The sequence below is a fragment of the Lampris incognitus genome, chromosome 8 (genome assembly GCF_029633865.1).
Source record: "Lampris incognitus isolate fLamInc1 chromosome 8, fLamInc1.hap2, whole genome shotgun sequence".
Taxonomy (NCBI): Eukaryota; Metazoa; Chordata; class Actinopteri; order Lampriformes; family Lampridae; genus Lampris; species Lampris incognitus.
Genome location: NC_079218.1, coordinates 37,236,199 through 37,373,917, shown reverse-complemented (window position 1 = coordinate 37,373,917; position 137,719 = coordinate 37,236,199). Strand labels below are relative to the sequence as shown.

The following is a 137,719-nucleotide window of genomic DNA, read 5'->3' as shown; positions in this document are numbered from 1 at the left end:
AAGCTGTTGCACAAACTGTGAATCTTCAGCTCCCTCTCTGCTACTAAACATGATGCAGCGATTATTGCTGTCAGACAAAACTTGTGTTATCCATTAGCAGTAGAAGCCACAATACTTGTAATGGCTATTCCTGGGTACTGGTTGTTCACTGCAGTCATATGTGGCTGCACACATAGCTCCCAATTGGTAACGTTTTTGTTGCATAAAATTTAAAAAAATATATATATAAAAAAGATGACATTGCCCATTAGCACAGTGTTGCAGTTCACGGACTATTAGGTAGATTTACATGCCCTGTATTGAAAATGGTTGATTCGTCGGTATGACACACGCTGGAAACAATAGTGCCACTAACAGTCCCATCGCCTGGAGGGCCCCATAGGGAAGCCGGTATTTTCATGGAAATCGTGCAGCTTAATTCACGCGGTTGAAATATTGCTGAGTCGAAGAATGAAAAACAGATGAACCCATTGAGGAAGAGGACCACAGGCACAAAACGATCTTGAAAGAATGCTGCAGTGAAATGTGCAACAGCAGAGAAAAGGCCCGAGCACCGCGTTGATATCATTAGAACTGTCTGTTAATACGAAGAAACAAGTATTTGTGTTACCGCGGATTTACTTCAAAATAACTCTGTTACAGTTTAATCTTTTAATGCTCCATCTTGCCTCAAATGTTATATCATTCTAGCTACTCATGTCATCGTCCATGCTGTTATCTGTCACCTATCTGATGTGTCCTCAGATGACTTTTTCCAGCCACACATTGAAACTATACACTATCGTGCATTAGTGTACACTCCCCCACACTCATCACACTCACGCATAACAAGTACACACACACATACACACATGTAAGCACTTACACTTACCATTACCCAGAACACCCAATGAATATTTCATTTGTTTTTTTTCCTCATTTTTGTAAAATCAATAAACAGGTGTGAATTGGGTCTCTAAGCACAGTTGGTTAATATTACACACAATCAGACAAGAGTAACAAACCCATTCAGTGTTGCAGCAGGGGGACCAGGCAGTTGACGGGCTGTCCCTTTAAACAGAGGACCTGAATGGGTTCAGGCCCGAGGTGACAAGCAGGCACTCTGCTGAAGTGCCCAGAAGCAAGACACTGAAGCCCTGGCAATGCTATGAAGCGAACCCTGTGTAATCTGACCTCACTGCAGAGGGAAACAATTAAATAGTGAACTTACAACAGTAACATTTAATTAATTTACAAGAGTAAAATACATGTAATGGTGTCGATTATCTCTCTCATATAGGCTATCACCTAAGAGCAATGTTAAAAGAACTGAACAGCCACAGATACTAAAAAAAAAAATCTACGAATGAAGCTAGCTATGGGGATGGTGGAGTTGACGGAGAGTAGATTTACTTTAACACCAGCAGTCTCTGGTAATCACAGAACAATGAATGCTTTCACAAAATCTCACTCCAGAGCAGCCCAGTCCACCTGCAGACCTACACTGCTCATAGCAAATGAAGAGGTGGAAGAAAGTGACACCCATTCAACATTTGCCAGAGATGTTTAGAAGTTACAACGTGTTGGAGAAAAGTATTTGTTGCTCTGGTGTGAAGTGAATGAATCCTGTGTGTATGTTTATAAAGCTATATGTGTAGTCCATATTCTCGATATATGACTTGCACTGTTTCATCACTCTCGTTCTTGTTTTCTTGCCTGTGAGGAACTGACGCCCCCACACTATGATGCAACTGTGGTACCAGGCAAATTTTGGATGTTTACAATTTACAACACATCTAATGTACTTAGGGAGTTAAGACCTCCATCTCAGACCTCCATCTTCTCTATCTTATCAGATTACATGTGGAGCCATCAGAATGGCAACATCAATAGCACACTCCTGACCATTTAGGCTGTTGCTCTGTATCACATTTTGAACAGGAGAATCCTAATTTCCTCATATCTCCACTGGCTGTACCAACTGTAAACGTCTTTGTTTAAAGTTAAAATCCTAAGGGTAACACACAAAGAGAGTGTCTGTTTTGTTGCTTTCTAACACTGGCATATTTAAGACAACAGCTAATCCTCAAATATCCAAATCATGAACACTTTTTTAGTTTCTTGTTTAGATGGTGACTGTTGGGTAGGTTGAAGAAGAAACAAAGTGGTTTACATGCAGATATGGTAGAGCAAGCTCATAGTAGACCATGACCAACAGATCGAGAAGATCTACAGCTAAATACCTGGTTTAACCATGTTGTGTTTGTTCAGCGGTGCAGAAGGTGCTGATGCACCAGCATCCGCAACTATGGGGATAAGAGTGGTCAAACACCACTGCAATTACCGTGCATAACCAAGAGTGCTAGTGAATTCAATGAAAACAAAGATCTCCAGGACAGTATGTTTGAAAATATATTTAACATTTTAAACGGTGAGCTGACAATCTTATTTGCAGCATCAAACAACGAGTGTGATTGCAGAACAAGCGTTGAATTTCTAGACCATGTAAATTATAAACAACCAATAACAATGAATGTGAGGTTCAGTGCCATAGAGGTCTGCCAGTGATCCTATGACCATAATATGAACTTACAATGGAGTAAGTGTCTTGAAAAGAGAAAAATTCAGAGTTAATAAGACAGAAAGAGATAAGGAAGAAAGTTGCAGGACTCAGGGTGAATAATAAAGCGGTGTATGATTTGGCTGGGTGAAATCAATATCTGGTAAGTCTCGCAACTTTTTGGTCTTCCATTGGAAAACCGGGAGAGATTCGGAAGACAATTCCATCATACAGGAACCAGGAGGGAAGGGAGCTGAGACTGACAAAATGCAGGGCACAGTGGGGAGTGTGCGGATGCATTATTATCTGGTGATATTATTTTTCTCCTTCAGACAAATGCTGCGTTTTAAAGGAGACATTGTGCAATATTCCTGCCCTCAAGAAGAAGGGTGGTATAACTGGAAATTATGAGTAGGCGATGAAGAATGGTGGTGACAGAAACAAAGTAAACCCAATTACACTCCTCAGTTTCTGCATTCAAAAATACAAGAGACTGGCCAGTGAGGTGTTTTTGAGGAGATTTTTTAAGTTTCTTTTTTCTTTTCTTTTTTTTAAGTCCCTCCCCAAAATACTTTACTCTGCCTCAGTGTCCTCAGAGAACTTACCAGTAATTGCAGCAGACTGATTTTGGCTAGAAGGCATTGATAAGTCCAAACATGTTGGGTAAGCACTTTCCTTTCTCTATGAATTTGCTGGTTTTTGTCAATTTTGATTTGAAGTAGTCGATTTGGGTGGAAATTACACAAAAAATATAAAAATGGAGGCAATTAAATGAAACATCTCGTGTTTGTTAGTCTTATGACAGCCCCACTCTAATCTGTCTACCAGCGCTTGCTCTTCTTGCCTTCAAATTGAACTTGCGAGTTTGTGGTTACGACATAGAAAGTCGAGCACATGATATGCGATATGTACAAGCTAGCAATTTAGCTACCTAGAAGTTAGCGGGTCAATCGCTGACTTTCGAACGGGTAATGCAGAGGTATAATGGCAGAGGAAAAGATGAGATGAATGTGAATATCACCATTTTCCTCAGATATATTCTTAGATTACAAAAAAAGACTATACAAGTACCATCTGCATTTTTTAAAAATAATTGTAAGAATCACGTCACAACTCAACAGCTAACAGAAAATTTCCACCTCCTCAGCTGTGAACACCAAAACAGTGGTCATTCATATCCACTTTTCCGGTAAACAAAATAAGCACACCCCATTTGAAGGCCCACATTTGTCTTCCTGTTAGTTTCTTTTCTGTTCACAGGAGACTGGTAGGTGCAGTTAGGAGGAGCATCGGTGCTGATGGGAGACATCAGGTAAGCTTTGAGACAGGGACCATTCAGTGTCCCACTCTCTCGCCCCCCACACATATACCTTTTGGTTTGTTGTCTGTTGTTGTCTTTAGTTCAAATTCATGTCAAATCCTCACAACATACTTTCTGCGCTGCTGACTGTCACACATACTATCATATTTTCTTTGTAGTTACCAAAAAACGTACTTTAACTGTTGAATTTGCCACGCATCTCCCCACTTTTGTGCCATTTCTGAGCCGGTGATCAATTTCTTTAACTGTGCAACATTTTAGACATTTGGCTTTATAAATAACTATAAATAACTCAGCGCTGTCTTCGTTAACGAGCCATGTTTCAAAGGGAACACAAAAGCTGTCATGGAAAAATGCGGACAGGCCATATCTTTTAAAGGAAGCTCAGCTCCTCAGAAGTGAGCAGGGACAAGTTCACCACCCTCACTTCCTGTCAAGGTTTCCTCCAAAATCACTGAATTATTGGCAGGAGTTTCAATAGGGCGTATTAGGGCTGAGGCTGTACTGGGCATGCACTGAACAAACAGTCCCGGTCTCTTTTCTAAAGAGAGGGCAAGACAAAAAATTACAATGCAAATTGCTGAGTTAACTTTACTTTAACTATAATGGGAAAAATATGGCAACTCTCTGATCTGTATCACAATTAATTTCTCACAACAGTTAGGGACCATTAGCTTGTAACCACATGTCACGTAACATGTAGGAATATTGTAAGCCATATATAAATTTGTATGGTTGACATACAGTAGCTCTCTTATAATCTAAAAACATGGATTATACGCTCTGGATGTTTAGAAAAGTGCTATATAGATGTAATGATGATGATGATTATTATTATTATTATTATACAATCACAAACACAGGATGAGTGGGAGACAGTTTACGATGACTTTTCAACTCTTCTCTTTATGACAGTGTTATCAGGCTACGTCTCACTCAGACTTTTTCTCTCTTTTACACACAATTTTGCAGTACTTAAAATTGCTTTTTCATGATGAACAGAACCTAATTTTTATTTTTCCCTGTCCCCATCCTCTGCTCTCCTCTTTCTTTCAATCTCTCTCTCTCTCTCTCTCTCTCTCTCTCTCTCTCTCTCTCTCTCTCTCTCTCTCTCTCTCTCTCTCTCTCTCTCTCTCTCTCTCTCTCTCTCTCTCTCTCTCTCTCTCTCTATCTCTTGTGCTGTTTTGCTTTCTCTCCCTCACACAAACCCCCACTGAAAAACACACAGCTAATTAAGCTGCCCCAGGATGAGTTCATTTAAGCCATTACCACCAAACTAACTGATCCATTAGAACTGAAAAGGGCTGTTGATTAACCTCTCCCCAAGGTCTCGAAACGCTCAAAGGCACCAGGCCCTCTCATTAAGTCCTGCTTTGAGCCAAAACACTGGTAGACGCTCTGAATAAACTGTGTTTCTTTCGAGCAGTTGCCAAGCAACATTGCACTCTTAAATAAAAACACATTCATGTGACCAGTGTGATCATCTCACGAGCATGCCACCACTCCACTGATCAACCATCAACTTCCACAGCCTCAACGGGTGGTCCAGTGGTGAGCACTGTTTCCTCACAGCAAGAAGGTCCTGGGTTGGAACCCCAGCCCATCCCAGGCCCTTTCTGTGTGGAGTTTGCATGTTCTCCCCGTGTCTGCGTCGGTTTCCTCCGGGTGTTCTGCTTTCTTCCCACCATCAAAAAGACATGCATGTTAGGGTAAATACTCCTGTCTGTGCCCCTGAGCAAGGCAATGGAAAGAAGAACTGGAGTTGGTCCCCGGGTGCTGCAACTGCCTACTGTTCCTATACAATAGGATGGGTTAAATGCAGAGAACAAATTCGTTGTAACCAAACAACTGTACAATGTCAAAATAAAGTGGCTTTCTTTCTTCTTATTCACAGCAAGATGTAAATAGGACAACCTGCCATTTTGGAAGGGATGTCTGCTGAGGTTCTCTCAAAAACAGAATTTAGACGTACATACACCAACAGGTTGACCTGGCACTTTCACAGCTTCCTAAACAACACACACACACAGTGCTGAAGATGAACTTAGTGTGATATTTTTCATGGGCAGTGTGTCATGACACAACCAGAGCCAGGGGGTCCCTTCCCAGTGCGACAGCAAACTATTATAATGTATACCCTGTCATTTGATGTAAAATGTGATGTAAAATAAACTGGTATTGCCGCAAGAGTTACTACATGCTAGATGCATTCAGTTTTCTTTCTTTATAGTTTGCTTAATATCATATTAAAAAAAAGAAGAAAAAAAAGTGGCACAGTGGTCAGCACAATTGCCTAACAGCAAGAAGGTCCTGGGTTCGAACCCCTGGCCGTCCCAGATCTTTTCTGTGTGGAATTTGCATGTTCTCCCTGTGTCTGTGTGGGTTTCCTCCCACCATCAAAAAGATGTGCATGTTAGGGTTAATACTCCTGCCTGTGCCCCTGAGCAAGATCATGGAAAGAAGAACTGGAAATGGTCCCCAGGCGCTGCAGCTGCCCACTGCTCCTATACAATAGGTTAAATGCAGAGAACACATTTCACTGTAAGAATACAATGACAAAATAAAGTCTGTTGATTCTTTCTTGTCTGTATTTGTTTTTGAACCTCTGATTTCACCTTAGTAGCCATAAAACTATGTAACAAACTGGACTGTTTTCTGGAAATTATTATTACGGGAAACAGTAATATCCTCATTGTTTTTTTGGGTTTTTTTTAAGTGTGTTTCAGTGTTTTATTGAGTATTATTTGTCACAAGCAGAAGACAGTACACTGGTAAAGTTGGCATGTAATTTGTGCACTGGTAGCAGGAAACTCCTCTTATTTATTCTTCTTACTGTAGCATAACTTCACCGGCTTTCACTGCAAATATACAAGAGCCAGTGGGTTTCAAACCCCAGCTCTATTACATGTTCAACCAAATGGAGAATATTGTAATTTTTTTGTCTTCTTGTCAATAAATGGAAACTCTTCAACCAAATAATCTTCTTTATAGCGGCGCTTGGTCGTTAAAAAGCCTGTCCAGAGCCGCTCTGATGGCCGAGCGGAATAAACCGCCGTTCTTGCAACCCGCTCGTCATGTGGCTGCGAGGTTCGTATCCCAAACTCGCCGTAACCGGTCACGGCCAGAGCGTCCACGAGGTAAGGCATTCATTAGGCCACCCTTACCCGAGGGATAGTGGGTGTAGATCGGTGTAGTGTTGGGGGACTCGTCGTTCTCCAGCGACCCCTCTGGCCCATCCGGGCGCCTGCGGCCAAGCAACCGATGTTACGTCTATCTCCTTCCTGTGGAAACGTGAGCCAGGGGAGTTATTCGACAAGAGTTCCGGCCATATGTCATTGGGTTAATCGGGTGGGATAAGGGGAAAAACTAGAAATAAATTATTATTAAAAAAAAAAGCCTGTGCATTTAGAAAAGTCCTTCACTCTTATGCATATGACTAACACTTAATTGGGATAGCCAATACCCCCCATTCCTCACCAACGAGACGGCAGGTGCTCATCCAGGCTCTGGTCATCTCCCAGCTGGACTACAGCAACTCCCTCCAGCCATCAGACCTCTGGAGCTTCTTCAGAAAGCTGCAGTTCGTCTGGTGTTCAACCGCCCTAAGTTCTCCCACACAACTTCCCTTCTCATGTCCCTACACTGGCTCCCAGTAGCTGCTCGCATCCAGTTTAAGACTCTGGTGCTAGCCTACAGGGCAGTGAAAGGAACAGCTCCTTCCTATCTCCAGGCCATGGTAAAGCCCTACACCCCCGCCTGACCACTTCGCTCTGCTGCCTTGGGACGCCTGGCTGCCCCGTCGCTCAGAGGCCCTTGCTGCTGATTGACCCGGTCACGGCTCTTTTCTGTCCTGGCCCCACAGTGGTGGAATGAACTCCTCACTGATGTCAGGACAGTGGAGTCGCTGCCCATCTTTCAGCGCAGGTTGAAAACTCACCTCTTTAAGAACTACTACCCTGTTACTTGTTCTTAGCACTTATTGTATTCACTCGTTTAAAAAAAAAAACCTCTTTCTTGCACTTTTACTTTAGCACTGGTTTTGCTCTTAGTAGTTCTCCTGATTTCCTACGTTAAATGCACTTATTGTAAGTCGCTTTGGATAAAAGCGTCAGCTAAATGACTGTAATGTAATGTAACTTAAATTATCCCTTTTTGTTCCAAGTTTTGTTTTCCTTATCTCCACCCCCCCTTTTTTTCTCCCCTATTGTACCCGGCCAATTACCCCACTCTTCCGAGCCATCCTGGTCGCTGCTCCACCCCCTCTGTTGATCCAGGGAAGGCTGCAGACTACCACTCAGATACATGTGGAGTCGCCAGCCGCTTCTTTTCACCTGACAGGAAGGAGTTTCGCAAGGGGGCCGTAGTGCATGGGAGGATCACGCTATTCTCCTCAGTTCCCCCTGTCCCTTGAACAGGTGCCCCGGGCAACCAGAGGAGGCACTCGTGCAGCGACCAGGACACACACACACACACACACACACACACACACACACACACACACACACACACACACACACACACACACACACACACACACACACACACACACACACACACGGCTTCCCACCCACAGACAAAGCCAATTGCGTCTGTAGGGACGCCTGACCAAGCCGGAGGTAACGTGAGGATTCGAACTGGCGATCCTCGTATTGGTAAGCAATGGAGTAGACCGCTACGCTACCCGAATGCCCTTGTTTTCCTTTTCTATAAGACCAAAATTGTGCTTGCATGTGGAAGACACCTGACGCATAAACACAAGAGAATTTTGAAATTTACAGCAAGCATTGACCCTTGCTTGATGGGGGAAATAAATTAGGGACTGCATCCGCATTTTTTGGGTGGGAGAGAGGAGTAAAGAGGAAGACAGATGCCCCAGGCCTGGTGTCTGGAGACCTCAGAAACAGTTTATCTTAAGGCCTAGATTACATTAGATCAACAGCACGACAAAACATTCATTGAACTATGTTGGATGTTTGTGTGAGGCGCGCACAACACACACATGCGCGCGCACACACACACACACACACACACACACACACACACACACAAAACTGCTACTGACAGCTGAGCTCAGCACTCTCACATCTTTGTTTGGTTTACAAAACCTCAGAGTTGAGTGCCTCCACCAATGGGGGTAGCCAGTCAACCTGCCTGCCTGTCTATCCGTCTTCACATTTGGCAGCTCTCCAGACCTTGACTGACACAAATTGCCCCCCCCTTTAATCGAGCAATGCACAGACAAATTTTCACCGAAAGAGTTAGCAGCTGAAAGAAAAACAATCCTTTAAACACGTTAAACAATATGACATGGTGTGCAACATTACTGCATATGCACATGCTTTATGACTGTTGTTTGTGTCTATGCGTGTGTATATATATGTGTGTGTGTGCATGTGCACACGTGTTTCTCTGTGCATGTACGAGCATATGAGCTCATACTGCATGTGCAAGTGATATGAACTGAGCCGTTAGAAAAAAATATGTCTCCACTACCTTAGCAACCAAACCTACACCCATGATGTACCCAAAAGTTGCTGTGGCTTCATAACCACTGGGAAATGTGTAAATGGGTCTTAAAGGGTTCAACATTCTTACTTCTTTTTTTTTTCATTCTCTCTGCCTGCCGATTGTGGTTGGTAATAAAAAGCAAGATGCTTTGTTGGTTAGGTCGATGCCACGTGGCTTCGTCTTGTAACTCTGTACTATGTTTACAGGAATTCTCAATTGCCCTTTAAAAGCTTAACATTTGTTGTGTCCAAATTGATCCCTGTAGTGTGTGTTGCAAGTCATAGTAGTAGTGGGGGAATGCACTGCAAAACACGGCCTGTAAGGTTGTATACTTTGGGTGCACTGTGCAATACTGAGTTCTCCATATATAGCTTACCAAGCCACATATATTTTATATATGTGGCTCCATATATATTTTTCCTCCGTTGCCTTGCGGGTATACTTGTCTACGGGAAAGGCTTCGGGAAGAAACCCTGAGCAAAAATCTGCATCCGTCTCCATTGCCAGTCGTCTCGCTTAGTCTTGCCACTGGTAGTAGGTGGTCTTGGAAGAGAGAGTGGGGTTGACGATGCGCAACGCTTCCTCACTTTAACTATCGCACAATTCATTAGTCATCCATCACAGGGTGACTAGATGTTCCTCGCTGCTGTGACGGATGACTAACCAACGACCAAGCCACAATACAGCATCATTTGCAAGCTTGAAAGCCCAATGACTTACCAAATGTTCAGACCATCACACACAGCCATGTTCGACACGAGGGGCTTCACAGCAGAAACAGGTGTTGTGAAGCAGTACTAAAAGATTACACACATCATAAACCAAAAGGGAAGTTCCTCATACACTTGTCAGCACCATCAGCTCCATCCATCGCATCGGTACCACAGGGAAATTTACTGTTAATACACCGCTAAGGTTTGGCTCAAAAGCCACTGAGATGGTTTTGTTTTTTTGTAATATAAAATTTGATTTTGATTCTCTTTTCTTTCTTTTTTTTCATTCAATCAAGCTTTCTGAATCATTAATCATAACAACAACCTCTATTTCTAAGCGAGGCCAGGAAAGCAGTTTTGGTATTCAGTCGTTCTATTGTTGCGGAGACCAATAGCTTACAACAGCATGAGTTAGGTTAACATGATTAGAATAACTCTGAGAAAAGGGAGAGGACATCCACAGAGGGGTGGCTGGGTGGACTACACAAGGGTGGCTTGAGAGGTGAAATAGATGTGTGCACGGTCCTTAATAAAAAGTGGGGGTTCCCACAAGGTGTGGGTGGTATAGTGGTTAAAAAAAAGAAAAGTGGTGGGTTCCCAAAAGAAAGGCAATTAACCTCCATTTGCCTTTGTAGACCACCTTGGAGTCCATCAGTAGCACTGGGCAGCTTTTAGATATACCTCTGCATCCAGACAGCTGCAAGTTCACGACCTTCATTACGCCGTTTGGCAGATTCAACTTCAAGCGGCTACCGTTTGGAATTACGAGCGCACCCGAAATCTTCCAGAGGAAGATGTTGGAGACCCTGCAAGGGCCAGAGGGCACTGGGGTCTTCATGGACGACGTTCTTGTCTATGGGGCCACAGAGGAGGATCATGACTGTCGCCTGGAGAAGTTAATACAGCGTATTGAAGACGGCTGGTTTGAAGCTCAACCGTGAGAAGTGCTCCATCAGGCAGAGTCAGCTGCGGTTCCTTGGGCATCTCATTGACCAGTCTGGGATCTGGCCTGACCCTGACAAAGTGGAAGCTATTTAACAGCTGTCATCACCAGCAGACATGCGAGCTGAAAATGATACTGGGAATGGTAAATTATCTCAGAAGATACATCCCCAACCTCTCAACAGTAGGACAGCCACTTTATGAGATCATGAGATCTGTGTGCGAGATCCTGCTTCTCACCTTTAAGGCCCTTAATAACCTAGCTCCTTCATATCTTTCTGAATGCCTTCATATCCACACACCCTCCCACACTCTCAGATCCTCTTCTGCCCTACACTTGGCCCACTTGACTACCATGGGGTCTATAGCCTTCAGCCATTCTACCACCCACCTATTGAACTCTCTCCCACAAGACATTCACAACATTGACTCTCTTTCAACCTTCAAATCCCCTCTCAAAACGTACCTTTTCAACCTGGCATATTCAGTCTGATCCACACTTCACTGAGTTTTGTGCAGATGATGATTTTATACTTATCTGTTGTATTAACTTTTTATTGTCTACCCTGCTTTGTTTTGATTTTATGCTGTCTGATACAGTGCTCCTTTTTTAAACTGTGTTCTGTAAGGTGTCCTTGAGTGCTCTGAAAGGTGCCCACAATAAAATGTATTATCATTATTATTATTATGAGCTCCTGAAAAACAAGAATGCATGGACACAGAGTCACGCACAACAAACAGCCTTTGAACACACCAAGGAGCTGTTGACAACTGCACCAGTACTTGCATACTACGACGTTAACAAGCCCACTGCTTTATCGGCGGATGCAAGTAGTTATGGATTGGGGGGTGTACTCCTTCAACTCCATGGGGAGCAGTAGAAACCTGTGGCATATTGCTCCAGCCGCCTCACAGAAGCAGAAACACGAAAAGGAATGTCTGGCTGGTGTGTGGGCGTGCGAGAAATTTGACAGAACCTCAATGGACTGAAGCAGTTTAAGCTTGTAACCGACCACAAGCCGCTAGTGCCTCTCATTAACAGTCGCAGCCTGGACAATATACCTTTATGAAGCAGGCGTCTTCTCATGAGGCTCATGAGATTTAATCCAGTAGCAGAGTATGCTCCAGGGAAAACTCTGATTGTCACAGACACCCTATCATGCAGTCCACTGGCTAGCATGTGCACAGAGACTGACACACACAATAACGTGGCATGCTATGTGGCTATTGTAGTGGAGGAGATCACTGTGTCTACAAACAAAATGGATGGAATCAGAATGGCGACAGCAGCTGACACCAAACTGCTCTCTGTCATGAAGCTCATAAAGACTGGATGGCCTGAACAATTAAGCAGTGTGCCTATGGATGCCAGAGAGTACGTCCAAGGGAAATCAAAGCTGTCAGACTACAATCGACTTGTACTCAGAGGAAGCAGGATTGTTGTGCCAAGGTCAATGAGAGGTGAGATCCTTCAGAAAATTCACGAAGGGCACCAGGGCCTAGTTAAATGTAGGGAGAGAGCGTGTTCATCTGTGTGGTGGCTCGGACTCTATGGAAATAAACAAGCTTGTGACGTCATCCCAGGGGTGCTGTGAACTGGGAAGAACACAACAAAAGCAACCTCTCATCTCTACACCACTTCAGGTGCGACGCTGGGAGAGCATTGCAATGGACCTCTGTGAGCACAAACACTACAGCTACCTGGTAGTTTCAAATTATTACTCCAGGTTTACAGAGATACTGCACCTGCCCTCAACAACGAGTGCACAAGTTATCCAAAACCTGAAAACAGTCTTCGCCAGGTCTGGCATTCCAGATGAGGTGGTGAGCGATAATGGACCCCAGTTTTCAAGTGTGGAGTTCCAGGAGCTCGTGAGGCAGCTTGACTTCAAGCACTGCACATCCAGCCCCCCCACCACCCACAGGGCAATGGGCGCGTAGAGAGCCATACTGACGGCAAAGAAAATTCTCATGCAAGAAGATCCTGTGATGGCTCTAATGAGCTATAGGTCCACTCCCTGCTCCACCACAGGCTACAGCCCAGCTAAGCCATTGATGAGGAGAAAAATCAGAACCACACTCCCCACCTTGGAGGAAAATCTCCTACCAAAATGGCCCAGTAGAACAGCTGTGAAAGAAAAGGATGGGAGGGAAAAGGCTAAAAAGGCTCACTATCTCAACCGCCGTCATGGAGCCAGGCCCTGACCTGCCCTGCGACCGGGAGATGTTGTATTCTCCAAGTTGGACCATGAAAAGTCGTGGTCTTTGCCAGCGGGGATCTCAAGCGAGAGCACCACACCGAGATCCTTCGTCATCAGGACGCAGCAAGGGGCAGAGCTGAGGCGGAACCGCCGTCATCTTCAACTATCCCAGCAGTGTCCGGTGAGAACACAGGGACAGACACCCACTCTGACGGAGCCACCATGTTAGAGATTGTTCCTGTCAATCACAGTGTGGCTACACCCTCAATCCCTCTACCCGGTCAGACTGACCAGATCTGGACGGGTGTGCAAGCCAGTCAACAGGCTTGACCTGTAGAAACGTGCAATCATATGGCCTTTGGGGGGTGGGAAGGATAGAAGGATACAAAAAAAAGGAGGAAAGAAAAGGAAAGTGTATTGACATTGATGTTGATAATGTTGATTTGTGTTTATGAAACTGTAACCCTTGGGTTGAATAAGAGATGTCTCAGTTTGAGTTAATCTTGATTTATAGCCGTCCCTTTGACGTTATGGAAATAACACAAAAGAGGGGGCGATGTCATACAGGCTAGTCAAATGCGCTTGCGCGGTGTGATATATGTTGTACAGGAAGACGTGGGGGCTATAGGTGACCCCGGGGAGTTCCGGAAGAGTGTACATGAGTGCTGGTGTGTTGCCTGACGCTGATTCATTAAAACCGGCAGAAGCTAAATAAAGCCTCCATGGCAGTTATTTACAGAAATGATGTCCCACAACACCAGCGCAGACGATTTTATGGACGATACAGAAACTTGAACGCAATGCATTCTGGTACAGGTAGGCACTGTAAGGAAAGACTGTGCGCAGGACCACGCCGATTCATTTCTTCGTCAATATGGTACACAGCGAGGACTTCATTGCTTCAGTCGACTACATTATTCATCAGTACTGATTGCCCCACACACAAAGTCAATTTCACACATCAGTGAAATGTCCTTTTAAGCCGCTGACTGGAAATAAGTCATACCGCCTCTTTCTACACCGTTCAATCCCCATATCTGTTAAAGTTTGCCCCGCAAGCCAAACCAATTTTGCATGTTGATTATATTGATCACTTCTTAATAGAAGTAGATTTAATAAAACAAATGAGCGGTTTGGATAATGAATGAATGAAATAAAAAAAAGTCCTTCCCACAAAATGGCCAAGCCAATCATAGCTTTGAAGAAGGAGCCAAGAGTGATGAAATGTAAACGTTAGTAGTGGCAGAAACACGGTCATTAATCATGAAATAACAAGTCATTTCCATGACGTCAGCCGACAAATGCCTCTGCGTAACGCCTGTATCATGTCCCTCATTGTTCTCTGACAGCCTTAAGTGGCCCACTCATCTCCGCCTGGGTTGCTGTTCACAACTTGAACAACTTTATTGTGTCACTCCTGTCAATGGACTATTGCCAGCTGCTAGGAAGGATCTTCTAACATTTGCCACAAACTCAGTTCGACTTACGGTACCCCCTCAGCCAGTTACAGACACATGACCACCCACGGTCCAAGACGCACACGTGAACCCACACCGACTCGGTTAAACACACCTGCACACTCAGAGGACACTCAGATGCACAGGTACGCCCTCACGTGAACATGGTCACGGACACGCAAGCTCACACACCTCATACGTTGTTTGTATGGTGATGGTGTGTATGAGTAACCTTGTAACTTGAACACACACACACACACACACACACACACACACACACACACACACACACACACACACACACACACACATACTGCAGGGCGTCAGCACCAGGGGTGTGTTTGACAGGCCCAATCCTGAATTTGAGACAAGCTATTACATGGTAGACTTAACAGGAAGTGGAGGGGTGGCTTTGACAGACAGGTCTGCTAGTAACTCCACATGGGGACGAGGCCGTTCCACACACTTTTGAAGACACGCACGCGGGTGCATGTAGTGTGCGTGTGCATGTAGTGTGTGCATGTAGTGTGTGTGTGTGTTAACAGAGGCTGCTGTTGAGCGCTACTGTAGGTCACTGAGCATTGCTGCAGTTCCTCTCAGAGAGACTGACCACGTGATCTGCGGCCGCGGACCCAGCCACTGCTACAGGTGCAACCGCAGCATTTACTACCTTCTCGTCGCAGCTTTGGAAGAACCTTGTAGGAAACGTCTGTAGAGCAAAGAAGAAATACCAACGTCACTTTGGATTATCCTGTAACACCGAGACTACTCCCCCGCACATCTCTACGTGCACAAAAAAACATAACATACAGACCTACAACCAGTTTATTCATGCCAGTAAAAAAAAATCCAATGAAGTTTGTGTGTAATAAAAGTTTCAGCAGAAGGAAATACAATTTAATTCTTGAAGAGACGAAATCCTGGACTTTAAAAAATAAAACATGTCACTAAAAATTCTGTATCATTGCTTCCAAACTATCCTTTGGGAGCTTGCAAATGGTACACACGTGAAAGCCTTACGAGAGGGTCTGGGTTAATGACGTCCTGCTGCGAGGACAAAAATGCAGCTCGCTGGATTCATGGGCTGTAGGAAATGGTTTTAGCAAGCTGACGAATCTCGCTACGGCTGTGCCCCAGACGTAACATGACCCCTGTGTGTGCCTGTGTAAAAGAGAGCGTTTCAAGTGTGTGTGTGTGTGTGTGTGTGTGTGTGTGTGTGTGTGTGTGTGTGTGTGTGTGTGTGTGTGTGTGTGTGTGTGTGTGTGTGCGTGTGTGTGTGTGTGGCAGAGAGGGAATTTGTGTATGTGGCAATTTTTTTGCCTTGTGTTTTCATTGTCTGTCGGTCTATCCCCCCTCACTCTCTTTAGGGAGTTGTTCCTTATCCGATGTGAGGGTCTAAGGACAGGATGCTGTGTTGCTGTTAAGCCCCTTGAGGCAAATTTGAAATTTGTGATATTGGGTTATACAAATAAAAATGACTTGACTCGCTCTCTCTCTCTCTCTCTCTCTCTCTCTCTCTCTCTCTCTCTCTCTCTCTCTCTCTCTCTCTCTCTCTCTCTCTCTCACTCACTCTTTCCACCCATTCGAAACACAAAAAGTCTTTGGTCTATGTAATGATCTGTGCCCTCTGGCTATGTTAACTTATAACATTAATAAAGCAAGGACGACTTCTCTCGTGCTGGGTGTTTATTCACCGACCGGATTCCCACTGACGTTGTTACGTACATCACGTGACTTTGTTGTGGCGCTACGGAAAGCCGTAAGGGACATTAGCAAATCAAATGTTACTAGCAAATATTACATCTCCCTTTTTCTGAAAAGTGCTGCTTTCTCTGCAGAGATACAGACCACGTTGAGCACGTTTATAAACGAATACAATCTTAATAAGAAAGAATATGAAAATGGAACTCTTATATAACTGGACTGCAACAAAGTAGTGTAAAACATTTCCTTCACTGTCTAAATGTGACACCGTAATAACATTTCATCTTTTTTTTTCATTTCATTACTGGTAACTGCAAACAGCAGGTAGGTACACAAGGTAAGTGAACGCTGTAAATATTTCTTTTCAAAACATAGCAGGTATAGTACAGGTTGGTGTAAAATTATCTTTTTTTAACATTCATAAGTCAAGGATTTGTCTTGGTTTGATCGTGCGACCTGACCTCGTGGTGTAACCAGGCTGTGTGTCTGGTTGTCGCTGATTGTTCGTGTCTGGAGGTTCAGCATGCTCTTGCTGATGGGCTTGTGTGTTGTTGTTAGCGCTGGTAACAGTCTGCTGTGAAGTGTGTGTGTGCGTAGTGTGAGTGTTCACTCTGCTTTGTCGCAGGTGTTGACGGTTGCGTTGGTAGATCTGACCTTCTTTGGTTTGGATGTGGTAGCTCCTGTCTGTGTTCGCTGGTCTTTCCACAGTTGCAGGTCTCCAGGATCCATCCTCCTGCCGGAAGCGGATTGGTGTGCCTGCGGGCAGGTGGGGCAGAGGTTTGGCTGTTCGGTTGTAGTACGCCTGCTGGCGCTGTTGACATACCTCTCTCCTTTTGTGAACATCCTCCTGACTGGCGATCTGTGGCTGCAGGTGTTTTGCTGTTGATGGGAGAATGGACCGCAGCCTCCGACTCATCAGTAGCTGTGCCGGTGATTTCAGGTTGTCCACCGGTGTGTTGCGATACTCCAGTAAGCTCATGTAGGGGTCTTTGTTCTCAGCTTTGGCTTTGTCCAGGATGCGTTTGGCCGTCTGGACAGTCTTCTCGGAGAGGCCGTTGCTCTGTGGGTAGTGGGGGCTTGTGGTGGTGTGTGAGAAACCCCATGTCTGTGAGAAGTTGCGGAACTCACCAGAGCTGTAGCACGGACCGTTGTCGCTGATGATAGTCTCGGGGATTCCGTGTCGAGCCATTGCTGCTTTCAGCTTCATGATGACGGCAGATGAGGTGCAGCTGTAAAGTCTTTCTAGCTCGAAGAATCTGGAGTAGTAGTCCACAGTGACTATGAAGTCCTGTGAGTTCCATGTGAATAGGTCTGTGCCTATCACTTGCCACGGCCGCTCGGGTATGGCGTGTGACATCATTGGTTCCTTTGCATTTGCGCTGCGCCGTTCTTGGCATATGCTGCAGTCTGCTACCGCATCCTCGATCTGTTTCCCCATGCCAGGCCAGAACAGTAAGTCTCTTGCTCGGCATTTGCTTTTTTCCACGCCAAGGTGGCTGGCATGGATGCGCTGTATCATGTCCTTGCGAAGCTTTTGGGGGACAATGATTCTCTCACCTTTGAACAGGATACCGTCCATTTCTGAGATTTCTGCTCTGTGGTTCCAGTATTCCTGGATGCTGGGCGGGCACTTTTTCTTTGTGTCTGGCCAGCCAGTGAGTGTGGCTCGTCTGAGTGCGGTGAGCTGTGGATCTTGCGCTGTTTCCTGCTTGATTTCTGTGAGTCTTGTGTCGCTCACAGGGATGTTGCTGAGGACTGTGTGCACTTGGGCCTCCATCCCTTCCTGTAGGTCACTGTCGTGGTGTTCTATTGACTTGCGTGACAGTGTGTCGGCCACCGGTATATCCTTACCGGGGCGGTGGATGATTTGGATGTCGTATTTTTGGAGCGCCAGGATCATCCGTTGCAGCCGGGGTGGTGCTGCTGCGAGTGGCTTTTTTAGTATTGCCTCCAGAGGCTTGTGGTCTGACTCCACAATCACTTTTCGTCCATACATGTACTCGTGGAACCTCTTGCAGCCGAAGACCACAGCGTAGAGCTCCTTCTCTATCTGTGCGTAGTTTTCTTCAGTGCTGTTGAGTGACTTGGACGCATAGGCAATTGGTTTGCCATCTTGGAGCATGACAGCCCCAAGGCCACTTTTGGATGCATCCACTTGGAGTCGCAGCTCTTTCTGCGGGTCGAAATATGAGAGTACTGGACCTGGGTGCTGTGTAATGAGATTCTTCATCTCTTGGAACGCCTTGTCGTGGACTGCATCCCACACAAACTCACTGTCCTGTTTCAGAAGCTGTCTGAGGGGTGAGTTTATCTGTGAGAGGTGTGGAGCAAATCTGGCGAGGTAGTTGATCATGCCGAGGACTGTCTCCAGCTCTGCTTTGTTCTGTGGGGGTTGCATGTCCTTGACCGCCTTCACCTTGTGTGGGTCTGGTTTGATGCCTTCGTGTGAGAGCGTGTGGCCGAAGTAGCTTACCTCGGACACGCATATGTGACACTTGTCGGGGTTGAGCCTCACCCCTCGCTCCCTTGTGCGCTTCAGCATCGCTCTGAGACGCTGGTCATGTTCCTCTTTAGTCTTGCCGAACACTAGTATATCGTCCACTATGGCCGTCACACCGTCCAATCCTTCATATGTTTCATCCACGCGTCTCTGGAACTCGTCTTGAGCGGACACGATTCCGAATGGCAGTCTGAGGAAACGATACCTGCCAAACACTGTGTTAAATGTCGTCAACATTGAGGATTCAGTGCTCAGTTTGATGGCCCAATAGCCTGACCGCGCGTCTAACACGCTAAAGTACTCAGCTCCAGCAAGCTTTGTGGTGGCGTCCTCCAGCGTGGGGAGGGGGTAGTGAGGTCGTTGTATCACTTTGTTAAGAGCTCTGGGGTCTAAACACACTCTAAGTTTGCCTGTCTTTGGCTTCTCAACAATGACGAGTGCGTTCACCCATTCTGTGGGTTCTGTTACCTTACAGATTATGCCGCCTTTCTCCATGCTGTCAAGCTCGTCCCTCAGTTTGCTGCGTAGGGCGATGGGGATTCTGCGTGGCGGGCAGACGACCGGCGTTGCATCTGGTGTGACGCGGAAGGTGCACTCGCCTGGGAACTCTCCTATTCCTTGGAAAACATCTGCATACTCATCCATTATGCTCTGTGATGTGACATTGTTTTCCTCGCTCACAGCCATCACTATTTTTACCAAGTTTAGGTCACGGCATGTTTTCATTGCCATGACTGGTGGGGCGTTTGTGTCAATGACGTAAAAGTCCAGCATAATTGCATTGTCTCTGTACTTACATTTGAGTTTGCATGTGCCTTTCACGCTCAGCGCGCCTCCTCCATATTCAGTGAGTCTGTGTATTGCTGGTTTCAGTGTCACATTTTTGAACAGCGCCTGGAACAGGTTGGTGGGAATAGTATTGGCCTGTGCCCCAGTGTCTAGTTTAAACTTTACCTTCTGTGGAGGTGTGCCAATTCCAACCTCTACGTAAGCCTGCTCGTTGCTTTTTCCGTTGTTCTCTATTGAGATGCAGTCTATGTACAGCTCTGTCTGTTCTCCCACAGCGGTGCTCTCCACTGTAATGTTGTCGAAGTACAGTTCTTCCTGTTCTCTGTCAGTGGTGCACTCTTCTGGGTTCTCTCCGACGGCATGTACTGTGCCGCGGTAGTACTTTGTCTGTCCCTGGGAGCTAGACTTGCATACTTTAGCAAAATGATTGAGCTTCTTGCATTTAATGCATTGTTTACCCTTAGCTGGGCAAGTGGCTTTAGCGCCGTGTAGCCCTCCACAATAGCTACACGCCCTAGCGGCGGTGCTAACGTTACCCTCCCTTTGTCTGAAGTTAGCGTTAGCTGCTTTGGGTGCGTTCGGTTTGTAAGTCTTTCTGCCTATTGCGTGCACCGTTTCATGTGTGCTGCCCTGGCCCATAGACTTTAGTTGTTGCTTTGCTAGCTCGTGTGAGCGGGCTACATCTATGGCCTTTTCTAGCGTTAGCTCAGCTCCCTGGCTAAGTAGCTTTTCTCTCACTCTGGGTGAGTTGGTGGCAAACACGATGCGGTCCCTGACCATCTCGTCGGCATTTGGGTAGCCACAGTCTTTGACTAGGAGCTTTAGCTCAGTTACAAATCGTTCGAAGGATTCACTCTCTCCCTGCATCTTTTCATGAAATTTATATCTGGCATAAATCGGGTTTGCTTTGGGGGTGATGTACTCAGTGTACTTATCGTAGTACGTTTCTAGCTTCTTGGCTTGTTCTCCGCTGAGTGTCCAAGTGTTGTGCACATCGCGCCCTTTTTCCCCTATCCAGAGCAGGAGGTAGCTGCATTTCTCCTCTTCATTCTTCCCGCGCAGGGGGCCCGTGAACATTAGCTCCGTTGTTTGTCGAAATCGTCTCCATGCTTCAGGTAAGTTCGCCGATTCCCAGTCCATCCGTGGAGCTGGAACGCCGTACGAATCCATATTGGGTATTTAAACTCCGCTACTCTGACACCATGTAATGTTCTGTGCCCTCTGGCTATGTTAACTTATAACATTAATAAAGCAAGGACGACTTCTCTCGTGCTGGGTGTTTATTCACCGACCGGATTCCCACTGACGTTGTTACGTACATCACGTGACTTTGTTGTGGCGCTACGGAAAGCCGTAAGGGACATTAGCAAATCAAATGTTACTAGCAAATATTACAGTCTAGCCCCTTTTTTTTGGAATTTCCAAACACTTAAGAGAAGAAACATAAAAGGGTCTCACACACACACACACACACACACACACACACACACACACACACACACACACACACACACACACACACACACACACACACACACACACACACGCACGCACGCACAGAAAGAGAAAGAGAGAGGAAATGACCTGGCGTCTGGCTTTCGTTTCTTTAGGGTGCTTGCAGGGTTGTTTACCTGCATTCCTGTTTACTGTCTAAATAGAGGAGCCTACCTTGCTGCCTCCACGCACACACACACACCTTCTCCAAGTCTCCACAAGTGACCCCCACAAACTCATTAAAATATTTCAAGCAAACCTTGCGGGTAAACCTTTGTCCCACTTGATTAAGCAAGAGCGCTGATTATAGCCAATTACACCGTGCCCACACCCGCTGTATTTTGACTGCTTCTGTGGGTGGTGAGGATAATCATATTTCATTTCCTGTGCTGTTTTCGGCAGAGCACAGAGAATGTGAAAGTGGAGTTATGATGTCCTCTAGAGAAGCCAAGGTAAATCTGTTTAGTTATCAGTGTCCTTCTTTCAAGTGACCGGGGATACAGAAAAAGAAATTATAAAAAAAAGAGTAATTTTGAAAATAATATATCAAAATAAAAGTCATGAGCTAACATGTTGTTCAGTTACATGATTATAATCATTATCTGAAATTCTTCACTGGTCAAAAAGTACTACTTGAAGGTGAGAGAGATGGAGAGAGCGAGAGAGAGAGAGACAGAAAGAGGGGGGAGGGAGCGAGGAAGAGACACTGTTTGCAGTTTGTCGTAATTCCTCTGGGTAATGGATTCCTCTATCCACCATGTGTGTGTGTGTGTGTGTGTGTGTTTGCTGTTTGTGTTTCCAATTGCATGTATGTCAGTGTAGTCAAAATTTGTTTTGGCAAACGTGCATGCACATATGTGTGTGTGTGTGTGTGTGTGTGTTTAGTGTTCGTGTCTAAATGCTTGCATGCGTTTGTGTGTGTGTGTGTGTGTGTGTGTGTGTGTGTGTGTGTGTGTGTGTGTGTGTGTGTGTGTGTGTGTGTGTGTGTGTGTGTGTGTGTGTTCACGTTTCAAGTCCTGTTTGGATAAAGGTAGCCGAGCCTTGCTCAGGTATCTTTGAGGAAAGCTCCCAGGATGTCTGTTAATAGCCTTCGGGAGTTCAGGGACAACAGTGGCTTAAGGAGGTCTTACTGCACAGAGACTGCTTTCCTTTCTATGCGTAATGACTTCCAGACTTATCTCCTCGTCCTCCCCTGCCTCTGTTAGACTCAGTCATTTCTCTACCTTGCACTCAAAGCAGTCCTCCACCCAGCTCATACAGCCTGAGCTTGACTGACAGTTAATTTCTTGTTCGACAAAGGTTTGGGGCTTGAGAGATCGCAGCAGACCAGAGTAAAAACCTCACTTTGAGAAGTCAGCTCACACACCTCTTGGCGCTGACGATGTTTGCGGTTATTTTGTGATGGTTGTTGCTCTTGTCAATGTAGCGTAGCTTATTGGGCAGGTGGATCCACGCTGCTTGCTTGTTTGAAAGCTGTGCTGTTGCTCATGTGACTGTTGCTGGGTGTTAAAGATGGCTGTTGTTTTTTATTTCTGTATTTGAGCTCTGTGAAGTATGTCTATTTGTTTTGTTCTGTGTAAGAAGAAGTGGCTGATGCATGTATGTATGCATATATTTATGCATGCATGCATGTCTATAAGCATGCATACATAAATACACGCATACATGTATGCATGCATGTACTAAGTATATATATATATATATATATATATATATATATATATATATATATATATATATATATATATATATGTCTATCTATCTATCTATCTATCTATCTAAGTTTTGGATCAATGAAGTACTGGATCCCCAATGGATCAAACTTTTAAAAGTGGAATAATGGAGGATGTCATGTGCAACATCTCCTTTTTTTAGAAACGGATGTAGAATTTTTTTGTTATTAGCTGGTACATCTTGATCCATGGACAGGAACCAAAGCTGGTTGGCTGGGTTTTGAGTCCAGGCCGTGTGGTGGGTTTCCTGTCTGGCAAAGGTGGCAATATGATTTCATTGTGCTAAGTTCCAGAAGTGACTCAACCTCTCAGATTTGGGTCAACTTCTGCCGGATTTGTTCATTTAGCACTTTGCACTGTAGAGCTGTGACACAGTACTCTATGTAGGAAACAAGGACCATAAATCAGAATAAAGTATAATGAATGAAGAGAATGTGCACAACATCTGAAGTAATGTGTGATGGGTTTGTTATAGTGTTTCCCAGGCTATAAAAAAGCTCAAGGACCTCTGTCAGCAGCCGTTCTTCCAGAAAGCACTTCTGCGGATCCATTACAGCTGCCATCTAACCCTTTTTAGTCAGATGTAATGTGGCTCTTAAGATTGACGTGAAATTGAAGCCATGTTCCCTCTGCCTCCAAGAAAAAATTGAATTATAGGTTCACAAACATTAGCCATTATACTCAGGTTATTTTCTCAGCTACTTCACATGGTGCTGCTAATGTCAATGACATCATGTGTTAATTCAGGTTATATTTCGGGGAAGAGGGGAAATTTTTAACAGTGCGTGTGTTTTGCAGTTAAGATTGTGGGGTTCAGAGATGGTGTCAAGAATTAATCTTATTGAGTCTAGCCATGATGTCTACGGGGCAAAGGTCAGTTTTGTTGTTTTTTTTGTGTGCATTTTTTCCAAGTTAAATCGTTCAGCTTCCCCTCTCTTGCCGTTTGTCCCTGTTTATGCCATTCTCTCAGAAGCTGGCCTCATTTCCTTGACTGGACTGTGGTTTTAAGACACATGATTTCTGGCCTTATAAGCAGTGAAATACAATTTAGAATGAAATAAGAAGAAGACCTGGGTTCCCTGGATTGTCTCTTAACTCCTCTTTGATGGGCTGCCATCTTGGGCTCAGCTCCATGATGGTTTCAGCACATGTCAAAAGAGGTGAATTATTTCGATTACTCCCCCTCTGTGAAACCAGTCCACCAGCCTTTCCAAGACTACAGAGTGCACTGGAAGGCAATGTAATTTGACAGCCAGGAGCAGTACTCCAAGCTTAAGGTCACGCAGGACTATGTTTTTGTGGATTTAGCAAGGTCATAATTTCGCTGCGGAGTATGACTCGGTATTTGATTGTGAACCAGCTATCTCAACTGCCAAAATGTGAGCGTTACCCACAATTCCTTTACCATCAGTGGAGTTAACCAAAAGCACTCCATCTGCCACCCTCTGTCAATCTGTCCTCTTCATTCATGTCTTTTATTGCTGTGGGAACTGTTGCAATGCCAGACAGAAGCGTGGTTTCCAGTCCTTCTGTGGTATGGTGTCCCCGGCCTTGCAGACCCTTGTCTGGACCAAGAAGAGCCCTCCAGGGACTTGGCCTCCGTGGTCATGTTTCTGAATAATTGTTCTTGGTTCTTGGCCCGCCATAAATGTCTTGTTTATGCAGTAAACCAATTTGGGGCTGGTATTTAGTCCAGAAGGACAGTGAAATTTAGTGTTGTAGCCTTTTTAGATAATAATATGATTCATTGGTTGAGGGGACCTGGTCAGTGACCCATGGCGGAGTACTCCTACTCTGTGGTTCCTATAGGAAAGAACCCTAAAAGAAAATTTACAGATGTCTCAGGTCGATTTACAGATGTTGTAAGACTCCTAGTTCTCTGGATCCTAGTCACAGGACAGAGTTGTTAGTGTGCACCAAACTGTCCCGACCTGGACCAAATAAAATTTGTCAAATGCCAAATTTGACAGTGATAGACATCAAAGCTGATGTTCCTGTACATCTTTACTGCCAGGTCAGACAGGTAAAATATAGTAAATAACCTTCCGCAAAATAGTTTCCTCTGACATGGTTAAACTGGTTCTCTGACGTGGCGAAACAACTGCGATAAAACAGATTCATACAAATGCAAAAAAAAAAAAGGACCTGCAAGTGCGATTTGACCAAGCCTTGAACTAAATAAGGGTGGTTGCCTCACAGTAAGAAGGTCCTGGGTTCGAGCCCCAGGGTAGTCCAACTTTGGGGGTCGTCCCGGGTCGTCCTCTGTGTGGAGTTTGTGTCTCCGTGGGTTTCCTCCAGGTGCTCCGGTTTCCTCCCACAGTCCAAAGACATGTAGGTCAGGTGATTCAGCCATACTAAATTGTCCCTAGGGGTGTGTGTGTGTGTGTGTGTGTGTGTGTGTGTGTGTGTGTGTGTGTGTGTGTGTGTGTGTGTGTGTGTGGGCCCTGTGATGGCCTGACAGCCTGTCAAGGGTGTCTCCCCACCTGCCGCCCAATGACTGCTGGGATAGGCTCCAGCATCCCCGCGACCTCGAGAGCAGGCTATGCGGTTTGGGTAATGGATGGATGGATGGATGAACTAAGTAAACTGAGTAAACGGTGGGGTGGGTCTTTCGGGACAGGCTAAGGGCTTTGGAACGAGCACATGTATTGAGGGTACTGTTATATGACCCTCGGTTTTGAGTGCTACTTTACCACAAAAGACACCCAGGAGGGGAGCTGAACTTTGACCCATCAGGTCAGTAGTTGGTGTGATGCGACACGCCACACCTCTCTGGCTCTCCTTGTGTTTCACAGCTGTAATAGGTAGTGGCCTGTTTGTGCATCTGGCTTTAGCTGCTTGTTCTTTCAGCTGAAAGGCCTGTGTAAATATTGGTGAAACCGTAACTCAGTGATATGCTGAATGGCTAGATAGTGCTCCGGTGACAGGGGCCGTTAGTCAAACGAGGCATGTGCAAACAGATACACTTCCGCACAAACACACGTGTGCTCAGGCGCATGTATGTTTCTGAAGACACAGATGCACCAACAGAGAAAGCTGAAAAGGTGTAAGAGCGAAACAAATTGATTGATAGACAGATGAATAGACAGATAGACAAATAGAAAGATCGACAGATGAAGAGAGAGATAGAAAGTAGATCTTAATAAATTCTGACTTTAATCAACTTAGTAGTACAATCAAATCTCTTCAACACACAGATCTGTGTATCCATCTCAGAGATTAAATATTAAGATTAAATATTAAGACTAAGTGGCTCAACAGTGGGAGAGATAAACAATCACCAAATGTCCTGTTTGAAATGGTGTGTGTGTGCACACAACCTTAGGTCAAATAATATTGACAAATAAGTCCAAGGTTTTTTTTTTCAGTGTTTGCTTTAACAACCATGGTGTATTTCAGCAACATAACACAGATAGTGTTGGCATCGTTTTCACGAACCGAATAACATGTTAAGTTGATTTTAAGATCTTCTGCCACGTTGGTCTGAACTTTATAGCATTTTTTTAAAGCCCTTTGTGGTAAACCTCATTAACTGGGTATGCAAAGCATCTTGAAACAAACACCAGGAAGCATTCACAAATGCTGACATACAAGGCCCCGGTGTGAACACCTCTTGGCCAATCTTGTCCTGTGGGGGAGCTTCGTTGTGTCTCTGCCGAGAGAGAGACGCTCGGTGTAAACCAGTCCCAGGTAACCGAGTCAACATTTAGCCCAGAGTCACTAGCGGCACCTGAGCCACTGGCGTGAACACAGACTAACAGCGACTCACATGTGCAGGAAAAAAAGACACAGGAATTCACAGTTGTACAAATGTTTGAAAAGTGCTCTGTAAAGAGTATCTTCTTCTTCTTCAATTTTACATACAACAAAAAACACTGCAACTGTTTTTTACACACAATTAGATATTTCATTTGAATCCATCGATGAATGAATGAATTGTACAATTAAGCGTTCAAAAATTAAGTCACTAAAGTTGCAGAAAGACTGACTTGATTTTTCTTTTTTACCGAAACTGAATATGGTCAGATGACTTTGCTCATATAGTAAGATCTGATGGAGCAAAACGTTGCTGAGTTAAGAGAAATAAAATATTTATTGGGAGCATTTCAGCAAGCAGACCTCACTCTTTTGTACTATGTTTTGCAATTTATTGTCTTGCGCCTAAATGTTTTTTCCTTTTCTGGTCGTGCACACACTTTGTTCCTCTTCTGAAACTTTGCTCATATACCCACATGTGCAGGAGCACACCCATGCACACTCCAGGTAGTCTGCTTAGTGTTCCCTGAGCCTTTTCTCTGCCTGATTTTCTTGGCGCTGGATTCACTGCTTTGAACACACAAAGAAACACAGGAACATGCACAGGAACACACACACGCGTATGTTTCTCTCTGTGTACTTACAACCAGGCTGAGGCTCCAGACTAATATATACGTGACACACAGACACTAGATACTATCATGGCCCTTAGCTCAGCTGATGAGGTTTGATTAAAGAGGCAGAAACCCAAAACCAGCTCTGTGTGTGTTCACTTTCAATCACCCTGACACACATAAAGGTACAAGGTCGTGCACTGCACTCACACACTCACACACACACACAAACACACACATGCGGTTGCATGTAACAAGAGCACGCCCTGTGCTCAATATACATGTTGTGTGTTGTTATTTTAAATCGTCGCTGCAAAACAAGGGAAGATATATGACCTTCGACCTTTCCGCCATTTGACTTGCGAGCCGGAGCGGAGCGCAAGCTGAGAGGTAACGTATGGAAAAGCTTGTAACATCTGGAAAGACTTAACCTCGAGGTAAATGAATGGGTGGAAAGAGATTTGAGTGTCACTATAGTTATTTGACCATCATGTGAGACTCCAAAACATGATGGCTCTTCGAATCCAGACAAATCCAGAGACATATTTCACATGTTGATGTCACGGTTGTATAAGGCTCTCACAATGTCACCAACACCAACAGTATATTAAAGGCAGATGACACATTTCTCAAGCTCAGTTGTCTATTTTTTCCCCTCCTAATTGGTTTGTCTGTGACAGTATGCATGACATACCAGACATTCAGTTCTCCACATCCCTACCAATTACCAAATCACAATTTTACAGCTGTTGCTTTTTTTCAAAGCTGCGCTTCGGCTCAAAGTGTGAAAAGTGTCTGGTGGCATGTCGTTAAAAAAATACCTTTCTGTTTAGCTAAGAACTGAGACGCCTTGTTGTGTCAACAAGCTCAGATTTATGATAGGCTTCATTATTTTACTGCAATGTTGCAGTGTCTGTGATGTTTTAGTCAGAGGTAGCTAGCTGGATCTGTATGATGTAACCACAAAATATGTTTTTTTAAGAGTTTCTCACAGATAAAGTGCCTTGTCTTTAGTTTACTAGTGTGATTTATACAACAGGCAAAGAGGGACACCTGCTGACTAACATGTGTCAGTGAAACAAAAAGCTTTCTTAAATCAGGGGTCGGCAACCTTTTGGCCCGGTGTCCCGTGCCACTTCACAAAGCTTTAAAAAAAAAAAAATCACAGACCTGAGTGCCAGTTCATTTTCATAATGAGCATTTATCTATTTATTTAATTACTACTGCTTGCTTGCCTCCCCATGCAGATTCGGCATGCCAAAAGATCTGCGCTCCACACACACACACACACACACACACACACACACACACACACACACACACACACACACACACACACACACACACACACACACACACTTGCTTACTTACTTGCTGAAGGTTGTCCGTCGTGTCCGACGATGACAATCCTGCCTCTGTCACTTGTGAGTCTTCTTATGGCTGTAAAGCCCAATCCGCGATCCACACTGTTTACCACAGACAGAACAGGTGAGAGCACTGACTGGGGGTGTAGGTGTGGCACTGGCTTCGTGTCTCTTCAGACATCTCCTGGTCCGTCGATCACCTCGGTCCATCTCGAGCTTTTGCACCCCTTGTTGACAGAGCTGCCGCCAGATGGAGCGTTGGGCGGCAGTGTCCTCCAGCTGGCTTGGGTTCAGGCCGCACTTTTTTATGATGGTCTTCAGTTGGTCTTTGTACCATTTTTTCTGGCCCCCTGCCAAGCGGCGGCCAAGATGTAGCTGGCCATACAGCACTTTACGCGGTAAGCGCTCCTTTGGCATCCTGATGACGTGACCGAGCCATCGAAGTTGGTGCTGGGTGACGGTAGCCTCCATGCTGATGCAGTTGGTCTTGCGGAGTATTTCAGTATGGGGCACTCGGTCACGCCAGGTTATCCTCAGGATGCATTGTAGGCATCTGATGTGGAAGGCCTCAAGCATCCTGAGGTGGTGGCTGTACAGGGTCCACACCTCACAGCTGTAGAGGAGAGTCGTGATGACAACTGCCAAGTAGACAGATATTTTGGTGTGGAGGTTGAGGTCTTTGTTTTGAAAGACCCTTCTCCTAAGTCTGCCAAAAGAGGATGACGCTTGTTTAATCCGGTTTTGCATCTCCCTGTAGATGCTGCAGTCGTCAGAGAGGAAGCTGCCCAGGTATTTGAAGGATTCCACTGTTGCAAGTGGTTTGTCGGAGGTTGGTGAATGAGATGGAGGAGTAGATGCCCACTGGCATACTACTTCAGTCTTTGTCACATTTATAGAGAGCCCCAGCCTACCATACGCCCTTACAGCAGCTGCAAGGGTAGCTTGCAGTGCCTCCGATGTGTGGGCCACAACTGCACAGTCATCTGCGTACTGTAGCTCGATGATGTGCTCAGATGTCATTTTTGTGACCGCTTGGAGCCTACAGATGTTAAATAGTTTTCCATCTAGTCTGAAGTCCACAGTAACCCCACTGTCCTTCCTGATTTCCTCATGAAGCAGCAATGTCACACACAGGAGGAAGATGTTAAAAAGAACTGGAGCAAGGATGCACTCCTGACGTACCCGGTGCACACCCTGAAGGGCTCGGATTCCTGGCCTCCAATGGTCAGACGTGCCATCATCCCCCCATGAAATTGTTGAAGGATGTAGACAAACTTTCATGGGCAGCCAAACTTCAGGAGGATGTTCCATAGGATGCCCTTGTTGACTGTGTCGAAAGCCTTTGACAGGTCGATGAAGGCTATGAAAAGGTTCTGATGTTGCTCCCTACACTTCTCCTGGAGTTGCCGTGCTGTGAACACCAAGTCCACTGTACTCCTATTCCTCCTGAACCCACACTGTGACTCAGGCAACAGCTCCTCTGAGATGGTTTTTACCAGCCTGTGTACCATGAGTTTGGCCAGGACTTTTCCAGCAACAGCCAGTAGTGAAATGCCATGGCTGTTGCCACAGAGGGACTTGTCTCCTTTGCCTTTATATATGGAGATGATGTTAGCATCCCTCCACTGCTGAGGGACGGTTTCGTTCTTCCATACATGTGAGATGAACAGGAAAAATGCACGGGTGCAGAGGTAGCCTCCCTGTTTAAAAATCTCTGCAGGGATACTGTCAGGGCCAGGGGTCTTGTTATTTTTCAGCAATCTAACAAACAATGGTAAAAAAAAAAGAACTGGTGTATTTTGAGACTACTTATTTGAATTGCTCCGCGTGCCCGTTAATGGCCTCGCATGCCACCGTGGGCACGGGTGTCAGGTTGCCGACCCCTGTCTTAAACTCTCCATTGGCTTAACTAAAAAGTTGATACCAGTAAAAGTTTTTCTGTGCGTTTAAATTGCCAGCGGTTAGCAATGTATTGTAACGGTACCTGGATTAGTGGCATTCCCGTGTGAATGATGTTAAAAGTAATTTCAATATGTTTTACATTACAGGGGATGGTTAAAGAATTGGCGGGGAACGTTTAAGAGGACGTCTTCGTCGCTAGCGATATATTCCTGTTATTGAACTCCACTGACATCTTGTGGACATTATGGAAAAGTACACATTTGGCTTTGATTTTAATTCCCTCAAATCCTTTAATTCCTCTGCCAGGAAAAAGAAAAACCCTCACTTCCGATCACTTCTCTGTCAACACGTCTGTGAACGTTCTCATTCATCCCCTTCATGATAATCCAAAGGAGCTGAATCAAGTGCAACTGTCAACATGTTTCCTGAAATCTTAATTCTCAGGAAGGGTTGTATGAAAATGTGTGGAAATGTGAACTGATATTAACGTCCAGATGATGAAATAATTAAGATTTTACTGACGGAAAAAATAAATCAATAGACGAACAGCCGCTGGATATCCATCCATTATCCAAACCGCTTATCCTGCTCTCAGGGCCGCGGGGATGCTGGAGCCTATCCCAGCAGTCGTTGGGCGGCAGGCAGGGAGGCACCCTGGACAGGCCGCCTGTCCAGCCGCTAGATAATTTCATCACATTATTCTCTTGACATTATAGAAATGATAAAGAACACGCTTTCCATTAATAGACCACAAGCGTAATCCGAGTGAAATCGCTGTAAATTGATTTTGCCATTTACACCTATGAAGTCTTCTTCTGATGGAGATGGTTTGTAGACAGAGCTGTAATCACTGAGACGAGGACTTTCAGAGGGCAGAGCTGGATACTTTGTTTGTCTACTGTGCAAACGGACAGATGGAGACTTCAGTCACACACAAAGGTGTACTTCACGTACAAAACAAGGGACCTAGCCTATAGGTTCTGGCAACCACAATTACGTGTTTTTCCAAGATTCTCTGTTGCATTCTTTTGCAATGCCGTCCAATTCTACAGTATTATACTGTATCATGCCTATACAGTATGTATATTCTGTTTAAATAAAGTGATGCTATGTTATATTTAGCTGAACTGAGTTGAGTACAGGATGGGTCTCATGGGGCACAGTTCTGGTCATGTGCAAACCCCAATTCCAATGAAGTTGGTGTTGTGACTTCTCTTATGTACACTATTGTAGTGTTACTATTCGTGGGTTACTAACTTAATCACTAATATATATAAGTACACGGAGACGAGGATGCGGCACAAGTCTGATCTTTACTGACGGAGACATCACACACTACCAGGCTCGACCAGTGTATTACAGAACTCAGTAGTGGTGACAGTCCAACACAATCGAGCACCGAGTGCTCGATCCAATACACCACATCCCTCTTTTCCAACTGAGATGTGGCCTACTCATCAGTTGCTTCAACAGTAGACCCTTTACCGAACCATTAACACTATGGCATTAACACTGAACAAGTCTTTTCTACTTGCATACTTCAATGATTAATACAGCATGTTTTTTTTAAATGACAGATGACTCTCATTAAGCAACATAAACCATTTCCTTTTCACATTCTGGTGGTTAGCATGTAAACATTTTGAACATTCAGCAATCTTGCAACATTTCAGGTTAAACACACCATGTACTCTTTGTTTCACCTTCTTTTTTTTCTTTTTTTTTTCTTAATAAACACTTGAATGATCACACAAAAGAACCCCGAGGTTAGTCATTGTATCTGGCAGGGCGCCTAACTGCTCTGCCGCACTTTGTGTAGCATGTGGCTGTACTGCCTGTAGTCACCGGAGGAGGGTCGTGTGGTGGCAGGTCATGTGGTGGTGAGTCGACTGGCACAGGCGCTTGTGAGGGTGAGGGTTGTACCTCTGGGTCAAAATGTTCCTCACTGTCCGTGTCTCTGAATAGGCTCGGATGTATCTTCCTCAGATGTCGCCTGTTCCTTCTTTGCATCCTCCCAGCCGGTGTCTGCACAGTGTAGGACCGTGGTTCATCTTGCTGTCGGATGACAACGGCAGGCTCCCAGCTGCACCGCGTTTGCATGTGTACGGTGTCTCCTGGGGTCAACACTGGCAGGGGCTTTGCACGCTGGTCGTAACGTTGTTTTTGGTGGAACTGCAGGTTCTGGATCTTGCTGTGAATGTGCTGTGGGACTGATTGTGTCAGCACAGCACTGGAGCACGGAAGTGTGCTTCGTAGAACTCTCCCCATCAACATTTGTGCAGGTGATACGTCCAGTCCTGTCACCGGTGTGTTCCTCAGTGACAGCAGCACCAGATGTGGGTCAGTGCCGGTCTGCATTGCCTTCTTCAGCGCATGTTTCACTGTCTTTATGGCTCTCTCAGCCATGCCATTTGAAGAGGGAAAACCTGGGTTGGAGTGTGTGAGCTTGAACTCCCATGAAGCTGCAAATGACTTCATCTCATAGCTGGCAAATGGGACATGGTCACTCACTATCTCCCTAGGAATCCCGTGTCTGGCAAACACAGACTTCATCTTCTGGATTACTGGGTATGCTGTTTTGTCAGATATGTTGAGCACTTCAGGATATTTGGTTAGGTAATCAACTAACAACAGGTATGACTGACCGTGTAGCTCGAAGATGTCAGCTCCGACTTTCATCCATGGCAGTTCTGGGACCTGATGCGGCATAAGTGGCTCAGCCTGCTGTTTGGGCTGTAGCTGCTGGCATTGCACGCACTTTTCCACCATTGCCTCTATATCTCGTGCCATGCCAGGCCAGTAGAGAGACTTTCTTGCTCTGGCTTTTGTGCGCTGCACTCCTTGGTGTGCAAGATGCAGCTTCTCCAAAATCGTGCTCCTGAAGCTCTGGGGTATGATGATTTTGTCTCCGACCAAGACAATGTCATCTTCCATGTCTGCCAAACTCACAGTCTTTGCTCTTCTGGCGCAGCTCTGTGATGAATCTGTCCACCGATATTCCTGCTGACATCGTGTGCGACCAGAATTGATGGCGTTCGAACACGACGTTCTTCCGAGGGCTGCAGTAGTCCTTGAAGGCTTTCAGAACGTCCTCCATCGATTCGTCGTCTCCTTCTGGGATGATGGTGAGTGTGTTATACACTTCTAGCGCCTCCTCGCCGATGGTGTGAAGCAGAATGGCTATTTTAACCGCCTCTTCCTTATCCAACGCACCTGAAGCGGTCATGTACAGCTGTAAACGCTGCTCCCATCTTCTCCAGTTTTCTGCGACATTCCCGGTAAGTATCAGCGGTGGTGGCGGCTTGAACTGTTCCATATTTGTGCGCAGGCTAGCACGTGTTAGCTAGCTGCCTCAGCTACCAGCGAACTCGTTGAAGTACCGCCCTCGAATTATACCGTAACTCCGTCTTCTGACACCATGTTGTGACTTCTCTTATGTACACTATTGTAGTGTTACTATTCGTGGGTTACTAACTTAATCACTAATATATATAAGTACACGGAGACGAGGATGCGGCACAAGTCTGATCTTTACTGACGGAGACATCACACACTACTAGGCTCGACCAGTGTATTACAGAACTCAGTAGTGGTGACAGTTCAACACAATTGAGCACCGAGTGCTCGATCCAATACACCACAGTTGGGACGTTGTGTAAAACGTAAATAAAAACAGAATACAACGATTTGCAAACCCTTTTCGACCTATATTCAACTGAATACACTACAAAGACAAGATATTAATGTTCAAACTGATAAACTTTATTGGGTTTTTTTTGCAAATATTCACTCATTTTGAATTTGATGCCTGCAACATGTTCCAAAGAAGCTCAGGGGCAGGGGCATGTTTACCACTGTGTTACATCACCTTTACTTTTAACAACACTCAATAAGCGTTTGTGAACTGAGGACGCTAATTGTTGAAGCTTTGTAGGTGGAATTCTTTCCCATTCTTGCTTGATGTACGACTTCAGTTGCTCAACAGTCCGGGGTCTCCGTTGTCGTATTTTGCGCTTCATAATGCGCCACACATTTTCAATGGGGGACAGGTCTGGACTGCAGGCCGGCCAGTCTAGTACCCGTACTCTTTTACTACGAAGCCACACTGTTGTAACACGTGCAGAATGTGGCTTGATATTGTGTTGCTGAAATAAGTAGGGACGTCCCTGAAAAAGACGTTGCTTGGATGACAGCATATGTTGCTCCAAAACCTGTATGTACCTTTCAGCATTAACAGTGCCTTCACAGATGTGCAAGTTACCCATGATGCCATGGGCAATCACACACCCCCATACCGTCACAGATGCTGGCTTTTGAACTTTGCGCTGATACCAATCTGGATGGTCCTTTTCCTCTTTAGCCCGGAGGACACGACATCCATGATTTCCAAAAACAATTTGAAATGTGGACTCGTCAGACCACAGCACACTTTCCCACTTTGCGTCAGTCCATCTCAGATGAGCTCGGGCCCAGAGAAGCCGGCGGCGTTTCTGGGTGTTGTTGATATATGGCTTTCGCTTTGCATGGTGGAGTTTTAACTTGCACTTGTAGATGTAGCGACGAACTGTGTTAACTGACGATGGTTTTCCGAAGTGTCCCTGAGCCCACATGGTAATATCCTTTACAGAATGATGCCGGTTTTAATGCAGTGCCGCCTGAGGGGTCGAAGGTCACGGGCATTCACTGTTGGTTTTTGGCCTTGCCACTTATGTGCAGAGATTTCTCCGGATTCTCTGAATCTTTTGATGATATTATGGACTGTAGATGATGAAATCCCTAAATTCCTTGCAACTGTACGTTGAGAAACGTTGTTCTTAAACTGTTGGACTATTTGCTCACACAGTTGTTCACAAAGTGGTGAACCTCGCCCCATCCTTGCTTGTGAACGACTGAGCCTTTCGAGGATGCTCCTTTTATACCAAGTCATGACACTCACCTATTTCCAATTAACCTGTTTACCTGTGGAATGTTCCAAACAGGTGTTTTTTGAGCCTTCCTCAACTTTCCCAGTCTTTTGTTGCCCCTGTCCCAGCTTCTTTGGAACGTGTTGCAGGCATCAAATTCAAAATGAGTGAATATTTGCAAAAAACAATAAAGTTTACCAGTTTGAACATTAAAGATCTTGTCTTTGTAATGTATTCAATTGAATATAGGTCGAAAAGGATTTGCAAATCATTGTATTCTGTTTTTATTCACGTTTTACACAACATCCCAACTTCATTGGAATTGGGGTTTGTGTGTGACATCTACTGACCAGATACTTTCATGGAAACGTTGTACCTACCTATACGGATGGCATAGCCACATGTTCCTAAAAGAGTGGTGAAATAAAAGCTAAAAAAGGGTCTGTTAGACTTAAAGTCATAAACATGGTTAAGATCTGATCATAGAAATATGTAAAACATGATTAGCTGAATCAAACGGGAAATAAAAAAGCATACAAACTCTTATCAAGTTTTTTAGTTTCAGAGTAGATTCCCAGACTCAAAGAACAGAAAGTCTAATGTTTTTTTTTGATAGTTGTGTTCAGCAAAGCAAGACAGCGGGTTAAGCTGCAATCTCAAAGGATGTTTCATCAGACGCAGTGTGGGCTTCCTGCTCTCTTCCACTGTACATACAGTAGCTAGACATGTCTCACGTTTTCCCCATGTTCTCCATATAAGATGTGTTTGGTTTCAGAACAAGTAAACAGCAGATGTATTCGTAGGTTTACTGACACTTGAGAATTATTTGAAAATGCACAGCTGAGCCTATGAAAAATCTAGGCATGGTTAATAAGATAGGTTCATTTATTTCATGGGCTTTTTCGTTTCTTCAGAGAAAGTGGAACGGACGAGTGACATGTAAATTTAAAGTTTTTTTCTCTCCGCATGGTATCCTCTCCATCCACATTAAACAAGTTACAGAAACCCAGCTCCGAAATGTAAACGTGACGGATAGCATGGACAACATTGCCGTAATTACTAGAAAAGACCGGCCTGTAATATAGCCCGCAAACAACGTCCGTAACAACGAACAGCGTGGACAACAGTGCGCGCTCGTCTTTCCTCTGTAATGTGAATGCCATTGCGAGACAAGTGCGCCTCTAAAACAACACCTGAAATTGTGTGTGTACTAGATTTCAAGCTCAATGTACTGTTTTCGAGTTATATTCTCCCTGAAATAAAAACGGTCTTCATGATTTTAGAAACACTCTCTAACGTGGTCCAGTCATGTTAGGTCCCTCTTCAGTAACTACCGCAAAAGTTATTTTGTAAGGAAATATTTTTTTCTGTGACACATTGCTTTGTTGTTGTTGTTGGACAGTTTTAACTCTTAAGTCAAATGCCTTGAGTGTGTCGTCTGTCAGGCTGAATGGGAAGATATCGCACTCAGAAACTACTTTGTACCATAAGGTCTTTTGGATAAGGTTGCGTTTTTCATTTATTCGGGGGGAAAAAAACATCTGCTGAACTTGAATTTAACACCGCAACACGCGGATGGTATCAAAAGCTAGTCCAATAGAAACGCGAAGGCGAGGGATGAGGAATGTTGCTGCGCGTTTACTAGCATAGTTGCGTCTCTCTTGTCCAACGTGAGAGGGGGGCGATCTGTACGTGGCAGCTTAAAACGTCTCGTACTTCCAAAAACCCCTGGGCGCCGAGTGGGTTTACCATCCCTGTCCAAGGTGTGACATTAATCCCAAAATCGGGAAAGCAACGGTAAGATTTAACTGCCATTCGATCATTTCGCATCAAAAGTGTTTTCTTGAGCAGAGGAAGCGGCTGCATGCAAAGCCCCTCTTGCCGTGCAAACATGCCGGGATGGCTGGGTTGTCAATAACAACTGTACGGTGTGTCCCCTTTTGTTACAGGGGCCAACGTGTCACTTTAAACCAGGGGGTTAGCGTCGGGATTTCATACCTGCTGAGTCAGTGCCTTTTATGTGTGTATTTATAGTGTTGGATTCGGCGTGGCGTGTTTTCTAGCCTTGCCAGCCGGGCTGCAGTGTCATACCGCGAAGAGTGAAAGTTTTTGAAATTTCGCACTGACTTCATGGGAGGGCATCCTACTTTATTTCCTCTTATCTTTTTTGCCCCGTTTTATATGAACCTTGGCATACATACGCCACATATGTAATTTACTTCAAAAGGAACCGGCCCTGCTCATAATCTACAAGTTTAAGGTGTCCAGTGACCAGACTGGAAGAGTCACAGCGTCGGGGATTTCTAGAAGCGCCTGTCCCGTGATGACGTCACCTGCATTGTGGGCCAGCTGCAGATGGGGTATCCAGTAATGCTGGGCGATATGGAAAATGTGATTATCTCGATAATTATAGGACGTTTTGAACGCCATTTATGCAAAAACGTTTATGATGCAAAAAAAATAACATTTCAAACCCTATTTGAGGTTTATCACGTTGAACTGTTTGGTAATGTAAACAAAACACATTTCTGATCATACTCCTCTTTTTTTGTGTGAGAAACTTTAGCTAACCGATTCCCGTAATCATTCAGTTTACACGACAAAATGGTGTGTCACAATATGGCAATATCTTAATTTCACCCCGATATAACGCCCTTGTAAGATGATAGATAATAATATTGAATTATTGCCAAGCCCTAATGTCCAGATATAGGGCCAGAGAAGCAAGGAAAGCCGGGCCCTGTGTGTTGATGGCTCTCTTACTCACATAACGCTTCTGTAGATTGCACCATAAAAGTAAACACTTCTTAACCAGTATGATTAAATGGAAAAAAAACCCAAAACATCTGGTCTTTCATAATTCTTACTTTAAAAAGACCCAAAGAGTTATGGGTTCGGTGTCAAACAGCTAATTCAAAAGGTTTGCTCATTATTTGTTGTTCATGGAAAACACACTGACGTTACATACCCATAGAAACCAGTACACAGGGACTCTCTTACAGGCCTCTATGCAAGCTGGTCGAAAGACATGAGTGTAATGGATTCAGATGGAGGATGGAGCCATTGCTGTAAGTTGAAGTTGAAGGAAACAAAGGGGGGGGGGTTACCATAAAACTGTCAGCTGTAATTGGACTGTTATTAAGGTGACAGACACTCTACATGAGACATTATGGCATGTGTGTCTCTCTGAACCACTATGCACTATGGAGTTACTTATCTTACACACTTGAACGCAAACTGCATTTTCTCTGTCACTGTCTTTTTCTTTTATCCATTTATATGCAGTGTCTAGTCTAGCCATTCCTTTCCCCCCCATTATATTTATGAAAGAAATACCATTTTCCTTTGAATCACTCATGTTTACTGAAATTGTCCTCTTTTTTTTTTTGCTTGGATATGAGTTGCTTGAGTCCTCCATGTTGTCAAAACAAAAGACTTCTGCTAATGCGTGTTTCAAAGTCTGTGTGGATTCTTGCGAGTGTATTTTATTTAGTGTGCGTGTGTATGTGCATATGTGTGTTTGAATGCTCACTTGCACAACCTCGTGTGTTGAAACCAGAGACTCCAAACTTTGTCCTGGCTTGCCTCAGATGTTAATGGATGAACTGAAATGGATCAAGCTTTATAAACAGTTACCTTTTTTGTATGGAAGAGATCTTAAAGGCAGTGCTAAAACCCCTGGTAGCATCACAGCATTTCAATGATGAACAGTCAGTGATGCTAATACAGTTTGGATGCCAAGTTTTGATGCTTAGCAACCAGAAGGGGGAGGATGGAGGGTTAGATGAACCAATGACGTGTCACATCCCATAGTACAGTACATAGCACAGGCCCTCTCATGGTATGAGGGGGAACCACTTATGAAAGAAAAACTCCATAAAGTAAAACAGATCTTTGTTAAGACATTTTAAGATGCACATTGGTTACAGAGAATTTTTTTAGCATTCATTGTACTTGAACTAACTGTCATGAAATGTTGGCTGAAATCTTGGTTGGAAAGTTGTTAACCCTTTGCCAAGACATCTGGTGTGTTTCTGCACACATTCCTTCTTATCACTGTACAAGAGTTGACTAGTGATAAGGTTAGACAGATTATGTTGAGTTGGAATAGAGGTGAGGCTTCGCTAACACGACTCTGGGCGAGAGGATACAATGTTAAACTGGGGTCACATAGTGCAAGGCAGTGCCAAGTGTTAAGTTGTTTGGATGAGCAGTTCTCGGGAAAGCTGCAAAGCAGTAAAGTTTTCAGCGAAGTTAAGTCATGATAAATTCTGCTTCTTCACTTTCTATGGAGTGAACGAGCGGAAACACGAACAGTGCCACTCTACCTTTGCAATCTACATTGTGTTCAGAGGAGGGATTACAACCATATTCCTTTGAGGGTCAGGTGTGAAGTTGTTTGGATGAACGGGCACTGACTGCACTAGTACCATGTAAAAACACTAACTTATATGGGTGATGTTACGTTCGCAATATGGTAGCTATAATAAGTTCCAGTTGCTCTGACAACATTCTTACTCTAAGATATAGCTATCGCTACATACATTATCTTGTTATAGTTAACTGTATATCACTACAACAAGGTGCTTGATTTAGGCATTTTCAGGGGTGTAACTGGTAAACTGGGTATGCTTGTCATCATAGAAATAGATCATAAGATTGTGGTGTTTTTGCAAATTCAGCATAGAGGATTGTGATGTTTATTACAACTTCGGCAAAATCTGCCGCCTTACCTTTGAAACAGCTCCACTCGCGTTCATCTGTGGCACAGTAGCCTTCAGTGTCGATAGGCTATAATTCCTGGTGTGTAACCGATCAGATAGTGCTGATAATTGTAAGAATGCTGAATATCGGATCCGATAATTGGCCAGGCCAAAAATCGGTCAACCCCTATTCTAAAGATTGCTATGAGTTATTGAGAAATAATTTTTGTTTCAGTTGCAGTGTAAAGTAAAAGCATAGTTTCCTTTGAGAGAAGAGGAATGAAAGTCAGTAGGAGCAAGACGGAATACCTATGCCAGAATGAGGGAGGACAGTGGAATGGTGAGGATGCAAGGAGTAGAGGTGACCAAGGCATATGACTTTAAATACTTGGAGTCGACTGTCCAAAGTAACGGGGAGTGCAAAAGAGAGGTGAAGAAGAGAGTGCAGGCAGGGTGAATTGGGTGGAGATGAGTGTCAGGAGTGATTTGTGACAGAAGGGTACCGGCAAGAGTTAAAGGGAAGGTTTACAATATGGTTGTGGGATCAGCTATGTTATATGGTTTGGAGACAGTGGCCCTGATGAAAAGACAGGAGGCAGAGCTGGAGGTTGCAGAGTTGAAGATGCTAAGATTTTCACTGGGAGTGATGAAGAAGGACAGGATTAGGAACGACTATATTAGAGGGACCGCTCAGGTTGGACGGTTTGGAGACAAAGCAAGAGAGGCAAGATTGAGATGACTTGGACATGTGTGGAGGAGAGACGGTGGGTATATTAGGAGAAGGATGCTGAATATGGAGTTGCCAGGGAAGAGGAAAAGAGGAAGGCCAAAGAGGAGGTTTATGGATGTGGTGAGTGAAGACATGCAGGTGGCTGGTGTGACAGAGGAAGATGCAGAGGACAGGAAGAAATGGAAATGGATGATCCGCTGTGGCGACCCCTAACGGGAGCAGCCGAAAGTAGTAGTAGTAGTTGTGCAGTGTAAAGTAAGAACAATAACAAATATTTTTAGGTGTTTCACAGAAGGCAGAATTCAAATTTTCTAAATTAAAGGAGGGAGTCAACCTAAATGGCTTGGCTGACAAGCAGGGTTTGTCTCCACAAGTTCATAGCCTGGGGCTATGTATCGTTTTGTTCGTGTGTCTGTGTGTGTGTGTGTGTGTGTGTGTGTGTGTGTGTGTGTGTGTGTGTGTGTGCGTGTGCGTGTGCGTGTGCGTGTGACGTAGAACATTCAAGTCTCTAACTGATAAAGAATATCTGTGCAGCTTCAACCATGCCACATTCATAGTTATGCACTGGTCCAAATAATGTCTGCCAAGAGTTTGCAGGAATGCATTTTTTACTCTCAGGACTTATCTGCACATTCACCACTCATCCACCACATAGAATAGCCTTCTTTTTACCATGTTAAAGTGTACACTAGAATAAAGATCAGACTATTTTTTTAAATCCATTTTCAGAAGAACGACAGTCGTTATCAGAGCTATTGATGTCAATGACTCTTTTGTGTTCCGATGTTTAGCAACGACAGTCGTTGGGGGTGTTAGTTTCGACTTCGTTAGTGCTCCATTCAGTGGTCATGAGTCGTTGGAGCCGGTAGTGACCGACTGTTGTTCTTGGAGGCTAAGCTTCTTGAGTCTCCTGGGTAGAGATGAAAGGACGGCATTGTAAGTGGGAGATAGGTGGTGTCGCAGACCTCCTCCTCTGTTGAGGGATGGTTTTTCCAGTTTCACATAGATGGCTTCCTTCACCCCTCTTTCAAACCATCTATCTTCCCTGTCCCCAAAATGTGTATGTTGCTGTCCTCGAAGGGGTGTGTCTTCTCCTTTAGGTGTAGATAGACTGCTGAGTCTTGTCCTGAGGAGTTTGGCCTTCTGTGTTGGGCCATCCGTTTGTGTAGTGGTTGTTTGGTTTCTCCTATGTATAGGTCAGTGCAATCCTCATTGCATTGTACAGCATACACCAGATTGCTTTTTTGGGTGTGTGGTACACGGTCTTTGGGATGAACCAGTTTTTGTCGGAGTGTGTTGCTGGGTTTGAAGTATACCGGGATGCGGTGTTTGTTAAAAATTCTCCTGAGTTTCTCGGAGACCCCAGAAACATATGGGATGACTATGTTATTCCTTCTGTTCCTCTTCTCCTCATCGCTCACCCAGTTGGTCTTTCTGGAACATGTTGCAGTTTTCACAAAGGTCCAACTGGGGTAGTCGCTGGTTTTTAGAGCTTCCCTCAGGTGTTTGTGTTCTTTCCGTTGGGCCTGAGTGCTGCTGGGCACATTATCAGCTCTGTGTTGCAGAGTTGTGGTGACGCCCAGTTTGTGTTCCAGAGGGTGGTGTGAGTCAAAAAGTAGATATTGGTCTGTGTGTGTAGGTTTCCTGTAAACCCCAATGTGGAGGCTCCTGTCTTCCCCAATGTGGACGTCACAGTCCAAGAAGGGCAAACTGTTGTTCTTTACATCTTCCCTTGTGAACTTAATGTTCTTGTCCACTGAGTTGACGTGTTTGGTAAATGTTTGCACCTCTTGTGTTTGGATTTTGACCCATGTGTCGTCCACATATCTGAACCAGTGGCTCGGAGGTGTTCCTCTGAAGGATTCAGGGCCCTGTGTTCTACCTCTTCCATATATAAGTTGGCCACAATGGGCGATACTGGTGAGCCCATTAAACAGCTTGTTTCTGTCTGTAAAACTGGCCCCTGAATTGGAAATATGTAGTGTTCAGGCAAAGGTCCAGTAGTTGGCAAATCTGGTCTGGGCTGAGGTTGGTCCTATTGTGGAGGGTGTTGTCACGTAGCAAACATTGCCTCACAGTTTCCAAAGCCTCCATGGTTGGGATGCAGGTGAATAACGAGGTTACGTCGTAGGATACCATGGTTTCATTAGGTTCCAGTTTTACGCCTTGGACCTTGTTCACAAAGTCAAGGAGTTTTGGATATGGTGAGGTGTTTCGCCCACTAAAGGGGTCAAGATGTTGGTTATATGTTTGGCAATGTTGTACGTGACCGAGTTTATGCTGCTGACGATGGGCCTGAGGGGGGCTCCATCTTTATGGATCTTAGGGAGTCCATATATGCATGGAATGTTATCTTGTATTGTATCCAGTCAATGGTTCCTCCTTTCTGTAGTTTCTGTAGGTATTCTATTATTCTCCTCTTGTAACCACTAGTTGGATCGCGTCTCAGCGGTTCATAGGTTTCGGTGTCGCTGAGAAATGATGTGATCTTGGCGTAGTAAACATCGGAACACAAAAGAGCCATTGACATCAATAGCTCTGATAACGACTGTCGTTGCTAAACATCGGAACACAAAAGAGCCATTGACATCAATAGCTCTGATAACGACTCCAAAGAGGCTAAATATCTGAGTTTCATCATCAGCCAGTCAGACTAGCTTGGTCTAGTCAGAAAGGCACAAACTGATGAAGCCTCTTGGATGAGTGGCGAAACGTCTTGACGTATATATAACCAAGTCCAGTTGCACTTGATTCAATTCCTCTAGACAACTATGACCTCGATGAGTGAGAACATTCACAGACATTTTCAGAAGAAAAACAACCTACTATTTGAGACATTCATTAATTTATTTGCTATATCTGCTTTCAATAATTCAAGCGCTTGAGGAGAGCCTGTGACCTAAGTCACTTCTCTTAGAACAGGGGTCCCCAATTACTTTTCATAGCGGGCCACTTTTAGGGCCACTTTTAAAACCACGGGCCACTCAACCTCCAGCAGCATGTTGTTCGTTAGCTTGTTTCGGTGTTGATACGTTGCAGGTATTATAATTTAAACAGAGATTTTTCATCTATTTTTCGATATATTACTAGTCTTACTTTTACTAAGAAATTAATTATTTTATTTTATTTTTTGGTAGGGAAATAAAAAAAAATCTTCCTTCTGGCATTTCTCCAAAAATTCTCGCGGACCATAAATCAACCCGTCGCGGGGACCCCTGTCTTAGAATAATAAGAATTAATACAGCAGTTGGAGAGTGAGTTTAGTTTGTGTCCTGGAAACACACTTTGAATCTCTTTGCATCTGCATGTCACATCTGTAACGCATCCAGATGGATTACATTTACACCTGACATTAAAATGTCTCTTGTTTTACAAATTGATATCTTGTTTGTCTTTCCATTGCAGATTGCCGCATGCATCACTTACTTTCTTAATTCACTTCCTTTAACTCTAATGCCATGCACATTGTATTTCTTGTTTGTAAGTATGTTTCACAAAGCTCATTCCATTTCATGCCGCAATATATACAGATTGAGGACTCTTTTACTGCTGGGGCGATTAAGGCGATCAAATGATCAGTATTGACAAAAAAATGTAATCAGTTGTAATTTTGACCATCAATTAAACAGTTTAGCCATTTATCAAGTAAATCACCTAACATTTGCTGGTTCCAGCTTGTCGTACAGTAACAGTTACCTTTCTCTCATTCATATTGTGTTAAAATTAATACTTTAGTGCGTTTCTTTTGGCTGCTGGTTAGACTACACAAACCATTTTAAGAATTTACTTTGGGCTTTGGGAATTCGGGACAGGCATTTATCATTATTTTTCACATACTATAGACTAAAACAGAATAATAGGTAATTACTTGCTAATGTAATGTTAGTTACAGCCTTGGCTCAAGTTATTTACACTTTGTTATTAATGTGACCACTGCAGGGATTTGGGTGATTAGATTAGATTAGATTAGATTAGATTAGATTAGATTAGATTAGATTAGATTAGATTAGATTAGATTAGACTGCTAACTGTCTCTGCTTGAAAGTAAAATATTTCATGCAGCAGAAAAATAGATGGAAATAGACATGAACATACTGTTAAAAGGTAAAATATAAGGTTTTTACACATATAGGCAATATTTTATGTCGTTTAATATCTTGCACTTAGACCTGGATGTTACATTTTGCTCTGTCCAGTTGTTGCTGGATAATAAAAGAAACGCTCAACAATTTCGGCAACTTCCCCCAATCATGGCTCCAGCCTGATCCAAGGCGGCTGTTGCTTGGCCCCAACAAGCTTTGCTCCATGGAACTGATGTCTGCTAGAGCTCCACAGAAGGGAACAAACAGAGCAGGACAGATGGTCAAGATTAAACTTGTTGAGTAAACTTTTCCTGCTTTCTCAGTCAAACTCTTACCTTCGCTCCCACACACAGCGCTCACCAAGTGACCAGGGAGTAGGCTTGGTTGGTGTGACTCTTACCCAGGCTCTTTGATAATGGAGAACAAGTCCAAGGCAGGCTGAGAGATCCCATTCAAAATGAAATACTCCTGCTCCTTTTCAGTGTAATATAGACATATTTGGGTGAAATGTCATGTTCAGTGCTAACGCCATAGGTGTGCTGGACAGAATTGATTGACAAGGGTCAGGACCTCAGAAAGGGGAGCTAAGTGTAAGAACCCTCTTTCCAGGAATGAAAAATGGGTACAAAAGACAACAACAACATGCTAAACTGCTTTAGTTGTCAGCAATGTTACAGAAAGGTCGGAAATTATTGGGTGTAATGGATTGTGTCCTTTTCATTGGAAGACTTTGCTGGTTATTTTCAAACTTACATTCCCTCTTCGGTACAGCGCTCTCAGTAAAGCAAAGATGTGTTTACTGTTGGAGTTATAAGTACCAAAGCTAACTCTTCAGGAACGTAGGGCCGGGGGAAATGCTGAACAGCTGGAAACCTCTCTTTTGCCAAAATAATTTTTTGGATCTGTCATCTTTTGGAAAACTGTGGTCGTTTTTCTGTGTGATGACCTGTCAGACTGTTGTTCTATGGAGCTTCGAAGCTTAGGACTCGCTAATAAATTTATTTTGGATTTGGCCTTGTTTTCTTAACAAGATCTGCCTGCAGGACCAAAAGGTCAGCAAAGCTTTACTATATCTTGGTATGGGAATGTGGGATTTTAAATCACAGGTACTCACTCCACCTTGTAAAACCATTTCACAACTCTACTCTTATTTTTGCTATTTGTTGGTAAATTCCACTGGCATGGCTGTCTGCCCGTTTACTCCCTTTAAAGCATCTAGTTTCCACAAACAAGCCAAATTCTTCCATCTCAAACATCTTGTTGGCTGAAAAAATGTTTTATAATAGATAAACTCTCTAACGGATAAGGAATAGGTAAACTGTGCAGCAATTGTATATTGACGTCATGCTAATACTATAACGTATATTCATTACGTATATTAATATTGTATATTGTGTCATGCCAATAAAGCCATCTGAATTTGAATTGTATATAATCAGAAAATGTAGATTTAATTCTTTAAGCATTTTTGGGGCAAAAGCTGTTTCAAGCAGTTATACTTATTTTACAGCTCAGTTAAGTACAGTACTTTTGGTAATGATACACTTTCATAAATGGTAAATCTTCAGTAACATGGGAGTCAGCCTGTGTGCAAGGGTGAGGGTCCATTGGTTGTGTTCAATGTGCATATTCATTCTTACCAGCCAGTGTCCGTCTGCTGAGTTTTACAAGGCACAAAACACTTCTGTTGTTTACCTTGCAGTATGGATGGACCACTGAATGTTCTGGGTCCACCGGCTCTATTAATGTGTCATTTAACTTTGCTTAAGGCCAATAAAATTCTTATTCTTATTCTATTGATCCTCTTCTGCTTTCTTCTGCTTTATTGTTCTTTCTGTATTGTTCTGTTTTGCAGCTGGTCAAATGCATGGAGATACCGAAGGGTGATGAGTCAGATTTTCCCTGTACTGTTTATAGAAACTGTCTCTTCTTAAGCTACGTGTGCTGCTGAACTTGGGACACGTATTGTGTCCGACATGGTGATGGATATCTTCCTCTTGGAAGTTAGTGCGTCTGGCTGTCCTCCTTAGGGACAAGCAGAAAAGGCACATGATTAGAGAAAGTGCAGTGCCTGATGGCTTTGTTTTTTCATAGAGCAGTCTTGACTATATCATTACTGAAACTACCAATTTAGATATTTACTTCTCCAAAAAAGAGTGCCTCAGTATGCTTTGAGTTTAAATGCTGGTGCACACAGAGGAACTCTTCCGTATGAATGTGTTTTTGTCCGCGCAAAGAGTAGCTTATATGGAGAGTGTTTGTGAACATAAACGAATCTGAATGTGTTTATTGGTACATGGGTTTGTTAGTGAATGTGCAGCTAGGTTGGCAGCAACACAAAGTCACAGAAATGATGTGGTGATGAGGCAAATTCAGACAGCATTCAGAGGGAGAAAGCGGACAATTGATGTTCCACTCCCTGAATCACACACTGACACACCCGACCTCCAGGACAGGGCTTTGGCGTTATTAGTCATAGCATATTCTCAGACATCTGACCTCACAAGCCTCTTTAGTTAACTGAGCCTGTACCCTAGTTATCTTTCATACACTGTATGTAGGCACGCTGCAGCCGACCATCTTCATTACATGCATGCTTTTTTCCATCTCTTGATGGTACAACAGCTCACAGGTCATACTTGAATCCTGACCTCTCATTCAGGGATGTGACTAACAATCACAAATTAAAGCAAGTAGGACGAACAAGCTTATTGAAAGGTAGCGGATGTACAGTGAATTTGCTGAGATCTGTTATTTTTGAATGTCCTCAGTAGATATCAGTTTGCTGCGATGGCTGCTCAGATTGCTGAGTACAGTGAGTGTGAGCCAAGTTCCTGTGTCACAGGATCTCAGACAACAACAAAAACAACTCAGCAGCCTAGCTCCTGTTTTTCAATGCAGAAATCGTTTTTTTTAGGGGCGGGGGGGGGCATTTCTGTGGTTTCAATTGTCACCACTCAATAATCCCTGCTCATACTAAAGCTTACCATGCTTCAAGAAAGCTCAAATATTACACATAGCACTTTTTACATGGGATTACAAATGGTGCCCCTAACTGCAGAAGAGCCCCCTGTAGTTCCTGTCTGCTGTATTTTGGGAGGGAGTATCTGTCAACTTGGGTGGTTTGTGTTGTCTCTTGTTTGTTCTTGTCTGACCACTCTTTGGCACCTGCACAAAAAAAAAATCTTAAGTGACTTCACAGAACCCCCCTTCCCCCACCTTTCAGATCTTTCTGTTAGATTTAGTATTTTGTTTAAGTAAACTGCTCATCGGCCTGACATTGACCCTGTACCCCAAGGAAGAAGTGGTTGCTCAATGTAAAAACTCAAGTCCAAGTTTATAACAGAATACTAATTCTCTAACATCGGGGTGAGAATCAGAGTAACTCACGATACGTTGCCTACGATAACGATGGCATCACGATACGGCGATTCTGCGATACTCGATACATTGCGAGGCAATCATCTACGATACATCACGATATCTGTGTAACCGAAGAAGAAAAGATACCCCTAAAAGGCAAAAAGCAGGAATTATGTATTGTGGTGTCAGTTTCACAGAATTTGACAGCTGAGATGAAACAATGTCCAAGATAGTGCATAGAGTCTTAGCTTAGTGCCTCTTTAACACACACACACACACACACACACTGACTGCAATTTGTGTGTGCCATCATTCCAAAGTAAAATAAAATTCCCTGGCAATTTGTTCCCTCTTTGTGTTCCTTAAACTTCTGTATATGTTACTGTTGTTTGAGTTTGTCTGTTATCAATAGCGTTGGGGAAACAAATTATTTTTTAAGGCAACGTCGCAGTTTGAAAGGATTACATTTGTTTCTTAATTTCACCTTGAGTCAAATGGGCTGGCTAAGTAGTCTAGAAAAATGTTGAATAAATCAAACAATATAGGACGGGAGCCCAATTTTACATTTTATAAGCCGTACAGATGTTTTGGGTCTGAAATGTCTGTGCAACATGTGGTGTATGAAGAGCCCAGGTCTGTAATGCATCGTGAATGGAACAAGGTTGCCCTCCAGATGGTGAATGAGTTTTCACTGTGTAGCAGGGCAACAACAAGGAGCATAACCCAGATATGTTAAAATGAGTAAGAGTCAGTATAATGTTTTTTTACTTTCTGATGGGAAAAGGCCATTCTTTTTCCTACTGGTTTCTTCTGAAGGGGGGACCAGATGGTTGAAGGGAGGACACTGTAATTAGTCAAATGCAATATCTTGTTTCAACGGTATACAGTAACCTTCTTCATGAAAACATATCAGATAATTTTCTCTGCCTGTCTGAGTCTTTTTTTCCTTTTTTATGTCATTACATAACATATAACATGACTGTTCTTACATACCATCATGTCCAAGAGTGAACTGTTGGCCAGCTACTAGTAGTTTCACTTCTACTTGTAGTTTCAGTTCTTCCTAAAGAGAAGGGATTTCACTGTGCTTGTATTGGTCAAACAACATTGTAATTGCTGCATATGAATACAATGATTTCATTTCATTTTTGATCTCATTTGATCATTTGATCTCATTTCATTTGATCTTATTTCATTTTTAACATGTGCCTGCCCATTCTTTTTAATGACAATAAATTGAATGAACATTTGACCTTTTATATGTGCAACTTCACAAAGCCACCAGAAATTATGGCTGGGCATCCAAAGGAGTTGAATCAAGTGCAACTGGACTTGGTTGCACTTGATTCAACTCCTTTGGATAACCATGACCTGGATGAAAGAGAACATTCACAGACATAGGGCTGGGCAATATATGAATATTATATAGATATCATGATATAAAACTAGATATCACCTGGGATTTTGGATATCATAATATCATGATATGACACAAGTGTTGTCTTTTCCTGTTTTTCAAGGCTGCATTACAGTAAAGAGATGCGATTTTCTGAACTTATTAGACGGCTCTAGCTGTCGTATTATTTGTCTCTACCCGTTTGGACATCATACCCACATTACTTATGAGTGTTTATCAAATATCATCAAAATATTGATATCCAGGTATTCGGTCAAAAATATCATGATATTTGATTTTGTTCATATCGTCCAGCCCTAACCGAAAGCTGAATAAGGTACATTGTAAATGTGTGAAGAAACTGAAAGGTTGAACAAACGTATAGGAGCTTTAACCATGTTATGCTTACTCTGATTTTGACTTTACCCAGATAAAAATGATAAGATACAGGCTTATTTATACATGACTGATTCTAAAAGCAGAATAATATCTGCATGATTGAGTGATTTAGTCTGCACGTAAGCAGACCTATTGTCTTCACACAACACTATAGGAGTGTGAATAATATTACAGCCACACAGTTGAGCTTTTAGTATGACAAAGGGTGCCAAGATAAAGAAAAAGTGAAGTTGGCTTGGCTTGTGTTTGCAGTTTGGCAGTGAACAATGAAAGTCCCCTCCTCAGTCCAGGGATTGGGGAGGGTGGTAGAAATTAATAAAATGCCTCTCAGCAGGTGACTTATGACCCATTTAGTAGGGAGAGCTCCCAGGAAACTATGAACAACCAGCCTAATATTGTTGGACAGCCAGCTAATGGAGCGAGAAAACATCACATCATCACAAACCTGCCATCATGAGATCTTAGCTGCATGTCATTTATGCTAAAAATGTGACCATATACTTGGATTAACGTTTGAAAAGTATGTCAGATTTACTTGCCAACATTAAAGCAAAGCATATTGTCAGTCGTCAGCCTTAAGGGAGATGTCTTATTGGTTGACATCATCATGTGACTTTAATCAGATCATGTGACTTTCCATGAGGGTATGTTTTATCTGAATGTACTGTCTCATGTAAAATACGGTGCAACCTTAACCTCTGCATAAAACACAAATACACATGTAGCAGTCTATTCCATTGCCGACCAACATGGGGATCGCCATTTCGAATCCCCGTGTTACACAATTGGCCGTGTCTGCGGGTGGGAAGCTGGATGTGGGTATGTGTCCTGGTCGCTGCACTAGTGCCTCCTCTGGTCGGTCGGGGCGCCTGTTCGGAGGGGAGGGGGAACTGGGGCAAACAGCGTGATCCTTTCACATGCTACGTCCCCCTGGTGAAACTCCTCACTGTCAGGTGAAAAGAAGCGGCTGGTGACTCCACATATATCGGAGGAGGCATGTGGTAGTCTGCAGCCCTCCCCAGGTCAGCAGAGGGGGTGGAGCAGCGACCGGGGTGGCTCAGAAAATGGGGTAATTGGCCAAGTACAATTGGGGAGAAAATGGAAAAATCCACAAAAAAAAAACGAAAACACATATACACATATTTATTGACTTCCATTCATTGTTATTAACATATGTAGTGTCTAAAAGAAAGTGTAATTTGTCTGGATGTGTTCCACTTTTTTTTTTCCAGGCCAATTTAATTTGGCCTAGATAGACACCATGTTTAAACATGTCATTAGACAACATTCTTGTCTAATGAGCTCTGACACATTTTCTGTAAAATTTAAAGTTACAATCTGAAGATTGTCATTTACTGACACCTACTGTATGGTCATACATAACTGTAGTCCAATCAAAATTATATAGTTGCCAGTGGTGTGACAGTCAACATCAAAAAACTATGGTTGAAATTGGGTTTTAGCTGTTAATGTTGTAATATTTGTTGGTAAAGATTTTTTATGGGCTTGATCTCTCAAATCTGCTCATTATCGACAATAACTGCCCCTTCAATCCTATTTCTTCCTGCTCTTCTTTATTTGGCTGGTACAATGAAGACACTGTGTGCCATATCCATTTTCCATGGAAAGTCTTATCTGTCCTGGGTAAGACGCTACATTGCAACTGCAGGCTGTAGAGGGGTAGCACCTTACCTCAGCAAGGGCCCTTTGGCTAAGGATGACGTCCCTACTGATAGATCTGGTCCTTCTGCATGCCTGTATGGTACTTCCCATGGTGCCCAGTCCAACCAACACATTGGGACAGGAGAAGGGAACTCTGATTTCAAATCCACCTGCTGCCTTGTGGGTTGATGCCTCTTTAGGCAAAGGCTAGGAGAAGGTAACTCTGAATTCAAATCCCCGGGCACAGTCTAGCCAGCTGTCAATACCCGGAAAGGGTAAACCATGGCAGCTCCACTCAGTCAACAGTGGTTGACTGAGCAGTGGTTCCGGCAACCGACATCTCTGTTTGTCAACTCGGGCAGCAGTTCTGGCAAAAAGCAACAGGATTCTTCTGCAGCCGTCTTAGCTATGCTGTGCCACTGAACAACAGAAAATCTTGCCAAGGGACACTATAGAACACCAAATAGTGTCGTCATCTAGGGTGCAGCCTCACATTAACTTGTGTTCTTACTCATTTCGGGTGAAGGCGTGTATGTCTTATCTGACAATAACAAACAACAAAAGCATTCATGATTTCATTTTGGATATTCATGGATTAACTGTTGTCAGAAATACGCAAGTGATAGAAAGTATCGAACGGGACACTGGTCGGCATTTAAATGTTTAAGATTGTAACTTTTGTTTGCCTGATGTGATTATGGTTATGATTACAGGTGATGGCAAGAGGCAGAATGAGAAACCTCCTGTCCTTTGTCTCCTTGGTCCTGCTCTGCTGTTGCTGGACTGCACAGGCAGACATCTTCTCCTCTATAGGTAGATATGAATTTTTTTATCTAATAGTGTGAAGAATTTCCACATTTGAAGTCAACTATGGAATGTTGATTGTACTTTATCATGTCAGAAAAAAACATGATTTGATTTCAGGGTATCCCATCAATTATTAATATACTGTACACCTTAAGAAAGTGTCAGTGCCATCTAAAAAGGGTGACTACAAAGGTTCTAACTAAGAGTGTGCGTTGCTTACCTTTTTTGCTTGTAAAGGTTGTATTGCAGGAGCTTAAGCTTATTCTACTGTTTGTAGGTCATTGCAGGTCACTCTGGATCAATGCCTAAACTTTGTAAAACATAGATGAGAGGAGAGATTTGAACTTATGAATGCGGGGGTTTTTCCTGACCACATTGAGGTTTTTAAAGGGAGGAAGTATCTGGAAAAGCAGCCAACAGATAAAGAAATGACTGTTAGCGTATATTCAGTTGAGATTCAAAAAAGATTAGCTCAGAACCTAGTACATGGTTGGACCGTGTATGGTCAGTGTTCTAAATTGTGGCCAGTTTGTTACAGGGATAGTCAGCGGTAGTGTTGATAATGTGAATTCCTGGATATTAAATGTTCATCTGCAATTTTATGTTGTAATATTTGTTGTTAAAGTATACTGAAGTAGAATATTACATGACATGCTTAAGCTACGTTAAAGTAAAAAAAAAAAAGGTTATAAATGCAGTTGCAAGAACAGATACTTTCCACTCACATCTTGGGATGTTTGATTTGAAAGATAATGTAATTGTAAGTATACCTATTCTAATTATCTGTTAATTCCCCATCCTCTTCCATCTCTTTCTAACTGCGGATGTCTCCTGTTTTCTAAGACTGGCTCTGTATTGACAGGTGAATTCACAAAGAATGGATTGCGGAAGCTGATAGCAACATGAAATGCGCATCACTTGCCATAAAGTTTTAAAGCTGAGTGCAATTTGTCCTTGTTTTGTGTCTGATTGCAATTATCCATGGGGCAAAGTATAAATGGTGGCTTTGCACCAAGAACACAGTAAGCAGGTTCAGTGTCATCCTTGATGTCATCAAGTATAGTAAGAGTTGTTTGACCTGGCAACCTGTATTTGTTAATGATTTCAGTCTCAGGTAAATCAAAAAGTGATATTATCTTGGGAAATATCCACTAATGAGCACACCTGGCATGACAGTGCCTTCGCCTGGCTACAATCACTCCTGCCATGATCACTGAAAAGTCTGGGCGTCAGTTACGACCACCTCTCTGAAGACGCTAATACAATTCACTACAACTGTGTGTGGCTATTAATGCTGGTGTATTTCAATGAAGCTCATTTGCGTTAAAAGGGGCTAATTTTGCACCAAATGTATGCATATTACCTAATTTAAATACATGCAAATAGCACCGGAGTACCGTGATGCTATTTGCGTGGCAACACAGTTAGGGGTGCATTTCACCCTTTGTGGGTGCTTTGAGAATTACATGGTTTCTCTTTGTCTTATTTGTGCATCTTTAGTCCATTATCTGAACCGCTTATCCTGCTCTCAGGGTCACGGGGATGCTGGAGCCTATCCCAGCAGTCATTGGGCGGCAGGTGGGGAGACACCCTGGACAGGCCGCCAGGCCATCACACAGCCACACAATCATTTTGTGAAATTGCCCATGGGTGTTTTGTCAGAGGGATTGTTATTTGGGTTGCTTTAACTGTACGCTCTCCCTCATGTCTCTTGGCACATCGAATGCTGTTTTCTCTCCTACTCTGCTCTATGCTGGACTGTTAAAAGTGCGTAACCAGATGTGGAAAGAGCAGCAAAATATCCAGTTCTTAGCATTTCAGTAGTATCCACAAGCAGCAAGATATTCCAATTAGGGAAACTCACACTTCCATGTTTAATAGTGACATCGTTGGTCACCTGATCCAGCAAACTGATCACTCAGTCAGTCACTCTTAACTATGATCACTCAGTGTGTTTGTAGGGCTGATCCACTGGGCGGTCCAGCCAAGAAACATTACACTGTAAGCAAACACAAACAACAAAAATGCGCAATGTAAATGTCCGCTGCAATCAATTTGTTTTTCTTTTCTGCAGCATGTCTCCCTTATGTAAATAAGTAGGACAGACGGTTATTTGTTCAAACAGCTTCGGAAGGAAGTCTGATGCCCAAGCCAGCAGTCTGCGTTCTGTTAGTAAACTGCGTAAATAGAATAAACACCACTAACATGCATTCATTTCGTTTTGCAGTCGGGTGAGGTGTGTTGGCTCTACGCACCAACAATTAAACCGTTTCATTGTCCCTTTGCCTCGGCATTGACTGTGAGCCCATCACGCTGACCATTTCTGTGGAACTGTTTATTTTGAACGCTACAGTGGCAGTAACCTCCACATCCTCTCCTCAAAGGCTCCTAGGTGGAAGCCCTAGCGTGGTGTGCTGGGTAATACTATACAATTTGAACCCCAGAGTTTGTGGGACAGTTTTTTTTTTAACCAATGAAAATGTGAATCAAAGCAGTTCATGCAGAAATAGTTTTTATGGGTCTGCTAATTTTTGCATGACGCATATCAAACTTTTATTTTCTTGCTTTCTTTCTCAGTTGGTGGATATGCAGTAAGTAAACAGTGCACAGGTATTTAAACAGCCCGTATTACTGTCTGTTGGTGGTGCGGTGGCTTAGTGTTTAACACTCTGGCCCCACAGCAACAGGGTGCTACTGACTTCATTCAGCCCATCTGTGTGTAGTTAGCATCTGCTCCGTGTGGGTTACTCCTGTTTCTTCCCACAAAGAATAGATACATGGTACACCATACATGTTAGGTGACTTGGAGATTTATTTTTTTTTCATAGATGTGAATCATAGTGTTTATGAGCCCTGTGATGGACAGATAATCTGTCCAGGGTGTCTCCCTGTTGGGAAAGGCTTTAGCCACTTAGGGCTCTGAAATGGTTTAATTGGGTATAAACTATGAATACATCAATGGGTATCCATCGGGCACTTCAGCTTAAAAAGGCTTCTGTTTTTATATGATATGCAGCTTTGGATACCTGTTTAAAAATGGTGAAATCAATTGCAAAATGCTATATGTTTTAAAAAAAAATACTGGCGGGGTCCGCGGTGGTGTAGCGGTCTAAGCATTGGCTTTGTGTCGATACAGTTGCCCACTGGGGACCGGGGTTCGCGCCCCGGTCTCGTCAGATCCGACTATGGCCAGACTCGATGAAGCAGCAATAATTGGCAATGCTGTCTCCGGGAGGGGGGCGGAGTCGGCTTGTGTTCATCACACGAATGCGTCTTTGGGTGTGTCGGAAAAAGCAGTGGTTGGGCCTTGTCACGAAAGTGGCGAGGCGTCTCCTTCGAGACTGCCGGCCGGAGAGATGCAGTGGGTGAATGCATGCAGTACGAGGGTGGGTGTTTGAACTAAAATAGGGATCGATTGACCACTAAATTGGGAGAAAAAAGGGAAAAATCAGAAATAAATTTATTTAAAAAAATACTGGCTAAAATTCTTTAATCACTGTATCCAAAAAAGTTTTGTTTTGGATACACATTCCTAAAATGATTCGTAACTCTAACAGCCCATAGTATGGTTTAATGTTGTTGCCATAATACGTTTATTAAGAATTTATATATGAAGTATTTCAAATGCAGAAGGTTAGAATACCCAAAACCCTAAACATTTTTGATTTATGTTCACCAGTTGACTCTTAAGTTGTTATTTGGCTTCAGAATTTGTTACAATGCAACCTCTCCATATAACATGAAAGCTCCTCCCCAATGAGGAGAAGACAATCTTGGTGGATTCATAACCTTGACTATTGCTCTTGTCATTTTCATTTACTCAACATGGCTTGGACTACCAGTATGGTTTGACATGCAGGTACTTGGCAAAAATGGTACTGAGTTTGGCTATTTCTATTTCTCCTCTTAAACCCCCCCACCCCAAAAAACATGTTTTTGCTTCTTTGCAGCGCTACATAAGATGTTGTTTGCAGTGTGACTGAACTCAATGATTTTCTTTTAAACGTTTATTTGGGAAGGGACAATGTACATTAATCAACATTCATAACAAATGTAAATGTATCCGAGTTAGCGAAGAGGCTAGTTTCCATTGGCAGTCCCTTTGCCTGATGTTGTTAGGCATCCTAGGATAATAAAAGTTAAAAAAAGAATAAAAATAGTACAATATAGTTAATATACAAGAAAAACAAGAGCAAACAGACAAGAAAATATATACAGAATATACAAATAATGGGGCGTCAGGGTAGCGTAGCGATCTATTCCATTGCCTACCAACATGGGGATCGTCGGTTCAAATCCCCGTGTTACCTTCAGCTTGGTTGGGCGTCCCTACAGACACAATTGGTCATGTCCGCCGGATGTGGGTATGTGTCCTAGTCGCTGCACTAGCGCCTCCTCTGGTCAATCGGGGGGGGGGGGGGTAGCGTGATCCTCTCACATGCTACGTCCCCCTGGGGAAACTCCTCACTGTCAGGTGAAAAGAAGTGGCTGGCGACTCCACATGTATTGGAGGAGACGTGGTAGTCTGCAGCCCTCCTCAGATCGACAGAGGGGGTGGAGCAATGACTGGAACAGCTCGGAAGAGTGGAGTAACTGGCCAAGTACAATCAGGGAGGAAAAGTGGGGGGGGGAGACTATACAAATGATGTAGAAAAAGATAAAGATTCACAGATTATTTTTATAGAGAATGCTTCAATTAATGATCATCTGTCTCTGTTTTGCTCTGTCTTTCTCTGTCCCTCTCTCATTCTCTCATTTTCTCTTTCTCTCCATCTGCCTCTCTGACCCATCTCTCTTCGTTTTTGTCTTTCTCATTTTCTCCCTCTTTTTTTCTCTATCTCTTCCTGTCTCCCTCTCTTTATATCTCTCTCTCTCTCTCTCTCTCTCTCTCTTTTTTGCTCTTTTTGTGTCTGCAGGCCAGATGACAGACCTGATCTTCACAGAGAAGGAACTTGTCCAGTCCCTGAAGGAGTACATTAAAGCAGAAGAGACCAAACTAAGTGCTGTCAAAAGGTTTGTTCTTAGAAACACACTGCCCCTTTTCTTTGGCTGTCCACGGGCATTGTGTGTTTGGGTCTGATAGCATCCTTAGTTGGATCCCGGTCCTCACCCTTTGCTTGTTCATGCTAGGACATTCATGACTGCTGCATTTTAGTAGTCTTCAACTACTCCCAAAATGTAGTTGAGTGGTCGATTAATCCCGGGAGGTATACCATATTTTTTTCACCAAATAACAATAACCAATTCTCGTGAAAAAGGTCTCAAATACAACTAGTAAAGGGTTAACTAATGCAGCGGGACTAAAATGAGGGTAGATAAAATAGCAGAGTCCTTGACTGGCTCTGAGACACTGTTTACAAATGAGCTGCAATTTGATTGGACTAAACCCCCAGCAGCTTGTCTGAGCTGGCGATACTGTTTCACTGCAGTAAAGCAACTTCTTTCTTGCAGGTGTTTCGGTTTAACTGGTGACCGTGTTAACTGGTGGCTTTCAGCCGAGTTCGTCCATGGTTGTCGTGGTGATGACTGCTGTTTAAAAGCCTAAAAGCCTTAACTTATCTTAAATTGAATGTTCAATACAGTATATATTCGTCTGGTCCTTTTTGTCCTACATTATGTAAATTAAACGATGTCGCCAACAAGAAGCATTCACATTTCTTGAAGTTACTTTTAATGTGGGGGGAAAAACATAGATTAGCAGAGCAGCTGGTGACTAATGAGGAGTTTGACATTATAACCGTAGCGTATAACCTACAGTATAATAACGACTACTTTCTGTTGTAATAACACGTTGCATGCGCTATTAGGCATGGATTATTCTGTTCTGTTATGTTACATTGCATGGCAACGAGGAAAGAACCAGAAAACTTAGTTCCCTTCCCCAGTGTTTTTATTTATAATGTAGTTGTGTAAATAGGCCACATACACAACAAATTGGCGACGAGAATTATAGACCTACATCATATCGAAACACTGTGTTTCAGCCGATAATGACACTTGGAGGAAAAGAGAGATAAAAAGGAGCGACACACATCTAGACAGAGTGCCCTCGTTGCGGTAGCAAAAGGATACGTGAGTCAAGTGAGTCATGTGCAGTGACTTACAAGGAGCTAGCTAAAAGAAACAAGGAAAAACAGGACCAAATTAATGTAACAAAGACGGCGATAATTGGAACCATTACAGCATTTGATATGGCACTGAAGACTGGGCAACATTCATTGAAAGAGCGGAGTTATATTGTGATGGTAACAGTGTTAATGATGTAAAGAAAGCTAGTGTCTTACTCAGTGTTATAAGGGCAAAAACATAGGGGCTGCTATGGAGCTTGTTAACCCCTGAAAAGCCAGCTTACAAAACATTCAAGCAAACAGTAGACAGTCTTCCACAGCATTTAAACCCCAAACCACTGGTCATTGCTGAAAGATTTACAGTTCACAAACGGAATCAGAGCAAAAATTAAAGCATTTCTGAATATTGTGCTGAATTGCGCAAATTATCAGAACATTGCCAATCTGGAGAAGGTCTATTGGATACATTGAGGGACAGGCTAGTGTGTGGCCTGCACTGTGAAACCACACAGAAGAAGCTCCTGTGTGAAAAAGACCTCACATTTGAGAAAGCTCTGAACATGGCAATTTCAATGGAAACAGCAGCATGGGGTGCTTCAGAGATACAACAAAAAACTCAACAACAAAAATATGCGACAAATAAAATGTCACTGAACAGAAATGAAGGGAAGAAATGCTACCGTTGTGGGAACATGTCACATGACCCTGATGACTGTTGGTTTAAAGACAAAGAATGCAGAAACTGTTGCAAACAGGGCCACATTGCAAGAGTATGCAAAGCTAGTAAACAGCAGAAAAAGGACAAAATACAGAGAAACAAGAAACCCCAGAAAGGAAACTACAACAATGTACACAAAATGAAAGAAAGCAGCTCTGATGAAAACGACTCAGACAAAAGTGAATTGTCTTGTCTGCAACTTCACAGCATGAAAGAGACAGATGATCGAAGAGTAATATATGGATCACTCCACAAGTGGCAGGCGTGAGACTAAAAATGGAGTTGGACACTGGCTAGGCTTTAACAGTGATCTCTGTACAGGACTACAAATGACTGTTTTCACAAATACCTCTGAAACGAACTAAACTACTGCTAAAGATTTACACAGGACAGAGAGTGTGTCCTAAAGGTAAAATTAAAGTGACGGTGACCTACAGAGACAAACCACAGCAGCTGAACCTTTATGTACTGAAAAATGGGGGACCACTGTTGCTGGGACGTGAATGGCTCAAGAAAATCCAGTTGGATTGGCACACCATCAAGGCAGTATTTGTTTCAGCTAAGGAGGGCAGCAAGGCCACACCTGAGAGACTGTCACAAATACTCATTGACTCTGAGGAAGTGTTCATGAAAGGAACAGGAACACTTCAGGGCATGAAGGCAAAGATTGAGATTGAGGAAAATGTATGTCCAAAAATTTCACAAAGCCAGACCAGTGCCATATGCAATCTGTCCTTTAGTAGAAGCAGAGCTGGAAAATCTGGAGCAGACTGGGGTCCTGTCAAAGGTGGATTGGAGTGAACAGGTCATGCTTATTGTTCCAGTGATGAAATTGTCCAGCTCAAAACCAGAAAAACCAAGCAAGGTGCGCCTGTGTGGAGACTTTAAAGTGACTGTTAACCCAGTTCTCCACACAGTACAATATCTTCTACCTCATATTGAGGACATCTTTGCATCCCTGTCAGGGGGGGAATATTTCACAAAAATCGATTTGGCCCAAGCTTATCTCCAAATGGAAATCGATGATGCATCCAAGAAATACCTGACATAAATACACACAGAGGACTTTACCAGTACAACAGATTGGTGTTTGGGATAGCATCAGCTCCTGCAATCTAGCAAAGGGCAATGGGCCACGTCTTGCAGGGGATACCAGGGACTCAGTGTTTCCTGGATGACATCCTCGTCACTGGCAAAGATGACGATGAACATCTTTCTAACCTTGAACACGTGCTCACCAGGTTACGAGAATGTGGGCTTAGAGCTAATTGACAGAAATGCAAGTTTTTCAAAAAGGAAATCTTATACTGTGGACATGTAATCAACAAGGATGCCTTACACATATCTCAAGACAAGACAGAAGCTGTGTTCCAGGCACCTCCACCTGAAAATGTGTCTCAGCTGAGGGCATATCTTGGACTGGTGAACTATTATTAGAACCATTAATCTACAAATATGCAGTGTTGTCTAGTGGTTTGATAGTCGACTATTCTATGTATCCCCTAGTTCATATTGAAGGTCTTCATGCACAATTCAAGTTTTTTCCCACTAGTTGTAATTTTGGCAGCACGGTGGTGCAGTGGTTAGCATGGTTGCCTCACAGCAAGAAGATCCTGGGTTCGGAAAATGGGTCGGCTTTAACGTGTAGTGTGACGTCTTTGTTTCCTATATGTCCTCATGTTTCTATTATGAAAAACCCTTGAGGGACCCTGCGATGTCTCTGGGTCGTGGACACACAAAGACATTTTTCTGTGTGCTTCTGATATCATGAGTTTGAATACAGCTCACAGGCTTGGTTCATGTTCTTCTATTTTTGTCATTGGAAAGTGATGGGCTGTTGGCTGAAGATGAGTTGGCATTGGCATCACCTTGAAAAAGTAGTAATTATCCCTGTTTTATGCAAGTCTTTGAAACTCACTGACAGTCTAATAATCCACCAACTACTTCTTGGTTGGTGGATTGGTAGAAACAAAGGTGGGAGATCCATGCTGGGCTCATTCATTTAAATAAGTAATGCTTTAACCATACTGAGTTAATAATTATTCAAGTCCTCTTTCATGCATTTATTTTACCTCCTCCCCACATTAGTAGTACTTCCAGTTTTTTTTATCTGCTAGTTCTTGCTGTTTTACCATGTTGAAAGTTCAGCTATATTAAAATGTGTATTGGAATACAATGACATTCTTGTGCTCTGGCTCTCTCTGCCTTAACACAAAGGACTCAAGGACACACCATCCCACAAAAAAACACTAACAACACTACAGACCTACATAGACTATGTACACATGAACTGATACATTATATATACATTATATATCAGAAAGTACACGATAATGTAACAATATAAGGTGCATATGGTGCATCAGCTGTTAAGCAACCTGACTGACCATGGAAAGAAACTATTACTGAGATGGATGGTGTGTGATTTGATGCTCTGATAGCATTTTTTAGATAAAAAGAGTGAGAGCAGACCATGAGCAGGGTGACTGGTTTCCTTAATGATGTTTTGGGCTTTCCTTTTGCAGCGAGTGGTGTAATTATTATAAAGTTGTGGTAGTTCCATCTCAATGAATTTTGCTGCTGTCTTTACAGTCCTTTGAAGCAGTCTGCAGTCCTGAGCAGTCAGGTTGCAAAACCACAGTGTGATACAGCCTGTCAACACATTCTTGATGGTACTGCCATAAACGTTCATAAGAGTTTTGGTGCTCATGACAAAACTCTTGAGACGCCTCAGAAAATACAGTCTGTAATGTACCTTCTTGAAGATGCAGTTGGTGTTGAGAGTCCATGTCTGTGATATATAAATCAAAACATCTAAAATTGTCCACACTTTCAACAGATGACCCATTGATGGAAATAAGAATGTGATTTTCTCTGATCTTTCTAGTAAAGTCAACAATGATTACATTTGTCTTATTGACATTTAGAGAGAGATTCTTATCATAGCACAACATTGCTTGTTGATATATTTTGTTCTTATTTCTATTTATTTATCTTTTATTTCTGTTTGTTTCTGTTTCTATTTTCTTATCTTGTATCTTGTTAGTTTTTAGTTATTAGAGGTTGAGTGTCTGTAATAGAACTCCATTTTCCCTCGGGGATAAATAAAGTATTCTGATTCTGATTCTGATGGCACCATATGGTTAAATCTTCCACTTCCCTCATATAGGCCCTCTCATCACTGTTATTTATTATTCGAATCACTGTGGTGTCATCTGTGAATTTAATGATGCTGTTGTTGTCATATTTGGCAACACAGTCTTATGTAAAAAGGCGATATAGTAGGGGACTGAGAAGGCAGCCCTGAGGTACGCCGGTCCTAAGAACTAATGAAGATGAGTATGCTTTACCTATTTTCTAAGTCTGGGGCTGGCCTGTCATGAAATCAAATAGCCAGTTACAAATAGAGTTGCCCAGACCAAGACCTCCGAGTTTCAACGCCAGTTTGGATAGTACAGTTGTATTAAAAGCAGAGCTGTAATCAATAAACAACATTATGACACGGGTATTTTTCTTTTCATGTTGTACTAAAGCAGTAATATGCAGAGCAAATGAGATGGTGTCATCTACAGATCTATTTGACAGCTCCACAGCAAAACTCCTGAGGGAACTAGGAGTCAGGGGGCAGGCCCACAGGAGAGTGATCAAAGAGCTAGCCAACACTGCTGAGAGGACTGGCCACTGGATCTGGCTCAAAAGGAGAGACGCCGTCTGGGCTGCCAGGGTGAACAGCTAACCACAGGTCACACACCCAGGACCGATCAACCTGTGGTGGGCCTGCCTCAGCGGAGGGTGTCTTGTGATAAAAGGCCGAAACACCCTGTGATGCTGAGGTACACAACTGATGATGTGTCCTGGTGGTGGCAATGTCACCTTGGCAGACATCTCCAGTTTGATCTCCACTGAATCTGTTGCAGTGCAAACACTAGGGATTTTAACAACCAGTCCTTTTTTTGAATCTTGAATATCTGGAGTAAACCAGTGACCGCTGCGAAAGGGCAGCTGACAATCAGGGAAAGACCAGATGACGGCCTGGAAAGACTGCTGACAGGAGGGAATAGACCCCAACGGGGCCGGTATGGGCTAGGGACTCATACTAGCAGGATCCAACGCTAGTTAGCGTTCCTGGATCCACCCAATATTGCTACGAAAAATTTAAGGAGAAGAATACCCCCAGAGTCTGCGAGAGCGGGGGCGCAAGATGACTCACAGGTGGATCACACGGTAACGGAACAAGGAAAGGATTTGACAACGAGTCGGATGACCAGCACTGCAACCGATGGATCATCAGCACTGGCAGGACAAAAGCTGCACAGCTGCATCTGTGGCTGGTCAAAGGTTACATCAGTGAAGGGTCTTAAGATCCATCAAGGCAAAAAGAAGTGCCTTAGTGAGCTCGGTAAGGGGCCTCGCATTGACCAATACTTCTTAAGAAGTAGGCCAAATCAGGCGAGTGAAGCCCGGAGGCAGGAGAACCCCCACAGTCCTCAGGGTATCAGCACCCCAGACGAAGCTCAATGTTGCATAGACTCTCCAGTGGACTCCGGTCTGGAGCCCGGCCAGCCACAGCCAGCAGCAGAGAGGAAGATGGAAGGAAGAAAACCTCAAATCCTGTGGCCCAAGTCCAGCCAGAAGATTGAGTGGGAGACCATCAACTCTGACCTTGTCCTCTTACTAGAAGGTCAAAAGGGAACAATTGAAAGAAAACTGGAGAACATGGGAGCCATCATTTACAGCTATGGCGTAGAGAGATTTGGAGTGAAGGAGAAGATACCCAGTAGGCAGAAAGACCCTTCAACTCAGCCCAAATCCAGGAGACAGCGGGAAATTGACAGGTTGGTGAAGGAGAGAAGACAACTGAGGAAGCAGTGGAGGAAGGCCACAGAGGGAGAGAGGGTTGGGCTTGACGCACTGCAGGCTGAAATAAAGCAGCATTTGACAAAGCTGCGAAGAGCAGAACACCTCAGACGACAGCATAAGAGGAAAGAACGGGCTAGGACTCGTTTCTACAGCAACCCTTACAGCTTTGTCAAGAGCCTTTTTGACAGCAAGAAAAATGGGAGCCTTAGAGTCCCCATACGAGATCTGGAAGAGCACCTAAAGAAGACCTACTCTGATGTCCGGAGACATGAGCCAGTCACCATCCCGGATGACATGCCACCAATTCACCCACCTGACCACCATATGGACACAAGACCCCCCACATGGAGCGAGGTGGAGAGGACGGTAAAGCAGGCAAGATCGATGTCAGCTCCTGGGCCCAATGGTATCCAGTATAGACCCTATAAGAACACTCCTGGAGTCCTGAAATACCTCTGGAAGCTGATGAAAGTGGCATGGCAGAAAAGAGTCATACCCAGGGCATGGCGAAGAGCAGGAGGCATTCTGATCCCCAAGGAAAAGAACTCTTCCTGCATCAGCCAGTTTCACCAGATCAGCCTTCTTAATGTAGAGGGAAAGATATTTTTTTAGTGTGATTGCCCAAAGGCTCTCCACATTCCTGCAAAGAAACAACTTTGTTGATACATCAGTGCAGAAAGCCGGGATCCATGGCTTCTCAGGATGTCTGGAGCATGCTAATATCATCTGGCACCAGATACAAGCTGCCAAGAAAGAACGGAGAGACCTGCACGTGGTTTTCTTAGACCTTGCCAACGCTTTTGGATCAGTTCCTCACAAGATCCTGTGGACGGCGTTTGATTTGTTTCCATGTCCCCAAAAATATCACAGAGTTGGTCAAGACCTATTTTCAGGATCTCCAGTTCTGTGTCACAACACAGAACACCACCACCACTTGGCAACATCTGGAAATAGGCATTATGGCGGGCTGCACTATTCCCCTCCTGGCATTCATCATGGCAATGGAGCTCGTCATCCGTGCATCTCGATGGGTGGTGGGAGGCGAAAGGTCCAGGAATGGCCTGCGTCTTCCACCAATCCGGGCGTACATGGATGACTTGACCACCATAGCAACAACAAAACCATGCACCAGGCGCCTGCTGCAGAAACTCCAGGAGAACATCAAGTGGGCACGAATGGAGTTTAAACCAAGCAAATCTCGCAGCATCTCCATTGTCAAAGGCCAACTAGTAGATGAACGGTTCTGCATTAGTGATCAACCAATCCCCACGGTCCGGGAGAAGCCCATCAAGAGCCTCGGACGGTGGTACAATGCAGACCTCAAAGATACCCAGCAACTGGAGCAACTTCGCCAGGATACAATCAGTGGCCTCAGGCAAATCAACAACACTGCACTGCCCGGGAAGTTGAAGCTTTGGTGCTTTCAGTTTGGGCTGCTACCCCGACTCATGTGGCCAATAACTATGCACGAAGTCTCACTATCTCATGCCAGTCGCTTGGAGAGGCTAGTGAACTCTCAGGTGAGGAAGTGGCTTGGACTGCCAAGGTGCCTCAGCAGTGTTGGACTCTACGGCAATGGAGCCCTCGCACTGCCAATTTCCAGCCTGGTTGAGGAATTCAAATGTGCCAAAGTGAGGCTGGACATGTCCCTCACAGAATCCCGAGACCCAATAGTGAGAGGAGTTGCTCCAACCCTAGCAACAGGGAAGAAATGGACCCCGGCTGCAGCTGTACTGGAGGCGAAATCTGCCCTCCGCCACCGAGACGTAGTAGGCCATGTTCAACAAGGCAGAGGCGGCCTTGGCCTGGGAATAAAAACACCTACCTGGCAAAAGGCGACTACTACCAAACGGCGAACTATGGTGGTTGAGGAGGTCCGCCGACAGGAAGAAGCAGCCAGATGTGCTAAAGCTGTAGCACAAGCCAAACAGGGTCGCTGGATGAGGTGGGAGGGTGTTGAAAAGAGGAAACTCACATGGAGTGAGCTCTGGAGCATGGAATCAAACAGGCTGAGTTTCATCATCAAGGCCACATATGATGTCCTGCCCTCTCCCATAAATCTAAATCTCTGGTTTGGAGGGAATCCATCTTGCTCCCTGTGTACAGCCCCAGCAACCCTCAAGCATATCTTGGTTGGCTGCAAGACCAGCCTTACCCAAGGCAGATACACCTGGCGACACAATCAGGTGCTCAAGTGCTTGGCAGCTGAACTCGATTGCAAGAGGGTTTCCATCAATGCCTAACCCTTCAACAACCAAGAAGGGCCCCGGCGTTTCCCAGCTTTCATTCGAGAGGGGGATAAACTGAAGGCCAACCCTTCACTTCCCAACTTAGGCTCACTAAACTCAGCCAGGGATTGGGAAATGCGAGTGGACTTAGGCCAGAAGCTCATCTTCCCGACAGAGATCGCAACAACCACCTTGCGACCAGACCTTGTCCTCTGGTCCAACGCTAACCAGCTCGCTTACATCATTGAGCTCACAGTCCCCTGGGAGGATGCAGTCGATGAAGCGTACGAGCGTAAGAAGCTGCGGTACGCCAACCTAGCAGCCGAAGCAGAGGACAGAGGCTGGAAGGTGAAGGTGCGCCCTGTGGAGGTGGGTTGTAGGGGCTTTGTTGCCAGCTCCACAGCAAAACTCCTGAGGGAACTAGGAGTCAGGGGGCAGGCCCACAGGAGAGTGATCAAAGAGCTAGCCAACACTGCTGAGAGGACTGGCCACTGGATCTGGCTCAAAAGGAGTGACGCCGTCTGGGCTGCCAGGGTGAACAGCTAACCACAGGTCACACACCCAGGACCGATCAACCTGTGGTGGGCCTGCCTCAGCGGAGGGTGTCTTGTGATAAAAGGCCGAAACACCCTGTGATGCTGAGGTACACAACTGATGATGTGTCCTGGTGGTGGCAATGTCACCTTGGCAGACATCTCCAGTTTGATCTCCACTGAATCTGTTGCAGTGCAAACACTAGGGATTTTAACAACCAGTCCTTTTTTTGAATCTTGACTGTAATGGGTCAAGGGTAGCAGGAATATTACATTTCATAAATGATATAACCAATCATTCCAGGCACTTCATAATAACAGACGTCAAAGCAACAGGTCGATAATCATTAAGGCAAGAGACAGGCGTTTTCTTAGGTATAGGCACAATCCTGGTTTTCTTAAAACACAGTGGAACCACACACAATGACAGGGAACGGTTAAAAATGTCAGTAAAAAACCTGAGATAGCTGAGTGTAACATGCCCTGAGGACACAGGAAGGGATGCCGTCTTGGCCAACAGCTTCATGAGCCTTAACCCTTTTAAAAGTTTTACTCACATCAGCCTCTGTCATCTGTAGATCGACTTCGTCAGGTGGGCATTGTGCTACTGTCATCGGGTCCAAATTGTGAGCTTCACAGCAGGCATAAAAGTTGTTAAGATCATCCAGGAGAGAGGCAGAGGTGTCGATAGCCACAGTGGGATTAGATTTAGTCTGTAATCGCCTGCAGCTCCCTCCACATGCATCACAAGTCACAGCCACTGTAGCCACTTTCCAGTTTGTATATTTATCACAAAACTCAAGCGTCTATAACCCAGCTAGCCACTAGATCATCCTTTGAAACTTTTTACATCTGAGAGAATAAAATACTTATTTGGAGCTAAAATGCCATAAAAATTGGGACTTTTAAGATTAAAAAGGCAGACATCTGTATATTCTTGGTGTTAACAGTGGTAACAAGCCCTTGTCTTGTCTTCTTTTCTTTTAGCTGGGCCAACAAATTGGACGTCCTGACCACAGTGTCGACCTCTGACCCTGAAGGCTACTTGGCCCACCCCGTCAATGCTTACAAGTTGATGAAGAGACTCAACACAGAATGGGTCGAACTGGAGAGCCTGGTGCTTCAGGACCCCGCTGACGGTAGGGAGTAGACTTGTCACTGTGGTACCGTTTTTGCACCTGTGTTGCTATCCTTTAATAACACTTGCGCTGGCTGGCATTCCCACCTTCGGTCGTTTTTAACTTTGGGGAGGGGGAAAAAAGTCCATCTACCCTCATGTTGACTTTGCATAACCACTATTTTGTCTCAGTCAATCAACCTCCAGTATCCATGGTTATCAGGTGTGTGTGTGTGTGTGTGTGTGTGTGTGTGTGTGTGTGTGTGTGTGTGTGTGTGTGTGTGTGTGTGTGTGTGTGTGTGTGTTTTGGAAGTATCTGGTTCTGCTCCTGGTTCCAAGTGCCACCCACGTTAACAGAGAGAGCACAGACTGTCATCTTCCAACTGCTAATATTTCTCCTCTCTGCATATTTTGGCCATGTTTTATGCATGTTTGTGTTTGTTTATCCACAAGAAAAGGATGTGTTCTGGTTTGTGTGTGTGTGTGTTTTAAAGTGCTTGTGCATATGCAGCCGTGTGCCTGTGGTGGCTCAACCTCATGTCCAGCTGTGCTTGGTTTCCTCTACAAAACATGTGTGTGCATGCCCCCATGAACATCCATATCTGCTTGCAAATACCTCTGCATATCTATGACTATGAAGTATAAACACCTGTATTTGTGTATGTAGGAGTGCACACGTGTCCATGTTTGCGTTCATAAGATCTGAACTGTACGTCCTTCCACACACAAGTGAGTTTGTATACGTGGCAGTGTGTGTCTATCTTCGTGGGTGTGTATGCAAATTTCTGTTTACATGTGTGGTGTCAAATGTAGACGGCAGCTTGCCGAAGTGGCTTTCTATTTCAGTGTTTGTATTTCTGTGTGTATGTTGGGGGGGGGGGTGTTTGAGTTACAGATTCCAGATTGCAGAAGGACATTCCATTGCCCCACAGTTGAACTCGAATCTTCCCATTAGATACCGTATTAAGGGTCTGTTTAAGTGAGTTAAATGTGGGACCCTCCTTAAATACCAGCCATCCATCCATTATCCAAACCGCTTATCCTGCACTCACGGTCGCCGACTTATAATTCAACAACGTGAATGAAAACAAGAAATCATAGCAGCGAAGATAAAGAAATTCTCATTGAAAGGTAGCTGATACACAGCAACTTTGCCAACATCTGCCTTTTCTCAACAGTAGATATAAAGTCAAGCCAATTTTATGTCTAGTCAAATATCAGTTTGAATAGTCTTGGGACTGCGAGTGTGAGCCAAGTCTTTTGGGAGACAAGTAACAAAACTCAGTGGGCCAATTCCTGTGTTTTTGAACGCATAAATCTTGGGAGTGTGAAGTGTTCATGTTGTTCCAATCAGTTCCACTCAACAACCCCTTTATGTGTTTACCACTTGTATTATTGGATATTGATTCAGGAAAGCCAAAATATTACATAGCACCTTTACTTCTTCTTCTTCTTTTTTTGTTTGTTTGATTTCCTCCCCCTTTTTCTCCCCAATTGTACTTGGCCAACTACCCCAGTCTTCTGAGTTGTCCCGGTTGCTCCACCGGTTGCTCTGCTCCACCCCCTCTGCCAATCCAGGGAGGGCTGCAGACTACCAATGCTCCCTCCGATACATGTGGCGTCACCAGCTGCTTCTTTTCACCTGACAGTGAGGAGTTTCAGCAGGGGGACGTAGCGCGTGGGAGGATCATGCTATTCCCCCCAGTTCCCCCCTGCCCCCTGAACAGGTGCCGCGACCGACCAGAGGAGGCGCTAGTGCAGCGACCAGGACACATACCCACATCCGGCTTCCCACCTGCAGACACGGCCAATTGTGTCTGTAGGGACGCCCAACAAAGCCAGAGGTAACACGGGGATTCGATCCCCGTGTTGGTAGGCAACAAAATAGACTGACACACCACCCGGATGCCCGCACCTTTACTTCTCGACAGGTTTTAACAAATTACTAATTTCACTTTTACCGCAAAGATTTTTTTTTTCTCCTTATTGAGAAAGGTTGCACTAAGGAACATCTGTTCGATGATCCGATGCAAGGAATGTGAGAAAACTGTGAGAGAACATTTCTTTTGGTGTTCTTTAATTACTGCACCTGTAATTAAAGGGCTTGTTATCAAATAAAGTACAACGTTTCTTGGTGATATTGGTGAGTTGCCGGATGGCTGGGCAACCACTGCAGAAATAGTGAGGGAGACAGCTAGGAAGGTACTTGGTGTGTCATCAGGACAGAGGAAGGAAGACAAGGAGACCTGGTGGTGGAATGAGGTAGTACAGCAAATTATACAGAGGCAGAGGTTGGCAAAGAAGAAGTGGGATAGTCAGAGAGATGAAGAAGGTAGACAGGAGTACAAGAAGATGCAGCGTAAAGTGAAGAGAGAGGTGGCAAAGGAAAAGGAAAAGGCGTATGGTGAGTTGTATGACAGGTTAGACACTAAGGAAGGAGAAAAGGACTTGTACCGATTGGCTAGACAGAGGGACGGAGCTGCAAAGGATGTGCACAAGTTAGGGTGATGAAGGATAGAGATGGAAATGTGCTGACAAGTGAGAAGAGTGTGCTGATAAGGTGGAAGGAGTACTTTGAGGGATTGATGAATGAAGAAAATGAGAGAGAGAGAGAGAGAGAGAGAGAGAGAGAGAGAGAGAGAGAGAGAGAGAGAGAGAGAGAGAGAGAGAGAGAGAGAGAGAGAGAGAGAGAGAGAGAGAGAGAGAGAGAGAGAGAGAGAGAGAGAGAGAGAAGGTTGGATGATGTAGGGATAGTGAATCAGGAAGTGCAGTGAATTAGCAAGGAGGAAGTGAGGGCAGCTATGAAGAGGATGAAGAGTGGAAAGGCAGTTGGTCCTGATGACATACCTGTAGAGGCATGGAGATGTTTAGGAGAGATGGCAGTGGAGTTTTTAACTAGATTGTTTAACACAATATTGGAAAGTGAGAGGATGCCTGAGGAGTGGAGAAGAAGCATACTGGTACTGATTTTCAAGAACAAGGGTGATGTGCAGAACTGTAGCAACTACAGAGGTATAAAGTTGATCAGCCACAGCATGAAGATATGGGAAAGAGTAATAGAAGCTAGGTTAAGAGGAGAGGTGACGATTAGCAAGCAGCAGTATGGTTTCATACCACGAAAGAGCACCACAGAGGTACCGCTGAAGTTGGACGGTTTGGAGACAAAGCAAGAGAGGCAAGATTGAGATTGCTTGAACATGTGTGGAGGAGAGATGCTGGGTATATTGGGAAAAGGATGCTGAATATGGAGCTGCCAGGGAAGAGGATAATAGAAAGGCCAAAGAGGAGGTTTATGGATGTGGTGAGGGAGGACATGCAGGTGGCTGGTGTGACAGAGGAAGATGCAGAGGACAGGAAGAAATGGAAATGGATGATCCGCTGTGGCGACCCCTAACGGGAGCAGCCGAAAGTAGTGGTAGTAGTTTCTTGGTGATATTAATCCTGTGTACCATCACATGTTTAACTGTCTTCTTTGTATGTGGATGCAGGATTTTGTCTTTTACATGCTTGTCAAGGGGCTTAGACATCAAGATGCAATTTTTGTGTGTCTTCACAAATACCCTGACACTTCTCTCACTGTTTCCCTGTCAGTTTCTATGTTTCTGTCTCCATCTGTCACTGCCTTTCTATCTATCCCTATCTGATTGTCTGTCTGACTCTCTTTCTCTCTCTGTCCAGGCTTTATCTCCAACATGTCGGTACACAGACAGTTCTTCCCAGATGAGGAAGATGAGAAAGGTGCAGCCAAGGCACTGATGCGTCTGCAAGACACGTACCGACTGGACTCTGAGAGTTTCTCCAAGGGTAAACTGCCAGGTAACAGACCATTGAGTCTGTGTGTGTGTGTGTGTGTGTGTGTGTGTGTGTGTGTGTGTGTGTGTGTGTGTGTGTACTGCATGTTGCTGTGTCTGATTGAGAGAATACATTAAATAGGAGATTAAGTATGCATGAAGGAAAGAATATATTGACTGAGAATCTTTATTTGCCAAGTAATGCACAAGATAATTGTTGTGTGTTGTGCATAAATGACAGATGTCTTGACAACAAATAGAGTAGAACATACCAGTTTTATTGACTCCAACATAACATTAACTTGAACCATTCACAGGCCACCTAACCACCTTTACTCTGAAACTAAACAATCAAGGACTTCTGTTTTGTTCTTTTTTTTTTCTCCCAAAATTGAGGCGTTACTTAAGCTCCGGTGAATCTGGTACATTTTGTGTCTTAGTTTTATTGTAAGGAATTAACTACTAATAAAATTCAGCTGTGTAGAATGGGTAACCCTCTGCAGACATGTTGCTGATGCAGCAGAAGAACTTCAGACTCGGTGCCTTCAGTGGACACACATATCACATGCCATTACCAAGTTATTTTTCCGATATTATTTTGAGAGACAAAGAAGGAAAGACTTATAAAGAAAAGGAAGAAAGGAAGGAAAACTGCATAGACAATACTTTTTGTTGGGACATTCTGTGCAAGTAAGAGACGTAGGGAGCAGATGGTGAAAAGAGTGATAAATGAGATGTGGACCTCTGCAGGCCTCTGCCTGTATCCATTATCTCAGTGAGCCCTTTCAATGTTTTTGCATGTGTAATTTTATCGCACAACCCAAGCGTCTGTTATCTACGTCTGTGATCATAGCTCAATACACTTTATACATGCAGAATGAGGAAAAACCGTACAGCTAACACCAAACATCAATTGGCAACTAATAAAAGTAAATTTACTCTTTAGGTGTTTTAGTTGATATCAGCACGAGTTGAATTCAGTGAGCAGGATCAGTCCCATTATCTTTTCAGTATGGGATGGTCTACTGTTGTCACTCTGCCACCATTCTGCCTCGAGAATACAATTCAGTGGAGCCTCAAAAGTGACCGAACATAGTTCTGTCAGCCCATTAAAGAAAAAATTATTATATTGTATGGGGGTGCTGAGAAGAATGGAGGTAGGTTTCTGTCCCAGTGGAAAACATTCATGGGGATCAAATGTGATTTTTGTACATACACACACACACACACACACACACACACATATATATGTGTGTGTGTATATATATATATATATATATATATATATATGTGTGTGTGTGTGTGTGTGTGTACAATATATATATATATACATATATATACATATATACACATATATACACACACACACATGCACACACACACACACACACACACACACATATATATATATACAGTGCATCTGGAAAGTATTCACACCCCTTCACTTTCCCCACATTTTGTTATGTTACAGCCTTATTCCAAAATGTGGGGAAAGTGAAGGGGTGTGAATACTTTCCGGATGCACTGTATATGTATATATATATATATATATATATATATGTGTGTGTGTGTGTGTGTGTGTGTGTGTGTGTGTGTGTGTACAATATATATTTTTGTGTGTGTGTATACACATATACATACATATATTTTTGTACATATATATTTTTTGTACACATATACTATATGTACACACACACAAAAGGCAGATAGGTGGAATATATATATATATATACACACACACACACACACACACATATATATATATATATATATATATATATATATATAAAAGCCAGGCAGACCTGTACATTTTACCTTCCAAATAGCATATTTAGCAATGAAAGTCAAGAGCTTTGAATGACTCAAGCCCCAGTGGAGATGACAGCAATGTTGTTCTCTAACCGAGTGGTCTCGTCTGATGTCATTTTGTAGTACCATATGGTAGTTGAAAGATGACAGATGGTTCACTCTCCCAAGCCCTTCTATTTTTCCTTTTGACAAAAACAAAATCAGTTCAAATAATGCCTGTTATTGATACATGGGCAAGCCACTGACCGTTTTTTTTTTCTTCCGTGCATTAAATGCTATCTTTTTATAACACATATGAATTTTGAAGCAGTATTTTAGTTTCAAGGAACCTATCACTAAGTTATTGCTAACTGTCGACTGTCTGACTGTAACTTGTAATAGAGTGACCCAGCCAGCCAGCAATTTTATTAGCAACATTGCTTTTTTGCCGCTTCAAAATTCATGAGTGCTGGGGCGTCCGGGTAGCGTAGCGGTCTATTCCGTTGCCTATCAACACAGGGATTGTCAGTTTGAATCTGTGGGTGGAAAGCCGGATGTGGGTATGTGTCCTGTTCACTGCCCTAGTGCCTCCTCTGGTCGGTCGGGGTGCTTGTTCAGGGGGGAGGGGGAACTGGGGGGAGTAAGGGGATCCTCCCACGTGCTACGTCCCCCTGGTGAAAGTCCTCACTGTCAGGTGAAAAGAAGCGGCTGGTGACTCCACATGTATTGGAGGAGGCATGTGGTAGTCTGCAGCCCTCCCTGGATCGGCAGAGGTGGTGGAGCAACAACTGGGATGGCTCGGAAGAGTGAGGTAATTGGCCAAGTACAATTGGGGAGAAAAAGGAGGGAAAATCCCAAAAAAAAAATCATGAGTGCTCCCACAACAAAGCATGACTCATAAAACAAAATTGGTAGTTACTTAACCCATGTGAAACACACTTTATTTAAGGAGACTTAATTTTGTTTTTTCAAATGAGAAAATACAATGTAGATTTTGGCATGTGAGCCACCTGCCTTCTTGCAACTAATTTTGTCCTAAAAGTGATGACATAGATATAGTTGGGCCAACCTAATGCAGCAATTTCACAGATCTTCCCCCCCTCCCCCAGGTGTCCACTCCAACGCATTGCTAACTGTCGATGACTGCTATGACATGGGGAAGACGGCTTACGTCGAGGCTGACTACTACCATGCTGTGCTGTGGATGCAGCAGGCCCTCAGACAGCTGGATGCTGGGGAGGAGGCTGTGGTCTCCAAAGCTGACGTTTTGGACTACCTCAGCTACTCCGTCTACCAGATGGGAGACCTACCTCGAGCCATCGAACTGACTCGCCGCCTGGTGGCTATTGGTGAGCAGACAGAGAGCACAATGGAAGTGCTGACAGTAATCAGATGTGCACAGATAGACACTCACACATTCTCACGCTCTCTCTGACCGCCTCTGAATTTCATTTATTGATATTCGTCTCTTACCCTCTACTTCACCACTGCACACAACTTAATTTCTACCACAGATATGTGGTTTTGTCAACTTGAATGAGGAATTCAGATCAAGTCAGTTACAGATTTGACACTACTATTGAATGAGGCATTCGTGCATATTTGCAAAGCACAATATTTAACCACGCCAGCACACACAGTGCTGCTGTATTAAATCCGGTCTGCTCTCACCAAAGGTGCCAATCATCTCTGGCACATGTAATCATTCTATGCTAACTGTTAGCATTAGCTATATTGCTACCTTTGCACACTCAAATATAGTTTTTGCTACAAATACATTAAATGTGTTTGAAGGCTGACATTTTACTATGCAAATGCTTTTAGTATGGTCTTCTATTTGAACCCAATTTATTGTTGTATAGTTCTGGAGAATTATGATACACAATTTCTCCTCCATTTTTAAAGGCAGAACAAAGCGTAAGGCCTACTTGTCATTAGTTGCACACTGCACAAGGTCCTCTGCTGTTGCTTCACAAAGCAGATGAGGGATGGATGTGTTGCTCATAGACACCCAGGTAGTGGTTGTTGGCCCATCTCTTGAGTTACACCCATTTCCCTCACTGCTTTTCTCCCCTAGTAGTTTTCCAGAGAAGCTGGGTGGAGCACAACCAAAGAAAGCGGTTGTGGTTTCCGATTGCTATTTTGAGCTCAGTCCTCAAAGGCTGAAGGCTCCCTTTAAAGACCTGTGGCGTCCCCATTTACATGTCAAGTTAAATTGACCTTGGTACAACAGATGTTGAGTCACTTTTCAACATAAAGAAATTATATTAAATAAAGGATTATTTTGAGCAATTACTTTTTAACACTTGTAATTATTTAGCAAGCAAACAGTAACATAGAAGTCAGAAAAGTGGGAAAGAAACTGGGAGGTATCCAAAATCTCAAGAGCTGAAAATGAAGTCAGCCAAGCTTTTCTCTCCCTTACCTACCATTGTAGAAGTGCCCGTGAGTCAAGGCACTTAATTAAGAGAGACAGTTACCCTACCACTGCAAACAAGAAAGGGCTCGTAGCTGATCCTTGATGTAATCCCACATCCACCTTGAACCCATCTGTCATTCCTACCACACACCTCACCACTGTCACACTGCCTTCATGCATATCCTGCACCACTCTTACACACTTGTCTGCCACTCCCAATTAACTCATACAACACCGTACCTCCTCTGTCAGTACCCTGTCATATGCTTTCTCTAAATCCACAAAGACACAATGTAACTCCTGACCTTCTCTATACTTCTCCATCAACATTCTCAAAGCAAACATCACATCTGTAGTGCTCTTTTCTGGCATGAAACCATACTGCTGCTCATCCAAAGGAGTTGAATCGAGTGCAACTGGACTAGGTATATATCCGTGGAGACGTTTCGCCTCTAATCCAAGAGGCTTCGTCAGTTTGTGCCTTTCTGACTAGACAAGCTAGTCTGACTGGCTGGTGATGAGACTCAGAATTTATCCTCTAGGAGTCGTTGTCAGAGCTATTGATATGCGTGGCTCTTTGTGATCCGATGTTTACCAACGCCCGTCGCTAACAGAGCCATAGATATGAGTGGCTCTTTTGTGTACCAATGTTTGGCCGCGCCCGTCGTTATCGGAGCTATTGATATGCGCGGCTCTCCTGTGCTCCGATGTCCAGCCGCGCCTGTCGCCATCGGCGCTATTAATTTGCATTTGTTTAGCAGCGACGGTCAACAAATGCAAATTAATAGCTCCGATGGCGACGGGCGCGATAGCTTGGTCTAGTCAGAAAGGCACGAACTGAGGAAGCCTCTTGGATGAGAGGCGAAACATCTTCACGGATATATATACCAAGTCCAGTTGCACTTGATTCAACTCCTTTGGATAACCATGACCTGGATGAATGAGAACATTCACAGTCATACTGCTGCTCGCTAATCATCACCTCTCCTCTTAACCTAGCTTCTATTACTCTTTCCCATATCTTCATGCTGTGGCTGTGGAATGAGAGGGAGGACAGAGGAATGGTGAGGATGCAAAGGAGTAGAAGTGACAAAGGTGTATGAGTTTAAATACTTGGGGTCAACTGTTCAAAGTAATGGGGAGTGCGGAAGAGAGGCGAAGAAGAGAGTGCAGGCAGGGTGGAGTTGTCAGAGAAGAGTGTCAGGACTGATTTGTGACAGAATTTACAAGATGGCATTGAGATCAGCTATGATTTATGGTTTGGAGACAGTGGCACTGACAAAAAGACAGGAGGCGGAGCTGGAGATGGCAAAAGTTGAAGATGCTAAGATTTTCATTGGAAGTGACGAAGAAGGACAGGGTAAGGAACAAGTATATTAGAGGGACTGCTCAGGTTGGATGGTTTGGAGACAAAGCAAGAAAGTCAAGATTGAGATGGCTTGGACATGTGCAGAGGAGAGATGCTGGGTATATTGGGAGAAGGATGCTAAATATGGAGCAACCAGGGAGAGAAAAAGAGGAAGGCCAAAGAGGAGGTTTATGGATGTGGTGAGGGAGGATATGCAGGTGGCTGATGTGACAAAGATGCAGAAGACAGGAAGAGATGGAAATGGATGATCCGCTGTGGTGACCCCTAATGGGAGCAGCCAAAAGTAGTAGTAGTAGTTACCCCACAAGGGCAACAGTTCCCAATGTAGAGGACCAGGACTGCACCAACCACCTCTTAGATGTGTTGGCTTTGTGCATTATTGAAAAAAAGAAAAAAGAATGCATTGATCAGCAAAATGCTTATAAAATTAAAGTAAAATGGATAAACTGGACATGTTTTTTTTCTGCTTTGCCTTATGCTTGGGGATTTTGGTGTCTATGTATTACCAGTCTAACTCCTTGATAATAAACTGGTGTTTTTTTCATCCTTTGAAAGGCTTTAACTCTAACAAAGGCAGTACTTAGGAAGTTGGCATACAGTGTTTATTGTTTAGGTTCCTGTAATCTCGGTACAAGAGGCAGCTTTGCAAACATGAAAATGACTGGGTGTGCCACTGCTGCAATAGCCTGTTCACTGTGCATTTTTTGATACAGACCTCAAGGGGGCGTACACTCACCATCATCCAGCTGTAGTTCATCAGTTGCTCAGGCCAAGTCGCAAGACAGTTCCCAGACATTTATTCACCTGGGTACTTTTGTTGCAGGCAGTTAATGTGTTCTTGACTTTGTGAATTTTAAGCATATCTGTATTCACAGATTTGTCTCATTGCATCGTTTTTAACAAAAAAAGTATGTTCCTCTGAAGTGGAATGACTATTGAAGTGTTTCAAATGTGTAATTTTATTCAAGTCATAGTGAGAAAGTGCTTATCTAGGAAAGTAATGATTATTTGAAAGTAACCATAAAGAAATAATTAATATCTGTCTTGATCCAAAATCTTAAGCTCAAAGACAAAGCCCCTGTTTTGCTTTGGTTCCTGCAAACGGTTTGATGCATTATAATCATCAGATCATTGTCATTATTAGAAAAAAAAGTTCTCATTTGTAGTCCTCATCAACAAAGCTCAAGATAAAGCTTTAGATAAACTCCAAGTTAAGAGTTTAATTGGAAGTGCTAAAATGCTGACAACATACTACAAACCAATAAGGCTATGTTAAGATTGTTGTAAATCTGATTTGTTTCTCAAATTCGATCTGTAGGACTGACTGTTCTTATTGTTATTTGCAAGTGACCAGGTGAAATTTGTTTGTTCATGCATCATTAACCTACGTTCATTGATTGCTTTGGTAAAGATGTAGGCATATATAGTACAACAGCCGGAACCAAGACAGCAAGCTGCAGGTGAAGAAATAGAGGTGTATCCTCTTGCTCTTCATGCCATAGTTGTCTAGCGGCTATGCAGAACTCCTCCATTATACCAGACTGCATCAGTGATGGAGGTGGTAGATATATTCTGCCATGTTTTATGCTGCAGCTGTATCACTGTATAGTGAGAGGTGTGTTGCCAATATATACGTAAGCATCGCAAGTGACATAAAAGACAATTTGAAATCCGATTTGAGCAGCCAGACTGAGACACATATCTAGAAGTTCGATTGGAATGTATTTCAAACCACCAATGAATGTGGTTTTAAATCTAATTTGCAAAGATCGATTTCCATGTGTGTTTTTTCTTGTCCAGACTTGATAAAAAACAATCTGATTCAAGTCATCAATTTTATTTGTATAGCCCAATATCACAAATTACGAACTTGCCTCAGGGGGCTTTACGGTAATACAATATGCTGTCCTTAGACCCTCACATTGGATAAGGAACAACCTCCTAAAAAACCTTTAAAAGGAAGAAAAAATAGAAAGAAACCCCAGGGAGAGCAACAGAGGAGGGATCTCGCTTCCAAGACAGACAGACGTGCAATGGATGTTGTGTGTACAGAATGAAACACAATTTAAAGAATACAACATTGAAAGAGGATAACAGAATTACAATGGAATTAAAATATATATGAAGAATATGATGAGGAGGATGCCAAGCAGTGTCCAGATGCCACTGGAACAGTCCAGGACCTGAACCATGTCACCACCATCACCATGTAGACCTGACAGGAGGACAGACTACACATGCACACAGGGAGAGTCACATCACACCATTCACATACATGGGAGAAGGGACAAGAAAATACATTAGTCACACATCGCAGAGAGAAGGCTATAACATTGAAACAGGATAACAAAATTATATGAATTTATAAGATATAAAGCATGTGATGAGGAGGATACCAAGCAGTGTCCAAGTGGCGACCACCGTCACCATGGAGACCTAGGAGGAAGAAAGACTACACATGTACACGGTGGAGACTCACATCACACCATTCAGATAGACAGGAGAAGAGAAAGGGGAAGACATCACTCAGAGAGCGAGAAAAGACACGTGAGAGAACAGAACAGTTTGTAATAGTCAATAATCTATACTCTACTAAGCTATACTCTATAATCTCATCAGCAGAACAGTCCTTGATGAATTCGTTGAGACAGAAACTGAGCCGCCATGCAGTACAGGTTGTGAAACACTCAACTTAAAGGCAAATAATTGTAGGCTATGGCAAAAAGATGAGTTTTAAGTTTGGATTTAAAGGACTCAACAGACTCTGATTGTCTGATGGCAGCAGGCAGGTTATTTTGCAACAACGGAAAAGGCCCTGCCACCAGCTACTTCTTTTTAACTTTGGGTGCACACAGGAACCCTGTATTTTGACAGCAGGGAGCTCGAGATAGAATGTATGGTTTAAGGAGATCAGACAGGTATGATGGGGCAAGCCCATTTAGAATTTTATAAGTCAGCAGAGGCACCTTATATTCTGATCTAACATGGATAGGAAGCCAATGAAGGGAGACAAGAATTGGTGTAATATGGTCAAATTTTCTAGATTTAGTCAGGATTCTAGCTGCAGCATTTTGATCCATCTGAAGACTTTTAGTACTAGCATGTGGCAGACCTGAAAACAGAACATTACAGTAATCAAGTCTGGATGAAACAAATGCATGTGTTAGAGTCTCTGCATCAGCCAGACAGGAAATAGAAAATTTTAGCTGTTAGGTAAGTGAAAAGCAGTCTAAGTGATTTCTTTAATGTGATTCCAATGTGGATATAACAAAAAAAAGCAGATTTTAGCTGCCAAGTCTGTACATGGCTGAAGTGATTTCTTCAATGTGATTCCAATGTGGATATAACAAAAAAAATCTGATTTTAGTTGCCAAGTCTGTACATGGCTGAACTGAATTCCTTCTGTACTTGCAGACTTTAACCACGAGAGGGCAGGAGGGAACCTGCGCTACTTTGAGCGGCTGTTGTCCAAGCAGCTGATGGAGTTGAAGCAGGAATACCAGCCAGCTTCTGAAGAGCCCATCCAGCTGGGCACTTACCCCCGTCCCAAAGACCACCTGCCTGAGAGGGAGACTTATGAGGCCCTCTGCAGAGGGGAAGGAGTCAAAATGGTGAGGCGCTGACAGAAAAACATGTTGTGAAATATGAACTGTGAAAAGCATCGGACGTAGAAGGAGAAAAACATAGAGGTATTCCCAGGATAGTTAAAGAGTTTGAAGAACTTGAAACTTGTTTTTGAAGAATTGGGCTCTACTTTTCCATGTCCCTCATCAACTTCAACCCATGGAGTTTAAATTTGTGATACGATTGGTGACACACATTTGAGGGAAAGAGAAATCCACTGTTGGGTAAGAAACAGAAGAGAGGGCGTCCAGGTAGCGTAGCGGCCTATTCCATTGCCTACCCCAACACGTGATCGCTGGTTCGAATCCCCGTGTTAAATCCGGCTTGGTCAGGCGTCCCTACAGAAACAATTGGCCGTGTCTGCAGGTGGGAAGCCGGATGTGGGTATGTGTCCTGGTCGCTGCACAAGTGCCTCCTTGGTCGGTTGGGGTGCCTGTTCGGGAGGGAGGGGGAACTGGGGGGAATAGCGTGATCCTCCCATGCGCTACATCCCCCTGGCGAAACTCCTCACTGTCAGGTGAAAAGAAGCAGCTGGCGACTCCACATGTATCGGAGGAGGCAAGTGGTAGTCTGCAGCCCTCACCGGCTCAGCAGAGGGGGTGGAGCAGCGACTGGTACAGCTCGGATGAGTGGGGTAATTGGCCGGATACAATTGGGGAAAAAAACGTTGGAAAAAGAAAAAATGATGCCAAATCTAAATAAAAAGTTGACACGGTCATACTGTATATTTTTTGTGTCATAGTAAACTTCTTCCCAATGAGATTTTTTAGAATAAAGGAAAGAAAAGGACCGACTGTATTTGATAAGAGAGCAAGAATTATGTCACTCCATCTGTTCAGTTGAAATGAATATTTTTCACTGTTAAATTAATCTCTTATCTCTTCTGTGGTGCTACTATTAGTTGCTAAATACATCCCAAATCTTGAATTTCTCATGAGGCAGAGTTCAGCCTGGCTTGTTCAGGCCAGACACAGTTAGCTACTCCAAGGAAGGGCTTAACAACAAAGTCCAACGGACCTTTACCGGCTGGGTATTTCTGAAATCAAACTTTTGTTGTTGTCTTTGCTTCTGTCGGATCAATTTTCAAATGAGTCATGTATCGATTTTAATCAACATATTTGCATAATTGTGTTATTCTGAAAATCTTTTTTAATCACGTTTGGTATATGTTTTTACTCGTGAATTGCATTCTAGTTCTTTGTTGAAATCTAAACACATCACCGTGTTTCATCTCTATAAGTGCCCCCCCCTAAAAATTGAAAATGGGGATGGGAGGGCTAGGGATATAACTTTCTCATATAACATGGGCCAAAAAGTTTATGGTGCATTGCTTTATTAATTGTTGGAGGTGATCATCATGGGTGGGGGAGATAATGAGGCTTTTTACCTGTTTTTAAAGTGACAAGTTAACTATTACCCTCATCCTCCTTTCCTTTCACCAGACCAATGCCAGGCAAAGCCGTCTGTTCTGTCGCTACCAGGATGGCAGCCGCAACCCCCGTCTCCTGCTGAAGCCTGCGAAGGAGGAGGATGAGTGGGACAGCCCCAAAATTGTACGCTACCTGGACGTCCTGTCCCACGATGAGATTGAGAAAATCAAGGAGCTGGCAAAACCCCGAGTATGACAGAAGAAACAAACACACACACACACACACACACACACACACACACACACACACACACACACACACACACACACACACACACACACACACACACACACAATAGAGTGTGGGTGCAACGGGGTTATCAGATCAGTCTCATAAAATCAGTCTCATAAATTTATTAACCATTCATTTTCGTGATTAATATTTTATAATTAAACTACTAGAATTGAGGGAATAATCAAATCAATCTCATTAAATCAGTCTCATAAGATTATCAACCATTAACTTTAGTGTTCAATAGTTATATTTGAGCCATTCAAGTTGATGGAATAATGGAATAATCAATGTTGCACCAAATGCAGTACTTTGATTGGTAGAAAAAGGCTTCAATCAATATTGTCACAAAACAGGCAGGACAATGACTTATTTCAATGAAAGCAATTTATTAGAAAAATCAATAAAAGAAAATCGACTAATACTAATCAACACTAATTATCTAACTAATACGAATCAGGTAAATCAGTGATAAGCAGCAATATAATGATCAAGGCACTAAAGGTGATATGAGGTAGTGAGGCTGTGCAAATATTGTGTGTGTGTGTGTGTGTGTGTGTGTGTGTGTGTGTGTGTGTGTGTGTGTGTGTGTGTGTGTGTGTGTGTGTGTCTGTGTTCTCTCGAATAATCTGCTTCTCCAGCAGTGTGTCCAGCTTTTCCTGGATGGAATCATAGGCAGCCAAGGAAATTTTGTACTGGTGCACAAAGGTTTTTGGCACATTTGGATCCGTTGAAAACCCCACAGTGTGGAGTTCTGTGATGCCACAATCATTGGGCTCTCATGACCAGATGTGGTGGAAGTCATAGAAGAGCTCACTGAGCTGCTGTCTTTGAACATCCATTGTCAAGGTGTCTGTCTGCCTTAGCAAGCTGTTGTTGGACCTCAAGTTCAAATCTGGGATACGGTTCTCGTTGTAGAGGAGCGGCGACACCCTGCGATGAAACTGTGCTGCCTGGTCGGGCAGCAAGGGCATAGACAACCACATCCTGTCCTGTGTCTGAGTTGGCACCACCGACTTCTTCATTCTGCAGCATCTCTTGCAGGGCGATGGAGATCATTTTGCTGGGGAAGGTAGTGAATGCCTACCCAAACTCTTCTGCCCAAACCAGAGAAGACAGAAGTTAACCAACCACTGGGATAGTCAGTTCAAAGCCGTGAAAGCAGCTGTCGATCAACAGCCCCAAGGACTGGCTGCAGCCACAGAAAGTCAGGTGCTCATCAGGTTTTGTACCAGCAGCTAAGTGGAACGGTGGTTCAGTTCAAGTAAGGGGGTGCCACACACCATTAGGCCAAGTTCAAGATAGACCGGAAACGGTTGGAAGAATGCCTGCAAGCCTGGAAGTTCTTGTCCTTTCAGCATCACACGCTTAAGGGGGTACCTGGCGGTCCTGGCAGGAATCACTTCATCAAACTCACTCGCCACTTGACATGCCTGAGGGATGGTCTGTCCTGAATGCATGCATTCGGGGCTCGTACCTTTCATTGTTAGCTTGGGCCCAGAATACATGGTTGACCATATCCAGCTGGGTTCCCAACCTGACGAGAATGTCTACCCTGACAAAGAGTGAATGAGGTGGTTGGGGAACCACACTCATGAAATGTGTGAATTCTCTTGTTCTGACCTGTATAAATAAGGCAGATGCCAAGAGTTTTGATTTGTGTCTGTGGTTGATACACAGAAAGAAGACAGTGATTTTGTGCATAAAGGGTAGACAGGGACTCCTCTGACACAGCCTGTCGTATAGGGCCTGACTTGTGGCAGATTTCTTGGACAGGAGCATTAAGATTACATCCTACACCACCGTCCCATTGACTGACATCACTGGACATAAGTGGCAGTACAAAACTTGTTCTGAATTCTCCAGGGAGCAAAGTAATGCTACGTTCAGACCAAAGGCGGCAAGAGAGTTGGCGCCGCTTTGTTCGCCAGAGTTTGGCCGCCAGCTCCGCCAGGTGTGTTCGAACAGAACGCGAATTCTCTGTGTTGACGTCACAACAAGCAGTCAAGTTACACCAACGCTGCTAGCAAGTTTGCTAGACCGCACACAACAAATACCACGCACGAGCAGTTTGTGTTTACTTGTGATCATCATGGATGAGCGACAGAGATCAGTTGCGGTGGCTCTGCTTTATATCAACTTGCACCGGCGTCAGCATTCGGTTTGGGTTCATAGCAAAAACCGGAGACGTGCCCAGCTTGGCGAATTTCACCGGAATTCTGGGTAGGGGGCATGTATTCTTTCCCAACATGAAGGTGGGTTCTAACCCTACTTGAAGGTGATTGGCTATCGCCTGGCGAAATCTTCGCCCGAGTTGGACATTTTTGAACTCCCGCGAAGGCGCGTTCGTCGCTCAATTCGCCCAATTCGCGCCGCCCGTAATTTCGCCGCGAATTATTCCGCCCATTCGCCTCCTCCCATTGACTTTGCATGCATTCGCGCCGCCCAAAAAATTCTCGCCGCCTTTGGTCTGAACGTAGCATTACACTCATGGGCCTTCAATGAACATTGACCACCACAGGGTGCTGGTTGCTGAACGGAAGGGGAACGCTGCATCGCTGGTTTCTGCAGGTTGGATTCAGTGTCAAAAGGCCGGATGTCATGTGGGGCAGGAACATGGGCCCTAAGAGTTCTCTGCTGCTCCTAGTGACAAGCAATTCTGTCACAGAACTTGTTAACGTTCTGCTGGAATGGTGCTGATAGTTGCTGAGTCTTAAGTATTTATCACAGATGCAGGATGGTTGGGTTTCAATGAAAACATGACCACTCCTACTGGTTGTCTTTCAGGTGAGTTTCAGCTTTTCGCATGATGTGGCATGGGGCAAGTCGGAGAGGCAGTGCTCAACCTCCCTAATATTGGAATTATGGTTATCAAATTGGTCAATATCTTTCGCAAAAGAGTCAAGTTGGCACATGTGAAGGACAGGGGAATGGTCTCTCTGTGCCTTCCTTGACCTTTTGGAATGGTTGCTGTCTGAGCTACTTGATAATGAGTCTTGGAGGGCGGTGCCTCATCATATTCATCAGAGCAGGAGGGTGGGGAGGAGTGGTAACGATAGGGGTAAGCTACGGCACAACTTTTACGCTTTTCTTTCATAATGGCCTGGGCCTTGATGAGCAAATCAGGCACCAATGGGCATGATTCAGCTCCACCTGGGTTGCAAGAAGGGGCTACAGCATGGTGCTTTTATTTAACTAAGGGGGCTGCTTGGTGTTAGGCCAAGTAATCTTCAGTATCTATGTCAGACTCTGTTCCTCCCTTAGGTTCTAGCTCTGCTTTTGCCTCTGCAGGGGGTGCATTAAGCACTGTTTGGGCCCTGGTGCATTCTTTGTGACTTTCTTCCTGGGCCTGGTGGTCAGCAGCTACTATGCTAGACCGTTCAGCTTGCTGGAGTCTATGGGCACACTCCTGTAGTGACTCATGGTGAGCTTGAGCTCACTACGCAGGGTACGGTTCCTTACATCAAGTAAGTTGCAACTTTGCTTATTTAAAGTGATTGAGTGCTTACACAGCGATCATGTCAGCCAGAATGGATGTGACCACTATGAGTGGTTTCCACTGTACCAGGAATTTTAAATGGTGGCATTCAGAAACGACACAAAAGTTCAGGGAAGACTAAATAAGAGCTCTTGATTGTGACAGGTAAAATATATAAACATGAAACCTCTACATTTATTTGCAAAGGAAAAAGAGTCTGGATAAAATGAGGATCATTATTGTGCAAAAAATTGCTGGAGGGGAGGCTCAGTATGGCACAGAGGCTGTGCACTTTGGTGGAGCTGGATAATTTTTGTTGATTTAGCCTTTTATTTTCTTTAATCCCATCTTTTCTTTTTCCAGCTTGCCAGAGCCACTGTGCGAGACCCCAAAACAGGTGTTCTGACCACAGCTAACTACAGAGTATCAAAAAGGTAAGTCATGTAGATGAATGTCATTTTGGCGCCCCCCTGTGGCTTTACCTTATGTAGTTCTTAGGTAATGGGCTTGTTAACTGAAAAAAAAAAAAACATAATACAAGTCTTACCGCCTGGCGGAAATATTGCGTTTGGCCGCATATACACCCGCCTAATGTGAAGTCGATCAGTTTGAAGGGTTGCTGAGAAAATTGAAAGACAGACAGACAGATTACATTACAGTCATTTTACATTACAGTCATTTAGCCGACGCTTTTATCCAAAGTGACTTACAATAAGTGCATTTAACGTAGGAAATCAGGAGAACTACTAGTCATCAGAGGTCAGAAGTGCATCTAAACAAGCATCTAAGAGCAAAACCAGTGCTAAAGTAAAAGCGCAAGAAAGAGATTTTTTTTTGATAAGTGAATACAGTAAGTGCTAAGAACAAGTAACAGGGTAGTAGTTCTTGAGGTGAGTTTTCAACCTGCGCCGAAAGATGGGCAGCGACTCCACTGTCCTGACATCAGTGGGGAGTTCATTCCACCACTGTGGGGCCAGGACAGAAAAGAGCCGTGACCGGGTCGATCGGCAGCAGGGGCCTCTGAGCAACGGGGCAACCAGGTATCCAGAGGCAGCAGAGCAAAGTGGTTGGGCAGGGGTGTAGGGCTTGACCATGGCCTGGAGATAGGAAGGGGCTGTTTCTTTCACTGCCCTGTAGGCTAGCACCAGAGTCTTAAACTGGATGCGAGCAGCTACTAGGAGCCAGTGTAGGGACATGAGTAAGGGAGCTGTTGGAGAACTTAGGGCGGTTGAACACCAGATGAGCTGCAGCTTTCTGAACAAGCTCCAGAGGTCTGATGGCCGACACCGGGGCACCAGCAAGGAGGGAGTTGCTGTAGTCCAGCTGGGAGATGACCAGAGCCTGGATGAGCACCTGTGCCGTCTCGTCGGTGAGGAATGGGCGAATCCTCCTGATGTTATAGAGGAGAAATCTGCAGCAACGAGCAACCAATGCAACCTTTGCAGCAAATGACAGTTGGTGGTCCAGGATCACACCCAGATTCCTCGCAGTCCGAGTTGGCATCATCACAGTGTTGTTAATGGTGATGGCCAGGTCTCGGTGCGGGCAACCTTACCCCGGGAGGAACATCAGTTCTGTCTTGTCCAGATTGAGCTTCAGGTGGTGTGTCACCATCCACTCCGAGATGTCAGTCAAGCACGCAGCAATGCGTGTCTCTACTTGTGTGTCAGAGGGAGGAAAGGACAAGATCAGCTGGGTGTCATCGGCATAACAATGGTAAGAGAAGTCGTGCTAGCGAATAACAGAACCCAGGGATGTCGTGTACTGGGAGAAAAGGAGAGGACCCAGAACCAAACCCTGTGGAATGCCTGTAGTCAGTCTGCGAGGCTCCGACACAGATCCCCTCCATGTCACCTGGTAGGAGCGACCCTTCAGGTAGGATGCAAATAGTGAGAGTGCAGAGCCTATGACAACCAGCCCCTCAAGGGTAGAGAGGAGGATCTGGTGGTTCACTGCCGAACACAGCTGACAGGTCCAGGAGTATCAGGACAGAGGAGAGAGAGTTTGCTCTCGCAGAGTGCAGTGATTCTGTCACTGCAAGGAGGGCCGTCTCTGTCGAGTGACCCACCTTGAACCCAGACTGGTTGGGGTCCAGGAGGTGGTTCTGGTGGAGGTACAAAGAAAGTTAGTTAAAGACAGCACGTTCGAAAATTTTGGATAAAAAGGGTAGAAGGGAAACCGGTCTGTAGTTTTTGACGTCAGAGGGGTTAAGTGATGGTTTCTTGAGAAAGGGGGTAACTCTAGCAGTCTTCAAGGCAGATGGAAAGCATCCTGCCTGGAGGGAGGTGTTGATGAGGTAGGGAAGGAGTTCAGGCGCTATAGACTGAAGAAGAGGGGAGGGAACCGGGTCAAGGGAGGATGTGGTGGGGCGATAGACATACAGATAGACAGATAGACATACATACAGAAATACAGAGATTCCTTCCATTTTAGTATAATGGAAATAAAGACAGGGTTAGGGTTAGACCAAAATGGTGGCATAGCAAACTTTGTCTGTTTGGAACGTGCAAGTTTACATTAGACTTTGTCACATTTGTGCAAGGGTCCGCCTTAAAATTAATGAGAGTAAGGCTACCCAAGGGAAGTAAACCTTACCATTCCTCATCCATGTTAGCTAAATGAGTGCCGGTCGGTATCAGTCTAAAGATGGCTGAAACAAATCTTGGCTGAAATTCAATTTATCTATCTTCTTATCTGTTTCATTTTATTCTGACTAGATCCTTGCTTGCTTGTGTTGTATTAACTCTCAGATGTATGTTGCTTTGGATAAATGTGAATGCTAAATTAAATTGTAAATAATAATAATTATAATAATAATTACATTTACAAATCGGGGGTTTAACAAAAAAAACACATTTTATCTTTTTATTTGTTTGTTCATTACTGTAATATCATAACTACACTTGAAGTAATGATTTCAGTTTAGCTACATTTTAAATTATCTCCTCCCTTGCTCGTCCTTCAGCATAAACATCAGTTTGTATACGTGTGTGTGTGTGTGTGTGTTTGTTGTTTCTCCAGTGCATGGCTTGAAGCGGAAGATGATCCAGTCATCGCCAGAGTAAACCAGAGGATAGAGGACATTACAGCACTCACGGTAGAGACTGCTGAATTACTTCAGGTACACTGTACTACACGACAAATCACCACACTAATCTGTACTACAAACACTGAAGGCTGGAATAGTACCCCAGCCCCCCCGCCTCACAAACACACACACACACACACACACACCGTGTCCAGCCCATGTCACCCACCCCAGCCATTAAACCCCACTTAAACTATTTTGAGCTTCCGGTTAAGCTGGCATGTCAAATCCACAAGACCATTATGAGCAGGTATGCCTATAGTACAGTTCAATAGACCAAGTACTGCCATTTCACTCACAATTCCCAAGACAAGGAAACAACGGATTAAATCATCCCAAGACAGTGTATGACCCTAGACTATGGCACTAATTGTTTGCTGAAACCCACCCAAGCAGACAGCACACCAGTTATTACTGATACATAATGTGACTGACTAGGAATAGGCTTAAAATAATGCCATCCTAAGGTAATCACACTGCACAGCTGAATGCAGGTTTCAAAATAAGGCTCACTATGTGCTCTATGAAATTTCACACAGAGCCGCAAGAAACCAACATATAATGAACTTCACAAACTGACTCCAACACAATATAGCAGCATCACACCACAGTGATGCAACACATGTTATGCAAACAGCATATCAAATAAACTCATCTACAAAATATACAGCAACATGCAGTCACGACAGATAATACTGCTCAATGCACAGACAACAAAATCAGATGGTTCTTACCTTTAGAAGTTCTTTCTTGATTTTTTCTTTGCAAACTCTGTGATCAAGTCCTCAAAATCCAGCTGTGCGTTACTACCACCGACATAGATGCTTCCAGGCTACCGTTCCTACTTGCTACCTCGATATCCTCCATTGGAATGCCCCCTTCACTTTGTTTAGCTTTTTTGAAAAAGCTACATATTAGCGGGACACATTTTACAGTGACCGCTTCTTTCACCTCCTTTTCTTTTCCTTTCTTTCTTTTTGCAGCCCTGCTGGGCTTTTGGTTAACGACATCATTTTTCTGCTGCTTGGCCATTTTTCCTGCATACTTCTCACTGATACAACCTAACTGATAGTGGGTCAGGTAATTCCACTGTTTTTAACATTGACGGCTTAAGAAAAACTGATCTTGAATCTGTGCATTGTAAGCCACCTGGTCTCTATGCTCACCCACCTTGACCGTGAGCCAGTATATACAGTTTATCGCTGCTTGCTTGCCAGTCATCACTTGCCCAGTCATCTCACCAATAAAACAACCAATCATGAGAACTAATTTTCTCGGAAACAAATGATGCTTTACAATCATCCTATACAGCACTATTTTTTTTCTTTTTTCAAACTTTTCGATAAAGTCGGTTCTCTCAAGATCTTGAGGAAACATTCATGCTCATGATTATTCTGATGATGTGTGAATACTGGACCACATTTGTTTTGTTTTTGTTTTTTTTTGACACAATGTCTTTCTGTGGCTAACCAGGTTGCTAACTATGGAGTCGGAGGACAGTATGAACCACACTATGACTTCTCCAGGGTAAGTGCCCTGTGTGTGTGTGTGTGTGTGTGTGTGTGTGTGTGTGTGTGTGTGTGTGTGTGTGTGTGTGTGTGTGTGTGTGCGCGTGCACACGCCTTTGGTTAGTAACTTTGCCCTTTCCCTGTAGTATAATTTCCTGTGCAGAAAGGCAAAAAGCAAGTAAGAAACAAGTTCATGTAAGGTCAATGACATATTTTCCTATGTTGTGCTGATGTGTGTCAGGTTTTTATGGTCCAGTAATGTTAGAATTATTCTCTATAGCCTGTTATATCTGGAATTTCTAGTCATTTCATCTTCGGGGCTTGGCTTTCGGTGTGAAGTTAGTCACACTGAGATAACTGTTGCTGAAACTGAGCTTCCAGCTGTTGAATCTCTTAGGTTGTTGTTCCAGTTTCCCAAAGTATGAGTTCACTCTGTTTGACATAAACTAATCCTGACAAAAGTCTTATATGGAAAGTTATCAAAGTGTCAACAGGCTTATTTGTTAAAATTTCTTTATCAGTCCCTTAGATTGCTTGATGTGCAATATTAGATTTGTCTCAGTTTAGTTTCAGTAAATTACTTAAAGCAATTACTTTTTGTAAATCCAGTCACATATTTCTCCCCAAAGTGAAGCAGTGATTCCTTATGACAATAAGGGAATTACAATGATGACATCTTTCTGAGTGTACCTTGATCCTTAATTAGTGCCCTTAGTGGCGGACTCCTAGTGTGAGTCTTTTCAGTAATGGATTAAACTATAAACATCTGTTGCAGCGTCCTTTTGACAGCAACCTCAAGGTCGATGGAAATAGACTTGCTACCTTCCTCAACTACGTAAGTACGTGTGTGGGTGTGTGCGTGAAATGTCTTTACCGTGTGTTTTTACTTTCCAACTTTATCTTCATAGAAAGATGAGCCTGATGCTTTCAAAAGATTAGGCACTGGAAATCGTGTGGCCACTTATTTGAACTACGTAAGTATGCGTGCTCGGCCGCTGTTGTTTCAAGGCCATTAGCGGCACCTGTCTTGGCAGCGAAACTTAAGCTCTGGTTCAATGTTGGACTTGGACTGATTGACGTTTTGTGGGGTTCTATCAAATGACATGCGGGGGAGCAGAACAGTCCTATGGCCAGTCACTTAGCATTTATGGTCATGATGCGTAAGACCGCCAGGCCTATGAATTGTAAAACAAAGCCTCTTTGTCAATCCGTTCCAGTGCATATTGTGGGGAGTCTTATTGGCCTCTCCTCATAACCTGCTTTAATGAAATCCACCCTTATCCTCTCTAACACTGAAGCATGCACAACTGTATGCAAGGAGATACTGTCATGACATTTTTCCATGTTTTGAAACAGATCCATGAATAATAGTGGTCACTTTGTTAAGTCGTACTGAGTCAGGTTTCATTATTTAGCATCATACCTAGTTTGCCATTTATCTTATATCAGGCATGGGTCTCAATTCATTCTTTAAACCCTGCAAAACATGTCGAGATCAAAATTACACTGATTGTTCTGTACAAAAATTGTGTAGTCCAGGGTGTCCGGGTAGCGTAGCAGTCTATTCTGTTGCCTACCAACACGAGGATCGCCAGTTAAAATCCCCGTGTTACCTCCAGCTTGATTGGGCGTCCCTACAGACACAATTGGCTGTGTCTGCGGGTGGGAAGGGAAGCCAGTGTGGGTTCCATTTCTGCTCGGGTACAATACCGACTCGGGGTCCTTCAACTACATGTGACGTCGCGGATTATGTTGCTAGCTAGCGTTGTTTAACGCTAACTTTATAGTTATTCAGCTGTGTGTTTTTTACAATCCACATTGACATAGAGTTGGTCAGTAAAGGTGCGAGGGCCGAAGGGCCAAGCTGCGTCTAAGGAGTGAGGCCCCAGGCTCAGGGACGAGCGAACATGCGCGAGGGCCAAAGGCCCGAGCTGCATCTAACATCAATCTACTGTTTCCCACTGTTCCTAAACTGAACTAGCCCCTACCCAAGCCCCTACCCAATCATAATGCGTGAAGTAGTGATGTCATCTGTAGTCGCAGGACTCCGAGCACATCCAGTAGGGCGAATAGATCAAGTACTCACACCGGATGTGGGTATGTGTCCTGGTCACTACACTAGCACCCCCTCTGGTCGTTTGGGGCGCCTGTTCGGGGGGGGGGGACTGGGGGGAATAGCGTGATCCTCCCACGTGCTACGTCCCCCTAGCGAAACTCCTCACTGTCAGGTGAAACAAAGCGGCTGGCGACTCCACATGTATCGGAGGAGGCATGTGGTAGTCTGCAGCCCTCCCTGGATCAGCAGGGAGGGCTGGGTTGAGTAGCGACCGGGACGGTTCGGAAGAGTAGGGTAATTGGTCGGATACAATTGGGGAGAAAAAGGGGGAAAAATTAATTAAAAGAAACTGTGTAGGACCCATATTGATTAAGAGCAATATTAGATATTGCACACACATATACACATAATGCAAGATAGATGGGAACTCAGACTCAGTGTAAAGGGACAGGGAGAGAAAAATATAAACGATTACAAACTCATGACAGATCCGACGTGGAAGAACGGGCAAATTTTAGGCAGATTTTTTTAACGGAGTGAGGATTTTTGCTATTGGAGCTTTAGAATGAGACAATAAAGCTAAAAAAAAATCGTGTCATTAGAGTTAATAATTATTTGATGGAAAATAAAAGCAGTTTAATTACATTATTTTGTGGTCAAAACAGGGCTCTTCTTAAATTAGGAGTCTGTGTTCATTCAGTTTAGCTACAAGTATGCGCTCTACCTTTCCAGCATGTTCCACAAGCTGTGTGGGGATAACATGATCAAATTAAAGTTACTAATCACATGATGGGATTGAATGGTGTGTGTAATAACGAATGGTATTAAGTTAGTTATCAAAACTCATCTTAAACCAGTTTTTGTTTCCAAGAATATTCCCTGCTTGTTCCCCTTCTGCACCATACACACCTCAGCTCTCTGAAACTCAAGCTTTGTGGAAAGTTGTCCTGCACAGGGAAAATACACTTTATTTAACAGATGTTTAAAGTGGCTTCTGAAATAGAAATACAGTGTTTAATCGTAGTCAGTCATCTCCTCCAGCTACCCTCCTGTCTTCATGGATTATACAGGAAACTATAGTGATGTTATCATCATTGGCATGGAAATTTGAAAACCTCAATTCTTCAATTAATAATTTAGATTGGTGGCAAAGGCCCACACTCCGGTTCCACAGAAGGACAAATTTTTTTCTAACACACATTTATGTACTTTTCAACATACTGTATGTTGATGACAACAAATGGATGCTTTACATTGTATGAAAACCTATGAATTTTACAAGAATGCAAACTTTTCATAGGCAAAGAAGACATAAATATCCCTGCAACACATGACGCCTGTTATATGGTTCGAAATTTTCCTCGGGTTTTCAATGGGTTTTGTTTCGCCGTAAGTTGTGAAACCTGCTCAGCACCAAAAAGTTAACCTCCAATTTAAGTAATGAGACAAAAAAAGCACAGAAGAACGCTACTTAAAAAGTTTTCATTTGACCGAAGCCCCAGGACATCTCAAAATTTGTTGTTACCCATATTAACAGACGTTGAGTTGTGCAGTAACACAAAATGGCATTGTGCCAAAGTAGATACATTGATTCATCTTAAGAAAAAAAAAAGACACGCCAATTTAACTTATTCAGTTCAATTCAATTCAATTTTATTGTCATTAAAAACAATGTGGAGGCACATGTTAAAAATGAAATGAGGGCTGTGGCTTCACCAAACAGTGCAAGACAGACACAGACAAACACAGCAAACACAATATAAGATATACACACATGAAGACCAAAAGCTAAAAATAAGTTAAAAAAACAGAGCTGGGGTACAAAATATTTAAAAATATCTACAAACATTCAGTGGGTAGCCAGGTTCAGGTGGGCAACAGCTTGTGGAAAGAAGCTGTTTTTGAGCCTGGTAGTGCGGGCTCTAAGGCTCCTGTAGCGCCTCCCAGAGCGCAGGGGGGAGAACAGTCCATGGTTGGCGTGGGTGGGATCTCTGCTGATGCTCAGACCCCTTCGAAGGCAGCGTTTGTGATAAACGTCTTTTATGGCTGGGAGCTGGGTACCGGTGATATGCTGGGCTGCCTTGACGATCCGCTGCAGAGCTTTCTGGTCTACTGTGGTGCAGTTGCTGTACCACACTGAGATGCAGATGGTCAGGATGCTCTCTATGGTGCAGTGGTAGAAGTTGGTGAGAATTGTGGGGGGTAGACGGGCGCTCTTCAGCCTCCTCAGGAAATGCAGGCGTTGTTGGGCCTTTTTTCACAAGGGCCTGGGTGTTTAATGTCCACGAAAGGTCCTCGCTGATGTGGACTCCAAGGAATTTAAAGCTGGAAACACACTCCACTTCCACCCCATTGATGTGTATGGGGGAGTGGCTGCAGCTTCTAGACGTCCTGAAGTCCACAATCAGCTCCTTTGTCTTCTGCACATTAAGGACAAGATTGTTGGTAGTACACCATGATGTGAGGTGCTCAATCTCGTCTCTGTAGGCCATCTCGTCATTGTTGGTGATACGGCAAATGACTGTGGGGTCATCTGCAAACTTAACTATAACATTTGAAGGGTGAGTTGGCAGGCAGTCGTGGGTAAAGAGGGAGAAAAGGGGGGGCTCAGAACACAGCCTTGAGGGGCACCTGTGCTGAGGGTCAGGGTGGAGGAGGTGTGGTCACCTAACCTAACAGACTGAGGTCTGTTGGTCAGGAAGTCCAGGATCCAGTTACAGAGGGAGGGGTTGAGGTCAAGGGAGAGGAGTTTGGGGGTTAGTTTGGCGGGGATGGTAGTGTTGAAGGCAGAGCTGTAATCTATAAACAGCATCCGGATGTATGTGTTGTTAAGTTCAAGGTGGGTCAGAGCAACATGCAGGGCAGTGGCAATGGCATCCTCAGTAGACCTTTTGGGACGGTAGGCGAACTGATGTGGGTCAAATGTGGGGGGGATAATGTTTTTGATGTGAGCCAGAACCAGTCTCTCAAAGCACTTCATGGCAATGGGAGTGAGTGCTATGGGTCGGTAGTCATTCAGACATGTGGATGTTGGTTTCTGGGAGACAGGAATGATGGAGGTGGTCTTAAAGCATGCCGGGACTTTAGATTGGGACAGTGAGAGGTTAAATACAGGCGTGAAGACCTCAGCTGGTCGGCACATTTCCGGTAGACCCAACCCGGTATGCCATCTGGTCCGGCAGCCTTCTGTGTGTTCACTCTGCACAGTGATTCTCTGACCTCTGCGACTGATAGAGTGAGCACCTGGTTTTCTGGGTGGCTGGGGATTTTTGTGGCTGGGTCAGTATTGTGCTTGTCGAAGCGGGCATAGAAATGATTTAGCTTGTCTGGCCGGGAGGCATCATGGACAGTGGGACCGCGATTAGAGTTTTTGTAGTCTGTGATAGACTGAATGCCTTGCTACATTCGCCGGGGATCAGAGTAATTGTGAAAGTGGTCCTCTATTTGTAGGGAATATTTATGTTTGGCTGTTCTGATGCCCTTTTTGAGGTTGAATCTGGCTGTGCTGTAGGCCTCACAGTTACCTGACTTGAATGCTGCATCCCGGACTTTCAGCAGCTGCCAGACCTCACTGGTCATCCAGGGTTTCTGGTTTGGAAAGGTGCGGACTGATTTTTTTGTTGTGACACTCTCAGTGCAAAAGTTAATGTAGGCTAGTATGGCCGATGTCTGTTCATTAATGTCTATATGGGAGCCATGGGTAGCTGGATGCGCAAAAATACTCCAGTCTGTGTTTTCAAAACAGTCCTGGAGTTCAGAGACTGCTCCTTCTGGCCGGACAGTGATTGTCTTTACTGCTGGCTTGACCCGTTTTATTAGGGGTTTGTAGGCTGGGACCAGGAACAGGCAGAGGTGGTCAGAATGCCCCAGATGAGGGCAGGGATTAGCTTTGTATGAGTCCTTGATGTTTGTATAGAGATGGTCCAGGGTGTTTTGTCCCCTAGTGGGGCAGGAGACATGCTGATGGAATTTGGGCAATACAGCCCTGAGATTAGCCTGATTAAAGTCACCACCTATGATAAAGGCATTGTCCGGGTGTTTGGTCTGTTGTCTGCTGATGGCATATTGTAGCTGCTTAAGTGCTTCCTTAGCATTAGCATGTGGGGGGATGTATACAGCGGCGATGGTAATGGCCATTAGCTCCCTGGGCAGGTAAAAAGGTCTGCACTGAATCATAAGGAGCTCAAGATCAGCAGAGCAATGCCTTTCAATGATCTTTATATTGTTGCACCAAGAGTTATTGACATAAATACTCAAATCTCCTCCGCGGATCTTGCCGGAGTCTGCTGTCCTGTCGGCACGGAAGGCTGTGCGGCCCACTAGCTCAATTGCTGAGTCGGCTATGTTGCTGTTGAGCCAAGTCTCCGTAAACATCAGCAGACCGCAGTTTTGCAGCCTTTTCTGAGAGGACAGCCTGAGTCTTATCTCGTCCATTTTGTTAGCTAACAACCGGACATTAGCCAGGAAGATGCTGGGGAGGGAAACTTTGAAGGGAGCGCTACTTAGCTTAGCATGTAGCCCGCCTCGTTGCCCCCTCTTCTGTTTACGTTGCCGACGGGAGTAGCGTTTCCACTGCGAGACCAGTGAGCGGATAATATCGATGGGGAAATTGTTCGTGATGGTGGAGGGAAGTGAGTAATCCGTTCTGAGGTTTAAAAGTTCCTGGCGGTTGTAGAAGAGCGCATGACCTACACTTGTAAGTAAATTTAAAACTAACGTATAAATAACAAAGAAAACATAGCACTGAACAGGGAGCCGCAGTAGCCGCTGCGTCCTGTGCGCCACCATCTTGGAATATTATAAACTGAACTTTATCGTTAAGTTCTTTCCCATCAGATTTTTTAAGAGTTCTCACAATGTTTCCGACTGTGATGTTGTTGTGTTCTGTCTGTGGCAGATGAGTGATGTCGAGGCAGGAGGAGCAACAGTTTTCCCAGACTTTGGAGCAGCAATCTGGCCCAGAAAGGTGACTACATTTACTCATTTAGCAGACACTTTTATCTAAAGCAACTGGCAATTAGCAGCTATATTCAAGTGTTACTAGAAGGCATCATAACTAGAGAGCTACATAGTAACCATATCATAGCTAAGGGTATGTCTCATTAGTGTAAGTGCACCTTAGATCATTAGAATGCAGAGAATAGGAAAACAAGAGTGAACCTCGGCAGGCATTCACTCGATGGAGAGTGCTCTGGGACTTGAGACGGTTCCAAACCGACACTCAGTTGGCATTATTTCTACTGGATCAGTAAGTAACACAACCTGCCTACTTAATACCTTAATACTTAATACTTTAAAAAAATAAAATAAATATTTATGAATAAAAACTAAATACAATAAAAAAGAAAAAAGTATTAATACCTAATACTTAACTTACTACCAGATGTTTTACTCTGCCTTTAGCATAGCACTGAGATCAGGGTCTCTAGTTCAAATTGGGATTCTTAAAGTTGTTTCTTGCTTTGGATGGTGGCCCAGTGGTTCGCACTGTTGCTTCAGAGCAAGAAGGTCCTGGGTTCGAACCCCAGGTCATCCCATGTCCTTTCTCTGTGGAGTTTGCATGTTCTCCCCGTGTCTGCGTGGGTTTCCTCCGGGTGCTCTGGTTTCCTCCCACCATCAAAGAGACATGCATGTTAGGGTAAATACTCCTGTCTGTGCCCCTGACCAAGGCAATGGAAAGACGAACTGGAGTTGGTCCCCGGGCACTGCAGCTGCCCGCTGCTCTTATACAATAGGATGGGTTAAATTCAGAGAACAAATTCATTGTAAGAATAACATTTGTGGTAAGAATACAATGAAAAAATAAAGTGGCTTTCTTTCTTTTCTTTCTAATAAACGGAAAGCGCTCCAGTTGCCTTTGCGAAAGCGGCACAAACAATAACCTCATTTGGAAACACTTGGGGGGGGGGGTGAAAAGTTGTCTACTTCCACTTTAAATAAGTAATAAAGATATTCACCTACTAACAGAAAGCATTCGGATGCTAAATTCACTGCACACTGTAAATCCCATTTAGACGTATTTGCAGACCTGGACTTTAGTAAGAATCGCCAGCAGTAGACACAAAATAAGGACAATTTGCTAAACTTTGGTAAGGATCATTTTTGGACAGTTCTTTTTTTTTTTACCTTGAGATAGGAAAGTTAAGAGTGAGATGGGAGACCAGATGACTTGGTTGTGAGTTGGACCCAAACACATGAATTTGCAGTTATGCCTTAGCCTACACTGTACATTTGTGAACACGTAAAAGTGAACACTACTCAAAAATGCTTTTACAAACCAGATTTTTCTGTAACTACCTTGTACTGAGGGTTTTTTTTTCTCGTTTGACTGTCGTTCTGTCAGTCTGTTGTGCTGTCTGTATGTCTTTTACTAAGCAATGGCCGCAGCAAATTACATTAAGAAAAATGGGAAATGGTGATTAAATGTGATTAAAATTAAATGTGATTCAAATTTGGTGGTAATTATGTCATGGAGATGGTTAAGGTCACAAAAAGGTCAGAATCATTTTTTTGACCTTAACTTGGTAAAAAAAAAGGTTTGATTTACTTCAATGATTTTGGGTATATTCCTATTGGCTATAGTGAGAAATGCATTGTTTTTAAAATCGGTAGTGGTCAATGCTCAAGGACAGGGTTTGTTAAGCCTGCTACCACTTGTTTGGATTTTTTTTTTTATTCCCGTTTGACAGAAAAGAACACGTAAAAGAAGATTGTATACACCATAAATTCGGAATAGTTTTATAGCATTTGACTGGAGATACATTGGTTAGCAGAAGAATATGCTTCAATGTGTGTACCTGCCTTGCCATGCTGGCATGCTGTATAGATGCACTCATGATAAAAAGTTAAAAAAAAAATTGGCAAGCCTCTTTCCTTGGCTCATAAAATCTTTGTCATGCAATCTGGGGCCAGTTGCACCAACAGGGCTTATGCCTGGTCTTAAGCTAAGTCAGTCATAACTTGGCATTCTCAGTCCGACCTAATAGTTATGCTGGTTGCACCATCTAAGCTTAAGCCTTCTTCTCACTAAGGACATAAATCTTATGCCTAGTCAGGAGCAGGCGTAAAGTCAAAATCTCCGGTTTCCCCCACAATCAAAAGAAACATGCAGGTTAGGGTTTATACTCCTGTCTGTGCCCCTGACCAAGGCAATGGGAAAAGAACTGGAGTTGGTCCCCAGGCTCAGCATGAAGGCGGCAGCCAACTGCTCCTAGCTACACAGATCACAGCTAGGATGGGTTATTTGCACTAACTTAATTTCCCCAAGGAGATTAATAAAGGAAACTTAATTCAATTTCATTTAATTTAATAAATTTAATCCAACGCATCAAGGCATAGGAGAGATCTATTTGAGCTTAATGAAGAGCTGTCACTGGACTTGCAGTTTGTGTCGGACCATAACGCAGCAGTGTCACCCGCGTTGCAACTGCTAATAGCACTTAACTTTTATGCAAACAGTGCTTTTCAAATCCCAGTTGGAGATATGATCAGCATTCACGTCCCCCACCTGTTGGGCCATCCGCAGGGTGTCACTGGCACCAAGCCATCACCTTGCGCGTTATTATTAAAATAATCCAGTGAGTCAAGTAAATTTTTTGAGACAGTACAAGCCTGTTTCATGCCATAAGCAATCATCAGCTGTCATCAGGTTATTATTAAAATAGCTTTTATTAAACTAACAAACTAAATAAACAATCACTGAACAATCATTTATGGCATATATTATTTCTCTACAAGTAGACTGCTTCATCTTATTTGTTATTACACTTAACTGCTTGGCAGCCAGTGTTTTCTTGTGCTGGCTGTACAGCTCTATTTATTTTCTTATTTCAACGTCCATGAAATTGACTTTTATTTTTCGCTGATCCTCCATAACGTTGCTGCATATTAGAAATGATTAGCTACAAATTAGCAAGACAGCTGGAGATTTGTATCCTAGCAATGCACACCGCTTGGCAATAGCTGTAGTCGAATGGGCAGTCACATGGATGCGCATCACTAAGACTGGACGTGGTTAAGACTAGCCTTGAGTTTGGTTGGTGCAACTGACATAAAGTCCATTCTAAAGACAGGTCTTCACAAAGATCAACCTAAAAGTTAGGACCAGGCTTAGTAAAGACCAGTTGGTGCGGGATTAACTCAGGTTTATTAAAGTCATTGCAGCAAGCCACTTTCTCCTTGAATCCATTTGTACAAGTCTGTCCTGCGATAAACCTCCAACACAGACCAAATCTTCGCACCTCTTCTCTGTGTGTGCATGTTTCATGCTTACCTCATGTACATCCTCTCTCTCTCTGTCTCTCTCTGTCTCTCCCCCAAAACACCACAGGGGACTGCAGTATTCTGGTATAATCTGTTTAAGAATGGTGAGGGAGACTACAGAACCAGACACGCAGCCTGTCCAGTACTTGTGGGAAGTAAATGGGGTGAGTTTGGATTCCAGCACATACCAGTCACTTCGGGGAGTTGATTAGGAAGAGCAAGCTTTATGTTCTAGTTGAAGAGGAAGAAAAACAGCTTTTGTTCTCCTGTTTTATACATGGTAAATTGATAGTAGTTAATTTTCACAGACAGTGTATCTAAAATGAGGCCTGCACATGAACACTTTCAAAGCCATGTAAACATAACCGATTTCTGTCAATTGGATTCCAGAGAGGCCATCTATGAGATCAGTGCAGGGTTTTCCTTATCAGTGATAAAGCATTTTTGCGCAGCACCTAAACCACATGAAAGGAAAAAACACTATGCGGAGAGTTCTCCACCGCTCTGGAGAGAAAGGACACCGTACTGGCCCTACTATAAGACAATACTTTTTTTCTGAAACTTAGGTTTAGAGAAGTGGGATTTGTCTTATATTTCAGGGCTAGACAATTACATGTTCATTCCAACATATTCTTTTTGAATGGAGAGAGTACCAGAGTACAGTGTTGCATTATGGGTTGTTTGTAGCCTTAACGTTGCTAGGCTAGCGAGTGTTTTTAGTCCTTTTATATAGAGTCTTTCAATGTCAGTCAGCACTGGAAGTGTTTCATTAGTCCAGTTTAACCTGCAGGAGTTTCTGAAGGCTGCTGTTAACATGTTTTGCTGCCACAGAGAAAATAAATTCATGACGAGTGAAACTGAGTTCTTAGTGTCTCCTGACATCTGTATTGCAGAAATAAACCAGGGAGAAAATCTGTCAAACAGCCAAGAATTACATCTGTCACAGACGATGAGCTCAAAAAGACAGTGAAAAATGTTACCTGTAAGAGAAAATAATTATGTGAGAAGAATGAGCGTGAGAGATGAATTGACTTGCTACAGTATAGGCCTTTTACACACCGGGGACATGATGAATAAATCAAACAAAAATGTGAAATACCCGCCTTCGAATATTTCGCATCAAATCTATTCATATCAGCAACAATATGAATTTGGAGCAAACCCAGCTTTCTGTCGCAAATTCACAAGTGGGGGACTCAACCCGTGGGTTCAGGTATGGCAGCGTGGTGCATAGGGATCACCTCCTCTTCCCTTTGAGGTTGCGGGGGAACCCCGCCCGTTGCTGGTCCTGCCCTCACCGAGCGCACTTCCTCCGTTGCGATGCGCCACAAGGAAGGAAGTTTGGCAAGGAAGGGTTGTCTAGCTACCAACTCTACTTCATCCAAAAGGAAACTACATAAGCTACTCACTATCCTGATAGCCTAGTTGTGCGGCGATGCCTCTCCACACGTCCTTCAAGGTCATTGTCTTTTGAACTTTTGTGTCCTTTTTCATACAGTACAGGGTGATGACAAACACAAACAATCAACAGGTCTACCATTGTCAGTAGTTGTGACGTGACGTCTGTTCCACACAACCTGATTGGTTGATGCCTTTATTTGTGGCTTGGAACCTCAGAAAAATCAACTTCGTTCCGAAAAAAAATATGTCCCTTTTTCACCGTTTAATATTTGCGTACTGTGTGAAAGTATTCATGACAAAAACTACAGTTCGAAAAATATTTTGACTTGCAAATTAATATCTCGATACATGCTCAATAATCAAGGTACAGAAATCCCAGAAAGGTGAGTCAGTTCATCTGGACACAATGTTTATTTGGAGAAACGTTTCATCACTCATCTAAGTGACCACTTAAGTCTCACCTGACTGCAGGTATACCCACCTTTATAAACAATACAGTTGCATCACGACCGCAACCAACAATCGTTTTCATGTGCCAATTGCCGTGACCATTAACTAGAGTTACAATGGCCATGCATACTATAGAAGATTGGGGAATAGTTGCAATCACAGCATTGTAAGATGGTGACAGGTGTACTCACAACACAGAAGAGCTAACGCGTCAGGCCAGGACTCCACAGTCTACACCCATCTACAGGCCAGTGGCCACTCTTTTAAGGATGAGGATGTGCACATCCTTGATTGGGAAGAATGCTGGTTCAAACGGATAGTCAAACAGGCCATCTATGTGAAGAGGGAACGACCATCCCTGAACTTGGGGGGGGGGGGGGGGGCTAAGAGTATATCTGTCATCATCTTTTAATGCTGTGATTGCAACTATTCCCCAATCCTCTGTGAAGAGTACACGTGGCCATTGTAACTCTAGTTAATGGTCATGGCAATTTGCACATGAAACCGATCGTTGGTTCAGGCATTACGCAACTGTGCTGTTGGGGATACCTGCGGTCAGTTGAGATTGACGAAGTCACTAAGATGAGTGATGGAACGTTTCTCCCAATAAACATTGTGTCCAGATGAACTGATTCAACACTCTGGCACTTGCGAATTAACTGCATTAACAAAACGCCCCCTGGTGTGTAAGGGCCTTAACTCTGTCAGCTGGTTAGTGACTACTGGGAAAGTGAGCTGTCTACGCTGTTACGTTGTCAAATGGCTATGAGAGGATGAGAAAATGCAGTTCAAATCCATTCATTACAAGTGTTGTTTTACCAGTGGTATTTTGTATGGTGCACAGTACAATCACTCACAAAATGTGAAGGATTACTTCAGGACATGACCCTTACTTCATCAGTGAGCATGTTTGTTTCATTTTTCTTCTTGCTAATGTCTGAGTGTACTGTGAAAAACAATCTGTGTTTTGATAAATTTTGTAATAATGGTCCAAAATGATGTGAAAATGCATATTTTCACAATGCACAATGCCCAAATGCCCTGAACCCCCCACCCCAACGACCACCACCAAGCCACCATGGCGCATAAACCCTCCAGAAGTTGGTGCCATTAATTTTGTTTTTTTCTGTTAAGTGATAAGAGGCTCACTTAAAACACGAACAATGTTTTGTTTGGTGTTATTTATTTATTACATAACATAAATTAAAAACATGCACTGAATATGAATATGACTTGACCTGAATCCACGCTGGTAAGGATGACTCATAGAAACTATAATAAGGGCCCAATTTGGGATCATTTTTGGAATTATATTACATTGTTAAGATGATCCTGAAATATGATCCCTGTCTCTGTTTGCATGGGTGGCTTCCTTTTTTGGATCATGACATGACTAGTGCTGAATCCTCTCTTGTTCGGATCGCTCTTTTATTTTATAGCCATTTTAGTTCTACTCGTGATATCACCGGTGAAATGTCTCTTTCTTGTCCTGTACCAACCTTTCCAAAATCAATAAAAAAAACTTGGAATTACAAAAAAAAGAAAAGAAAAAAAGAAAATGACTTGGCCTGGAAAAACAATTCAGTCAGACTATACATATACACTACCGTTCAAAAGTTTGGGATCACATTGAAATGTCCATATTTTTGAAGGAAAAGCACTGTACTGTTCAATGAAGATAACTTTAAACTAGTCTTAACTTTAAAGAAATACACTCTATACATTGCTAATGTGGTAAATGACTATTCTAGCTGCAAATGTCTGGTTTTTGGTGCAATATCTACATAGGTGTATAGAGGCCCATTTCAAGCAACTATCACTCCAGTGTTCTAATGGTACAATGTGTTTGCTCATTGGCTCAGAAGGCTAATTGATGATTAGAAAACCCTTGTGCAATCATGTTCACACATCTGAAAACAGTTTAGCTTGTTACAGAAGCTACAAAACTGACCTTCCTTTGAGCAGATTGAGTTTCTGGAGCATCACATTTGTGGGGTCAATTAAACGCTCAAAATGGCCAGAAAAAGAGAACTTTCATCTGAAACTCGACAGTCTATTCTTGTTCTTAGAAATGAAGGCTATTCCATGCGAGAAATTGCTAAGAAATTGAAGATTTCCTACACCGGTGTGTACTACTCCCTTCAGAGGACAGCACAAACAGGCTCTAACCAGAGTAGAAAAAGAAGTGGGAGGCCGCGTTGCACAACTGAGCAAGAAGATAAGTACATTAGAGTCTCTAGTTTGAGAAACAGACGCCTCACAGGTCCCCAACTGGCATCTTCATTAAATAGTACCCGCAAAACACCAGTGTCAACATCTACAGTGAAGAGGCGGCTGCGGGATTCTGGGCTTCAGGGCAGAGTGGCAAAGAAAAAGCCATATCTGAGACTGACCAATAAAAGAAAAAGATTAAGATGGGCAAAAGAACACAGACATTGGACAGAGGAAGACTGGAAAAAAGTGTTGTGGACGGATGAATCCAAGTTTGAGGTGTTTGGATCACAAAGAAGAACGTTTGTGAGACGCAGAACAAATGAAAAGATGCTGGAAGAATGCCTGACGCCATCTGTTAAGCATGGTGGAGGTAATGTGATGGTCTGGGGTTGCTTTGGTGCTGGTAAGGTGGGAGATTTGTACAGGGTAAAAGGGATTCTGAATAAGGAAGGCTATCACTCCATTTTGCAACGCCATGCCATACCCAGTGGACAGCGCTTGATTGGAGCCAATTTCATCCTACAACAGGACAATGACCCTAAACACACCTCCAAATTGTGCAAGAACTATTTAGAGCAGAAGCAGGCAGCTGGTATTCTATCGGTAATGGAGTGGCCAGCGCAGTCACCAGATCTGAACCCCATTGAGCTGTTGTGGGAGCAGCTTGACCGTATGGTACGCAAGAAGTGCCCATCCAACCAATCCAACTTGTGGGAGCTGCTTCTGGAAGCGTGGGGTGCAATTTCTCCAGATTACCTCAACAAATTAACAGCTAGAATGCCAAAGGTCTGCAATGCTGTAATTGCTGCAAATGGAGGATTCTTTGACGAAAGCAAAGTTTGATGTAAAAAAAAATCTTATTTCAAATACAAATCATTATTTCTAACCTTGTCAATGTCTTGACTCTATTTTCTATTCATTTCACAACATATGGTGGTGAATAAGTGTGACTTTTCATGGAAAACACAAAATTGTTTGGGTGATCCCAAACTTTTGAACGGTAGTGTATATATACATACACATACACACACACACACACACACACACACATACACACACACACACATATATATACATACACACACACACACACATATATATATATATATATATATATATAATTTATTTATTTTTTGCTTTAATCCCTGAGCTCGGAGTGCAGGGGCGTCTACAGCAGTGTTTCCCAACACAGTCCTCAAGGACCCCCTATCTTGCAGATTTTCATTGTAACCCTGCATAGGTAGCCCTGCTTGTACTTACTCAACCAATCATCTCATAGTGCTTAATTATGCAAGGTGTGCAAAATCTGACATAATGCATTGCTGATTGGTTGAATAACTACAAACAGGTACACCTATTCAGGGTTGTAAAGAAAATCTGCAGGATAGGGGGTCCTAGAGGACTGGGTTGGGAAACTGGTCTACAGCAAAGTACTACCTTGGAGTAGTTTAGGGGTCCAATGTCTTGCTCGAGAACTTTTTGGCAGAGATGGTAAACTTCATAGATATAAATTCCACCTTCAGCTTTCCAATCAGCATTCTCTATTGCCATCTGCCAGGATGGTTGAGAAATGAACTAGTTGGGTTAGGCCTATCATTTATACCAGGGAGAGGATGGGCTCATTCAGCCCCTTGTGAGAATTATTCATGTTTATCAAGTCATCCGTACATGAAACATGTTGCATTTAGAGTACACCAGTTTTAACTTAACTTTGTTTTATTCTTTGTTTTTTCCTTTTCTTATCATATATTATTTTTGCACCACAAACTTACTCAGAAAAAAAAATATTCAGGTTTACTCTACCAGCCGGCAGCTGGGGTAACCTCAGTGTTATAACATTGCTTCTTTCTGTTGCCAGTGTCGAACAAGTGGATTCACGAGCGAGGACAGGAGTTCAGGAGGCCCTGCGGTCTTACTGAAGTGGACTGAAGTTGGCCTAATACTTCTTGAATACAGACACACAAACACCAAACACCAGGAGTGCCTTAATTTCCCAAACATACATTATTCACCGAAGTCTGATGATGGAAAATTTTCTTGGAAAGGGACATGAGAGTAAGATGTAGCTTGTTCTATGTAAGACAATGATGTAGATGTATAGGGTACTGCTGTACCTTGGCTTTGGTAAATATACAAATATGATTGGCTGGAAAAAAAATTGCTTTGTTTTGTCCTATTGTTTTTTCCTAGGTTTTTTTTTTTTTTTGAGGGGACAGACCTCAAGGAGAAAAGAGAGAAATTCTCACCCCCAGGTCCCTCACTCCCTCCCTTGCCACATGCATATTTTCCCTGCAAATTTGATTAAATATAATAAATTAGGTTTGAAATGAATGAAACTAAATGAATCTTCCCTGACATACAACAAATTTAAAGTCAAAATGATGTCAGTGTGATCTGCTGATTTTAGTTTTCCATTCACAAAGACAAAGTCACATGCACTCATGCATACCCAGGCACACATTTTAAGTGTTTTTGTTGGAATGTCGATCGTTGAGAAGTCATTCAGGTTTGATTTGTTGGTTATATCGAGCACAGTTTCCGTCACACACCCAGGATAATTGCTTCAAATTAGACTGAACAGATTTGCCAAAGGCTGTGTTGCTGTTTTGTTTTTGTTTTTTTGAGTGTAAGGCAAACACTGAAGGCAAATCATGCTTAATTAATTGAAAACAAAATGAGTAACAACAAATTCAGTAATTCACTGGATCCCCTGCCTGTGCCTTCAACTAACAGTGTGTTCGTTATAGGGCCGTTCCTTGCTCTTTCTATTTCCAAGTAAACGTCAGTCCCCACCCCATTCGCTAAGGCTGGTTGGCTGTGTTTTGGGCCAGTTTGTTAAAGATGCTTTGTAATAAGGGTAAGGTTTTTCAAGGGTAACCACTTTCCTCTGTTGTTCACTAACAACAGAAACTTCAAGGGTAGTGGGGCATTTTCAAAGCTGAAGGATCACAGTATTCTCCAGTGACTGTAAACCACTTACGTGTGAAGACCCTAACTAACTCCATTCATTCCCTAGCCCTCAACTCTAACCTTAACCATCAGAACTACATGCCCAACCTACATGGCTAAGAACTACACCCTTATCCAAACTCTGACCTAAGCCTAACTCTAACCTTAATCCTAAACCCAAATCATTTAACTCTAAAAAATAAACCCTTTAAGAAGTGAGAACCGGCCAAAATGATCTCACTCTCATGGTTAAAAACTCAAATTTGTCCTCGTAAATGTAGCTCAACAAGAACACAATCACAATCACAATCACACACACACACACAAACACACACACACACACACATAACATCCGAAATTCCCCATCAATGAGAAAGCTGTCTATAGTACTCTACGGGTGTAAGGATCAATTGATCTAGATCGATGTATTGATTCAATGATAAATGATTCAATATAATGCAAAGTGAAAACATTGATGTATATCATCATCTTAAAAGATATGCCTAGGATGTGAAAATTTAAAGTTCAATATCTCTAAACCACTGAGCACACAGAAAGGACATTGTAAATCCAATGTGATGAAGCATAGACGTGCATGGTTCATGTTCATAACTGAAAGGGCATCAAGGACTCTTAAGTTAACCGATGAAAAACACTTGCACTGAAACATGAGAAATCTGGCACTTTAGTGAACAACAGGAGGTCTATTTTTATTCTTTTTATTAAAAAGAATAGATTGTTTTCATTTAAATGTCTGGAAGAGCTCAGTAATAAGTGTCAAATCATACACTAGTTGCTTTTTGTGAGTTGATATAAATGTAGCCGATTGTGTTAAATGGGCATATGATATCGTCTCATATCGCTCACAGGCCCCTGAATTGAATCGCATCAAAATCATGTCGTGGCAGACTTTGTGATATAAGCAAATATTGTATCGTTATCCAGAGAATTGATATAATATCGCATTGTGATGAAACTTGTGATTTACACCCCTACAGTTCTCTGGACAGCTTTGGCCTGTCTAGAGAACTGGTGAAAGCAGAGATACTGACAACTTTGCATTACATTAAAAATGTCCCTGTTTACCTGATGCTTTATTTAAATGTTTAATATGCCTCACACCGTTTTTTTTTTATCTGAATACTTCAGAAATTACAGTGAATTAGACGTCATTGTCATACGTTTCCAAATCATGTTCATTGCATTTTAATTTATGTAGTGTGTTTAAATTATTACACTGTTGTTACATCTGTAAGTCTGACTACATGATAGCAACAAAACATGTCAATAAACAGTGTTTTTTATCAAAATGAATTTGTCCTTTTACATTTTCACAATAATCGAGTGTTTTCCCTACCAACAATCAGCATGTGCTCTTTCTCAGGCCATAAATTCCCACCTGAGAGGGTTTTCAGAGAGATATTTACTCTCCGTTGAATTCATGCACACGTTTATTGCTGATTCACAATTTATCGTACTGGGGACCCCAAATGCAATGACAATGCCACAACTGCCCCAACTACTAGCCTACTGTAGCTTGTTTTAGTGTGAAACACAAAAAACTATAAATCATAACCAATTTGGAGCTTTATAAGAACTTAACAGAGGGAAAAGTGAGCCTTTCTAAATTTAGCCATATGAACACTAACAAGAAGGGTATCCATTTGACCTATCCCAAAACAAAGGGTCCGGGGGGGGGGGGCACTGTTGAACTAAAGCATTTACATTGTTCAGTAGCTCCAATTCAGGAAACATACCTATCTGAGATATAACATGTAAAATTAAACAGAGTGGGTTGATCAGATTTATAGTGCGTCATGTAGGAAGAGGACAAAAAGAGGGGTTGCTGTCCTATTTAGTAAATCTGTGTTCTACAATCAGAGATGGGTGCAGATCAATAACATGTGGTCAGGGTTGGCAGTGCTGACCCTGTGATAATTTAATCAAAATAACCATACAAAAAATTCGTAACAACATATCAAAATCTCACTCTAGTTACAAGTATGCTGTGTTATAACATATTTTTAATATTTTTATGTCAGAATCAGAATACTTTATTCATCCCCGAGGGGAAATTGGGTTCTATTACAGACACTCACGCTCTAATAAGAAAAAACTAAAAACTAACTAGATAACAAGAAAATGGAAACAAATAGAAACAAGAAAAACAGAAACAAAAATAGAAATAAAAGATAAAATAAGAAATAGAAATAAGAACAAAATATATCAACAAGTATGGTGCACATAACACCCTATCTATACTGTACTACCACAGCACACAACAAGCAGCACAAACAAAACCCAGGGTAAAACAAGTCGAAGGGCCAGTCCAATGACCATTAACTCTGAGTGTCTAACACTCTGAGGGAGGAGTTGTAAAGTCTAACGGCCACAGGCAGGAATGACCTGTGGCGCTCTGTGGCGCTTTTCGGCAGAATGAGTCTATTACCAGAAATACTCCTGTGTCCAACCAGCACGTCATGGAGTGGGTGGGAGACATTGTCCATGACGGCACATCATTTCAACAGCATCCTCCTCTCAGAAACCGCCGCCAGAGAATCCAGTTCCACCCCCACAACGTCACCGGCCTTGCGGATCAGTTTATTGAGCCTGTTTGCATCCGCTACCCTCAATCTGCTGCCCCAACACACAACAGCAAACAGGAGAGCACTGGCCACCACAAACTCATACCACATCCTGAGCATTATCTGGCAGATTTTAAAGGACCTCAGCCTCCTCAAAAAGTAGAGACGGCTCTGTCCCTTCTTGTAGAGGGCATCAGTGTTCTTAGCCCAGTACAGTTTATTGACTATATACACCCCCAGTTACTTGTAGTATTCCACAGTGTCCACACTGACCCCCTGGATGGAGACAGGGGTCACTGGTGTCATGTCCCTCCTCAGATCAACAACCAGCTCCTTTGTCTTAGTCACGTTGAGCTGTAGATGGTTCCGCTCACACCATGTCAAAAAGTTTCCCACCCCAGTGTTAGTTTCAAATAAGACAACTGTAATTATTTAACTGAGTTTTATTTGCGCTCTCAACAGCAAGTGGCCACAGCCTACCGAACATTTCAACAAGTGCCTTTTACTAGCTGCGCGCCTTCCTCCTAACAGCAGGGTTACCATAAAGACTGTAGTAGAAGTGACTAACAAAACAGGCTACCGTATTAACTGTATTATAGGTACCAACAAAAGTTAACTTACCAAACTTAACAATCTCCCCTTTTTAAAAAAAAAAACAAAACTGCAAGGATAATATTCCAGGAAAACAAAACAAATGCTCAATTATCAACAGTCAGACTCAGTCATCTAGCTTCCATTGTCCATTATTCAGTGCCTTAAGCAATACCAGGGAAGAGGCTCCATTTTTGGTCAGACAGTCTGCCAGCTGTTCCTTTGTAGCTGACCACAGAATACGATGAATCCTTTTGTTCTGGATAAGTTCTTTGATGCCACTTATTTCAAGTCTCAGTCGTTTCTCAGTCACTGACTTAGTGGACTTGATGGCATCCACAAGGGAGTAGTTGTCTGTTACACACATCACAGGTAGGGTGTGCTGTTGGACCTTTCCTGTGGTAAGTTCAGAGTAGAGAGAGGACAGAAATATGGCATTATCAATACCATCAGCAAGGGCAAGTGTCTCTCCTGCCAGCGTGCTCCGAACCACTCTTCTGATCCTTTTTGCTTGCCAGCAGATTGGCGAGAATCTTCCTTCCTCGCCCATCAGCACGATGATATGTCCTCCTTGTGTTCCCCCATCTGGGAGGTTTCCCATGGAAGCGTCACTGAAAACAACAAACTTCAAAGAGTCCTCATTTCCTAAATTCTGAAACTTTAGGGTGACACGTTCTGATTTCAGTTTTCTTACTATCTTATTTGCTTCATGCATGGTCTGTACAGTAGCATGTTTTAGGTTGGCTGCAAGGGCGCATGTATCAAACATGATATCTGGCCTACTCTGTCTAGCAACCCATAGGAGTCGTCCTATCTTTGACCTTAGTTTGTCAGTCTCACACTCTGTGAGAAGAGCATCACGCTGCAACGCTCTTGATGAGTCTATGACAATGGGCTGAAGATTCTTTATGTAGATCTCTTGTTGCATGTGCACTTCTCCATCTACTGTGGCTAGTTCCATCCCCACATAGCGAAAGTTGTCCTGTTCTTCACGTCCCACTTGGAAAACTGTTTTGAGATGGGGAATGATTGTGGTGGCAAATTTGTGAGAGCCACCCCAGATAAAATCATCCACATGACAGGCAAGGACACCAGTCACATTACAATCTTCATCAACCCAGTAGAAAACAGCAGCATCAACTTGTGACATTGTGGCCCCTGTTTTCAGCATCGTTGCTTTGACTCTGTTGTACCAGTAGAGTGATGCATCAGCGAGTCCATAGACACATTTTTTGAGCTTCCACAATGTTCCCTCACTTTTAGCCTCAGGAGGTGGGTGAAGGTGGATGTCCCGAGACGGCTCCATTCCCTGAAGAAAAGCTGACTTGATGTCCAGAGTTTAATGTCCACCTTTTCTGACATAGAGCTGACATGAGTAGTCTGAGGGACTCTGATGAGCATGTAGGTGAGTCCTTCTGTAGATCTTTAGTGTTGAATTCTTCAAAACCCCTAGCCACAAGACGCGCTTTAGGTATTATACCATCAGGGGTTTCTTTCAGTGTACATACCCATCTAGTGGACACATGCCTTTGACCCATATCTTTTACCTCCTCAAACACCCCATTATTTTTCCAGCTACTGATTTCATCTAGTTTAGCCTTATCAAATGAAACACCATCTGTGACTAATACATCATTTTCCTGCATATCAGAGCATAGTTCTACACTATCCAGTGGATTAACCTGAAGATTGTCTACCTTAGTAAGATCAGCTGACCCCATAGTACCAGCGATGTCAGATGGTTCTAAGTACTGTAGGTTGTACCAGTTTCTGTTATTTCCTGTAGCCTTTCCTGCTTGTCCCATCACTTTAGCTCTGTGAGACGCACCTGTTACATTATCCACAAAGCTGATTGTTTGACCTGTTTTCAGCCCTAGGGAGGCTCCTACCATTATGCCTGTCTGTTGATTATCCTTATGATTGTTACCTTCAGTGACATCTGTATCATTGTCTGTAACACCCCCAGCCTCACCGTCATTGTTCATATCAACATCTATGTCACAATCAGTACCAGGTATGTTCCCACTGTCATTGTTAACAACATCCACATCACTATCAGTAACAGGTACATTCATATTGCCCTCAGTAACATTCTCCCCAGGGTGCTCTAGACCCCCACTAGCACTTACGTCACTCTTATCAGCCTTCCGCAGCCTAGAATGATGAACCCTGACATAGGTCCCACCATGGCGTATAAAGATCACCACCCCATCTTGTCCTATCACGACTCCAGGATCTTTCCACTCAACACAGTCTGTCCTTTTGTAGAACACCTTGTCCCCTGTTTCACACTTCTCATCTGTTGGACGAAGTTGCTTTCGTAGAGCTCTTCTGATTCTCTCTGAGCACTCTGCCTCTGTGAAAGCTTTCCTTGCTGCATGTAATGCTGTTATGTGCTGTCCCACCCATGCACTCATAGTAGTTCCCTCCAAAGTAGGTGGCTGATCCACTAACACAGAGGGAAGGTTCGGATTCTGTCCAAACACCAGCTGATGTGGGCTGAAGCCATGCACATTCTGCATTGTGTTCTTTGGCATGAGTGCCCAATCCAGTGCAGTTTTCCAGTCAACTCCGTTGTCAAGTTTTACCTTCAGCATTATCTCTGTGAGCGTTTGGTTATGGCGTTCCAGCAAGCCATTGCTCCATGGACTATAGCCAGCAGTCGTCTTTATCTCGATGTTGAAGTTCTCTGCCATGTCTCTTATTTCCTCATTATTGAACTCACCGCCATTGTCGCTGAAGAGATGCTCCGGTGGACCATGGACACTGATCCAGGAATGTACAAAGCATTTCACTATCACACTTGGTTTCTTTGAGGTCACAATGCCACCCGCACTGAAGCGTGTGAAGTGATCGATAATGTGCAGGTACCACACATTCGGTTCTAGCTCATGTAAATCTACTGCCACAGTCTCATTGTATCGGGAGGCCATGGGCAGACCAACAGCAGGCTTGGGCTTAGGCCTGCTGTACTTAAGACATATCTCACATTTTCCTACTATCTCCTCTAGAATAGCAGTGCTCTCATTATCAGTGTTTCCAGCATTTATCAGCAGCTTCTTCAGTTTGTCAACTGATGCATGTCCGAATTGCTTGTGAAGTTTCAGTAAAGCTTTGTGTTTTTGTTCCTTAGTCATATTCTCTGTGATGGCCAGGACCACATTCTCATATGTATTGCATGGGGACTCATTATCCATTGTGTTCAGACAGTAGTGTCCTGAGGAGGTCATCTCCAGAGCTATCGGTTGCTGAAACATTATTGCTGTATCGTTCTCCAAGTTCAGCACAGCTCCCGCTCTCTTTAGCGACGTTTTACTCAGCAGTAAAGGGATGTCAGATGGGACCACTTCTGTTTCTATACAGCATTTTGTTTCTCCTATCTTGGCTGGTATCTTGACCTTTTTTGTCGAATGTACAACTCGCCCATCCCCAAACTTGAAAGGCTTGCTACTCTCTGTGTTAACTATTTTCTGTATTTCTTTCTCATTTAGTCCCCCTACATAGTTATTCAGCCATTTTTCACCACAGACAGTCCTTGTGCACGCCGTGTCAATGACAGCTGATCCCAGAGCCTCAACCATTAATATTTCCGTATCCAATTCCTTACAAAACAGCGTTACATTACACTCATCAGGTTCTTCTGTGCATTTATTTTCTTCTGTCACCTTTACATGTTCTTTCTTATGTGGGCAATCTTTCACCCAGTGGAATGTGCTTTGACAAATCCCACACTTTGTTCGTCTTCCATACTTATCAAGTGGATTTGTGCCTGCAAGTGGTCCTCTAACTTGCACACTTTGGGCTCATGGGTGCGGTTTTCTTTGATCTGTGTAGTAGGCTGCATCCTGACTCACGTTAATGGCTCCCGCCTTCTGCTCATGTTTTTCTCCAAATATGCGTTTCAGTGCTGACTTCATATCATTAAAAGTGTGCTTACCACATGCAGTCAATGCCAGTTGCTTGTCTTTCACATCAAGACCTGCTGTATCCAGTAGTTTAAACGCCAGAACAGTGTCGGGCAGAACCATTTTGAATTTACGGATCCTGTTGTATTTCTGTTCAAAATCAACAATAAAGTCCACCATCGAGATGCCATTTTCCCTCGATATTCGATCAAACTCAGAATAGGCTTCGTAAGCCCGGTCCTTCTCTTCTCTCAAAAAACCTTGTCAAGTTCCCCAATGAAAGTGGTCATTCCATCATCCTTATTTAGATCATCCACATTTATTCCTAAAGCAGTATCCCTCGCTCTACCTGTCAACGATAGAGCCACAGCCAACGCTTGCTTTTTCTTGTCCAAGTTCGTCACCCGTCTCCATATTTCCACTTCATTTTTCCAGTTTTCATACGGCTTCTTTTCATCAAATCCAGGAGGCTGTCTGAAGTCATTCGAGGCAGCCATCCTCTGCTACCAATGTTAGTTTCAAATAAGACAACTGTAATTATTTAACTGAGTTTTATTTGCGCTCTCAACAGCAAGTGGCCACAGCCTACCGAACATTTCAACAAGTGCCTTTTACTAGCTGCGCGCCTTCCTCCTAACAGCAGGGTTACCGTAAAGACTGCAGTAGAAGTGACTAACAAAACAGGCTACCGTATTAACTGTATTATAGGTACCAACAAAAGTTAATTTAACAAACTTAACACCCAGCCCTGTACTCAGTCTCCTCGCCCTTACTGATGTATCCAACTATAGAAGAGTCATCAGAGAACTTCTGAAGATGGCAGGACTCTGTGTGGTAGATGAAGTCTGTGGTGTAGAGGGTGAAAAGGACGGGAGACAGGACTGTCCCCTGCAGAGCCCCAGTGTTGCTGACCACTCTGTCTGACACACAGTGTTGCAAGCGCACATACTGTGGTCTACCAGTATGGTAGTCAACAATCCAGGACACAAGGGGGGCATCTACCTGCATTGCTGTCAGCTTCTCACCCAGTAGAGCTGGTCGGATGGCGTTGAAGGCACTAGAAAGAACATGATCCTCACAATGCTTGCTGGCTTATCCAGGTTGGCGTAGGCACAGTTAAGTAGGAAAACGATGGCATCCTCAACTCCCAGTCGGGGTTAGTAGGCGAACTGGAGGGGATCTAAGTGTGGCTTGACCGTGGGCCGAAGCTGCTCCAGGATGAGTCTTTCCTGAGTCTTCATAATGTGTGAAGTCAATGCTACCGGTCTATAGTCCCTGGGAGTCCCTGGGATGCATCATTTTAGGCACAGGAACGAGGCAGGATGTCTTCCATAGCACGGGGGCCCTTTGAAGTCTAAGGCTCATGTTGAAGACATGGTGAAGCACTCCACATAACTGGGGGGGGCAGGCTTTGAGCACCCTGGTGCTAAGACCAACCAGGCCTGCCACCTTGCTTGCATGGAGTCTCATCAACTGTCTTCTGACATGGACAACCATGAAGCACACTGTAGGTGTTACAGGTAGTGTGTGTGTGTGTGTGTGTGGGGGGGGGTTGTCAGGTTGGAGACGTCCATTAGTCTGGGAACTCGGGTGGGTGGGGGAGGGGCCCACTGGAGGCTGGGGAGATGTAAGGAGGAGGGGGGGGAGGGTGGACAGTGAAGTTCACGGTTGATGAAGGCAGGCAACAGATGAGACCGGGGGGATGGGGAGGGGTCATAGTGTCCTTGTCCTTTTTAAGTCCTTAAACATCTAAGAGCGAAATGCCATATAGTGCACAAGCTAGTCTACTTTTTCAATGGGAAGGGTAGGCTCTGCTTTTTTCAGGATTGCCTTTAACATTGAGAAGTTCGGAGTTTGCACATGCGTATTGCGTAGCTTAAGGCGAAATAAACGGACAAGGAAAGGCACTGCTTAGGGTGGGAGTGCGAGCCAATCAGAGCCATCAAGGTCACGTCATGTCACGTCACGTCACGTCACGTAGAGATTCGTGGAGAAAGACAGGTGAATGGACTTCATCTTCAAGTGAAGGTAAGTCATTGATTTTGCACTTTCATGCTCGTTGCAGCATTTAATTAATCTGTAAACATCTTTTTCATGTAGCGTGGCTGTGTTGGACAAGTTAACATATATAAATATGATTTTTAATTTAATTTTATTCTCTAAATTTTGACTTTTTTATTGCATGCTGTCCTGCATCAGACAACCATCGCTGAAACACCTTCCCTATCACAGCTGCACACACTCGTTATTTCACATCCTTATTATTAATAGCTCTTTATACAATTATTTTGTAGATATGTTTTAATTCAGGTGGCGCAGTGGTTAGCACGGTCACCTCACAGCAAGAAGGTTCTGGGTTCGAGCCCTGGAGTAGTCCAACCTTGGGGGTCGTCCCAGGTCGTCCTCTGTGTGGAGTTTGCATGTTCTCCCGTGTCTGTGTGGGTTTCCTCCGGGTGCTACGGTTTCCTCCCACAGTCCTAAAACACGTAGGTCAGGTGAATCGGCCGTCCTAAATTGTTCCTAGGTGTAAATGTGTGTGCGTGTGTGTGTATGTCAGCCCTGTGTGGTGGTCTGGCAGCCTGTCCAGGGTGTCTCCCTGCCTGCCGCCCAGACTGCAAGGATAGGCTCCAGCATCTCCGCGACCCTGAGAGCAGGATAAGCGGTTCGGATAATGGATGGATGGATGTTTTAATTCAAGTTTCATTGTTCCTCTTTACAAATTTATACAAAGTTTGCATTGATATTCATTGTTAATTTTTACAAATCTATACAAATGTATGCCAAGGTATGCAACTGTTTGTGTAGCTGAACTGAAGTATTTAGTAATGGATTTTACAAATCTATACAACAATTTATATTTATTGTTCATTTCTACAAACCTATACAAATGTAGAGTCCACAAAGGTATGCCACCGTTGTTACATTCATGTGCTTTTGCAGCTTTGTAGCTGAACTGAAGTGTTTAGCTGCAGTGGATGCTTGCATGCGTGCTTTGTAGCCAGTATCATTTATTATGCTTTTGTCATTTTGTGTTTTCTGAGATACTGGCTAAATGTGAAATTGAGTACTGTGAATGACATGAGTACATGGGTCATATATGGCTTCCCAAGTCACACTTCTTCTTTTTTCTTTTTCTTTTTTTTTTTTTTACTTGTAGTTTGCTGTGTTGTCAGGCTGGCTCAAGGCATCATGCCACATTTTCTTTTCACTGATTGACAATTCATCTATCACAAATATATGAAAAACACCCCTGAAAGTTGTCAACTATTTTGAAGTTTACAGATTTGTGCAAGTCATCTCAGTTTGTCTTCCATTTCTACAAATCAATGCAATTACTCATTAATAATATTTACTGTTCACTTTCACTATACAATTTTTGTGGTTATGTTGATTCAGTTTTTAAAATGTTTACAAGTTGTTATATTATGTAGCTGAACTGGACTGGGATCTAAGTATTAATGATGGGATACATGCTGTTATCATGTTTACCTTCTTTAATTTACCTTAACGAATGGTTCAATGGAATGTTACAAATTGCAAGGCCACTAGGTAATAGAGTAATTACAGTTTGGTATTACTGAAATTTATGTGCCCTCCAGAGTCCAAGAAACATATTGCTCATACCCGTCAGTTCAATTCAATAGGTTTTATTGCCATGACATTTGACATGTGTTACCAAAGCACAATTACAAATATGAAAGACAATGTTAAGGAACGAAATGAACAAAAATGTGAATAGCAATATTAGTTAATAGAATAAAGTAGATAATGAAATAAATGAAATAAAATATGTAATGATATGAAATAATGAAATAAAATAAATGAAATTAATTATATATATATAGATAGATATGTATCATCTCATCTCATCATCAGCCGCTACATATATGTGTGTGTGTGTGTGAAAAAAAATATGTATGTATAGCATATGTACATGTATGTATGTATCATCTCATCTCATAATCAGCCGCTTCTCTAGGGTCGCAGTGGCAGCAAGCTACGTAGGGCACTCCAGATGTCCCTTTCCCCAGCAACGCCCTCCAGCTCCATCTGAGGGATCCCAAGATGTTCCCAGGCCAGATTGGACATGTAGTCCCTCCAGCGAGTTTTGGGTCTACCCCGGAGTCTCCTCCCAGTTGGACGTGCCCGGAAAACCTCTAAGGGAAGACGCCCAGGAGGCATATCAATCAGATGCCCAAACCACCTCAACTGGCTCCTTTCGACATGAAGGAGCAGCGGCTCTACTCCAAGCTCCCTGCGGATGTCCGAGCTCCTCACCCTATCGCTAAGGCTGAGCCTAGACAGCCTACGGAGGAAACTCATTTCAGCCGCTTGTATCCGTGATCTCACCCTTTTTTTTTGGACCATATGTGGGGGTTGGAACGAAGATTGACTGGTAAATTCAGAGCTTTGCCCTCCGGCTCGGCTCTCTCTCTCTCTCTCTCTCTCTCTCTCTCTCTCTCTCTCTCTCTCTCTCTCTCTCTCTCTCTCTCTCTCTCTCTCTCTCTCTCTCTCTCTCTCTCTCTCTCTCTCTCGCTCTCGCTCGCTCTCGCTCTCGCTCTCTCTCTGTGTATGTGTGTGTGAGTATATATACATATATATATATATATACATACATACATATATATACATACATATATATACATATATACATATATATATATATATACACTCGCACGTCCCCGCGCTTCAACTTACCAGCTCCCTCACGCCTCTGGGTGCACGCGCTTCCGATGTCTCGCAGTGCATCCGGAAAGTATTCACACCCCTTCACTTTCCCCACATTTTGTTATGTTACAGCCTTATTCCAAAATGGATTAAATTCCCTTTTTTCTCATCAAGCTACACACAATACCCCATAATGACAAAGTGAAAAAGGTTTTGTAGAAATTTTTGGAAGATGGGAGAACCTTCCAGAAGGACAACCATCTCTGCAGCACTCCACCAATCAGGCCTTTATGGTAGAGTGGCCAGACGGAAGCCTCTGCTCAGTAAAAGGCACATGACAGCCCGCTTGGAGTTTGCCAGAAAGCACCTAAAGGACTCCCAGACCATGAGAAACAAGATTCTCTGGTCTGATGAAACCAAGATTGAACTCTTTGGCCTGAATGCCTCATCACCTTGCTAATACCATCCCTACAGTGAAGCATGGTGGAGGCAGCATCATGCTGTGGGGATGTTCTTCAGCGGCAGGAACTGGGAGACTAGTCAGAATCGAGGAAAAGATGAATGGAGCAAAGTACAGAGAGATCTGTGGTGAAAACCTGCTCCAGAGCGCTCAGAACCTCAGACTGGGGCGAAGGTTTACCTTTCAACACGACAACGACCCTAAGCACACAGCCAAGACAATGAAGGAGTGGCTTCCGGACAAGTCTGTTAACGCCTTGAGTGGCCCAGCCAGAGCCCAGACTTGAACCCCATTGAACATCTCTGGAAAGACCTGAAAATAGCGTGCATCGACGCTCCCCATCTAACCTTACAGAGCTCGAGAGGATCTGCAGAGAAGAATGGGAGAAATACCCCAAATATAAGTGTGCCAAGCTTGTAGCTTGATACCCAAGAAGACTTGAGGCTGTAATTGCTGCTAAGGGTGCCTCAACCAAGTACTGAGTAAAGGGTGTGAATACTTATGTACATGCAAACAGTGCATCCGGAAAGTATTCACACCCCTTCACTTCCCCCACATTTTGCTATGTTACAGCCTTATTCCAAAATGGATTAAATTCCTTTTTTTTCATCAATCTACACACATTACTCCATAATGACAAAGTGAAAAAGGTTTTGTAGAAATTTTTGCAATTTATTAAAAATAAAAAACTGAAATATTGCATGTACATAAGTATTCACACCCTTTGCTATGACACTCAAAATTGAGCTCAGGTTCATCCTGTTTCCACTGATCATCCTTGAGATGTTTCTACATCTTGATTGGAGTCCACCTGTAGTAAATTCAATTGATTGGACATGATTTGGAAAGGCACACACCTGTTTATTTAAGGTCCCACTGTTGACAGTGCATGTCAGAGCAGAAACCAAGCCATCAAGTCAAAGGAATTGTCTGTGGACCTCCGAGACAGGATTGTATCGAGGCACAGATCTGGGGAAGGGTACAAAAAAATGTCTACAGCTTTGAAGCTCCCGAAGAGCACAGTGGTCTCCATCATTCGTAAATGGAAGAAGTTTGGATCCACCAGGACTCTTCCTAGAGCTGGCCGCCCAGCCAAACTGAGCAATCGGGGAGAAGGGCCTTGGTCAGGGAGGTGACCAAGAACCCGATGGTCACTCTGACAGAGCTCCAGCGTTCCTCTGTGGAGATGGGAGAACCTTCCAGAAGGACAACCATCTCTGCAGCACTCCACCAATCAGGCCTTTATGGTAGAGTGGCCAGACGGAAGCCTCTGCTCAGTAAAAGACACATGACAGCCCGCTTGGAGTTTGCCAGAAAGCACCTAAAGGACTCTCAGACCATGAGAAACAAGATTCTCTGGTCAGATGAAACCAAGATTGAACTCTTTGGCCTGAATGTCAAACGTCACGTCTGGAGGAAACCAGGCACCTCTCATTACCTTGCTAATACCATCCCTACAGTGAAGCATGGTGGTGGCAGCTTCATGCTGTGGGGATGTTTTTCAGCGGCAGAAACTGGGAGACTAGTCAGGATCAAGGGAAAGATGAATGGAGCAAAGTACAGAGAGATCCTTGATGAAAACCTGCTCCAGAGTGCTCAGGACCTCAGACTGGGGCGAAGGTTTACCTTTCAACACGACAACGACCCTAAGCACACAGCCAAGACAACGAAGGAGTGGCTTCTGGACAAGTCTGTTAACGCCTTGAGTGGCCCAGCCAGAGCCCAGACTTGAACCCCATTGAACATCTCTGGAAAGACCTGAAAATAGCTGTGCACCGACGCTCCCCATCTAACCTTACAGAGCTCAAGAAGATCTGAGTGGCCCAGCCAGAGCCCAGACTTGAACCCCATTGAACATCTCTGGAAAGACCTGAAAATAGCTGTGCACCGACGCTCCCCATCTAACCTTACAGAGCTCAAGAAGATCTGCAGAGAAGAATGAGAGAAATACCCCAAATATAGGTGTGCCAAGCTTGTAGCTTCATACCCAAGAAGACTTGAGGCTGTGATCACTGCCAAGGATGCCTCAACCAAGTACTGAGTAAAGGGTGTGAATACTTATGTACATTAGGCTTGCAACAGTTTTCGGTTTAAAACCGAACCGTACGGTCTACCCTGTACGGTTCAATCCGCCCTTATGGACCGTCGGTTTTCTGTTTTGCAGTTAAAATGTGCGTGAATAGTTGACAGGCGCCGGAGAATGGATTTTTCACTGTGTGCCTGTGTGCAGGCAGGCTGAGACAGTCTGCTGCAGAAAACCCCGCACCCACGAGTAAATAGCCAATCACTGTTAGCCCCCCACCCCCGACCCCCCTTGTAACTGGAGCCGACAGTCGAGTTGAAAAGACGGCGGTAGCTCGCAGAAGCAGAAAAAAAAGTCATAGCGAGTGGAGGAGTAGAGAAAAGTTTGAAGAAGCACCGTCTTCATACAAATCTGGGGACATTTCGGGTTTGCTGTTGAATACAACGATGAAGGAGACAAAACAGTGGACAGAAATAACACTGTGTGCAAGCATTGCTTGACCCATGTCCTGTACTACGCAAGTGGAAACACTTCCAATATGAGCCGGCATCTCCGCCGTCACCACCCAGATGTCTCGCTCTCTGGAAGCAGGACAGACGCACAGGTAACCGCACCAGTGAACAAAACAACCGTCTATCGGAGATGCTTTCCAACAAACCTATAGCGCCAACTCAGAGAAACACAAACAAATAACCCGTGCAACGGGGGTGTTCATTGCTAAAGACATGCAGCCCTTTTCGGTGGTTGGAGATGTGGGCTTTCGTCAGCTAGTGCATACGCTCAATCCGCGCTACGTTATTCCCTCCCGGACTTATTTCACCAACAATGTAATTCGAAACCGAACCAAACCAAAACCGTGACCCAAAAACCGAGGTACGAACCGAACCGTGGGCTAACTGGACCGTTGCACCCCTAATGTACATGCGATATTTCAGTTTTTTATTTTTAATAAATTTGCAAAAATTTCTACAAAACCTTTCTCACTTTGTCATTATGGGGTATTGTGTGTAGATTGATAAGGAAAAAAAAGAATTTAATCCATTTTGGAATAAGGCTGTAACATAACAAAATGTGGGGAAAGTGAAGGGGTGTGAATACTTTCCAGATGCACTGTATATATATAGTATATATATCAGCAGCACCTCCAACTGCAAATGCTGTGTTAAGAAATTGTGTCCTCTTGAATGAAATTGCCAGATAGAGGGAGTCGTCTACCAGGCATCGGTGACAAGAGAAGACAGCTGCAATGTGGACACTTACGTGGGATTAACAGAGGGTCCTTTTAAAATTAGGTTTAACGCCCATATGAGTAGCTTAAGAAATGAGCATGCAAAAAATGCAACGGCCTAAAGCTGCCACATTTGGTCATTGGTAGACAAGAATATCAGTTATTCTGTCTCATGGAAAATTCCTTGCAAAGAGTAATGCATATTCAGTTTGAGGTATATAATGTAACCTGTGCTTGGCAGAAAAGTATTTTATTATTTGCAGACCTGATATGTCCACCTTGAATAATAGAAACAAATTGGCTGCTAGCTGTAGACACCGAAAAGAATATCTCTTTTGTAACTATAAGTAAAATGTCTTTATTATCCCCCCCCCCATTAGACGATACACATATGACATTTATTAGAGCTGTTAATATATTTTCTTTTATCTTTTAACTTCCTGTCCTTCCAACTGCACCAACACCACCCCACTATATAATTCACATAAATTACCTTGTTATACTTTTTAATGTATGCCATTTCAACAGTGCCCTGGCCCCTAAATGCTTTTCAAAACAAGTCCCACTCCCTTAACCCATTGGTTGTAATATCTAAAGGAGTTGAATCAAATGCAACTGGACCTGGTATATATCCGTGAAGACGTTTCGCCCCTCATCCAAGAGGCTTCCTCAATTCGTGCCTTTCTTGACTAGACCAAGCTAGTCTGACTAGATTAGCTTCGATTTCCAGACTAGATGAAGCTAGTCTAAACTAGCTTCGTCTCGGACGAAACGTCTTAACGGATATATACCAGGTCCAGTTGCACTTGATTCAACTCCTTTGGATAACCATGACCTGGATGAACGAGAACATTCACAGACCATTGGTTATAATGTTTTCTACCCCTTCATTAGTTGCTGTACATCATAAGTACCTACCCCATTGGTTGTTATACAAACCCAGATTCCAATGAAGTTGGGACGTTGTGTAAAACGTAAATAAAAACAGAATACAATGATTTGCAAATCCTTTTCGACCTATATTCAACTTAATACACTACAAAGACAAGATATTTAATGTTCAAACTGATAAACTTTATGCAAATATTCACTCAATTTGAATTTGATGCCTGCAACACATTCCAAAAAAGCTCGGACAGGGGCATGTTTGCCACTATGTTACATCACCTTTCCTTTTAACAACGCTCAATAAGCGTTTGGGAACGGAGGACACCAATTGTTGAAGCTTTGTAGGTGGAATTCTTTCCCATTCTTGCTTGATGTACGACTTCAGTTGCTCAACAGTCCGGGGTCTCCGTTGTCGTATTTTGCGCTTCATAATGTGCCACGCATTTTCAATGGGAGACAGGTCTGGACTGCAGGCAGGCCAGTCTAGTACTGCCACTCTTTTACTATGAAGCCACGCTGTTGTAACACGTGCAGAATGTGGCTTGGCATTGTCTTGCTGAAATAAGCAGGGACGTCCCTGAAAAAGACGTCGCTTGGATGGCAGCATATGTTGCTCCAAAACCTGTATGTACCTTTCAGCATTAACGGTGCCTTCACAGATGTTCAAGTTACCCATGCCATGGGCAGTAACACATCCCCATACCATCACAGATGCTGGCTTTTGAACTTTGCGCTGACAACAATCTGGATGGTCCTTTTCCTCTTTAGCCCGGAGGACACAATGTCCATGATTTCCAAAAACAATTTGAAATGTGGACTCGTCAGACCACAACACACTTTTTCACTTTGTGTCAGTCCATCTCAGATGAGCTCGGGCCCAGAGAAGCCTGCGGCATTTCTGGGTGTTGTTGATATACGGCTTTCATTGGGGCCGTGCCTATAGTCCCCGGGTCCTATATTCCCCGGGTCCTATGTTCCCCGATCGGGGAACATAGGACCCTTTCGAAAAAAAAGGGTCCCATATTCCCCGTTTTCCCCTAAAAAGGTCCTATAATCCCCGTTGCAATAGACACCGGGGAACATAGGACCCTCTTTTGGAAAAAGGGTCCTATATTCCCCGCTGTTTCCAGGGGAACATAGGACCTTTTTCCAAATAAAGGGTCCTATATTCCCCGCTATTGCCAATCGAGGAACAAACCGGGGAACTTAGAACCCTTTTTGCAAATTATTTCCTTAACGGGTCCAAAATAATCAAAACTGGGGTCATGGCTGAGATGTAGGCTACGACAATCTATTCCTCCGCTGATTAAATTAGGCCGTATTACCATTGTTGGCTGTTGTATATCGCAGGCCACCTTGAGTGCGTATCCAAATCGGGCCTAGAGGAGGCTGTAATTTGCTTTATTGTTATTTCTTACCAATATTTACTGCAGTAGGCCTAGTTAGTTGGCTCTCCGGCTCAGCATGGACAGTCGGCAATCAACGCAAGTTTGTCTTGCAGTAGGCCCGCCTACCAGTATAACCTAGCCATTTCCACCTTCGCTCAAAGTTCAATTTGCACAGCACTGGACACTTCAGCCACTTTCTTGTTACTTTGCAGATCGTTTTCCATATTAAATCACTTGGCAGACTTTCTTTCAAAAAGACTTTAATGATGAACTTTTTAGGCAGAGAACTTAGACCAGGACTTGAAATTTAGGACCAGCACAAAGTATCCATCAACGGGGGCCGCTTACCTTACACAATAGGCTAATTGCCTAATAATAATAATATGTGCTTCTCAAAAAACTAAAGGCTTGTGGAGGTGCTAAACCAAAAACATGAATCAAAGACGAACATCAAAGGATGTAAGGTAACACTCACCAAATGGTAAAAAAATAACAGAGGCAGTCCTCTATTTCACCATTTTATTGTTTGGCATCAGTCATTAAGGTTTCTGAAGAAGACCACCCGGCCAAGTTAATGACTGATGCCAAACAATGAAATGGTAAAATAGAGAATTGTGTCTTTTTTTCATTTGATGAGTGCTACCTTACATCCTTTGATGTTCTTCTTTAATAATAATAATAATAATAATAATAATAATAATAATAATAATAGTAATAATATCAATAATAATAATAAATAATACATAATAATAATAATAATAATTACAGCCTAATAATAATAATGATAATAATAATAATAGCCTAATTATAAAAGAGGCCTAATAACAAATAACAATTGCAGGCATAATACTATAGTAATGCTGATAATAGGCTATTAATAACAAAATGCTTCTAGTAAAAGCTTGGCTGAAAAAGGGTTGGTCTATGGCAGAAGCCCCCCAGAAAAGGCATGGTCTAAAACAAAAATCTCCAAGGCCTAACTAGGCTAACGTTAAGGCTTTTTTCTTCTTCAAAAAATCAAAATGAGTAGTCCTAGTCCATTAGGCTACTCAGCAAAGAGGGGCTAAAACCCTGGATTTGACATTGCCGACACTGCAGGACCCTTTGCGCATTATAGATCCTTCTGATTGGGACTGTTGGCTCCCTCGCAACTTCTGCAACCACCCCCTGTCGGAATTCTGCACGGTGCACCATTTCTCCGTCAGGGGGATGCACGTGTTCCCCAACATCGTGCACAATAATGTTAGCATCCACGTCCTCCACTTAAGATCTATTTGTGATCAGTGGCACTCTACAGTTTCACCTCCAGCACCTCCATCTAATGGTGTCTTGATTGGTGCGGTGCTTCTGATATCTGAAGTTCTCATGTACCAACACTTTGCCCCCTCGATCACCATCCATAACTATCGCCATTGTTTGTCTTCTTGTAGGCTAGTAAGCACATGACAGTGAGTCCACGAGTTATCACCGATAACAACCGATTGTTGCAAATTGTTGCAAGTTGGCGGGCGGTTTAGACATTGGTGAATTTTGATCATGTGGTTTAGAACGCCAGGAAACTTGCGTGCAGATGACCACACATCCTCGACAAGTCTTAAATATTTCCAAACTCGAAATCATGTGTGCATTTGGCTATTTATAAATTATTTTTCGAGCAATATGTGTTTTGTGATTCAGCTTTAGCGTTGTTGATTAGCCTTTCATTCATATTTTGTCAAAAAGGCGTATTCATTAGCCTAGGCCTATGTCCCGTTATTTCTGTAGCATACAGCATCTTAGAATCTTAAGAGACCAGGCACATATTATCATTTTATTGTTATTACCATGCTATATTAGCCTACTTTATAATTATAAATATTTCAATTATCCAATTTTTAGCATTTCTAATATAAGGCTATATTGTTATTATTATTATTATTATTATCATCATCATCATTATTATTATTAGGCTATTATTATTATCATTATTATTGTCATTATTATTATGTTATTATTATTATCATTACAATTATGATGCTTAAAGGGCCTTACTGAGCAGATGGTTTCTATCTAATATCTGTCAGATGCTTTTCCCAATAAGCTGGTGTGGTTATGATGGGAACGACGGCTTTCTAGGGAACATAGAAGAAGTGGGTCGGAATTGGCCTATTGTCGATATCAGCTAGCTTACGCAGGAGTCTATCCCTGGTACAATGCACTAGACCTCTGGGAGATGGACTGCTGAGGACGGAACACAACACCTATCCTCAGCTCCCAGCACTTCTCGCACAATGTGCTACTCATACGCTGAGTTGGCGGCACCCGGGATCGAACTCACGACCTTGCGATCCATAGGCGAGAGCTCTACCGGCTGAGCTACGCCCGGGTACAATTGCCCAAGGAACACAGGCTTACTATATTACATTCAGACACAGACGAGCCAGCTCACCTACTCGGCGAGGAGCATTTTCCTCGGTAAGTGACACATTTCGCGCATAAATATCAGAGAACTACCGGGGTGGGTTATGCGCCCAAATATAGGCTATAGCCTGATAAGTTGAATTTGTGTAGTGTCGAAAGTTTCCACATACTTTAGCCAACCTGGACTTTGTGAATTCGTTTTTGTGATATAAAAATAGAAATCGTATGATTCATTGTCTTCTTAATAATCTGCCCTAAATAATGCATTATTGAAAATGCACTTTTTGCGCCAAACAGCGTCAAACCTGCTGACCGGGGAACATAGGACCTTTCTTTATAAATAGGGTCCTATGTTCCCCGGGGGCCCTAGGGGAACATAGGACCCTTTTTATAAAGAAAGGTCCTATGTTCCCCTGCACATACAAAACGGGGAACATAGGACCCTTTTGGGGAAAAGTGGGGAATATAGGGCCCTCTGTATACAAAAAGGTCCGATATTCCCCGGTCTCATACAAAGCGGGGAACATAGGACCCGGGGACTATAGGACCCGGGGACTATAGGGAGGACCCCCTTTCATTTGCATGGTAGAGTTTTAACTTGCACTTGTAGATGTAGCGACGAACTGTGTTAACTGACAATGGTTTTCCGAAGTGTCCCTGAGCCCACGTGGTAATATCCTTAACAGAATGATGTCGGTTTTTAATGCAGTGCCGCCTGAGGGATCGAAGGTCACGGGCATTCAACGTTGGTTTTCGGCCTTGCCACTTACGTGCCAAGATTTCTCCGGATTCTCTGAATCTTTTGATGATATTATGGACTGTAGATGATGAAATCCCTAAATTCCTTGCAATTATACGTTGAGAAACGTTGTTCTTAAACTGTTGGACTATTTGCTAACGCAGTTGTTCACAAAGTGGTGAACCTCGCCTCATCCTTGCTTGTGAATGACAGAGCCTTTCAGGGATGCTCCTTTTATACCCTATCATGACACTTGACTGTTTCCAATTAACCTGTTCACCCGTGGAACGTTCCAAACAGGTGTTTTTTGAGCATTCCTCAACTTTCCAGTCTTTTGTTGCCCCTGTCCGAGCTTTTTTGGAACGTGTTGCAGGCATCAAATTCAAAATGAGTGAGTATTTGCAAAAAACAATAAAGTTTATCAGTTTGAACATTAAATATCTTGTCTTTGGAGTGTATTCAATTGAATATAGGTCGAAAAGGATTTGCAAATCATTGTATTCTGTTTTTATTCACGTTTTACACAACGTCCCATCTTCATTGGAATTGGGGTTTGTAGTTTAAATGTTTCCTCATCTGATTGGTTGCTGTCCACCCAAAATTAGGGGCGTGGCGCTGGGCAACGTAAACTGTATGATTCTCTGTTTAACCACATTAGCAGCTGATGAGTGCGCGTCGCACGAAACAGGCCTGTACTGCAATGTATTAAAACTTGTTTTCTTTATCTGTGTTGATATATATATATATATAGTGTGTGTGTATGTGTGTGTGTGTGATATGTGTATGTGTGTATGTAATATAAACAACCAGGTTAGTATTGGTATTTAGGGGCTATGCTGTTTACAAGAAGGAGAATGCAGTGAGCCTACAGAGCAAATCATGGGCTCGACTCATTACCATAAAGTATTGCAGCTTTTTGTAAATTACATAGGGTCATTGGGATTCTGTTTTTGACTATATGAACCTTGTTTTAAAAAAATGGAATGGACACTATAAAGTATGGTAGAACCTGCGCTATGTTAATTGTTTGTAGCATTGAGACTAGTCATTTTGAAAATCATTAATGTGATTGTGAATGCTGTATGGCATTCAGAGATTATGTCGAAGAGGGATTTTTGCTGTCACATAATCCTATGAATGTGAGTACTGTACAATTCATAAAGACAACACAGCCTAACAATGGAAGCCACCTTCCGTCGATGCATTGCTCTGGCTTTACTTTTCATTAGTTGGTTAGAGAAACTTTGAATTTACTGGCTATGCAAAACAGAAGAAATGGCTCATTACCCTACAGGGGGAAAAAAATACTGTAAAAAGCGGCAGCGCCAGGGTATTTTTTCTTGGTTAAACTACGGTAGGGCTAATCCATACAGTGGTGGGGCTTGAATCAATGTCAAAATTTCAATGTGAATATTTACACAATGGAATAGCACCCCCTCCCAAACAGCTATAAATTCCACGCATTAGGCTACTATGCAAAACGATTGCACCACCGACTCCCTTTTTCACACGCAATATTACATTACATTACAGTCATTTAGCCGACGCTTTTATCCAAAGCGACTTATAATAAGTGCATTTAACGTAGGAAATCAGGAGAACTACTAGTCATCAAAGGTCATAAGTGCATCTAAACAAGCATCGAAGAGCAAAACCAGTGCTAAAGTAAAAGTGCAAGAAAGAGTTTTTTTTTTAAAGAGTGAATACAATAAGTGCTAAGAACAAGTAACACGGTAGTAGTTCTTGGAGAGGTGAGTTTTCAACCGGCGCCGAAAGATGGGCAGTGACTCCACTGTCCTGACATCAGTGGGGAGTTCATTCCACCACTGTGGGGCCAGGACAGAAAAGAGCCGTGACCGGGTTGATTGGCAGCAAGGGCCTCTGAGCGATGGGGCAACCAGGCGTCTGAGGCAGCAGAGCGAAGTGGTCGGGCGGGGGTGTAGGGCTTGACCATGGCCTGGAGATAGGAAGGAGCTGTTCCTTTCACTGCCCTGTAGGCTAGCATCAGAGTCTTAAACTGGGTGCGAGCAGCTACTGGGAGCCAGTGTAGGGACATGAGAAGGAGTTGTGTGGGAGAACTTAGGGTGGTTGAACACCAGACGAGCTGCAGCTTTCTGAACAAGCTCCAGAGGTCTGATGGCTGACGCCGGGGAGCCAGCAAGGAGGGAGTTGCTGTAGTCCAGCTGGGAGATGACCAGAGCATGTATGAGCAACTGTGCCATCTCGTCGGTGTGGAATGGGCGAATCCTCCTGATGTTATAGATGAGAAATCTGCAGGAGTGAGCAACCAATGCAACGTTTTCAGCAAACGACAGTTGGTCGTCCCAGATCACACCCAGATTCCTCACAGTCCGAGTTGGCGTCACCACGGTGTTGTCAATGGTGATGGCCAGGTCTCAGTGCGGGCAACCTTTCCCCGGGAGGAACATTAGCTCTGTCTTGTCCAGATTGAGCTTCAGGTGGTGTGTCGCCATCCACTCCAAGATGTCAGTCAAGCATGCAGCAACGCGTGTCTCTACTTGAGTGTCAGAGGGAGGAAAGGACAAGATCAGCTGGGTGTCATCGGCATAACAATGGTAAGAGAAGTCATGCGAGTGAATAACAGAACCCAGGGATGTCATGTACAGGGAGAAAAGGAGAGGACCCAGAACCGAACACTGTGGAACGCCTGTAGTAAGTCTGCGAGGCTCCGACACAGATCCCCTCTATGTCATCTGGTAGAAGCGACCCGTCAGGTAGGTTGCAAACATAGAGAGTGCAGAGCCTGTGACACCCAGCCCCTCGAGGGTAGAGAGGAGGATCTGGTGGTCCACTGTGTCGAACGCAGCTGACAGGTCCAGGAGTATCAGAACAGAGGAGAGAGAGTCTGCAGCGATTCTGTCACTGCAAGGAGGGCCGTCTCTGTCGAGTGACCGACCCTGAACCCAGAAGGGTTAGGGTCCAGGAGGTTGTTCTGGTGGAGGTACAAAAAAAGTTGGTTAAAGACAGCACGTTCGTAAGTTTTGGATAGAAAGGGTAGAAGGGAAACTGGTCTGTAGTTTTTGACGTCAGAGGGGTTAAGTGATGGTTTCTTGAGAGGGGGGTGACTCTAACAGTCTTGAAGGCAGATGAAAAACATCCTGCCTGGAGGGAGGTGTTGATGAGGTGGGTTAGATAGGGAAGGAGTTCAGGTGCTATAGACTGAAGAAGAGGGGAGAGGACAGGGTCAAGAGAGCATGTGGTGGGGCGACTGGATGTGATGAGGTTTAGAACATCATCTGGGTAGAGGGGAGCGAGGTGGGATAGCGTGGGACGTGGAGAGTTGAGGGAGGGTGCAGAGGGTGGGATAGTGCAAGCAGCACTAACCGAGTGGTGAGAAAAGGAGGATCTGATGTCGTTTAACTTCTTGTCAAAGAAGTTATCGAAGTCATCAGGGAGAAGGGAGGAAGTAGGAGTTGAATTAGTGTAGAGAAGGTTTCAAAGAGTTTCTTAGGATTAGAGGCAGAGGATAGGATTTTAGAGCGATAGAAGGCAGCCTTAGCAGCAGAAAGGGAGGAGAAAAAAGTTGAAAGAAGAGTTATGGAGTTGAGAAGGTCATCTGGGAGTTTGCCTTTTCTCCATTTGTGCTGCCACTCTCAGGCTCTGTCTGTCAGTGCGTACTGAGTCGGTCAGCCAAGGGGCAGGTGGAGTTGGAGGTGAGGGGACAGAGATTGTCCAGAGAAGAGGAGAGGGTAGGGAGAAGAAGATCAGTAGCAGTGTCAGGGGGTAGGAGAGAGAAAGATTCAGGTGTAGGGAGGACAGAGGTAACAGAGGAAGAAAGATCAGTGGTGGAGAGAGAGCGGCGGTGTCTACAGGTGGAAACCATGTGGGTAGGGGGAGAGAGTAGGACATGAAATAGCGGTCAGAGAGCTTGAGGGGAGTAACAGAGAGATTGGAAATAGGACAGTGTCTAGTAAAGATAAGGTCCAGCTGGTTGCCGGCCTAGTGAGTAGGAGGAGAGGGTGAGAGGTGAAGGTCAAAGGAGGAGAGGAAAGAGAGAAGAGGATCTAGCATGTTGGTGTGGATGCTGAAGTCACCGAGAAGGATAAGTGCAGTCATCAACAGGGAAGTGCGAGACAAGTGTGTCAAGCTCCTCCAGAAACTCACCAAGGGGGCCTGGTGGACGGTACACAACCACGATGGTGAGTTTGACTGGATAAGAGACAGTAACAGCATGAAATTCAAAAGCGGGCAGAGAAAATTGTGGAATGGAAACAAGAGAGTATTTCAAATTCAGGGAGATTAGCAGGCCAGTACCACCACCCTGCCTCCCAGCTCTGGGAGTGTGAGAAAAAGAGTACACATCAGACAGAGCTGCAGGTGTGGTAGTGTTTTCTGGCATGATCCAGGTCTCAGTTAGAGCAAGAAATTTGAGGGAGAGCAAGGATGCGTAGCCTGAGATAAACTCAGCTTTCGGCACTGCAGACTAGGCCTGCAACTAACGATTATTTTGGTAGTCGACTAATCTGTCGATTATTTTTTCGATTAGTCGACTAATCTAACGATTATTTCTTTCACACCCTCCATCTCTGCTTCCTGAGGGCGCGGATCCTCTTCCGGGCTCCAGTGCATGTTTTACCTCACATGCTTAAGTCTGCACACCTGTGAATGTCGCCCTGTGTCTCTGTCTTAACATAACACGATCCCATAGCGAATTAAAATAATGACTCATGAAACATTTGAATTTGGAACTTGTTTTGGAGCTACTTGTTTAATCAAATGCATCATCAATCATAATGAAAACTAAATAAATACATTAAATAATACAAATGAAAGTCAATGCATTATCAATCATAATAAAAACAAAGTAAATAAATTAAACAATGCAAATTAAAGTGCAAGTCAAAACGTAAAGATAATGTGCAAATAATGTTTTAAAAGTAACTCAAAATAGCAGCCTCTGCCCCAGCACCGCGGTTCTGATGGGGCTGTTAACCTGGTCCAGGAGGGGGACGTGGATCCACTCACTAGGCTCCACCATCTCCAACAGGAGGGGAGGATGAGTCAGATCAGACAGACTTGTAGGTCTTTTGTTTGCTGTGTGTGAGTGAGAGGAGCTGTGTGTGTGTATATGTGTGTCTTACTCTGATCTCATGCAGTTCATAAATGCTTTAAATTGCAGTGCAGGAACGTGAGCATGTCGACGTGCTCTGGAGTGAGGCTGGCTCTCTTCTTTGAGGCGATGTTCCCAGCTGCTGAGAAGAGACACTCAGAGGGAGTAGAAGTAGCTGGAATACACAAAAACGATTTGGCTTGTGATGCAAGGGTTGGATACTTTGCCTCATTCAATTTCCACCAAGACAGGGGACTTTCTGTCTTTTAGAGGGGCTGCTCTCCGAAGTACATCAGCACTTCATTACTGATCGCTTGGTTGCGTGCATCCTGTTCATCATTGGTCTCACTGTCACTGTCTGTTGAGTCACATCCAAGCAGTGAATCGAGAGCTGAAACAGACCTATTTGGAGTTCCCTCAGCTGAGTCTGTGGCATCCTTGTCAGCTGATGCTGTTGTGGCTTCTTCATTCCCACTGGTGTGCTGGTTATTCACAGTACTCCCATCCTTGGACTGTAGGGCCAGAGCTTGTACTTTATTCTGAACAGTAAACCTCTCCTCTGGTGTCAGGAATTTCAGTTTTCGAAATCGTGGGTCTAGTGCAGCTGCAATGATCTGTTTGCTTGGGTCATCATCTGTGATGGTGACCTCTCTTGACCAGCGTGCAGTGGTCTCCTCTGAAGCAGCCGCCTGGAAGGCCTGCACAGGAGCTGTATTATAGGCAGTGTGGGTGGACTTCAAAAGCCCTCTGACTAGTGGAGGCAGGGCGGAGACTGTCACATAGCTTTCACCACTCAAGTAGACAGTGGCACATTCAAAGGCCTGGAGAGCTTTGGCCAGTTCATCTAGCAGGGTCCACTGATCAGCTTTGAGGTCTAGGTATTGTTTCCCTCTCTGTGTTACTGCCGGGTCAGACAGAGTCGCAGTCAGTGGCCATCTCTGTTCCAGCATGCGAGTCACCATATAATAGGTGCTGTTCCACCTGGTAGAGACATCTTGGACAAGTTTGTGTTCCGGGGTCCCCATCTGTTTCTGCTTTGTCTTAAGCTTGCTTGAAGCCAGTTCGCTCCTTTTAAAGTGCTCGACGAGACACCTCGCTGCTCCCAGTGCTTTACTGATCTGAGGGTGTTTCAGTGCACGATTGATCACCAACTGTAAAGTGTGGCCTGCACAGCGGATAGACACCCACCCATGTTTTTCCTGCAAGATGTTTGCAGCCAGTACGACATTGGAGCCATTGTCATGAACAACTGCCACAATCTTGCTTGGAGGGATCTCAAACCTTTCCACAGCCTGCTCAATCCATGCAGCAATGTTGGGTCCAGTGTGCCGTTCTTCGAGTGGCATGGTTGTAAGGCAGAAGCTAGTGAGCTCCCAGTCATCACTTATAAAGTGACAGGTGATGCCAAGATATGCCTCTGTCGCGACACTGGTCCAGGCATCAGTTGTCAGGGCAATCTTGTTCTTGGTTGCTTTAAGAGCATCTTTAACCTTACCAAAAGTAGCTTCATACTTTCCCTCCATAAGCTTAGTAAAATGAGTTCTGGAAGGTAAGGTGTAACCTGGATGGAATGTGGTGACCATCTGCTTAAATCCCCCATCTTCAACCATGGATATTGGTCTCATGTCATTGACGAGCATGTTGAGGATGCTCTCTGTTAAGACTCCAGCCATTTGAGGGGTGCATGAGCCTCTCTTCAGGATGAACTCATCCACACGCCTTTGCTTAGTACTAAAATAGAAAGAGAACAAAACAGAAAGCTGTATTAATTATCATCACAAGTTGTAGGCTATGGTATCAGTTTATCTTAGTGTACTGCCTAATACCAATTAAACCATTTAAATGAATAAATATCTTACAACTGAATTATTGATATGCTCCAACCCAGTCTAACTAGCTAACGCTACGACAAGCTACAGCTGATTAGAGCGCACTGTGAAAGCTAGTTGACTGTCTAGGCTACAGACAGCTCACGTTAGCACCGTGTCGTGTTTTTGCAGACTGCAGATTGACTAGCTAAGTAAGATAGCTAGCTAATGTTAGATGGTGCTAACGTTCCCCGTCTCTGCAGTCTTGCCTGCGCTTTAGCCCAAAAAGTTCAATTTTTTTCAACTGAAAAAAAAGAAACCTAGAGCTCATAGCGTAAGTTACTGCAGAGTCAGTGAATGTTAGAACCCGTTAACATTTAGCTAACGTTAGCAATCTTAACTTAGCTAGTTAATACTCCAGTCTGCAAAAACACGACACTCGGTGATAAATGACGGAGCTAAACAACTCTAAGCTGTAGTGTGCTATGCTGCAAGCTTGGTGCTGTTTAGCTAATGTTACATACAGCTCGTTGGTGGATACGCAGAATCCACATAACTGAAATAGCGTTCGCTTAGCAAGCATCACCCTTGAGACGTTCTGTTTTCCAACATGTAACTTAAGCTAACGTAAACATTACGATACTGTGGCTAACTAGCTAAACTTACCCATGATCCGAAGTAGCAATCATCGTGGCTCCAGGGTGCTTGCGTTTCAAATGCTCGTGCATCGCCGTAGTGCTGCTGTGGAATGCCAATTCGGCTTTGCATATTCTGCATTTAACTGACTTCTTTGGCTTGTCATCTGTGAAATACTCCCAGACTTTTGATAGTCTCGGTCTCGCCGGTTTTTGCTCTTCATTAGCCTCATTCGCTCTCCTTTCCGCCATCGTTCATACGCTTTCTTCTTCTCTTCGTCGTTCATGCAAAATGCAGTTATATCAGACGATGGAAGCGATACTGCCCCCAGCACTTCCTATAGGGCATTGCAGTTACAAATGAACATTTGTGCGGTTTTGAGTTAACGTTACTGGCTCTGATTGTTTTTATACGACGCGTCGAAGCTAAAATTCTGCGTCGACGAGTTTTTATGATCGACGTCGTCGATTATGTCGACTAATCGTTGCAGCCCCACGCAGACTGGCAATTTCAGAGCCCTCCCGTCACCACTTGCTCAACGTGAGTGGAGAGAGTGGGATAGATGAGATTGGTAGGGTCACAGCGCCTAGGGATGACCCAACGTCTATGCCAGCCCTGGGAAGAGGAAAGGACAGGAATGCGAAGGAAACACAGTCTATACTAGGTACACAAAAAACAGATGACTGACCGGATCTAAAAAGAGCAGTCCGTGCTTGATGAAGTCTTGCCTTGAAAAAGTTGCGCTTGCCTTTGTTCCCTCTAGCCTTCGTTCAACCTAGGCTTGGTTGCCTGACGCTTCCAAGTAGCAGCAGTGATTTAAAGAACACTGATTGCTAATTGTCTGCCATGAGTGCAGGCCACACCCTGGCCACTTAACACCCAATTGGCCCAAGAGGTACACTGAAAATAGGCTTATTGCCCAGAAACTGGACACTTATGTAAAACCCTATTAGCCTACATCGCCAGCAACAGTCATACGGACGGTCACTAGCCTACTACTAAATTTAGACAGGATAGTATTCATGCTGACTCCTTCACAGGCTGCACGGCGACAGAAAACAAGCACATAGCTTTTATTCTGTACGGCGACAGCATTAAGAAATAGAACAAGAACAAACACATAACATTTACGCTGCACGGCGGCAGCATTAAGAATTAGAACAA

The 137,719-nt window shown here is 43.7% G+C and overlaps 1 protein-coding gene across 2 annotated transcripts; it reads left to right on the top strand.

Annotated features, from left to right (window-relative positions):
- Nucleotides 1–37,178: 37,178 nt before the first annotated feature.
- On the top strand, nt 37,179–109,456 carry LOC130116570 (prolyl 4-hydroxylase subunit alpha-2-like). 2 transcript variants are annotated; one of them, XM_056284510.1, is made up of 15 exons: nt 37,179–37,238; nt 52,490–52,589; nt 57,500–57,596; nt 67,978–68,129; nt 71,786–71,923; nt 74,796–75,035; nt 80,889–81,085; nt 82,541–82,717; nt 86,601–86,671; nt 89,259–89,358; nt 90,799–90,852; nt 91,742–91,807; nt 97,787–97,855; nt 101,219–101,315; nt 107,075–109,456. In XM_056284510.1, the coding sequence occupies exons 2-15, from the start codon at nt 52,493–52,495 to the stop codon at nt 107,143–107,145; spliced, it is 1,626 nt and encodes a 541-aa protein (XP_056140485.1). In that variant the 5' UTR covers nt 37,179–37,238; nt 52,490–52,492; the 3' UTR covers nt 107,146–109,456. The 2 variants fall into 2 exon arrangements, with proteins under 2 accessions (XP_056140485.1, XP_056140486.1); XM_056284511.1 differs by lacking the exon at nt 91,742–91,807.
- Nucleotides 109,457–137,719: the final 28,263 nt, after the last annotated feature.

Coding starts and splice junctions, on each gene's coding strand:
- LOC130116570 (XM_056284510.1), top strand. CDS start 52,493: ATGGCAAGAGGCAGAATGAGAAACCTCCTGTCCTTTGTCTCCTTGGTC. Junction 97,856..101,218: donor CAGCAATCTGGCCCAGAAAG/GTGACTACATTT, acceptor AAAACACCACAG/GGGACTGCAGTATTCTGGTA. Junction 101,316..107,074: donor ACTTGTGGGAAGTAAATGGG/GTGAGTTTGGAT, acceptor TTCTGTTGCCAG/TGTCGAACAAGTGGATTCAC.